This window comes from Ambystoma mexicanum, chromosome 6q, assembly GCF_040938575.1.
Source record: "Ambystoma mexicanum isolate Mex_15411 chromosome 6q, UKY_AmexF1_1, whole genome shotgun sequence".
NCBI classification, from domain to species: Eukaryota; Metazoa; Chordata; class Amphibia; order Caudata; family Ambystomatidae; genus Ambystoma; species Ambystoma mexicanum.
This window is the reverse complement of record NC_090937.1, coordinates 533,022,199-533,166,377: the sequence shown is the minus strand read 5'-3', so window position 1 is coordinate 533,166,377 and position 144,179 is coordinate 533,022,199.

Genomic DNA, 144,179 nt, shown 5'->3' with positions numbered 1-144,179 from the left:
AACTCCTTACACGTCTCCGTAGTAACGTTGCACCTTTCTTTATTATGTCGCCCCACTCTCACTCGGCCACAGCAGGTCATTTATAACCAGGACAACTAGCAGGTCCTGATTTACTGGCGGGCGCAAACGCACATCAGTAAATGCCTGTGCCATGTTGACGCATTCACAGCGCAGGGCCGGGATGGGGTGTAGAGCCTGCCTGCTCTCTCCACGCAGCGCTGTGCTGTAAATACCCCCAATTTGCCACCCACATTGAATAGTGGGTGGTGGTTATGCCGCAGTCGCGGCCTTCGGTGCAATTGCCTTTTTTCAATAACTCCCTCCCCAAGTGTGCAAAGTTAGGATGTTTTCGGAAATGTGTGTGCTCTACATATAGCCCCACGAATCTAGGAATTGCTTAGGGAAAACCAACAGGTATTTGGAAGAGCATCTACTACTGGCATTGGCAATTGAAATGATTATAGGAAACTTTAGGGGTCATTATTCAGTGCAGTGGAGTGCAAAAGCAGGGCTTCCCTCATGGCTCTGCGCATGCTCATTCACTCGGAAGTGAAGTGACCCGGAACGGGAGTTCCGTTTCTGCCGCGCTTTGCTCCTCTGACTACAAAGTGCAGGTTGCATTACGTGGGCATAAAATGATTGGATACCTCGCACTCCGCCTCCATCTAGCGCCATTGTAACTGCCTTGCGCATGCTATCATCATTCATAAAAAGGAGCAACAAAACCAGGAGTAGAGGCGATCTCACCTGTTTTTGCTCTTCACTTTTAGACTAAGTTTTGTAAAGGTTTAAAATTGCGTGCAGGGGACCCAGTAGCATCTATGTTCTAGCGCTGGTGACCCCCTGCATGCAATTAATACTGTGTATAAAATGAACCTGTGTTCATGTTTCCGCACGTGCATTAACTGTGCTTCCCTCCATGTGCACTGCCCTGCCACTGCTCTCCCTGGGTTCTCATCATTTGCACGACTGTGCTCTGCTAATTTCGTGCTCTATAAACCCCAAACATGCGTGCACACACACAGCACGTTTCTGCAGAGTGTCGGTACCGTCATTTGAGATCATGTCAATTAATTTGTGTAGTGCACATAATCCTTCTGAAAAAGTGAATTCAACACAAGCCCTTTTGCCACTGTCAGAATATTAGACACTTACTTGGCGGTGTCCTCCTTCATCCTCTCGTCTAGCAGTGATAGGGTGACCAGATTTGCAAAACGAAAAACCGAGGACCAGCAACATAAAAGAAGGCATCTCAGCCCACCAATTACCACCCCTCCCACAACACGCCCTCACAACCACCACCCAATCATATATTTCCAGCACTTCTCCTTTCTATAAACTGCATATGATCTCATTTGTGCACTTTTGTCTGTGAATCTTGGCCTGTTCATTCAAAACAAGCATTTGCTCTAATTGATATTACAAGGCTTACTGTGCAATCGTTTCCAAGCCAGTCTCTGTGGCACAGTCAGTAAGTGTTGTGACTTGTACCTGAAAGGTTGGGGGTTCGAGCCAATCCTTCCAACAAAAAAAAAAGTGTTGTGAAAAATAATTACGATTTTAATTGGATGTTCACCCAAAGCAATAAAAGAGGCCCTATACCCCGAGGCCTAGCGGGGAAGGTCCCGGTGGGCCAGACCAGCACTGGCAAAATTGCACTAGCATAGTGAACAATCTCTTTGAGGAGCGTGGGAGACCCTGCTCTTTGGTGGGGCCGACGTTCACCGGAGCCACGTTTCATGACTGACTAATTTCTGAGAGCAACCACCTGCTTTAAAACCCTCTGTGGGGAGTGCAGTTTCAGCAGTGTGAAAGTGGAGCAAGTGACTCCATTCCTCCCATTATTTCGTGATCCAGCTGATGCATGTGCACACTGCTTCGTTTATCTACGACTCATGAGTACTCCTTATCTGAAGAGCACATTCTTAACTGACTGTTCCTTGAGTTTGAAATCACTGTATGATAGTTAATTAGTTGGGTGGTACACTAGCTAAGCATTTAACATCGACCTCAGCCCTTTCACAGAGTTAGGAGAGGTCATAAAAAAGATATAACCTGCATAATAAACAGGTGACACCTATGGACACTGAAATAATGTCCGAGTTAGAGGAATCGTCCAAGGGCAGAACAAGTAGTACCAGTCAACTGTGTTTTTCCCTCAGAAACTCTACAGTCACGTGACAGCTGGTGATCTCATTAGAAAGCAAGGGCACAAGCGATGGATTACCTGCATTGGAGGGTGATGACTTGAGGAACACACATTTTACTGATGGCCACACAATCACAACCACAAAGCAGTCAATGCACAAAACATCTTTAATGGAAGCCTGCATGAGAAATAGTTGAAAGCTTGTTAACAAACCGAAGTACCTCACCGATCTTGGTTATACACTCTGGAACAGTGATAATCTTGGTTGAGAGCTCAGATATAGATATAGATGGAAGTTTGTCATGTAATGTCATCTAATGTGTGCAATACACCCACTAAAAATGCAGTAACAGCTGAATCATAGCATATTGAGTTTGAACCGGTTAGACCTCATTCGGATGATCAGCAGTCCTTAAATACTGCAAATGTCCCAGTGTAACCCAATCAATCAACCCTAGAAGCATTATACCTAGTTTTACAATAATTAGAGTGCTTGTACGATAATATAAGAGGCACGATTAAAGCCCACTCCTTGTCACTAATCGAGATAAAGGACATACTTATACAAATGAAGTGATCGATCCAGCTATTCAAAAATCCAACATCTAAAAGGGAAGCAACAGCACCATCACATTGAACAAGAGGATGAATATTCAACACTAAATGCTAAGGCTGCACTGCATTTTGAACAATTGAAAATTGTTACTAATCATAAAAAGGTCTTGACAAAATGCAAACCCAAACCAAGCGAAAAGAAAATCAAGGATTTCAAGAATATAAAGACCCTCTGTATGGTCATCACAAATAGGTTTGGGTTTTTATCACAATCAGTGTGTTTCTAGCAAACTGTCAAAACAGAAAGTGAGAACATTGAGAAAACATACAAATCACTCAATCAATGGGGAGGGGATTGAGTTAAAATTCAGGTCAGAAGCAAACAATCCTGATACAGCTTCCCTTACAAACACCTCACCCACTATTGCCTTGAAAACAGAGAAGACAAGTGACATCAGGGCCTTCTTTCGCCAAGAGATTGGTGTTAAGGGGTCTACCTCAAATGATCCAAGTATGCAGATGCCTTCCACAATCATTTTAATGATGGACAGACAGAACAGTGTCAACACTGATCAATTACCTGAGGACAATAAGCAAAAAATCCCTCTAAAGATCACAACAAGACCCTGTAACCTGATATCGGAAAAAGTCAAGCATGCACCCCAACCGGTTGAGTGTAATCTTGATTCTTTAAGAAGCATTGACATGATCATTAGAAATAGTTATCTATGCCTTACATTAGAGTCTGGAGTGTTCCTCTGAATCTTTCGAGATTCTATCTATTTTCAGGTCTATTCAAACACTGTCTATGTTAATCTCATCTGATATAAAATTGGTTAGGATATAAATGCATTAAAGAAGGTACAGATTCACTTCTATTCTAAATTAAACGTTTAACTAGTTTGCAAAGTGCAACAGTACTTCTTCTCAAGGTGTTATGATATTTTAGCTCATTCACCTGGTAGCCCAAAGTCCACGTCTCTCAATTTGAACAAGCATAACGCTTATAGAACAATTTCTGAATTTATAACCTGAGATGTCAAATGGACACAGGGGGGAATTGTCGAGGATATGAAAACACAACCCTAATCGTGATTCCAAACCACTGCAGATACAATTAAATTTCAAAACTGAACTCTTTTAAGTTGGAATTCTAGGGGTTTTGACAGTTGCTTAAATGACAATCCCACTGAAATGCTTGAAAACATTGATGCAATTCTTCTGCAGGAAATCTGGATGCAGTGCTCCTTATTTATTGATGGACATGGTGTCTTTGACTTGTGCAGCTAAAACGGTGATAAGGGCTCAAACATTTGGGCGACTGATAATAGCTTGTTAAAAAAATCTGTGTGCTTCGTTGACCCACCTTCAGTCTAACTCTTGATTGATATTGGCCAGAATCTTACATTTTTCACAAGTGAATCATAACCACCTTTTGTGTTAAGTATCTGTTGCAATACTAAATTGGAGAGCCAGAGAAAGATTAGATCAGAATTGGAAAAACAATTTCTGTTAACATGTAAATGGGGGGGCTAGGCCCTGTTAATATTTGCAGGTGATTTGAATTGCCAGTGTCCTGAAAGAGTTAACATTTTGGACAATAAATCGAATCGACTTCCCTCTCATGTTATTAACTCCATGAATAGAGACAATATTAAATCATAACGGATTAAGTGGGCAGAGTTTTTGGTCAAATGGAATTTGGTGAGAGTAAAAGGAAATGTAGCAGAGAATTGCCCTAGTCAACCTAGTTGCCTTAGATCCGTATCTCACTTGACAATAGATTTAATGTATATATCTACTAGCTTATTTGAAAGAGCAGAATGGATGAAAGTTGAGAGAAAAGCTAAAAGTGATCATGCTGAGTTAACACTTGTATTTGATTATCCAATTTCTATGTTTGGACTGAATGATTCCAATTGTGTTACCTTAAGTGTAAAGAGTAAGGGTAATAGACTAAAACTGTTTGACTTTAAATTAAAATAAACTGCAAGCAGACTGACAGAACAGTGGGGAATCTCAGATCCACTGGAAAAATCCTATGAAACATTAAAGGCATGTGTCACTGACAGGTTCCTTAAAGGACTGACAACAACGCACCCTCCTGTAAGCCTTCACACATGTCTGTTTGTTTGTTTGTTTTATTACTTGTCCCGGGAGGATAGCTCAGCGGCAGCGTGCGCGTCTTGGAAGCAAGACGACATGAAGCAACAACAGGTTCGATCCCCGGGTCCGCGCTTAAACCTCTTGGTGTTTAAGCGCGTTATAAATACGTAACTAAGACAAAAAAAAAACACAATTACGCAACTAAGAAAAACAAGCTATTCCTGTAACAGTGTGTGTGAGCGCTTTATAAATGTAAAAAATATAATATATAATACTTGTAATGTGTGCCAGATACGAGGGCATCAGGGAGCAGGAGGCAACAAGAGAATTTTCAGCTTGGGTTACGTTGCTGTGTAGTCATATATAGGTACACATTATACAGTCAAAGGAACAAGGAGTCATGTACAGGTATAAGATATGCAGGTATAGTATACAGAAAAACATGTGCAGGATATTTACAGACATATTTACAGACAGAAAGGTGGGGAGCGGTGGGCAAAGAGGGTGTCGTGGGTTGAGTGTCAGGGTGTTAACAGTCATTTTTCTTGAGCCGGTGGATGAGGTTGTGCCTAAATTGTAGATATGATTGATTAGCTCTAAAGGCAGGGGGGAGGGAGTTCCAGTGTTGTGCCGTTTTTTCCAGGAAGCTACTTCCTCCAGTTTTTACAAGTTTGAATCTGGGCAGATCTGGTGGGTCGGTTAGAGGACTCTCTCTGGAATCTATCAATGAGATGTTGTGGGGCGGTGTTGTTGAGGCATTCATGGGTGAGGGATTCTATTTTGAGTGAGATTTTGTCTTTTAGGTGAGCCAGTTGTGGGCTCTCCTTATGTCAGATATATGGGCTACCAACAATGGTAGGAGCATGTGGGTATCAGCGGCATAGTTAGTGTAGGTGACACTGAGACCCCCAAGATCATCGAAAAGTGGCTTTGTGAATATGTTGTACAAGGTGGGAGAGACGCACAAGCCCTGGGGCACTCCGCAGGTGATGGTTATGTGGTCAGCGGATGCAGCTGAAGAAAATACACACATAGTCCTGTTGTTTAAGAAAGATTGAATCCAGCCTATTGCTTCTAGTGAGAAGTTAGCGGCTGAGTCTATGTGGTTGCAGAGTACGTTATTGTCTACTAAGTCGAAGGCTGTTCATAGGTCGAGTAGTCCTAGTAGTGCCGCTTTTCGGTTGTCTCTGAGTGAGTTGATTTGTGCCTTAAGGTCAATTAGTGCTGTCTGAGTCCCGTGTTGGGGTCTGAAGCCCGATTGGCAGACTCCTAAGAGCTGATTTTGTTCTAGGTATTGTTGTATTTGGAGGTATGCTACTTTGCCTAAAATTTTGAGTAAGAAGCGACTGTGGTAATGGGTCTGTAGTTTGTGGGCATGGATGGGTCCAGAGTTTGCTTTTTGAGTAGTGGTAGAACCCCAGACTCTTTGAGGTTGCAGGGAAAGGAGCCAGTGGAGAAGGAGGAATGCATAAGCTTTGACATGAATGGTGATGGGTCTCTGGCTGCATCCTTTATGATTTGGGATGGACATGGGTCACCTTGGCAATTTGATGGCTTGAGAGTAAGTATGATTTTTTCATACTCCAACGTGGTTACTTTAGAAAAGGCACAGCAAAGCAGTTCTTTTTGGTGGGTTTAGGAAGAGGTGCGGCTGTGATAGCTCCAAGGGTTGAGTGGCAGAGGGCTTCTTTTTTATTGGCAATCTTGACTTGGAGGGTAGCTGCTGTACTGGTGAGGGCATTTTGGATGCTGGTGCACCAGGATTTATCCTTCACGCAGGTGTCTGATGCAGGATTGGTTGTTTCCAGTTCTTTGAGGATAGTGAATCATTTTTTTATATTTGAGTTAGCTTGGGAGAATCTTTGGTTGTAAGAGTCTTGTTTAGCTAGTATAATTTATTTTTATAAAGGGAGGTTAAGTTAGCAAGGTTGTTCTTGTTTTCATCTGTGGGAGATTGTCTCCATATCTGTTCGCTTTTACATTTTTGGAGTCTTAGAGATGTATGGTGCAGTCAAAACCAGGAGTTTAGGTGTTTTTTGGATTTAGGTGTTTTTTGGGTTTGCTTTTTCTGGGTTTGAGTGGCGCTATGGAGTATAGGGCTGAGGTCATTCTTTTTTTATACTCATCGAGGAGGGTGTGGGGGTCAGTGGAGTCTGGTAGTGAGTTTAGAGTGGGTACGATAAGAGGAACACGTTTATCAGCTGTAATGTTTCTTTTGTTCCTGGTAGGGATGGCGGGGGCTAGATGGTTGTTGGGCTGAGTAGGTGATGCAGCCTTGAGGGAGAAGGTTATGAGGTGGTAATCGGACCACAGTTGGGGTAAGATGGAGGAGATGTTTTCCTGGCAGTTAAAGTCTGCTACCCAGTCAAGAGTTCTCCCTTTGTTGTGGTAAGTAGGGTTACTTTTTGAATGAATCCTAGTTCTGTCAGGGAGTCTGCAATTTGGGTGGCATGCTGGTCTTTTGGGTCATTGAACCCTGGATTGAAATCACCTATGAGAAGGCATTTGGACATGTTTTTTAGGTTCTCAGAGAGAATGGTTGTTCGTTCCTCCTCAAATTTCCCCAGGGTGCCTGGGGGTCTGTACAGGAGGTGGATATTAAGAGTTTGGGTGTCAGTGAGGGGTAGTTTGGCTATGAGGGATTCACAAGATTCAAGGATTTGTGGTGGGTCAAGTCTCATAGCTAGACAGGTTTTGGCAATTATGGCGAGGCCTTCACCTCGGGTATTGGTTCTGTCCGCTGAGAGGAGAGTGTAGTCCTCAGGGATTGCTAGCATGAGGGCAGGACCTGCTGCCGTGTCGAGCCATGTCTCGGTAATAGCTAGGAAGTTCACATTTTCATGTTGTAGGAGATATGCTATGTCTGTAGCATGTGCTACTAGGGAGAGGGCATTTATTAGGGAGCCTCTGATGTTGGATTTTTTAGTTGTGGTAGTTGCAGTGGGTGTTTTGGGTATTACCTGAGTAGTGGGGTAGTGCGTGGCTGGATCATTAGCATATTTGTTCTGTTGACGGTTCTTAGGTAATTGTGGGCATAAATTGTTGGTGCTTTCTGATTTGGATAAGGGTGTCGCCCTAGCGAGGGTTGAACAGTTTGGGTAGTCTGGCGCAAAGTCAAAGGTTTCTTTGGGAGGTACTGCATGGGCTGGTAATGAGAGGCAGGAATAGGATGTGGGCCGTGGATGGGAGAGCAGGAGTCATGTTAGTGGGTGGTGGAGCTGCTAGGTTGGGCATTGGAGAGGTGCCTGGATTTAAGTAATTGGACAGGCAAATAAGGATGAGGATAGTCCTTAGTAGGAATGTGTAGAGGCCTGGCAGATACATGGTGGGCCGTGCCTGCTAGTGAGTGACGGGCACAGTAGGCTAGTCCAAAATATAATGATTAGAATTGACTACAAACCTCTCATCCTTTGTCAAAGATTCCAAACACATAATTCAGCAATTAAACCAAATACCGTGGGATAACAACTATTTGTTTGTAACACTAGATGTGGTTCAATTGTACACCAGCATTAAACATAACAAAGGTCTAGAAAGCACAATGTACTTTTTGAAAACAAGATCAGTCTCCTTCCTACAACAAAATCTAATGATTATAGAAATGTTACATTTTTGCCTTTATCATAACATCTTCATTTTTGACAATGTTCTGTACAAACAATTGCAGGGGACTGCTATGGGGTCTAAATTTGCCCCTCCCTATGCAAACCTACTTATGGGACTGTTTGAGATACAGCATGCCTGGAAACACCCCAGTTTTGCAAACAATATGCGTTTCTGGGGTTGTTTTATTGATGACATCCTCATAATTTGGGAAGGAGATCTTCAGCAACTTGAAACTTATGTTATGCATTTGAACAACAATAATTTAACTTATCATTCACCAAATCAGCTAGCCCAACTAACATTGAATTTTTGGATTTGGAACTTTTTGTGGAGGATGATCAGATTCCATCTAAACTATTTACGAAACCATCTGCCAGAAATAGTCTCCTTTTTGCTTCATCTCACCATCCGAAACACACGATTTATAATATTCCATATGGGGAGATCTTAAGGATTAAAAGAAATTGCAGCACACAACTCACCTTCCAAGAACATTTGAAAAAAACAGTGACAAAATTCAAACAAAGAGGATACGGATCCAGCAACATCAAAACTGCTATTAACAAAGCCACACAAATCTCAAGAGAAATATTCCTAATTGATAAACCTAAGATAAGATCATCAGAACAAAAGATACAGTTTATTACAACCTACAGTACTGAAGCTAAAAGAATAAAACGCATACTTTCGGAATACTGGAACATCTTACTCACCGATTCAAGTCTGCAGAAACATTTAAACAATGCACCGAATATTTGCTTTCGGAGGGCACCAACAATCAGGAATATAATCAGCCCCAGTTTTCTAAGTCCAATACCGACCATCAAAACAGCATTTTTTCAAACTACAATTAGGGGTACACACAAATGTGGACACTGCAAAGTATGCCCACTTATGTACCAAGGAAAGAAAGAAATCAATCTACCAAATGGCAAAACAAAGCAAATAAATCAATTAATTAATTGCAACTCAACCTTGTGATTTATCGCATTGAATGCATTTGCAACAAACTTTACACTGGGAGCACTTTACGAAAGTTGAAGGTGAGGATTTTTGAACACATCAGAGCTATTAAGCATAAGGACCTCAGATCACCCCTATCTGTTCACATCATCAATGAGCATCCTGACTTTGATACTTCACTGCTAAAAAATGTTGGCTTGGAGAAAATGTCCTCCCACCCAAGGGGAGGTAATAAGGGGGAAACATTGCGCAAACATGAGAGCAAATGGATTTATATTTTGGATGTATGCGCTTCTGGATTGAACTGTGATTCAGAGATGTTTAATTGGTTATAAGCAATAATTGAATGTTCAATAATATGTAAAGAAACCTAAAAAACTCTTTTATTTTCAATGTAAAACATATTTTTCCCATATGACAACTTTCTGTTCTTTACTCTTGTCCTTTTCTTCTTTCATCTAACTTAGCAATCAGTTGGGGCATTTATCTAGTCCTTTTAAACTTACCTTTGGATACCAGTATTTAGATTTTGTAATTTAAGGCAAACTACTATCTTAAATAATTAACTTTGATTTCCCCATTTACTAACTAGCGAGAACCCAACACGGGATAAAAATATCCAGTTATAAAACAACACTGTAAACTTACATTAGTAGTCATTGACTTTACTGAAAACTCAAATCAGCAGTCATAGACTTCATTGTTTGGAGTCTTTACATTTCATTCTTTACTATTTTTTACTCATGAGCATAGCTGATGGCAAGATGAAACCTGGGCTCTATATAGGAAGCCAGATGCTCCAAAATGGCCACCGGAACTTTGGCGGGAGGCACGGCAGGATGACGTCATCACGTCACACATGCTTACGTTACGCGCGGCGTGACAACGTCATCACGCCGGCCTGCAAAATATAAATAGCGCACTCTAACTAGGCAGCATTGCGAAAGCACCCAAGGAGGTTTATCAAGACTACATCCAAAGGATTTGAAAAAGAACCAACTTCAATTAGGGTAAGCTCTATCTGAATCAACCTTTAGTTACTAATAGCCGCTTAAATTAGCTTTACCAAGCTGATTTTTTGCTTCAAGCCAAAACTCCAAAAGTAAAACATTTTTTAATACTTTTTTTTTCTTTTTTCCCCCTTTTTTTCCCTTTCCTTTTTCTCTTCCCTGCAGCTTTATGATAAGGACATCATATTGAAGCCTGATATAACAGCAGGGATCAGCATACACATTTCTGATCTCAGATGATTATTTAAGAGAACCAAAAGCAAATGGTTACATTTAATAGGTGAGTCACCATCATTCCTAAACAACCTAAACTAACCAAGACACTAGCACTTTGTTATTTTGAGATATTTGCAGATAAGGGAAACATTAATTTTAAACCTGTTTTCCCTTTTTCTTTTTCCTTTTTCTATTTTACTTTTCACAGACTGAATACTACTTATTTTTCTCCTGATGAACCATTGCAACTAGCAATGGGGAAACACGTGTTGAGACTTTTGCAACTGCAAGAATAACAACATTTATATCTTGACCTGAGTGAATTTTTGTAAACAAGAGTGAGACTTTCTGCAATTGAAAAAATAACATTAATTTTTTGACCTGAGTGAATTTTTGAAAACAAGAGTTATAACTACAAATGTATTAGTGTGAAAATAACACTATGCCATTAAATTTGATTTGACTCATTGACTCTGACTCACTGAACAATTAACCATTCACTTGATGATTTAAGGAGCTGGCGCATTTGAGTGACTATTCTCATATATCAGGCATTTAGCAAAATATAATGACATTAAGAGGCACAGTAGGCTAGTCCAGCATGTAGTGATAATCAAAGGCACAATGGGCTAGTTCAGCAAAGAATGATATTAAAAGGCAAAATGAGGTAGCCTGACATTGGTTGGTAAAAATAGGCACAATAGACAGGTCTTTCGTAGGTTATTATTATTGGGCATTCCTAGGTGGAAAGCAAAAGGGGTACACTATGACATCAGATTTTGGGCATAAGTAGAGGCGTAAACAAGCAGCGGTAGATAATCTATACAATGCTCTCAAATTAAGTCGAATGGAAATATGTGCGGGCGGCATAGTGCTAATGAGACACTGTTAGCTGGATTGGCGAGTGCGCTCAGTAAAAACCAGAGCGGGTGCTAGTGTTGTTGTTCCTCGAGGGAAGTTGGTTTGTTGTAAGTCTTGTAAGTTCTAGAGTTCGGAGTTGAAAAGTGGAAAGACCTGTAGCAGTAGTAATGTCTACGGTGATTTAAAGGTAAAGGCAGTGCTTACCAGGTAGATCCATGAGCACAGTTGGCCAGCAGTTCTAGGTGAGGCGACACCGCGACACGAGAAGACAGGCACATACAGGATTGTGCCTTCTAATGTGTGCCTTAGCATGGTGCCGGCTCACGCCGTCTGCCGTGGTATTGCGCAGTATCTTGTTTCCCCAGCAAATGGGGCGCTCCGGCGTCTATGGTTGCTAGGCAACCACTAAACAAAAGGCCCTGCAGCCATTTCAGGCCTCTCCTCGTGGAGAGGTTGAGGATCGGATCGCCGTTTAAAGCAAAAGAGATAATATTTCAATGTGGGGCTGCAGCAGGGAGGGTTTACTTAACCATATTGCAGCAAATAGGGCATCTGAAGTACATCGATTGTCACGGCCAGAGCGAGCTGGGGTGTCGGGTTGGGCAGCATGAGGAGATGGGGGCTGAGCTCCTGCCCACCCGGATAGCTTGCTGTCATTTTGGTATGGAGATTCATGGTAGAAAGAAAGACATTAGACACCTACTCAGACAAACAAAAACATCTATTATATTAATAATAATGGACAGGATGGTTTCTTCCATAAAAAACATAGTACAATAATTGGCTTTGGCAATATAAAATAAATAAACAGATGTTAAACTAATCAACATTTGATGACATTATTAATAAAAAAGACATTATAGGAATTTGATGTAGACAAAATAATGAAATAAATGGCATACGTCTGTGCAAACCAATTCCATTCCTGAATCTGAGTAGCTCTCTGCCTTCCTTACTCTTTACCATCACTCTAACGAGAAAGCACTCATTGAATCTAGAAACCTCAATCAATGTTGGTCACTGAATTTTGACATCAATGACCTTCAACAAGTAATTTCTAATTTGGACAGCACTAGTGCTGCAGGGCTAGATGGGATCGCTAACATAGGATATAAATTGGACACTGTCCTTTGGTCCAAAGTCCCCTTCTCTCCTTTTTCACAGATTGCTCATTCCATGTCTATTCCTAGATCAGGGTCGAAATTAATTGTTGTAACAATTCATAAAAACAGTGACTGTTCTTCACCGCTGAATTACAGACCAATAAGCTTGACATACTCCTCCAGTAAGATCCTGGCATCATTTGTGTTAAAAGACTTAACCAAGTCGACTGAGGAGTCGGGAAGGCTATCCATTTTCCAAACAGGATTTAGGGCAGATATGATGACAGACCTTAATGGCTTAGTTATAGCTTAGGTCAGCCGAAAATGACCAGATCTAAAGATACAGCACTATATTCAGCAGCGTTAAATAGACACCTCGTATGGAATAGCTTGCAGCACTGGAATAGTCCATCAGCTTTGTAAATATTCTGTTTATTTTCCAGTCTAATAACTCGATGTAAGAAAGATTGCACACAGGTAGGGACCTTTTTGAATGAGATAGAAGTAAAAACAGGATTACGGCAAGGGTGTGTTCTCATTGAATGCCTTTTTAACTTATATTTATCAGACATTCAGGACATTGTATCTCTGACCAATCTGTTTCTTCCTAAATTTGGCTCCATTCCTATAAAATGGATGCTGTATGCAAATTATATATTATTATCAGATTCTAATCCCATAGGCTTGCAACATACCGTTACTATTGCTTTTAATGTGTTGAAAATAATACATTGGAACTAAACCATTTAAATAATAGTGTTCCAAGGGAATAATAAGAACAATAAATCAGCTTGCTTTGTAAATGGGAAGAAGCTACAGGGAGTTACCAACCTTGTTTATTTGGGGTACAGCATAGCAACACACGATTTATTGGATATAGTGAAACGTTAGTGCAGGCCATGTGGCACAGGGGCAGTAGAAACATTACGACATTTGATTCTCTATTGCGCAACTCTCCTGAAAAGACGTCGGCTGTCTTTGGAGAAATGTGTTCACTCTGGCACTGCCGTATGCTCTGACGAATAATGTCAAAGACTTATGAGTTCTTGCCAATTGGCATTGTCGTTAGCATTAATAGCCTTTATGAAGGAAATAAACCAGAAACTATGTTGTTCTTTAGAAAGTAACGTCAATGTTCTGGGTAAGTTTCCATTTGGTGATGGTTTTCCCAAGTGAATATCTGAATTATGTATTGTATATAGATTGTATATATGTTATAGTATGTTTACACTAAATTATTTTTGTATATGTTTTGCGTCGACAAATAATGTATTTTTTAAACTTCATTGTTTAATGTCACTGCCGAATTTAATATTGGGGATGTCTAATACATAGTGGCTCAAATGTATTTGTAAGTGTAAAAGTTACAATTGTAGCTAAATGCACTAATAGAAATACTCTCTTTAATTTAGCCCAAGAAGACAACAGACCAGAGGCTTCATTAGAAAAGAAAAGCAATACCTGCACGTGTGCAGCAGTACAACTAAAATACAAAAACACAATCGAAAAGACAAGAGAACAATTTGCATATCAGATTTACAGAAGGAAAATGTCCGAAAACACACATGCAATTAATACAAACTGAGAAGCATAATACATGCTAAACAGATGCATTGTCCTTATCTGTTTTCCTGCAAATAAATGTGAAAAACAATTAATGTACGGCCATGGATGGTATCGCCAATAACCTCAACACTTGCATATTGCAAAGAAAAACATGCAAAAACATGCCACACCAACCAATAAGCTATATCTACCTTTTCCAAACCATACACCCATGACCTGCATTAAACAGCCAAACCAATCAACGTGCGAAAACTGCAATGTTACGTAAACAAGCAAACAGGCATCGTAACTATCTTCAACATGTGGACCTTATTCCGCAGCTTCCCAATGCGCTTGTGTACAACGTTTGCAACAGGAAGGCAGACAGACCCAGAAAGCATAAAGCACTAATTCCCTGCACTGACTGCAAATGAATAAATAATTGACACCTAAATAGGGGATATGTCTGAAACCCCCTGGAAAAGAAAGAGGATTCCACCAAACCTAAACAGAGAACTCAACATCCCATGTAATCTACACTGAAATTGCTCACTGCTCTGCTATATTATGGCAGAGGGCCAAGGTGGACGCATCCTCTGTCAACAAAGACATTCATGATAAGTCAAAGAAAAACTAAAGTCGTATGTGGCATGGTATGCTAACTTTCCACACTCCACTGAAGACCTATGTTCTGCCAATAGCATTGCAAAGTTCTTCTTTACCAGCAACTCCACGGACAGCACACATCTGGCCATCAAAATCACTTTCATTGGTGTTAACACATAATACAGCAGGAAAGGCTTTACAAGTGTCACCATACAGCGATGTGTGATGCACACATGATACGATATGATATGGCATTTATAACGCACCTATAAACGAGTGTTTCAAAGCGCGACAAGGCAAGGGAGGGGAAGAAAGGGAAGACAGACAACGATCCTACTAGGTCAGGTGTCATTCAGATTGTGCGAGGGAAGGGGGCAGGGACAGTACAGTACATGGGAATAGATAAAACATAGGTAAAGTAACGGCCATCATGTGGCAAGTGCATGGGTAAGTGCAGACATCAGGTGTCAAGAGCTGGTAGGGGGACTGAAGGGATACAGAAACAGTTCCCAAGTGCAGGGGTTGCCAGGTGGGCAGTGCAGGTGTGTGACGCTGGCAGGGGAGGGACCTGGGTCCGAGATCAGGTGTTGTCCAGGTAGCCGGTGCAGTTCCAGTAACACCCAGGAGGTCAGCAGAGGAGAGGAGGAGAAAAAGCAGAAGCAAAGAGAAAGGTTTTGAGGTTCTTCCGGAACCAGAGATGGTTCTCCTCAAGTTTAAGGGAGGCAGGGAGGCTATTCCAGAGGGAGGCCCCAGCCGAAGACAGAGATCTACCACCAGCTTGTTGCTTAGAGAAGCGACTGACTCTGAGGGAGTTGGAGGCGGAAGAGCAGAGTGCTCGAGAACAAAGTTATTTAGGGTGAGAGAGTTGAAGGTATTGAGGCCCCAGGCCCCAGAAGGCCTCGTGGACGATGCAGAGGGTTTTGAACTTAATCCTCGCAGCCACTGGGAGCCAGTGCAGAGATTTCAGTCCTGGAGAGATACGATCCCTCTGCTTGAGGCTAAGGACATGTCTCGCAGTCCTGTTCTGGATATGTTGCAGAGGGCGGAGAGTAGACGCAGGCAGATTTAGAAAGATGCTGTTGCAATAGTCCAGCCTAGAGAAAAGGAAGAATACCTCTGAGGAGGTGCAGCTGGTAGTGTGACTTCTTAGAGATGTCAGATATGTGAGAGTGTGGAGTCAAAGATGACCCAGAGGTTTTTAGCCTTGCAGGTGGAAGCAGGGAGAGGGCCAAGAGAGGCCGGCCAGAGAGCTACAGGAAAGGAGGGAGCAGGTGTGCCGATCAGGAGAATCTCGGTCTTACTGGCATTAAGGCATAGATCATTGGTGCCACACCACTCCTGGATAGCAGACAGTCAGAGATGAGGGAAGGAGAGGAGGAGGCCGAGGGTAGCCTGAAAATGAGCTGGGTGTCATCCGCATAGCACTGAAAGTTGGGTCAGAGAGCGAAGATGCGGTGGGTAAGGATAGCCAGGTATTGGTTGAACAGCCAGGGAGAGAGGTTAGACCCCTGGGGGACACCACAAGTAGAGAAAAAGATAGCAGAGAGGAAGGTCAAAGAGGAAAGAAGTCCACCACACCAGAGCCTGACCAGTGATACCCAGGTTATCAAGGAGGCAGTTGAGCAGGGTGGCATGGTTGACAGTGTCAAAGGCAGAAGAGAGATCAAGCAGGATGAGGGCGCAGGGGGTGTTAGCATCAAGGTTGGAGAGCAGGTCTTCACGGATGTTTAGGAGAGCAGTTCCCATGCTTCTGGCTGCTCTGAAGCCAGATTGATAGTCATGAATACAACCAACAGATTCAGAGTGGAGATTAAGCTGGGAGATGGCCAGTTTCTCCAGGAGCTTGCCCAGGAAGGGAGGGATGGAGATTGGGCGATAGTTAGCCGGGCACGAGGGGTCGGCAGAGGGTTTCTTAAGAAGATGGTGCACAAGGGAGTGCTTCAGGGGTATGGGAAGACTCCAGCGGTGAAGGAGTAATTGCAGAAATCACCCAGGGTAGGAATCAGGGAGTCAATGTGATCCTTGATAGTTTTGGAGGAACAGGGGTGGACCTGTTTCGACAAGACTTTCATAGATCACACTTGTCTAGAAACCCTGTCTGCGGAGAACAGGGGAAAGGCAGAGAAGGAGGGAGGAAAGGTGGCTGCAGAAAGGCCAGAGGGAGAGCAGGGAATAGGGGGGGGATAGGAGGAGAGTGAGGACATGATGCCCTGAGTTTTAGAGATGAACTGAGAAGCCGGTGCCGTGCAGAGGCCTGGGAAGGGACAGGAGAGGTAGAGACTGTGACAGGATTGGCCAGTTCCTTGAGTTCAGCCGAGTTGTTAGATGCGGCAGAGACGCAGACTTGGATTTGAGCTCTCTTCTTGGTTAGGACAGAGGGCCGGTATTGCCTTTGGAGCAGGCAGCAGGCCATTGGTCAGAGGGTGTACATGAAGCAAGCCATTTCCTCTCGGTCACCCTGCACTTTTGTTTTAGGGTGACGAGGTCTGAGTCATACCAGGAGTTGCACTTGGCTTTGGGCTTCAGGTGGATTATCATGACAGGGGAAAAGATATCAATAGTGTCAGAGATAGCAGAGTGGAGCGAGGAGAGGGCTGTGTCAGGGTGAGAGTCAGCCAAAGGGGGAGGAGAGGGAGAGAAAGTGGCAGCAAAAGCCTCAACTGACATGTGCTTCATGGGTCGGATGACCGAGAAGGTGGGTGGCAGTGATGGAGGTGGCTTGTGTGAGGGGTGGGGAGGGTGAGGTGGGAGGAGAGGAGAAAGTTATCACTGTAGGAGAGAGAAGTGGAGAGAGGGACAGAGAGGGGAAGGTCTGAGGAGACCAGAACATCAAGAATGTGCCCAGCAGAGTGAGTTGGGCCAGAGGGGAGAATAGTGAGTGAGAGAGAGTCACAGAGGTCACGAAAGAGTCCCGAGGGAGGACAGGAGGCATCCAGGTGGATGTTGAAGTCTCCAAGAAGGAGTAGTTGAGTGGTTGAGGCCAGGATTGAGGAGGAGAGGTCCTCCCACTTAGAGAGGAAGGAGGAGATTTGACCAGGTGGCCGATAGATAGTAGCCACAGTAAGGGAATGGCTAGGGGAGAGAGAGAGCCTGCAGATGAGACATTCAAAAGAGGAGTAGGACTGCGTAGGAGTGACAGAGGTGGGAATCCACTCAGGGAAGATCAGGGCTACACCCCCTCCAGGGTGGTTGGACCTGGGCGGGGAAGTATCTTATAGCCGTCAGGTAGGAGCGTGTCAAAGCTAGTGACAGAGCTGGCTGTGAACCATGTCTCAGTGAGACCGAGGACATCGTGGTCAAGTTCTTCCAGAAGGCGGCAGATATCAGAGGAGTGTTTGACAGCAGAGCAAGAGTTTAGAGTGGCAATGTGGATATTACAACCAACATATTGTTCACTGCTTATACCAAACGCTCCTCAGGAAAATGGCATTATGCAGGCAGCTTGTCCAGTTGGGTGTCATGGTGCATGTGCCAAACATGGTAAAATAACTGTGACCCGTTAGGTAAGGCAGTACACAAAGACACACATGCAGGAAGGTAGAACAATCCCAACAATATCCTCAATTCATAATAACCTACCTACGGACAGGCAGGAGGTGTATTGTGACACCACCTTTCTATTTCCCCTTCCTGATGAGAGAGGGTATTTGCTAAATCATGGCTTGAATGAGGCTCATATTCATGCAAACCCAGCATTGAGAAAACCTTTAGCTTTACAAAACAGTATTCCACTTGTCTGCATGAAGGTTTATACTAAGACAGTGCTACACTTTTGAAGACTTGAGACCTCTAAGTCTCCATCACGTTACATACGGTGTTCTCAGATTCCCACCTACCCATTCTTGATAGTCGTGTGTAGCCAATGCTTATATGTCACTCAACCAACTTTCCAGACCCATATGCAGACTACAAACATAACAGCATCATCAATTCCCAGTAGAGAACTGAGGAGAATAGCCACAGCCTTGCCCATGAGATGAAAAGAAAACATGCATAGCCAATGCACACTCTTCAACAGAGTCTGAAGCTATTTCTCCTGATCTGAGTACAGAGAATAGTAGGAGTACTGACTAATCTCTTTGTTTGTTACTGGCGCATCCTGCCAGCAAACCCACATGCCTCTGTGGACCACTATATGTCCTCCCTTTGCAGAAACATCTGAGTAGACTACCATGACTGCCCTTCACATTAATAAGAACTTTCAAGGGGTAGTTTGGACAGGATTCAAATGCATCCCTTAAATTGACGTGGCTGTTCCACATGCCCCTACCTCATCTGGCCTTGTAAAATGAGAAGGACCTATAACATTATGACCTTGGCCTAATTTGATAGACTTAGATTAATTCTGATGCACGAGTGTGGTTCGCATGGTTGTAATGACCAGTACAACAGACAAAGTGGACCATAGACAATGTAACAGTAACATCTTCAACATATTGAGTGTTTGACTTCACTGCTGCAGATGGCTTGCTTTAATAAGAATAGGCAGAGAATGTGAATAGGGTCTGGGTCTGGGCAACCATATGCCTTCCCTCTAATGGACATGATATCCAGGATTTGTCTACTATGGAATCAAAATTTTGTTCAAATCAGAGCCAGTACCTGCCATGTACGCTGATTTGCATTTTCTGTCAAGTTCATTTAATTCCTGAATTCTCAATGTTACCTTAGTTGTTCTGTCCTGTCCTGCTCTACCGTCACCTTAGACAGACTGACACAACTAGGACACCAGTTGTCTTCTGCATAATGTACTCTAAAGACTCTCCACCTCACCTATTACTCCTCGCCCAACCCTGATCCTTACATATAATAATAATAATAATAATAATAATAATAATAATAATAATAATAATAACAACAATAATAATAATAATAATAATAATAATAATAATAATAATAATAATAATAATAATAATAATAATAATGATATATATTGTTTCCCGATCTCCCTGGTACACCACACTGCCTAAGATATTGATGTGGGCCTGGTTAGATCATCTGCCGTCATCTCCATGTTGCATTAAATGACCCCACAATAGGACAGCGTCCTCTGTCTGTCACTAAGGATCCAGTCCTCATCTGAGCGAAGGGCCCTGTGTCCTGATCCAACTCACCCCAGGCACCCTCGGTGCGTATTGCCAATTGTTCATTTGCTGAGCCTCCTGCTCTGCTTGCCAGAGCTTCCACATGATGTACAACTTTCTCCTCGACTGAGGAGCAACTGACTGGGCCTCCAATTCTGTGTCGTCAATAGAAAAGGGAATGCTTTTAAATGCCTGACACATTAAGTACACGTATTTCCTTAGCAGATGACGGTTGCAGTTGGCACTGACAGTGCTTCATTCCTTGGGAGATTAACTATGTTAAAATACACACACTTTCTCTTTTATACTGGACAGCAGGTGTCTTTTTAAAAAAACAGACAAATGCTGAGAGTCCCTGCCAATAACTTGCAGGAATCTCAACATGTTCATCCAGCCCAGCATCACCATAAAAAGGACATTAGCAGCGCAAACAGCTGTCTGTTGTAACTGCATTTTGGAGCACAGCAGCAGAGCAGGGCAGTTTTTGCAGTCTGAAAAGAGCCTGTTTAAGGAGTATGAGCTGGCATTGGATTTTAGATGTTGGATATTGGATGAAAGGAGTTACAGAACCTTTCTTATTCCATGGGGCTGCAGGGTGCAGCAGCAGCAGGGCAGGGCAGTCCTACAGACTGTTGTCTGGAACATCCGGAAGCGTGGGTGCACGCCATTAGAAAATGGTTTCCTTTCATTGGAGTGCATGATCTGTGGAGAATGAATGCTCATTGATTCTCAGAGGGGCGGAGCTAACATTATAACACCAGGCTGAAGTGAGCAGTTACATTTACATTTTTACACTATGGATATTTTGTATACAAGGGCATAATAGTTTGGCTGAGCAGTATCAAGGGTCTGTAAGAATGCATATTGATTCTCAGAGGGGCGCAGCTCAAATATTAACGCCAGGCTGAAGTGAGCAGTTACATTCACATTTTTACAATTTGGATAACTTGGATATGTTGTATAAAAGGGGCATAACAATTTGGCTGAACAATATTAAGGCTCTGTAGCATGACAGTACACAATTTGCATCCGATGTGGATTTACCCTGTACTGTCTTTGCTTGCCATCTAGTGGCAACTTGTGACTGGTGCAGAAAACTTGGCACGCCCAAATGATTGCACCTTAAAGTGAATTGTAACGCGAACGCTACAACTATAATCATTTACACTCTAAGTTACTACAGGAAATTCAGATATGGACCCCTTATTCACAGTGCTTAGATAGGGACAGCTTTACCTCAAAGTTGAGGTCCAACTGGGCCAACATGTGTGTCTGGGGTTGGTGTTGGTACATTTGTTCAGATGAAGCACTGTATAGCATTTCAGTGTTGGACTGCACAGGTGGGTGGGGCCAAACTGACCTGCAAATTGATATTTTAACTCAGTGAAAGTTACAGTAAGCTGCTAAAATATGATTTTAGAACCTTCTGATTGGGAAGCCTCCCAGAGAACAGTTTAATTGAACTTTCTCAGCAGAGGGTCTCCCACCATTTTGTATAATTCTAATCACTTTTATTTCCCAATATGGCCTGTTCTTTCCTCCTTTAAAACGTGCCATACAGGTAGAGCAGTGCTTAGCAGCACCCTGTTGTCCAGATTGATTACACTGCGGATTTACACCAGAATCTTGTCCAGGCTCACATGGTTGCTGAAAAATGATTGGTTCAAAACTTCAGATCCAAACCCTGTGAATCCCAAAACATTGGATTGTTCTCATCTCATTTCAGCAAAAATATAGATGGGGTGTGGGGTTAGGTTCATAATTAAGGTTGGGTGATGTGTGGAAGACTGTATGGTTCTCCCCCACATTTAATTGTGTCGAAATGTGGTAAAAGAAAAACAAAAATCGGAGCTATGGGAGTCACAGTAATGGATTCAATGTTATTTCGTGGTTCCGCTGAAAACACATTTTACACAATGCTATACGAGTTTCACAGGTCTATTTCCCATTTTTCAGTTATACCATTATTTGCCTGTGGCTGGGAGATGGAAAAGTGAAAGCACATTAAGCCAGCCAGGCCTTACCTGGAAATGATGCGGAATGCTCAATGTTGATTGGTTAATAAGTGTTGGCTCTTTGGCCGTTCCACTGTGATTGTGATTGGATTGAATTTCCAGAATTTGCCTGAATTCCATGATTTTTTGTTGGATTGCTTCTATTTCACTATTTAGGATTTTCTATGGGGCGCATGTATTTTATGGTCTGCTTACCTTAAGTGCAGTTTAGCAAACAGCAATTATTATATTGTTTTTCCAAAGTTATTAAGCTGTTTTATCAAAACCTGAATGTACTGTAATTGTACTGTAGGCAGGCAGTCATAAACAAGCAGGATGGGTGAAAGATGAAATTGAAGGGCTTAAAAATCTCTGGAATATAGTGGTGAGCAATTAATTGCAGGTATAAAGTGTATCTGTACACGCTGTTGTATTCTTTATAAGGCTGATTTGGGCCTTGACATATACAGGACTACGTCTCTACGAAAACCTTTAATTGACATTTTGGGCCTCATTACGAGATTAGAGGTAGCCTTGCCAGTTTTACCAGCAAGGCTACCTCCAAACTCGCATCCGGGTCCGGCACCCGCAAAAGGGGAAGTACAGGGTCATTCCGACCTCAGCGGGCCCGGTAATTCCCCTTGTGCGGGTGCCGGGCCCGGTACATCCCCATTCCCATTTGAGCCCCCATAGGGCTCAATGGGAATGGGGAGTGTGGTAGCAACGGTACCGTCAGTAACGGTACCGTTGCTACCATCAAGTTCTGCTGGCAGGTGCCGTTACGGTCACCAGGTCAGACCTGCTGGCTGCAAGGGCACCCACGAGCAGAACCCGTAGTATGGCGTTACGGTAGCAACGGTGCTGGTAGCGATACCGGTGCGATTGTTGCCTTACCACCATACTCGTAATGAGGCCCACTGTTTTTGGTTACAATTTACATTTACTGGAATCGAATGCACTCAAACCAATATGGGCCCAGCTAAATAAATATGGCACAATGTTAAAACAGATGAGGTCTATGAGACACGCGAAGCTGCCTACAAATGGGGACACGCAACCACACGGTTGAAATAAATCTCGGGGAGGACTGTGTCAGTCCAAGTTCGTCACTGCTTGGTTTGCCTACAATACAAAAAGCAAACAGAAGAAATACATTGTAGGAACATGTAAATATATCTGACTCTGGCCTTTTGGCGGATTTAATGTAGGCTGTGAATGTGGGGAAACCTATGGGTTTCCCTGAGACCAGGTAGCATGTGATGGTTTTCTATGGGACCCCATCCAACCTTGTGATGGCAGTCAGACAAACCCCTCACACTACCAGCCCAAAAGCAGAGACAGTGGAGGCTGGCAGTTCAGTTAAAAGCCAGGACCAAATGGCCAGGTGGATGGTGAAACAAAACTCTTATTTAGTTTGGGCTATTAGCTATACGCCAACACTATTGCATGAGAGCACAGATGGAGAGAAATGGCTTATGAGGAAGGACACACAGCTTGCAGGTGGCTTGCAGGTGTTGTTTGGTAATTTGCACACCCATTGACTGCCCATGGCCATGCTAATCTCTGTAGCCATTCCCACCGCTTTCCTCACCCCCCTGTCCAAAACACCACCTCCTGGGATCTTTTTTCTCTCGCTTTAATCAAGCTTTACCATAAAACTTTGCATTCAAAGTTTCTCAAAGCGGTATTCAGAGAGTTGATGTCTTCATTGGAGCTGTGAGCTCCCACTGGTGTAATACAAATGTGGTCCAGTTCTGCCTTCAGCCAGTCGATTTATAAGCACCATGCGTGTCCTTTACTGAAGTTCTGTTAAAAACAAGCATTGCCAAAGTCAACAGTTGTGGCTTGTATATCAGCATTAGCAAACGCCTTTTCCATGCCCACACAAAAGCCCAAACTGCTGGCATTGCCAATGCGTGTTTCTTTCTTCTGCGCAAATCGAAAAATCTTTATGCTAACCCACTCCAACTTTCTCACCTTGTACAATAATGTACTGGCTGTGTGTACTTATACATTTACCGAATGATCCCTAGCACGAATTAAAACTGTGAAATGTGCTATTTTATGCAGTTGCAATGTTTTATGCACAGTAGATTTAGTCATCGATTGCTATAAGAAAGATGAAGCCGAAACGTCCTGTTAACATGCCATGAAATCATTGACTCGATAGAATAACACCTCCCCATCCAAATATATATCCAGTTTCTAACGTCGTAATGCATTGTAGTGAATCATATAAAACATGGCAAAAAGTTAAGGGATTGTGGCATATTGAAAATATTTTAATACAATCCCTGCTTACCAGGGCACAGATTTTACTTCAATCTAAAGGAGTAATTTAGTTTGCTGCTTCAAAAGGATCCGGTGATTAAATGGCGTGTGCTCGCTCCACTGGGACTAACACCCTCACCGACCAATCAATACAACAGATACATACTTCACTCCAACCTTTTTCAGGCTTTGTACTTTTGACGGATGTTAAAAAAATAAATTTAAAAAAAAGGTACAAGATGAGGGATAATTACCAGCCTAACTATTGTATATATAATTCGATCGAAGTAAATTAGTGGGCAGGAGGTTAGCGTCTCCAAGATGGAAGTGTAACTTTTAACAAGGAGTAACACAGCTTAATAACGCACACATCCCCAGTTAGTGGCGACTTCCGCACAATCGTTCAACATGTGAATAGTCTGCCTTAATCCAATCGATGCTATTATAAACCTTGTTTTCTGAGCTTCCCTAAGGAGTTGATTTCACACGTATGTAAAAAGTTTCCGAAGTAGAGTTGATGCAATTAGTGACTACTTTTTTGGCTGGTTTCAAATGAACTGCATGGTTGTCTTTCCAGTGGCTGTGTTCCCATCGCTGCTTGACATTGAGAAGAAAAAAGAAACAAACGGAAATTGCTCAGGTGGAGGAAGAAAAAGGCAGTACTGCCTGAAAAAGCGTGTAGGACTCAACTTCAGCAGGTTTCAATGTATTTTCCCATTGGCAACAAATAGATTTGTCTTCACGCCTGCAAACGATTCGGAACGATTCGGAACATCTCTAAGGATGTTCTGTATCTGTAAAAACAACTGTTTAGAAAAGAACAAAAAAAACAAAAAAAACTTCTAACGGTTTGGAGCCCTCTCCAGACACGTTGAAAGTGAAGGAATAACGGAAAGAGAACATGTTGGGGTGGACGAACACAGGCACTGTTAAACTATCTGAAAACAAGCACTGGCATAGCCAATAGTTTTGGCTTGTTTCGAAGTATTAGTCATTTGCCAGGCACTACTATTAGATGCCCATGTACTCACACCATTTTGCACCTGCTACCACCAACGGCCACTTAATACCACTGTGGTAGTGCCTTGCAAATGCCATTCTCATGCCTGCACAAGAGACATAATTGTTGCCATTGCCAATGTTTGTTTTTATGCCATGTGGTCCATCAATCTAAAAGCAGGTGGCAAGTTGCTGGAGTAGTTTTACCGCATGGCTTACATGGAAAAGAGAATCTGGCACTTATGAATTCTTTTCAAATGTCCTCAAGAGTATTTTATGACCAGTTTGTGTATATTCTCTGCATATGCTGCTGTTTCCAGAACATGAACAGGCTTAGATATCCAGATAGTGGGCATAATCACAAGTATATAGTCTAAAGATAACATGGTTTTGGCAATAGCATTCAAATTATTGTTTGCATCCATGAACCAAGAAAGCAAGGTTTATCTCCCGAGGCCGATGCTGCTTAGACATGTGGCATTTACACAGTGTCTTTTTCACACTGGTAGAAAAAAAGTCTCTAAATGCTTGTCAGAACGACTGGTGTTCTAATGACCTCCTTATGCCCCCTTTCTTTGGCAATTTCCTCTCAAAGCCGACTTCTTCCTAAACACTTTCTGTACACTGTGAAAACCAGTGTAACCTTTGCGCTGCACCTTTGCAGAACACTACTGGCTTCTGACTCTCAAATGACAAGTCAGTTCACGCTGGTGAACATTGAAAAACGCATAACAGTAGCATGTCTGAAATAAGGGCAATATACCTCATAATTGAGAAAAGAGTGCATACATGGCAACATTCTACATTCCAGTGCCATGCCAAGTCTACAAGTCCCAGAATGCTTTCATAAAAGGCAGAAAGCGCCCCTCTCTAGAAAGAACATCGTTATGTGTTTTTCCCCACTTTGAGAGTCCCAGAATGCAAAGTTAAATCTGGGACTGGATTTACAACTCATAGACGGAATGGGGCATGTTTGTATGAGAGTGTTGTGTGCAGATGAAGTTCTCAGCCACAGGTAGCAGAACCTCAGTTGGCAGTGCCATATATGCCAATATGCCCACATGCCCAATTCCATTCTGGAAAAGTAAACCCGGTCCTGGTTTTAACTTTCCATTTTGGGACTTCTAGACCTGTTTTTCCCCATTACAAACCCAGAACTACAAATACCAGGTGGCAAAATTGAAACTAGGACTGGGCCAGCATCTCTAATAGAATGGGCCATGTTGGCATGATTGTAGCTCCACAGCTGCTGTCGCCAGACTTGGACCTGCCTGTAGGGCAATAGACAGTACCCAAAATGCAGCCTTAACATGCTATTGTTGGACAGAGCTTTGGTGAAAGTGGGCCATATTTTTGGCCATAAATGCACAATATGCAAGACACTTCACCAAATACTTCACCTCGTCTTCTACTCAAACCACCTGTCACAAACAAAATGAAATGCCATTTGTGACCGAGGGGCACTTTTTCACTGGTGCCCAAGCCAGTTTGTGCCCCTATCTGACCTTGGCTGCCACTCTGGAGTTTTCTTTCCCTGCAGTGGGGCCATTAACAGTACCGTGAGTATCTGCATGCCTGAAATAAGGGCACTATACCTCATAATTGAAAAAAGAGTGCATACATGCCAGCATTCCACATTCCAGTGCCATTTCAAGTCTAAAAGTCGCAGAATGCAAAGTTAAAGCTGGGAATGGACTTACAACTCATGGACGGAATGGGGCATGTTTGTATGAGAGTGATGTGTGTGGATGAAGTTCTCAGACACAGGTTGCAGAACCTCAGTTCTCAGTGCCATATGCCAATGTGGCAAAGCCCATGCAGGCCAAGGGCATGGTGTTGTGCGCCGCAGGTCTGCAGAGCATGCTGCCCGATCTACATGCTATGTTCTACACGATGCTCGAAATTCGATTCCTCTGCGCTTTGAAAGCCACGCTCCTGACCCTCTGTGGAAAAGCCCATGCAGGACAAGGGCATGGTGGTGTGCGCCGCAGGTGTTAGGTGCTGCAGAATGAAGCATCAGATATCGCCCTCCACGCCACCTCTACTGCTCCCTCACACTACCTATTTGTAACTTCCATTTCAAGGCCCAAAGCACCAGCAGGCCCCATTAAGATGGCAGCTGTCCTCCAGGCACCAAATCCCCAAGCCACCATGGAAGCCCCACACTGCCTGGCCCTTGGGCAACCCCCACCTCCTCGCATCCCATGACAGAAGCCTGGATTGAACCAATCAATCCACTTCTGCACCTCATTAACGCAACCTCATGTATGCGCAGACACGTACGACAAGCCCACACAGAGAGATGCCACTGCGCCTTGTCCTGCCCCAAACAAGCATATGCAGAGAGCCACAACCATGCTCCTCCCCACTCCATACAAACCCACGAAAAAAGCATCTATTGCGCTTAGCCCTGCCCCGAACAAGCCTACACAGAGAAGGGCTACTGCACTCTGCCCCACCCTGAACAAGCACATGCAGAAAGCAGCTACCGTGCTCCCTCCTGCCCCAAAAAAACCCATGCAGAAAGAGCCTATCGCGCTCCCTCCCACCCCGAACAAGCCTACACAAAAAGCAGCTATCGCACTTAGCCCCACCCAAACAAGCCTTCACAGAGAAGGGCTATCATGCTCTGCCTTCTCTGAACAAGCCCATGCTGATAGGGGCTACCACACTCCTTCCCACCCCGAACAAGCCCACGCAGAAAGCAGCTATGGTGCGCCACCCACCTTTAACAAGCCCTTTCAAAAAGCGGCTTTTGCGGTCTCTGCCCTGCCTCAGCCCCGATCAAGCCCACACATAGATTGACTACCACGCTCTGCCCTGCCCCGTACAAGACTATGCAGAGAGCATTTACAACACTTCACCCTGCCTTGAACAAGACCATGCCGAGAGCAGCTATTGCACCCGGCCCTGCTCTAGCCCCAAAGAGTCCTACACAGAGAGCAGCTTCCACGCTCTGCCCTGCTTCAGCCCTGAATAAGCCTACACAGAGAGCAGCTACTGTACTCTGCACCTCCCAGAATAAGCCTGTACAAAGAGCAGCTACTGTGCTCTGTCATGTTCCTGCCCAGAATAAGCCTACGCAGAGAGTGATGTCCACACAATACACCACCCCGATCAAGCCCACGCAGTGTACGGCCTTCACGTTCCGTCTTACCTAAACCCAGAACAAACCCATGCAGAGAGCTGAAACTACGTTCAACCCTGCTATAGCCCCTAACAAACCATCCCCATGGACAGCACCTGCCCATCTACTAATGGGTTTCACAACACTACCCCAGGGAGCCCTTTAGAACTACACCAGCTCTCATACCTGATATGAACATGAGGTTATGATCCAGGCCACCCAGAGCTATCCCCTACCATCTCCCAGCCTCCACCCTAAGACAAAACTCTAACCTCTGCACCAGATCTCACCCTTGTTGTGCCACCTCAATCATGAAGAAAACATATGACTCCAACAGACCAGCTACCATAAGAACTACCTACCCCACACCACCCCACCCTGTCACTCCCAGCCAGAATTCATGTCTGAACCCTAACACCACTGTGTGCTGCCCCCGCACTGAGGATCTCAGCAGGCATCTTATTGAGCACTGCATAGAATACAGCACCTCTACTAGTGCACCCCCACCATTTTGCCTTTAAAGCCCATGACCGCCTCACACCCACCGTTCTGACCCATCTCCTGGAGTGCAACCACACCCCCTGCCCTCTACTTGGATCCCTCATTAATGCAAGGTCACTCTCAGCTCATGCGCTGAATAGCAATGATCTGATAACCTCTCAGAAACTAGACCTTCTAGCCCTCACTGATACCAAGCCTCTGGCCCAGCACTCTCTCTAGCCATTCCAGATGGTTAGTCCATCATGAGGTGTGACAGACCGCTCACACGAGGCAGAGTCATAGCACTCATTTACCATCTACAGAGACTCCCTCCACATCAGACCCTGCAGCACTGTGAGCGTATCTCCATTAAACTCACCACTTCCCCCACAGATACTATCACTATACAGTGCAATATGTTTACCCATGCCACTACAACCTTTGCTAAAGGGGGAGAGAATCTGTCAAAAATGGAGGCACTAACCACTGTGCGCGCTAAATCTGCAAAATTGCACATGGTTCATAAACCACAAAAGAGCTGCACACCCTGCCACACAAAGTGTAAAAACAGGAATCACTGCATGTCACCTGTCACCTGTCAACTCTCACCTGTCACCTGCCACCTGCCACCTTTCAACTGAAGCAAGGCCACAGTAGGGCTAAAATCCAAAAATGCCCTTAAATACAGCATTCTAATCAATGGCAACCTTCAAAGTGCTGTTTTGGAGCTAAATTCAGGCATTTTCCCAGTGAATTATTGAAAGGAAAAGTGTGCTGAAATCATAGATTATCCAGGCAGTCAGAGGAATCCAGGCCTCACTGCCTGAACGCTGCTTAAGTAAATTAGCTGTCAAACCCAGTTTAAAGATGTTTCTTTTTCTGGAAGAAATTGCAAAATGCGCCTATTTAAAGCATGTTTGTGAAGGGCTTAATTCTTTTAAATGTCTTTTAAATGTCCAAATCCCTTATAAACTGTGCCTATTTTTACATATGTGTTAAAGAAAAGACTTATTGTGAATCTTACATTAACCAAGTGGAAGTAACTGCTTAATTCTGATTGGGCAGTACCCAGCCTGGGAAAGTTGACATCTCAGCTTGACACTCCCTTGAAAACAGGAAGCCTAATGGTTCCCGCAAAATGACAACAAGCAGCACAATAAGACTGCATTAGACATTCGTCTGGGGCTGAGCCAAGAACAATGGCAAGCTGCCCAACTGATCTCTACAGGGGAGCTTCCCTCTGCAGGAAGGGGACAACCCTCCCTGATCAAAGGATTGTGACAGCTTTTGCCTGTGAAGTGGCGGTACAAAGAAAAAAAAAACTGCTGTGACTTGTGAAATCCTTATTTGTGATTAAAGTTGAAACGATTTAACTGAGCAACCTGAACAGGGATAAACCTGTACCATTTAAGGAACCAAAGTTATGAAAACATTCTCATTGTAGCAGAACGATTATTGTTGCAAACCTAAGATTGTATAGACATGATCCACTGGTAAGCACCCAGAGATGTACCGAATTAGAAATTATTAATCCAAACTGTTATGGTTAAAATTGATAAAAATCTATAGAATGACAAAGACATCTCTCACAAAGATGGGAATTGAATGTGAATATAGATAATCAAATATGAAATACATGTGTCCAATTTTATTAGGGTACATCATTTTAGAAATGTACATTTGTGCAAAAGTATGTTTTGGTCAAAATCAATGTGGGAGTTCCTAAATCCTATCGTAAAGATGACAACTCTGTGCTGACTGCCGACCAAAACAAAGCATGTTCCTGTGGCCACTCACAGTGTGGGGTGTGTTTTGAAATTCTGCCCACACCATCAAACTGGTGAGGTCATTTGATAGTATAAAGATAGGAACTTCACTCCTGCTTCCAGAAAACAATCCAGATTTCTGCAAAGCACCTTGTTCAAAAACTCTTCATCTTGTAGCTGACTCCAGACTTCTTTGAAGATCCAGATTTCCTTGCAGAATCCAGGCGTTAGCATTGCTGAACTGAACTTGCTAGCTAGACCCAATTTCAAACATCCAAAACTTATAAGAATTATTCTGATTCAGCTTGGCTTGCTACCATTAAGGCACGCCCGCTGAAACTTGCATCCGATAATCTGCTGTGTCCAGTGACCAGAAGGGCCAATCCAAATCCAGTCTGATGCACAGTCAAAATTGAGCAGAACCGTGCCGCTGATCCAATCCCTCCAGAAGTGCCTTTCTGCCGGTAGTTCTGACCCAATCCAATGACCAGAGCGTGATGGTCCAATTTAATTACAAGGTACTGTAAGTATTAATAGGAAGCACAGTGACCCAAAATATATTTGCAGTGTCTTATCCAAATCTCAACCCATCCCATCTTTAAATTCAGAACCCTAGTATTGTTAGAATCCTTCTTGTGCTGATTTTTCTCATCTGTGTTACAAAACCATAACCCATTAGTGATTTGGATGAATGAAAGTAATTCCCATACAAAACGGAAACTAGAGTATCACACATGAAGAGGTATGAGTGGCCGTGAGTAACTGTGGAGATTCATATGTGGCATTCTCTTTTTCATAGTCATTAATATAGTGTAAAACCAACCTGTCATTTTTAAAACCCAACTTCTGCTCCATTTTCACACCTATTTTGTAAAAATGACTCTTACTGAAACCCCCATAACTTCTTCAATTTTAAAGATAGAAACTAAATTTCAACTCTCACTGACACCTAAGAACCTTAGCTATATCCACAATTAAACATTGCATTTGAACCATTTTTATTGAAAATCGCATAGTAAAAGTTTGCAGCGAATTTGCAGTTTTCAAAAGTTTAAATAAATAAATAAAATACATATTTACCTTTGCAAACTAGCCTGATTCTTAGTTCAGTGTGACCTGGGGAGTATTTTGAGACTGGTGTGATATGAGTGGTATATCATTCAGAATATTGAACATATAGACACAAATAAAATAAGTGTTTCATTGTACACTACATGTTAGGCGAGACCTGGGTGTGTGCCTGATTGAAATCCTTAACAGCTTGGGGGCTCGGGCCATGATTCTGAATTTGAAATAACACCCCTGGCAGTCTAGCACAGCATACTAGCCTGCAGGGTACAGACACCATGGGTTGGTGCACTGTGCTACACTGTACAAGCACCACTCAAAATAAATACTCAAAAAATCGGGCCTGTTTGCAGAAGTAAATTAACCCTGAAATAAGTCAGAAGGAAATTGATATTTCTGAAATGGCGATCGCAGTAGAGATTAATATCGCTAGGGAACATTTCCTGCTCAAACTGTTCGTCAGGGGTGAGTGGCCCAAACAGAATGAGCAGATCTGGCTACAAGAAATAAAAGAACAGGTCACTGCCATAGATCTGGATACATGGCAGGGCAAGGGCCCATTACACCAAGCACTTAGCAAACTGTATATGGCTCCAAAAATAAAAGAGGATCAGTGTAAAATTGTCAAAATAGCAGCCTACCTGTACCGCCACATATGAATAATACAGGAAAAGCATGCAGAAAATATAGTTCTGTCAAAGAAGCAAGGGGAAACACTGCAGAAAATCCAAACTAATCTGGACTCTGCAGAACAAAGGCTCCAGAAGTGCCAAGAATCAGTAACAGAGGCTAGGCAGTATATCAATAAACTAAAAGAATATCTGGCTCTCTTACAGCAAGAGAAGGCAGAGCAAGATACCAAATTACTGACACTGCAAAATGAGTGTCAGGAAAGAGTTGACTCTTTACAACAGAGTCAACAGAAACTGGAGCATCAATTAAATTATAATAGGGTCTGTGCAGAACAGATAGTCACCTTACAAAACCACCTAACCTAGAATCTTTGAAAAAGGAAAATAATAAATGAATTATTAAAGGCATCCACTCTCAAGAGGAATTTGATGAGTAGTGCCAGAAATCTAGTGCATTTAAAATGCATAGAGACGACCTGGCTGCACAGAGGGACACTCTAAGTCAGCAGAGGGACGCCTTAGGCCAGGAAGTCAGCCAAATAATAACTAAGTTAGAGTAAAGAAAGCTGGCCCTTCAAGAGTTTAGTGACGTTAAAACCAAATATGAGAAGCTACTAGAGCACACCAGGCGGGCGGGGGATGCTCTGGAAAAGAACACTCAGACAAATAATGACAAAACTCAGTAGGTGAGTCTCCTACAGCAACAATTGGCCCAGTATATCCAATCCAGGCAGGAAGCACAGAGAGACAATTTGGCTCTCTGTGAAAAGAATGATAGGCTCCCAAACAGATAGTCATGCAAGAGCAAATCATTGAGACCAGTAAGGCCTTAATAGAGAAGCAAAAGAGTCAGATTTTGGCCTGTCACCAGGGGATAGGAGCTGAAAGATATGAGGTAGGAAGGGACAGAGAAACCCCTGAGCATAACATCAGGACCCCTGTCATCAGGGACTTTAACCCCTTCAGTACCATGGACTCTGCCGCCCTAATGTCCACTGGTTCATATGAACCAAGGGCCATGGGGATGGTAGACTTCAGTAGAATTATCAACATGGGACTGACAGATCAACACCTCCCAGAAATGGATGGGTGGGCATATCTGCACAGATTCCCAAATGTTAGGGCTAGCCTCTCTGATCTGGAAGACTCCAGTGAGGGGAGAGTCAGGGAACTGAATCCTCAAAAATACCGCCTACCAAAGGCTCAGTCTGTAAAATTTGGTGGGGAACTCTGTGAAACTAAGCCCACAAAGTGTATCTTAAAGACCTCTTCCCAGCTAGGGCAGTGGGGAGGTACTCAGCTAATCCTGGGAGCAGGGGAAAGTTAGAAGACTCTTCTGTGCACCACAGGTCTCAAGAAACTAGGCCCCCACATTCTGCAAGCCATTCCAAAGCTCATAGAATCAGGGAGAGCCTAGAGGATCAGATAGCCACCTCCTGTAGCAGTGCCTCTGAGTCAGGGGATAAGTGGACACGGCTGACTAAGACTAAAAAGGCCAACAAAATTGAGAGAGCCCTACTGAAAGACCCCGTGAAACAGATTAAGGCCATCAGGAGCGTCATAACTCCCTATCATAAAAATGCCAAGTGTTCCGTCTGGGAGCACCTCGAGTTATACAAACAAATGATGGATATTTTCATTTGAAAGATAGCCAGAGTTGCATTCAATATGTCAAGTGGACATTTTCCACTGAATACTCCAGCTTCTTTGTGGGGCTGGAGGATCAAAATCACTCAAGATGGTCCACCTACAGGGCGGCCATCTTAAAACATTTTTCCGTCCATAGGAACCCCCAAGATGCCCACAAGGCGGCCTACAACCTACAATGTGGGGAAGACCAGGCCCCACAAGAATTTGTGCAAGTATTAAAATGTGCCTTTGTGCAGACCACCAGGAAGGTGCGCACAGACAGTAGGGAGTTCCTTAATACCTTCTTTCATGCACTCCCTAAATACATCATGACCCAGCTGGTGAGGGACTTTCACGAGAAGAGATCACTAGACTGGGTCATTGAACAGGTGACTCATATTCATGAAGTGCAGAAACCAGTAGAGAATAAAAATACAAATAAAAACCCCAAACCAGCCAACACCCCTGCTGCTGCTAAGGTGGCGGAGGTGAAGGTTGCCTCCATTTTATATCTGGAGATGGGGGGGCCTAAAAGTATTCCTGTGCAAAATCCTTCTAACCAAAGACCCAGAAGGCCCTCGGGCCAATTCTAAACAGGTAGTCAGGGAGGTAACCCCACCAATGGGTCCCCAAACTCCCGTGATTATATTAACCCCGTTACAAGGGCAACAACCCCATCCTGGGGTATGTGTGGACTTCCTCAGCCCAAGGGGGGATCCAACCAGGTAGCAACAAACCCAGGAAACTTCCCTCCTAACTTTCCCCAGGAGGGCAGTAATCCCCCAAATGCGGGTTGAGCTTCTTCCCCGGGTACCTGCCAAACTTCAAGCCCCAAAACAACCCTCCTTTCCATACCCACTTTCCTGAGCCCAGACAGCCCAATCTGGGAGAGGGGAAGCCAAGGTGGGAGGGTTACTAGAACTTCGCAACCAAGGGTATTATGGGAGAAGGGACAGTTACCCTTCCCGTGACCCACCTAGCATGGACCTGAGACCCCAGTATCAGCTAGAGCTGGTGTCCCAACTGGAGCACCAGGTCCAGAACTTGTCACAGGATCTGGGTCGCATGTTGAGGGCTCAGCAGAACCCTCAGATGAGCATGCTGGCCCAGAACCTCTCAAATCAAGGGTCCAGTACTCCAGAGCAATGATGGGGAGAGAACCCTGATAATCCACTGGTACCAAGGGAGGAGGCACAGGGGAAAGAGGGGTGTAAAGCCTTAGAGGAAGCTTCCTTCTCCACTTGTGAAGAGTCCCTGGAAACCCAGGAACCGGAACCAGAATCTCCGGCCCCGGAAGTCTACAACATAAGGAACAGAGGGTGGGTAGGAGAAATAAAGGAACTAAAAAGACCCATTTTGTGGAGGAGGTTAGAGTCTTCCAATTTGAAGGAGAGGGTTCCCCAGAGGATTCTGGAAAAGGATATTCTCCTTCAAGGGTGGGGGAACTCCTCCCAAAGAAAAATTGGTCCCAAGAGATCCTAATCAGGACTGGGTAAATGTGGGGCCTGAGTGCAAACCACCCATCATTGAATCCTAGAATGATTGCTTGGAAAATCACCTTGCCCAAACTAATTCTGGTGACAGCCTCCAAAAAGGGGGGAGCCCAGAATCAGAACCAGGGGATCTCAAAACTCCCCCAACATCCAACTGCCAAATTTCTCTTACAAATCTCCAGGTTCCCACACAGAATTCTGCCCAAACTACCCCTGTGTCAGAATCAAGAGTCAAGAAATTAACCCACCAACTGGCCCAAAATGCACATTATCTTTGCCCCCTTGAGGAAACAGAGGGAAGATTTTATGCCCTGATCCAAATGCAAGGGCAATGTACATTTTTGGCACTGGTGGACACTGGATCCCAAGCCATCCTTCTGTCAAAAAGGGCCTTTGATCAGCTGAATTCAGGAAGGGGGGAGAGATACCAGACCCCTTTCAACACTCTTCCTGGACAACTTGAGAACTTCGATGGGAATGAAATTCCTGTCGAGAGGACTGCGGATTTGGAAATTAAAATTGGGTCACACAAGGTGAAACACCCGGTCATAGTTGTGACTCCAGAGGGCACACCATGTTTACTGGGGAATGACATCCTGCGTAGATTGTCTCCCCTAATAGATTGTGTAAACAAGGTCCTCTGGGCTCAGCCTAACCGACCAATAAAATTAAAACATAGCGTCCACCATGTTAGTTTAAATGGCACATGCAACGTGGTTGAACAAAAACCTGACCAAATTGAATTTCACTTTCAAAACAACAAAATAACTTACATGACAGTAATTGCAGTAGGACAACAAACTGGTGATGGAAAGTCCTCTCTATTTCTGAAAATCAACCTTCCTTCCAGTCTCAAGTTGCATTCCACACTGGAAGGAAATACTCTGAAATTATATACCAATTCACAATCAGAAAATCCCACTTCTTTAGTCCACAATGATGATAAACCAGCTCAAAGCTTGGCTGACATTCAGAAAATTGGTGAACAGTTGTTCATCCCTATTCAGTTAAATGGGGGGAAGGACTCTGTTATCGCCTAAGAGCTTCATCAGCGATACCATGTTCTGAAAACTCCCAAAAGATCCAGCCATTCCCACCTTTAAATTGATAGACGAATGGGAAATGGACCTGGAAACACCCAATTCCAAACATCTCCTGCCTAGCAGGTGTATGCTTAAACTGTCCATAGGCAACAAGAGCATAGAGTCCATAATTGTTGGGTCGTGCAAGATGTCCCTGCTGCATTTTATGTAGGCAGTGACATCTCAAACGCTTTGCCATTAGTTTGGACCTAATAAACTTCAAAGCCAGGTCCCGAATAGCGGGTAATCCCATGGACTTTGATGATCCAGAGAAAGCATTTCGGTCAGCTCAACTGATGCCATATGCAGTTGAAGTTCAGATTGGAGAGGAAGTCACCATCCCAGAACAGACCCGACAAATCCCACTTGAAGTACAAATTAAAAGAGGAAAGAAACTGAAAAATCCTGATGCATATGTTCACCTCAATGACCATTTCCAACAGCAAGGGTTGGGGTTAAACCCAACACCACTAGTCAATACAGAACACAACATCATTCCAATAGTGGTGGATAACAGCGACCTTGGGAGTATAAGTCTGGGCGCAGGCACCATTATTGGAATGGCGGTTGATGACCAACATTTTTCCATAGATTTAGGTAATGAACTGATCCCCAATGACTGTTTTGACAGTGATAGTGACAATGACACAAAACCAGAAATGATCTTCACCCGGCATGGGGGGAATTTCCTGGTGTACTCTTCCTACCCTTATGGTAAGGGAGAGGTGACCTGTGATTTCAGGAGGGATGAGGTGATCTTTCAAGTCCAACAGGACTGCCTTCCCCACCTGAAGCCATCAGTCCAAGTTAGTACTTTAACCAGGGACTTCTCCACCCAGCTGGAGGAGGCCGCTGAGATAGCCAAACCAGAACTTAGCTGATGCCTGTGAGACTCTGGAGTAAAAGCAAACATTGAAACAGGTTTTCTTAGATTTTCAGGATCTCTTTGCGGTGGACTCATATGACTGTGGTCGCACCAAAATCCATACAACAAAAATTCCCATGTACCCTGGCATGACCCCAGTTTTTGTGAAGAAATATTGCTTGCCACTCGCATCCATGGAGTCCCTTACAGAAATAATTAAGAACCTTGAGTCCCGTGGGATAATTCGTCCAGTCCACAGCACCTTCAATAATCCGGTGCTGGGGATTTTGAAACCAAATGGCCAAACTCTGTGCTGACCTAAGGGAGCTGAACAAACGGGTCCACACTTCCCGATGGCCTCTTCCCTACATTGACCAAGGGCTGGCCTAGATCCAGGAGTCAAAGGTATACACTGCCATTGACCTGACCAATGGGTACTGGACTGTACCTGCTAGTAGGGAGGACCAATATAAGCTGGCCTTTAACTTTGGGGAGCAGCAGTACACTTGGACCCGGACTCCCTTCGGATACATCAACTCCGGCAATTAATTTAATATCTTCTTGCATAAGGCCATGCTCAACTTGGATGAAAGGGGTTACCTGGCCTATGTAGATGATGTCCTAATCAAAAGCTCAACTGTGGAGGAACACATAGCGCAGATGTTCTGACACAGTAGAGGGCGGCCGGAGCAAAACTATCTTTCCAAAAGGCACAGTGGTGCAGGACCAGTGTCACCATCTTGGGGCATGAGATAACTCCTGACGGTCTCTGTCCCTAGGAAAAGAAAGTAGAAGCACTCCAGAAACTAAAAGACCCCACAACTCTGCGGGAGCTAAGGAGCCTCCTTGGACTGACTAATTACAGCAGAAAGTTAATTGAGGATTATGCAGAGATCACACAACCCCTGATCCATCTGTTCAAGGGGAGTCAAGTGGGAGTGGGGTCCAGAACAATCCCAGGCTGTAAGACAACTCAAAAGAAGCCTCTCACAAGCGCCTTGTCTAGCTTACACTGTCAAAAACAAGGAGTTCTTCTTGGAGACAGGGTTCTCAAATACATGCTTGACTGCAGTATTATACCAAAAGCATGACAGGGTCAATAACGTCATCTCCTATGCAAGCAAGACTTTATCCTCTGTGAAGGAAAAATTCAACAATTGTGAGAAGGCACTCCTGGAAATGGTGTGGGCATTGAAGAATTACTACCCAATCATCTAGGGGGGAACACATCATAGTGGAGTCTCAACACCAGCCTCTGCAATATCTTCAAAGTGACAGAATCCGGCACGGAAATGTGAGTAATTCCCAAATTACTTCCTGGATTTTGTCAATGCAAGGCTTTCCTGTGGAGGTCAGATACCGACAAAACAAGAAGAGTCCCCTCACGCAAGGTCTGGCTGACTTGCATGATTGTGACAGAGAAAAATGTCTTGAGGACAAAAGTCTTAAAATCAAGGACAACATGGTGGCGTACCTTAATTCCCCACACAAAGTCTATGAAGAAGACAAGTGTGAGGGAATGCCCACTGTCTATGTGGATGGGTGCTCCTACCATGTTGACAACAACGGGGAAACGGAACTAGTGGCCGGTGTGGGGAATGCATGGGTGAATGAGGCCCCAGAACCCTCTGATAGGTACAAAAGTCCCAGTAATAGTCAAGTGGCAGAGCTGATGGCTATGCATCAAGCCATCCTCACTGCTGTCCAACACCAACTAAACAAACTGGTCATAACCACTGATTCAGATTATGTCAGGACGGGGTTCGTGGAGCACCTGGTTAATTGGAAAACCAGAGGCATGTGCTAACAATGGATCACTAGAACATTGAAAACTCATACAGAATATTGATGATCTGGTCACCTCTAGTGGGATGACCATCTACTGGAAAAGATCAAGGGTCATTCTAAAGTAGAGGGACCAGATAAAACTGGAAATGTCCTAGCTGATCAGCTGGCCAAAACTGGAGCCATCCAAGGGGATCTACTTGAGATCGAGTCCCTGTTGGGGGAAATCCAGGTCACTGCTATCACTAGGTCCCAGACAAATGCTCACAATGAACTCTCAACTGCCCAGTGGCATAAGGAGACCTCAGATGCTGATTTGATTACGGCTCAAAAGGAGATCTAATAATTGGTAAGTTTTATCAACACATTGAGGACCCTGAGAACTTTCCCCTGACGGATACCGATTGCATTGGGAAAGAGGACCTCAGGGTGTTGATGAAATGCCCAAATATTTTCCGAATCCAAGACCGTTTGTTGGTGAGGAGATCCATATCTGGCTGTGACCAGTGGGTGGTTCCTACCTCATTCCGAAGCCTGATGCTAAGTCACACCCATGATGTAGCTATAGCCGGTCATCGGGGGATTCATACGACATTAGAAATCTTGCAAGAGGTTGCATACTGGCCACACATGGGGCAGGACCTCGACCAATACTTGATGGGGTGTCTTGTGTGTGCACAATTTCAGCCAACATCACTCACACACCGTGCTCCCCTCCAAAAGAGGGGGATGACACTGCCTTGGTCAGATTTTCAAGTTGATTTCATCGGGCCCGTGATTCGCTCCTCTAGGGGGAACAAGTACATGTTAACCGTAACATGCTTGTTTACTAAATGGGGGGAATGTCTCCCTGCCCCAAATTTCATAGCAGAAACAGCAGCTGCCCTGATGATCAATCACATCTTCTAGCGTTTTGGACTACCCCAAAGGATTGAGTCAGACCGAGGAAGTCACTTTGCCAGCGAAGTGATGACAAAGATGTGGGAAATACTTGGGGTAAAAAGGAAACTACACATTGCATACCACCGGTCCTCTAGTGGTGGAGTTGAGAGGTACAATAAAACTATTTTGAGCATATTAAAAAAGTTTGTGGCAGATTTTGGGCCAAGTTGGGATGTTCGATTACCCCTTGTCCTGATGGCCATCAGATCTACCCCTTCTTCTGCAACAAAAATGTCTCCATTTGAGCTGATGAATGGACGAAGGATGGTACTACCCCAGCATCTGCTCTACAGAACACAAGAGCAGACCTTGATAAATGCCTCCACAACTCATGAGTAGGTTGAGATTCTAAGAAAACACCTTCAACATGCTTTTGTGTATGCTCAGCGGAATCTAGAAAGATCTCCAGACAGTATGAAGACCCACTATGACCTTAAGACAATTAGAAAGGAATAACAAGTAGGAGACAGGGTCTACTTGTACAATTTCCAAAGGAACCAAGCCAAGCAGCATCCCCAAGGGAAATTTGACATAAGGGGAAGACAAGTGGGTCCACATAAACCAGCTAAAGAGTTGCCATCCCAGTCATACTTTGAGGCAAAAAGAAGAGCCGACCAGAAACCCAGAGGGGGAAAATCCGGAGCTCTAAAACAGAAAAAAATATATTACATGTTCATTGAGTATGTGCGAGGAGAGTGTTAAGACCATTATTAAATATAGGCGGGGAATATTGTAAATGGTATTCAATGCATGCATCCGCCCCACTACACCCCTCGAGGAACAGTAGTGGGGAAATTTCCATGACCGTGTTATGTTCTGTTTTCTAGTATTGGAACTAAAACTACCTAATCACCAAGGAGGACTCATCGGGGACTGGGAGGAAAAAGAAAACAAGAGCCCGGAGTGTCGCTCTACACTTCCAACCAGAACCAGCAAGGAGAGCGTGTTGCATCCATCGCTGAAGGTAGAAGCAACCAGATTTCTTCCCATGAACCGAAGGAAAAATAATCCCACGTGCCCGACTCCCGCATGATTGGATGTCACGCCGGAGTCGGGGTTGGGAGCGTGGAATATTTTAACCCATGCCACTGCAACCTCTGCCAATGGGGGAGAGAAACTGCCAAAAATGGAGGCACTAACCCCTGTGCACGCCAAATCTGCAAAATTGCACATGGTTCATAAACCACAAAAGAGCTGCACACCCTGCCACACAAAGTCAAAGTTGGTGTAAAAACAGGAATCACTGAATGTCACCTTTCACCTGTCAACTGTCACCTGTCACCTGTCACCTGAAGAAAGGCCACAGAAGGGCTGAAATCTGAAAATGTCCTTAAATACAGCTTTCTTATCAATGGGGCAACCTTCAAAGTGCTGTTTTGGTGCTAAATTCAGTCATTTTTCCAGTGAATGATTGAAAGGAAAAGTGTGCTGACATCATAGATTCTCCAGGCAGTCAGAGGAATCCAGGCCTCACTGCCTGACAGCTGCTTAAGGAAATTAGCTGTCAAACCCAGTTTAAATGTGTTTCTTTTTCTGGAAGAAATTGCAAACTGCGCCTATTTAAAGTATGTTTGTGAAGGGCTTAATTATTTTAAATGACGAAATCCCTTATAAACTGTGCTTATTTTTATACATGTGTTAAAGAAAAGACTTATTGTGAATCTTACAGTAACCGAGTAGAAGTAACTGCTTAATTCTGATTGGGCAGTGCCTGGCCTGGGAAAGTTGACATCTCAGCTTGACACTCCCTTGAAAACAGGAAGCCTAATGTTTCCCACATAATGACATCAAGCAGCACAATGAGACTGCATTAGACATTCCTCTGGGGCTGAGCAAAGACCAATGGCAAGCTGCCCGACTGATCTCTACAGGGGAGCTTCCCTCTCCAGGAAGGGGACACACCTCCCTGATCAAAGGACTGTGACATCTGTTGCTTGTGAAAGGGAGGTACAAAGAAAAAAAAAACTTCTATGACTTGTGAAATCCTTATTTGTGATTAAAGTTGAAACTATTTAACTGAGCAACCTAAAGAGGGATATATCTGAAAATTGGTAGACATTAACCTAATTTCAGGCTTTTGATTGTAAGACATTGATGAAACCTGTACCATTTAAGGAAGCATAGTTACAAAAACATTATCATTGTAGCAGAACGATTAATGTTGCAAACCTAAGATTGTATGGACATGATCTACTGATAAGCGTCCAGAGATGTACCAAATTAGAAATGATTAATCCAAACTGTTATGGTTAAAAATGATAAAAATCCGTAGAATGACAAAACAGCTCTCACAAAGATGGGGATTGAATGTGAATATAGATAATCAAATATGAAATGCATGTGTCCGATTTTATTAGGGTACATACTTTTAGAAATGTACATTTGTTCAAAAGTATGTTTTGGTTACAATCAAGGTGGGAGTTCCTAAATCCGATCGTAAAGATAACAGCTCTGTGCTGACTGCCAACCAAAACAAAGCATGTCCCTGCGGCCACTCACAGCTGTGGGGGGGTGTTCTGAAATTCTGCCCACACCATAAAACTGGGTGAGGTCATTTGATAGTATAAAGATAGGAACTTCACTCCACATAACAGACTGCTTCCAGAACACAATCCAGATTTCCACGCAGCACATTGTTCCAGAACTCTTCATCTTATAGCTGACTCCAGACTTCTTTGAAGATCCAGATTTCCTTGCAGAATCAAGACTTTAGCATTGCTAGCTAGACCTAATTTCAAACATCCAAAACTTATAAGAATAATTCTGATTCAGCTTGGCTTGCTACCATTAAGGCTTGCTGGCTGAAACTTGCATCCGGTAATCTGCCATGTCCAGTGGCCCATCCAAATCCAGTCTGAGGCTCAGACAAAATTGACCAGAACCGCACCACTGATCCAATCCCTCCAGAAGTGCCCTGCTGCCGGTAGACCTGACCCGATCCAATGACCAGAGCATGACGGTCCAATTTAATTACAAGGGACTGCAAGTATTAACAGGAAGCACAGATATTTGCATTGTCTTATCCCATTCTCAACCAATCCCATCTTTAAATTCAGAACCCTAGTATAGTTAGAATCCTTATTGCACTGATTTTTCTCATCTGTGTTACAGAACCATAGCCCATTAGTGATTTGGATTAATAAAAGTAATTCCCATACTGAACGGAAACTAGAGTATCACACAAGAAGAGTTATGAGCAGCCGTGAGTACCTGTGGAGATTCATGTGTGGCACTCTCTTTTTCATAGTCATTAATATAGTGTAAAATCAACCTGTCATTTTTAAAACCGATCTTCTGCTTCATTTTCACACCTATTTTGTAAAAACGCCTCTTACTAAAACCTCCATAACTTCTTCAATTTTAAAGATTGAAACAATATTTAAACTCTCATTCATACCTAAGACCCTTAGACATATCCGCAACTAAAAACTGCATCATGGAACAGTGTTTTTGACCCATTTTTTCATGAAAATCGCATAATATACTTTTCCCACAAATTTGCAGTTTTCAAAAGTTTACACATGTCTCTTTCCCATTTCAAAGTGCTTCTTCCATCCCATCCTGATCTAAAGTATGTACTGTTGTATATATTCTAGCTCATGTGTGTTAGGACCTGTTTAGTGTTGCTTTCCTCAGAATTTTTCTCCATTTAAGCATTTTGCAACCTTTTGCATTATTTTATAAAGCAATTTTCACCTGTCAGTTTAAAAGTGTCATTTTACAAAAATGGTGTTCTCTCTTGTTTGGGGAGGGAAGATTGCATTTGTATGGTAGGCATTGTATTTCATTCCTGAAAACCTGCTGATTACTCACATTTGTGTAGGATTTCTCATTTTTACTTCAGTACTTTGCAGGAGGAACTATTAACCTAAACGCTATCTGTTCACAAACCAAAACTGTTCTTTTCCTGTATTTTCTATTCTGCATCATTATAAATGAATTAAATTGCTTGATATATATTCTGAATTGTATTATCACCGCTTGGTGATTGCTGTCCTATATATATATATATATATATATATATATATATATATATATATATATATATATATATTAAACTCATGTGTGATTTGATTATTAAATACATAAAATAAATATTTACCTTTGTAAACTAGCCTGATTCCTGGTTCAGTGTGATCTGGGGGGTATTTTGAGACAGGTGTGATATGAGGGGTATATCATTCAGAATATTGAACTTATAGACACAAATAAAATAAGTGTTTCAATGTGCACTACATGCTAGGCGAGACCTGGGTGTGTGCCTGATTGAAATCCTCTATCGTCCACCAGGCCCATCAGCCACCTTCGAGGAAGACCGTATTCACTATATTAGCGTCAACATCAAGCCCACATCCAGAGTTATCCTCATGGATGACCTCAACCTAGGTCTCCACGATCCCCTAGATACAGCAGGCTCCACAATAGCCAGTAGCCTCACAAACCTTGGCTTTAAACACTGTGTGGCCTCACCCACCCATTGCAAAGGCAGCACCAATCACCAATGTGAACAGCCAGATCCTTATCACCGCCAACACCCCATTTCCTTGGTCTGACCACCACATTCTGAGCTTCTCCCTGCTTGCCCAGAAGCCTCCACCCCCTTCACTACCCACACTACCACCCAGATTAGCCCACAACTCCTGCAAAATCACCAAAGAGTCAATTGCTCCCTCACTTTCACCACTGAGTCTGGATCGCCTTAAGGCTTCAGACGCCCAATGCCTAGATGAAATGTATGCCAGCACCTTGACCAATCAGTAAATTTGGTGGCTTGCTCCTCCCCAGAAAATCCAAACCAACAGGTCATCTTAACCCTCACTGCTGACCTTGCAGCTCTGTGCTCCCAGGAAAGACAAGTGGAAGCCATTTACAAGAAAAACCCATCCACTGTTCATAAAATAATATTTAACAAGATTGCCATAGATCACAATCGAGCCATCTCGGCAGCCAAAGCAGAAGTTTATAACTCCAGAATCGCCAAAGCCAGTTCAAACTCTAAAGAACTATTCAAAATACTAAGGGAATTAGAATCCTCTTTCCCTGCCCCTGACGGTTTCATTAAAGATGAAACTTAGTGCACTCACATCCAGAATTCCATGCGCATCAAAATATGCACTATACAACAAAAAAATTGCTAACAAACTAATCTTAATCACCCTGTCCAGTTGACCGCCCACCCCTAGAACACACACCACACAAACATTCCACTTTAGCAACATCTCAGAATCATAAACAACCAATGTCTTCAGAAACCTCAAACCCTCCAACTGCAAATGAGACATCTGCCCAGCAGCCATTATCAAAGATTTCTCCGAAGCCCTTCTACCATTCATCACCAAATGTATCAACTCCTCATTCTCTGACAACCTTTTCCCGGCAACCCATAAATAATCCTGGGTCCTCCCACTACTGAAAAAAACATCTTTGGACCCGGAGGGGCCCAACAACTAGTTTCCAATTACCACTTTTCCCTTCCTGCTCAAGATCCTGGACAGAGCGGCATACTTTCAGATCCAACACTATCTAGAAGTGAATCGGATCCTAGGGGTTCGACAATCTGGCTTCGGCCAAGGCACTGGGATGGAATCAGCCTGACGGCCTACAGAGATGAGGGCACCCCAGCCATCCCACTACTACTCTCGGCCGCCTTCCATCTGGTAGACCATGAAACCCTTTGTAACCACCTCAACACTTCTGCCAACTTTTTCCACTGGGCCATGGCATGGATGGCATCCTTCACAGAGGGTAGATTCATGAGAGTCTTCTCTGACACGGCGATGCCCAGCCTATCCTCATACCATGTGGCATCCTGCAAGCCTCCTGCATCTCCCCTTCATTGTACAACATTTTTACCAGACCCCTATTCAATCTACTAGACGACAATCGCAGATGCTATACTAATTATGCCAATGACACCCAAATACGCCTCCCTTTGTCGGTCTCTTACGACCAAGACTTCCTCAGGCTCATCAAAGTAGACGCCACCATCCAAACTTGGGGGGCCAGAAACGTCTCATGCCTGAATGACAACAAGACTGAGATCTTGCTGGTGGGTTCTCCCTTCAGGCTGCAGAACCTCAGCCCCCAGTAGTCCTCCTTCAGAATAGATGGAATCCTGATCCAAGTATATATGTCGGTAAAAACTATGGGTGTCTACTTGGATGCCTCTTTATTTCTTACCAAACAAGTCAGTGCAGTTGCCTCATCAGCAGCCTACACTGCCAAACTTATCAATTCAGCGAGACAATTCCTGTTGCCTGAGAGCTGCCTAACCATCACAGGAGCAATCACGAGTGCGGAACTGGATTATTGCAATGCCCTCTTTGCTGGGACCTCCAAACAGAACATCAATAAGCTACAGATTATTCAAAATAACTCTCTCTGAGCTGCTCTAAATATTCCTAAAAGAACCATATTTCAGCCGCCAGAAAAAAAAGGCGCACTGCCTCCCCATCAGGGAAAGGATCATCTTCAAAACTTTGTCAATTACCCACAAATGCCTAAGCAACACTGTCCCACAATATCTGGCCAAGAAAATCGAACAATCAAAATCCAGCAGACCAGTAAGATCACTCCATGCTAATCGGCTGGTGCTCCTTTAAGTGAAAAGAGCCAAAGGAGGTGGAGTGAGCTTCCCATCTGTGGCCGATAGCCAATGGAACACACTCCCCCAGAACTAAGAGCAAAAGACTCCAACTGGGCCTTCAGAAAGGCCCTGAAAACCTAGCTATTTGCCAAGTGCTCCTACTCAGATACAACCACAGACTACCGCTCCAATCTGTACTGTTAATGCGTTGGTGTGTCAGTGGTAAATTTTCACTCCTCTGTTGAAGCTTTTTGTGTCAAGTAACTGGTCCGCAACAGTGCCCTGCTGACTCAGTGTTTAGGCGCTATACACATATAAAAATAAATAAATAAATACATAAATGGGCAAGTGTAAAATAGGCTAATACAACAGCAGGGCAGGTGTTGGCTTGGGAGGCTGGGCATTAGATGATGAGCCCTGAGGCTGTGAACGATGATGGTTATCTTTGTGTATATAGTGCACGGGGTGCCAGTAACTGAACCTTATGAAACTTTTAAAAAGCTAACCCCTGAATTTAAGCACATCCCACCCAAGTGTTACTGGATATAACTACTCAAATTGTAACTGGTTAAAAGACACATTGGTGATTAGTACAAAATGTTAGAATCCAATTCTACCATGACGGGAGGAATCAAGAGAAGAGAAATGGTGTGTTCCAGGCAGTAAAACACAACTACCAACAAACTTTTTCAAAGAAAGGGCGTTTAAACTTTGCAGTAAGCACACATTGCGTAACAGAGGACATAGAAGTATGTGGCAATGAGAACCAATGGAAGCAGAGGGTGATAACTCACAACAAAAGTCAGTCAAGAACAAAATCTGAGAGATTTGGACCATTATTCTTAGGAAACAAGGGCTATTTCAAAGGGTGGCAATACATTAAATTAGGCGGGAAGAAAGAAATGGCTCCAAATTAGATTAATTCTAACACAGAGGTTGAAGCGAAACCATAGACAATGTTATTTTAAAATAGGTGGCAAACAACTAGCCCAGACACATGGAAAATAGATCTTAAAGCTGTGATAACACCCACCCTTTGCTGAAATAAATGAACTACAGACACCCACCCACGTTGGGGCAGAGGTTTTCCCGTTATATGAAAATGATTTTTCAGGTCTTGTAAATAGATAAGCATAGCTGGATCGAGAGCAGCAATCACCTCTTAGTTCACTGTGCAATCATAAAAACAACCTCCCTCCCCCAAACATCCTGGTAGCGAAAGCACACACTACAGAAAAAGAGCAGTCCTCTGGCACCTGTGCACACCCTAGGGGCCATCCCCTGGCAGGCGTAGCCTCACGCTCCTCATTACTGGAGAAGTCATGGCTTTTGCCCTGGTTGTGCTCTCACAGATGGTGCCGGTACAACTACAAATACATGTCCTTGCATTGCTTCCCTACCTGCAAAAAAGGCATGCTGTGCGACAGCAGCATGCTCCTGAGCTTGTCTTTATAGAGCACAGACTAGTCCTCCAGGAAGTTGGGCATCTTGCACCAGTGCAGCTCAGCCTACCTGCCTCAGCTCCAGGCATCTCTAAGTTACCTTGCTGTATCTTATAGGGCACAGAATGTCAGCTAGTGCAAGGGGCAGAGGCAACAGAAGACTCTCCAAAGCAGATAAATGGAGCCCATTCACAAACTACAAAGGAGAGTAAAGCCCACCCCACAACAACATGTGCTACCATTGGCCAGTATGTGTACAGAGTGTGACTGTAATTGGCGGTCTCCTTGAAGGCAGCATGGCCTGGTTTTGTAGCTCTGTAACAGATGCCATCAGTCACACTAGCAAAATTGCACAAAAAGACCCATTTGAATCAAGCAGTACGGCGTGGGTGAAGCGGACTGAATCCATCCTTCTCAATACCAGTGCACAGTCTCGTATTGTGCTGCTCAATAGTAGTACTGCAAGTCCTCTCCTTTGCCCACATGCCAGTCCTGCTTCTGGCACTACCTAGAAGCCTCGTCTTGTAACCGGATGCTAGACTTTTGTTTCAAAGTTTGGGTTCACTCGCACCGGAGCCCATAGAGCCCTACTCGGCTGCAAACCAAGATCAGGTGAAAGAAAATGGCTATTGTGTCAAAATAGCACAGACTCTAGACCCAATCATATCATACTGACACCACTTACATACTGCACATCCAATCAGGTACAGCTTACATGATAAAACACTGCACCAACACCCACAAGTAAGTACATGGACATTTTCAGAGACATTTTGCAACAAAACATATTGATAATATTACGTTTTTTAGTTTGAATACACAATAAATACAACTATATCACATACCTTCAAAGGGCTAGTATATATTTTGTTTTAATTAAAAAACAAGTAAAATAACTTTTTAGAAACATTGACTTATAGCGACCACCATTTTGAAAGTAAAAATGGCTGCCAAATTCAGCACACAATACAAATGCAGGGAAAGAGTCCAAAATGTGTGTGGTTTTGGATGAGGATGGGTGGGAATAGGTGGAATATCAAAGAGATTTCACTTAGAAATGGGAATTAAGTGGGTGAACACATAACCAAACAACACAAAAAGCCTGTGGATCCATATTCATACGTCATCTCCATTGGAAAGGTTTACATACCCTCATTCACAACTTATATTTGAAACTCTCCTTTTAAAGCTCTTATTTTAATGACAATAGTTTTGGATTAAATGTGGCACTATCAGCACCACCTAATAGTCAAAACTAAAAATGGCTGTTTTGTAAAGGAAGATTAATAAAACAAAGCAATCTATCTTGTTTGATCGTGATTGCTTGATATGCCTTTGTTTTTCTTTTTTTCCTGAATAAAACAAATCTTGGCAACGATTAAATGTTGTTGCATTTCCTCAAAGCCTTACATCAACTAGAGAGCACTACCATGTTGTAGATAGATGGCCACTTGCCTATTTCCTTTGTTTATCTTTTTTACTACGAGGGACATGTTGCAGAAAATGAATACACATTGACCGCACCCAACATTTTTTTGGTTACACGTGATGAAATATAATTAAAAAAAACACCAATGATGTGACAAATCATTGGTTTTAGCACAGTTATTCATGTATGTATCCAGCTGTTAGTGCTAGGTACCATAAGGTTGAAATTATTGCTACAGATTAGTGAGAGACAAATTGATGTGAAAATAGAATATACTTTTGGCATAGCAAGTGACAACACTTGTGGCACTAATCTCCCTAACTAGAAAGTGTTATTATGTGTCACTCACCATATCAACCAATCATATCCTGTATTAGAACATGTTGGCGAATCATATATATACTCCCAGGATTTCAATGCCGAGCCGGTGAAGTGATCTTCTTCCTTTCCTCTGCCAGATGCCTCATCCCACACCCGTGTTGCCCCTTCCACTTCCTCTCTGGATAAATATGGCTGCCAGTGCTACTCTAGCATCCAGATCACCCATCCACCTGATCCACAGTGTATGGTGTTGGTGCCCCAATTATATATTTTAATGAGATAAAGACCATTCTATCGTCGCCAACTGTGTGTACATTGGCCTCCCACCTTCCTTGAGACTATGATGTTGCAGTGTAGTTTTGCGCCTTCCCTCTTAGTCCTTGCTGTTTTCTGCCATGTTTTCTTACAGTGGTGACTAGACAGCACCATTATTTGCCTCCACCAACATAAAGCTGGGTCCCATGTTCTTGTCCCCACATCTTGCCAGCATGAGTGCCTGCCTTCTAGTTGATGAGGCATCTGGATACGATAAAGGGAACATAATTGCAGCCATCATCACATGTGAAGGTGAAGTGGGGAGAACAGCAGCTATTATCAGATAAAAAAGGTACTTGCCAAAAATCATGTGTGCTTGTGTGTGTGCTTTGAATGCAATGCGTGTGTGTGTGTGTGTATTTGTGTGTGTGAATGACTTCTTGACTCTGTCAGACATATGAGTGTGTGTGTGTGTGTGTGCACAAAGTACCTTTTTGGTACTAGCCAAAAATCATGTGTGCTTGTGTGTGTGCTTTGAATGCAATGCGTGTGTGTGTGTATTTGTGTGTGTGAATGACTTCTTGACTCTGTCAGACATATGAGTGTGTGTGTGTGTGTGTGCACAAGATAGGGGCAATTTGAAAGAATGTGCATGCGTATTTGTGTTTGAGCGCATGTGGGTGAGAGGTGGTGTGCACATCCAAGGGAGTAGGGTTTACATACCTGCTGCTCTTACTCTGCTCTTCTGTGAGATTCTGTGAGCGTCACAACACATCAGACAAGCCCTACTAGAATGTGTTTTGATTGCAGAAATGGTGAATTGCTTTCTTTCACATGCCTGATGTGCTTTATTTAAACATTAATTTGCTGCATTAAAATCTCTTATGTTGAAAAGTGCTAAGAAAACAATCAGATACAAATGAGTATCTATGAACTACTCACAACAGATATGGGACAATTTGTGATATTGTATGTACTTTTGTTATTTCTGAGGCCACTTCACCTGCACTGTTGCTTTCTCTGCAATGTATCCTTTAAATATCTCAACACCTTGATATAGTTAGCATTCTGCTCGAGCCCTAACAAAGACCTTATCCAGCAGCACTCTCTCCATTAGGCAGAACAAAGTTTCAATGAGATTAAACCCTTGTAATCTGAATTGCGATCCTCTGCAATGCATCAAGTCGTTTAGCTACAGTATGACAAAGGGTCTGCACTGTACACTTCCAGTTAATAACATATTTGTTGTAAGAATGACTTTTATTTTTTGAGGACAGGTGGAGTTTAGATGACTTTTTGAGTTTGAGATTTATTTATGCTCCCGGACTGGGATTTATGTGTGCGCTACACGCATTCTCCGGTGGTTGCACTCTGTCACTTTCATCTACCACAGCATGCAGATCATTTAACATCAGTCTGCCTTTTGGGGTTGATGAGGTTGTTGTCATGATCTTCTCAGTACCTGCCAACAGCACCTGCAATCTATTACAACCACTTAAATCACTAATCGGAAAATGAGGCAAGCATTGTTGAAGGTGATTAACTAAACTCTACTTGTAGCAGTAGTAATTTTGTACATTCATAAAGGCAATTCCCTTATCAATTCAATCAATCAGTTATGAATTGTGTTCACATAGTTACAATATATTGTTTTAATCCTTTGCATGATGAATTTGAGATATTATAATTAACTTGTATCACCCTTGTTTTAATAGCACTCTTGTTATATGTATTCTTTTAATAATGAGCTGTTATCTTGCATTCACACTGTATGTGTTTTTCTTTTCGTTACATGTTTTTAGTTGACCTGATGACAGTCACTCAATATAATGTTAAAAACTGAACCAAACTGAATACAAATAATATTGCCTTTCCAAAGAGGCTTTTTTTCTCTGTGCTGGCATGGATTGTGGACATGATAATGGAACTGCTTTTAAAGCAGCAATGCTACTTTGTGTTTGGATAGGGTAAATCTGAAAATGTATTCTGTTGGACAATGGTGCATATATTGTAGACAGCAGCCTCATAAACTATAGTTTTGCAGAGGCCATATTGGCATATATTATGAGTGCCTGACACAGAAGTGTTTTATAGTGGCAACACTAGCATATATTTGTCCACAAACACCATGGAGCTTGTTTTACAGGGCCATGCTGGCATATTTTGGGAATCATAAACATGCACTCTATAGTAGCAGTGGTGGCATATATTATAGCCACCAAAATGAACATGCTCTACAGTGGCAGTGTTTTTAAATATTCTGGGAAGTGGACATCATCATGGAGGTGTTATACAGTGGTAAGGATGGTTTATATATAATTGTATATAACTGTTTTATAAATGTATAACTGTTCTAGTGTCTGCATTACGGTGCTCGACTTTAAGACTGTACTTTGACACTGTCTGCAACTATGCCGTGATACCTCAGGGTTTTGGCCGTATAACACATGTAATAAATAAAAATAAATAAAATAATATTAAATTGGTCACAAGCAGCGTCACCTATGGATTGTACAGGGCCATGCTGACATGTATTGTGGACTGAGGCATCATTACATGTGCTTAACAGTGACACAGCTGGAATAAATTCCGGATCCCATTTTGTTTTGTTCAGTGAAAATGGTGGCATATAGTCTGGTAAAGGATGCATTGAACAGTGTTTTAGAGGACTATGCTGGAGACGTATGGTTAACATGTGGTTTGCAGTGTGGTGCCTTTGTGTGTTCTATGCATGGAGATTGTGGGGTCATTGCACAATGCTCCTGTGTACTGTTGCTTACCGGATATCTAACTATTGGCTTTTTATTTTCCCCTCCCTTTGCTGCTTACTCTCATTCCTCCCTCCCTTGCTGCCAATGCCCCTTATCCCTAGATTGTCAACCCTCGCCAACACTATGCTTCCTTCTCTGTGCTGTCATTCCTTCCCTTAACCTCTATCAGTTCTCCTTCTCTCCCTGTGCAGTGCAACAAAATAACTGACCTAAACTATGCACCTGCCCATGCTTGTCTTTCTTTTCATTTCAGTGTGATTTGATTAATACCTTTTCCAGCAGCTAACCCTTCCACAGAATCCTTCCCTGCAACCTTTCATAACCCTGCAGGCATTTACACTTAATGCTGTATCCCTGTCTCATGCTATATACTTACAAGTGTCTTATTGTAGCACTGGCACTGTGAATGTCAGTGACTGAAGAGGGCCTGGAGTGGTCCCCTTGTGATCTCCTTTTTATTTTCTCTGCAAAAGCCGAAACAATTGAGTGATGTCTACTAAGAACTGAAAGGGAATAGCCAGTTTTCTGGAACACATGAAGTCTACAAGCCGAGCCCAATGTTTTAGAGAATTAGTACTCACCAACAAGAGGCTGACCAAAAAAAAAAAACACTACACACTGTGTTTATTTTCCAAATAGGATGGATTGGAACCCATGAACGCAACAGCGGTATGATGAAGCTATTTACCTTGGACCACAGCAATATTTGGTAAGATACCAATACAAATAATAACTAAGCTCTTATAACACAGAATCATTAAACAACAAAAAAAGGGGAAACAGGTCAGGGTACACAAAGTGTGCGTCCCCTAAATTGAAACCAGTGGTCTCAAACCCATGCCCCCCAAACCCCAACCTCACTTCTGTTTCTATCGTATGTCTTAGAAATCCTATAATTATTCACATCATTTATTTTATTTTGTTTGAAATCACAATGGGTGTATACAGAATGTACTGTTTTATTTTGTGTGCCTTTGATCAGCATAGACAAAAAACTGAAATAAACTTTTGTTGGCATTATTTTTTCTTTGTTGTAAAATAGAACAGCCCGGATTTGAGAAAGGCAGATTTCTAATGCCGAAACACGTGTCATCCAAAAAGGGCTAAACAAAAAACGGAAAATAAATATTATTTATACAAATTGAAACAGAATCTTAATTTTGGATAATGAATGCACAACCATAAGAAGAATGAAAGGACTGGCACAAATGGTATAGGCACACCCAAACAAACATCTAATGTCCAAATGGAGTAGAGGAACTCTAAAGCCTCCATAGCTGCATACACCTATGCGACACACAAAAGGATATAACAGTCAAACCAAACTAAATTGAGGAATACACCTAGGTCGCGAAGGCACAAACAAAAAGATATCAACAAAAAGTTCCTCAACTCCAAACACTGTTAAACTAAAATGAGTAAAACAAGTGCACGAGGAATAACAATAGAGGACATAAACCATAGGACTTAGGGTGTAGTGCTAATAAGAAAAGTGCACTCTAAAAGCTCATTCAAGACGATGTTGGAACATAAATATTTAAGAAAATCATGGTACATAGACTTTTAATGGATCTAGCTGTCATTCAGCAGAGGTTGAGACCACATTTAGGGCCTCATTCTGAGTTGGGCGGTAAGGAATAACGGTCACCAGTAATGATGGCGGTGCTGTTAAATCCTTACTGCCCAATTCTGAGGTCCCTTAGTGGGACCCGCAAAGGACGTGCGGTCTGACCACAAGTCCTTTGCGGGTCCCATTAAGGGACCAGGGCGCTAATACTGGGCCCGCTATTTGCGGGCCCACAATTAGCACCTTCCCCATTGGGAATGGGGAATGGTCGACAGAATGGGGATTTACCGGGTCCTCCAAGGTCGGAATGTCCGGTAAGTCCCCATTCAGTCAGACCCGACCCAGACCCGGGTTTGGAGGCAGCCATGGCGCTAATAGCGCCATGGCTGCCTCCAAACTCGGAATGAGGCCCTTAGTCTGTTAAGGCTCGTTTATAGATGGGATTTTTATATGTAGCATTTTAGTAGATCATTTTTTCTGTGTTCCCTAAAGTAGTAGTAGTCGTCTTCTTTGACTTGGGAAGAATGTTGCTTAGGATTACGAAGGAAGGGCTCTGTCTCCAAATGAGAAAATACTGTACTGCACTTGCCTGGTGACAGCGTTTGTTGCATCACGTAGGTGCCTCATTTTTATTCCTGGATATCTCTGTCAGTGCCTAGGCTATGATTTAGACCACCATCTGGTGCAATGTAAGTGGTGTTATTTGATCCATAGCAGTTTAAGAAGATGCAAGCAAATGTTAATATTCCAATTGATCTCCATTGCACAGAGGTTTGCCTTGCCCTAAATAAGTCACAGGCCTAAAAAGCACTATTGGTAAATTTAACACTGTTGTATCAAATCACCCAAGAACCTGACTGCAGTATTAGGCATCACAGTCCTAGTTTAATTTACTGCACCTTTCTAGCAACTAAACACTGCAATCAAGAACTACCTAAACTGGATCAAACTTATTTTGGTCAGAGTAGGTGAAGGATTGCTGACTCATATTACTGCCTATGCTCCTTTCGCTACATGTGTTCTTGTCTGTCCTGTCTACTTAGAGTAATTGTTTTTGGGTTAATGTAGTTCTACACACTTAAGTTATCTCCTCTACTTCCCCAAGCCACCCAAGCAGGTTGCCTAAATGGGTTATATTACTACAGTTCCTAGAAGTTATTTGTTTGTTACTCTGTTTATAAATCAAACATTGTTTATGATCCAGCTTTGTAAAATGGGTTTCTTTAAAAAATGTTGTGATGGCTGATCTATTCCCCTTCTGAAGTCGTTTAATAGCATCCGGGGCGAGAGTAGCAACCAATGAGGATCCCTGGATCACTGGCTGAATCCCACAATCTCAGCCCAGATTCTGTGTAGCCAGATGGCTGCTTCCCCATCTCGTTATCTAACTCCACCCTCCCCTCCCTTCCCCTTGGGTGTCCGGTCCCTCCCCCCAGCCCATCTTACCTGATTTGTGCAGCGGCACCCCAGCCACCATTGATGCTGCTCTGTTTCCCTGCTGGCCACTGTAGAAATGGAAGAGGAGCTGTGTATCGAACTCTGCCTTCCAGATCCATATTGGCCATTTTAGGTAAGTATTTTGTTTGAATGGACGGGGTGCCCTGAGCAAAACGAGGACCTATAACTAGGGCCTTGCACCGTTACCAGCAGGTGAAGACCCCCCTACTGGGTGCTTATTGCTTAATTAAATAATATATTGTTCCTGATGAATGAAATCCATTCCAATACTGTATCAATTATGCAGTCATTCTTAAGATTTCTTAATTATTAGTCTGGTGCAGTGGGTAGGCATCAACAAGGGTGGCAGGCAAATAACTCCTGCATTCATATCAGTTGAATGGCTTGTGTTTTTCCATATACTCTAATAGCTTGTGTCTCAGTAGAACAATTGACAAGAATGAGTTGGGAGTGTAAAGAGACACACACCTATTATAAATCTGTTTTCAGATTCATTTTTTTAATGAAAGTTGCCAATCAACAATGAAACATATATCCCCTACATGTAATATTGTGAGTGCCAATTCTGGAACCTCAGCTTAGGTATTGCAGTTACAGCGAATATATTTGTTCATTGTTCATTGTAGCGTACATTTGTTGGAGAAGTGTACTATCTAGTCCAGATGTGTTGCTTATGCAATAAAGTAATCACCTAAGTAGGATATAAAGACCTTTTTTTCCAAACCAGTGACACTTTGAGAACAGTTTCCTTTTGACACCTTTCTCCTCAAGTTTGTTCATCTCATCATTTTGTTAACAAAAATTTAACTTTTTGGAAATTCAAAAGTATTTTTTATTTTTTGGAAGAAATGCTTTATGTTGAAATGCACTGTCAATATGTTAAATAAACATAAAACATGAGAATTCTTGGATGGAGTGAACATTAGGAAGATTAAGAATTTCAAAACTGCATTTTCTCCACCTGGGATATTTGCCCAATTCATAGAAAAGTGTGCATAGACCCTGCAAAGTTTGCACAGCAACTGTGCACAATGTGTGTATTCATGGAATCCATCCCGCAAAGTAATCCTATGCTGAAGTCGTGGCCAGCATGCCCCTGACATGCCCCCCTGCAAAGCAAATGTAGCCCCGGTATTCCTGAAAACTGTGCATAGCACCCAATAACATGCACATCATTTTTCATAAATTGAATAATTTAATGGTCAATCTGCTTGTGAACCCCTGTAAACTGTGCCTGAGCCTCGATACTCTGCATATGCAAACCTACCTGCTATTTACACACTGACTGCATGTACACACACCTATATCCCCAATTAGGCCTTACCTTTCCACAGTGCGTTTCAGGCCTTATGCCTGCTTTCACGTGGTGGATAGTTCAAGGCTTTGTGTGCTGAATACCCCGTTGGAATGTTGCACAGTCAGTTCCTTGAATAGGCTTGGTTGTGCGCATTTGGGTACGGGTGATCACCTTGTGGCAAGTAATTCCTCGACATGCCCACATTTTCCCTTGTTCTTCGTCATTTTGCATGTTTTGTCCCCTATTTTAGACTCTGCGAAGGCACAACCCACACTCTGCATGGAGTCTAGTGCAGAGGCTTTCCAGAACTGCGCGAAGTCCGCGCAAGTCCCAGCAAAGGTCCACACAGTCGATTCCATGAATCGACAAACTGAATTTGCAAATGCAAAGGTCTAGATGAATCTATCTTACTAGAAATACACATTGGCTTTTCCATATAATACAATGGAAAATAACTAATAATATGTCACCAGTCATTGCTGCATTGGGAAATGTTGATAATGAAAATGGGTCATATTTACTTCTCCTATTCCTGGCGGTGTAAAAACACAAAATATCCCTGTGGCCCATAATGGGATGAAATGTGATGTAGACAATATGTTCAGCTATGTTTATCCTCACATTCTACGTTTGCAAAAATTAGAAAAGTAGCTTTATAGATACACGTGAATTGTCTGTAGGCAAATCTATTATTCTAAATCAGGGACTCCCTGGAAGCAGGATACATTAGAAATTACCAAATTAGAGCAGGACACATAGGATTTCCTAATTACTATACAATTTAAAGTGAACTGGGAGAAGGCATTTGACCATGTGAAATTGAGCTTTTTGATGAACACGATAGAAAAGATGAACTTTGGTCTGGAATTTATGAGCTGGGTTAAATTGTTATACACAAATCCAACTGCAGAGGTCAACACAAATGGAGTTAGATCTGAGAGATTTGAGTTGCAGCGAGGGACAAGACAGGACTGCCCTTTGTCTCCACAGCTCTTTGCAATTTCAAATTAACCTTTGGCGTAAGTGATTAAATTAAATGGGAAAGTTGAGGGACTCCATTACAATGGTGCATGCCAAAAATGAAGGCTCTATGCCAATGATTTACTACGGGTCCTCCAAGAGCTGGCTTCTTCTGTCCCAGAGTTGATGAGCCTAATTGACTAATTCAGCCAGCTATCAAATTACGAAGTCAATTTGGCTAAATAAGAGGTTCTGCCAGGTTCGAGCTTGACAAATTGCAAGCTTCTGGAGAATCTTGGTTTCAGGTGGTGCCCGACACAAATGAGGTATCTAGGATTTTGGATTGCCAGAAACTTGAGAGACATGATGTGCCTCAATTTGGACATGGTTCTGCAAAAGATGAAATTGGAGTCAGATCGCTGGAATGAGCTTGGCCTATCCATTGGTGGAAAGATTAATGCTATAAAGATGGTTATGGCTCCGAAATGGAATTACATTTTGAGCATGATCCCCCTTCCTGTAAGTAACCAGGCATGGAGAGGGGTGACTAGTATTCTGCAATGCTTTTTGTGAAATAAGAAAATGCTGAGGTTAAAACTATGGAAATTGCAGTTACGAGAGGACATAGGAGGGTTAAATGACCCAAATTTTGAAAAATACTGTCAAGCTTTTTCTTTGCAACATGTCTTGCCTTTTTTGGAAGAAGTGGGTGATGAATGGGCCGAGGCAGAAGCTAGGATTGCGGGTCACTTGAGTACTGGGGCTCTTCTGTCCACTACCACAATAGATTGGGTCAGCCGATCTGTATTAACAGATTTCCTCAGATCCACTTGGAGATTGTATGAGGTATCTGCAGGATTGACACCTGGTAAAACGGGGATTTTGTACATCTGGATGAACCCAGATTTTAAAGTGAACAATAAAACCTTGTTCTGGCCAGCATGGTTATCAGCAGGGGTCACTAGAGTTGCAGAGCTTTTTACAGGATTGAAATGGAAGACATTTCGGGCTATGACACTGGAGTATGATCTATCAACATGTACGTATGGCGAGTATAGGAAATTAAAGAAAGCAGTGAAAATTCCATCTTTGACCATATCGGATTTGCCAATAGTTGTTCATGGGATTGACAAAAATGAGCATTCAGCATCTAAAATGTATAATTTACTGAACAGTTTTGCAAAAAGGAATAATAAGCTCCAAGGGAAATGGTCTTGAGGAGATATCTGCAGTAATATGGAATGACATCTGTGGACATATCAAAAGAATGTCCCTGAATGTTGGAGAAAGATCCTGGCAAGTGATGATCTAGAATAGAGTGTTCTGGACACCTGTGAAAATAAAGGAGCAAAACTTATCTTTGACGGACAACTGCTGGGGATACTGTCACTTTTGTGGAACTATGAAACATATGCTATGGGAGTGCCAGAAGGTGAGGACATTCTGGAATGACATTGCAATCACAATGAATAAGGTTCTTAATGAAAATCTGGATTTTGATTTTGAAACTTTAGTCCTTGGAGAAACAGCCATGTTACACTCTTTGAAACAACATCAGATAACATGGATCTTACATGGGGCCATGCTGGCGAAGAAGCTAATTTTAAGAAATTGGAAATCGAGTGTTTATCGGTCGAAGAACAATTGGTTGGAGGAGATGTATCGCACATCCAATATTGAAAAATGCAGTATATTCAGCGCAAAGGAAGAGGCGTACTTTGGATAAAATATGGCAGGACTTTTTGGATGTGAATTAGATCAGATCTTGTATCCTGTATTCAGATAAGTGAACATGCATGCTTTTATGTGTTCATTTATTTTTATTGTGTTGTTTTACACTGTCATTTGAATGCTTTTTGATATGATGCTCTCCAATGTTTTCTTGGTGTATGCATCTTGGACCACATTTTAAATGCTTTGGATTATTTATTCTTGGTTACCCCCCTTTTTTTTGTTCTCTTCCTCTTCTTTATATTATACTCTTTGCTAGTGTTTTGTGGATCTTTAAGAATTGTAAAGCTCAGTTTTATGTTTATAAAGTGTTGACATTTAATAAATTGGTTTAAAAAAATAAAGTAGACTGGGAACTACCAAGCAATTTAATAATGGAAAATATTTTTTTAAAAAGCTCGCACCTGGGTCTGGTTTACTTACAATTCTCACTTGCAAAACACAACATTATCTACAGAGTATTTAAAATGTACCAGGGTATAACACACCTCTGACTTATATTTGGTTATTTCCAGAACGAGAACATGGACGTACACCTACGTTCACCTTTCAGTTCAACCACATGAATATATTTAAGATAATAGGAGGTATGTTTTGCATAGCCATATGACATAAACATTGCCAATATTTCAAAGGTAGACATAATTTCCAAATGTTAAATAATTAATGATTGATTGTCCAAAGAGAGATGTACTAAGATTTGTAATGCTTTTTGAGGGAAACTATGACATTGGCACTACATTCGGCCCCCAATAGACTCGATGTACCCACAGAAAACACGGTGAATAAGGGAGCAAGAGATTAAACGTGTGAAGCTAACCATTCCAGCTCCTTTCCTGGAGGTTTGTATGCAAACGAGAAGGGTCAGGGCATGAGTGCTTTAAGTAGACCCCAACTGTGAATTAGCCCGGCGGCTCACCTATCCTACCAGATAGGCCCACTCATGCAAACCAGATCCAGCTGCAAATCTGGTTTGTACGGATAGTGGCTGCAAATGCATCCTTGTGCTGTCTGAGCTAGGAGACGTGAAGAGCCTCCTAATGGTTTTGCTTGAAGGCCAAGGAAGAGGGGGGTGCAATGAGAACAATGGGAATCCCCAAACCAGAAGGGATGACGCCTTGTGGACCCCCAAATCACTGGAGATGGCAGACCACCACAACTATGAGGTCACCACAAGTATGAATTGAACTAGCATGGCTGGGCCAAGGCCTACTCCAACAAGCAGAGAGAATATTGACTCCAACACTGCCCTGGCTAACATGGACATGAATTTGTTACATATTTTAAAAAAGAGTTTTGAGTTTCATTCAGTTCCTAATATAATGTTCAGAGAAAGGTTTTCAACATTTTGACAAAATAAGAGTGCTTTTCTTTGTCATAGATGATTTATGTGAGAGAGTCATTTTAGAGGCAATCAAGGCGGCTCCATAATTGATTATATTATAATGAATGCACACAATTAGAAATGATAAAAGATGTGCAATGTGCATATGTGCAATGAAGATGAGGGTGATCACAATCCCTTATCATTGGCTCTTTTGTTTCGACATACACTTTCTTCCGACCGAATTTATGTAGAGGGTGAATTAACTTGCTAAAAGTCATGGGATAGGATTGTATCTACCAATTGTATATCAACAAGATATGAAGGGACACTCCCCTCTTCTATTGGAGTGCCTAAAAAAGAGACATAATCCACACTATGTCATGACTGCCTTTGAATGTATGACTAAAATCATCTCTAGTAGTCTGTCAAAAAAGGGCTCACCAACAGTGGGCAAATCAGCCCAAAGTTGGAACAATGAGGAGTTTAAGGAGGCAAGGCAACAACGTTGGGAAGTGCTTTGGTCAAGCCCTTGAAAAAGTCCATTTGTAACCGGAAAAAGGCAAGAATATAAATGGATGTGTCATACAAGTAAGCTGGTCATAGCAGCTCACAAAGCCTAGGAGGATTTAGGGAGGAGGATGAGAAGCTAGGTACCATAGGTTATTGGTTGATGGTGCCCAAGAATGTGAATACCAATGCCAATCTTGCCATTGGAAGGAATGGGCAATCATGGGTCTGGGGTGGCTTACTTCGCTGACATATTCGCCAACCAACTTATTGAAGAAAGGGGAGAGACAGTGGCGAGAAACGCTGTAAGCCAGTGCAGTGACTGAGGGGATTTCCCTATTAAATATGACTACCAAGACACCATAAAAGTGATTAAAATTCAGAAACCCAATAAGTCCCCAGGTCTGGATCTCTTAACATTGGATCTGTATTGATCTAACATTGATTTGTGGGCCCCAATACTTTGTAACTTGTTTAATGCAATCTCAAAAACTTCTGTAACCCTGCAATACTGGCACTGTTCGATCATTGTCCCGATCTACAAGAAGGGGGATAAATCATCACCTGGCTCATTTCCTCCGATCACATTATTCAGTGCTTCCTCTAAGATCATGTGCAGTGTAATTCAGGAACATCTTCTGAACTAGGTGAATTGACATAATATCATAGGGCATACCCAGGTGGGTTTTTGTAAAGGACTTGGGAAAGTGACCAGGCACTTAAACTGTTATATCCTAAGATTTTATATCTGAAGGAAAGCATTTTACATTGTTTTGCATTTGTGTTTTGCTTGCTTGATTTCACTATATGTGTTATGATTGTTGTAACTAAAGTCAAATAAACCTAATCTTGACTTCACTTGGCTTGAGTACTCACAGTTTAGTCTGTGAAACACATAGAGCCCACTTTGAACAATGAGTTTTGGCATCTAAACTTGACCACGTTTGTAGAGCTGTTGTACCTTGCACAAATATAGAGGCTACTTTTATATAAGATGATGCTGTTCACTTTACGAATACATCTTTGGGAGCTCACAACAAAGCCAATACCATAATACTACTAGCAACGGTCAGCAAATGCAGCTGTATCTGGGTAGGAGATGTGTGGACCATCATTGAAATAACATTCTGGACATTCTAGATATTTTTGTGATGCCAAGATAGATGGCAAGGGGAGGAATGTTGGGGAAATGGGGGGAGGTTTGCAGCTGCTACCGGTTTGAGGGACTATGTGAAAGTGTAGTGATTCAGGATGTCAAGGGCACAGATGTTTCATGGGTGACACATTTGCATCCATAAGAATGGTTTCATTGTATTCTTACAAAGCAGGGTGTGTTCACCCTGAAACCCTGCATGTCAAATATTGAGGATGATAGTCATCAGAGGATCAGGAGCCCCACCATGTTGTCCAATCCACCAACAGTCACTCTCTTGCACCATTGCTCATACTACTCAAAAGTGATTTTTTTTTAAACAGTATACATTCCATATTCATGATTTGTCCATATAGATTTTAATATTCATTTTCTCATCTTCTACTGAAGTTTTTTCAGTGCATAATAGGGCAACAAGCGACCAACTCTCTTCTCTCGTTGAACCATGGGGTGGGCCGACAGGACATTAAACAGGAAAGGTGATGGAAGTCAGTGGTGAAATAGCAGCTTGCAGAACAGGCATGCTTGTGGGAGATAAGAAGGTGAGGGATGCAAGGGTAGTGGCAGATGAGGGGCGTGCAAGAGCATGGTTTTGTGAGTAGGTGTTCAGAGTATAAATGTGGGGTGAGATGTGGAGGGCCCTACATCACCCTCCTGACTCTCCTCTATAGTGTAGATTTCAAATGTGGGAGAGGGCACCACGATATTGCAGTACCATGTTCAAATTGGCACTCTAGCAGTGTATTGTATTGACAAGAATTTGTGAAGCCTCACATGAACCTTCTGTTTGGAGAATAACTTCTGCAAACCGGGTGCAGCATGTTAGTTGCATAGGTGTCAAAGGCGTGTCTTTGCTCCACATGATAGTTTAGGTGTGCGGCCCTACCACTACATTATGCATTCCAGCACCTCCTTGTCCTCCTACATCCAATACCATAGAGCGCCTTCTGCGGTTCTGTTAAGAAAAATATAATGTTGTCATATTTGGGCACATTAACACATAGTAAAAACGTGTTCACAAAGTTTGCCGGACAATAAGAAAATAATAAATAGGAACATGGAGCTGGACCAGGTGACTCATTTGCACAACAATACGAAAATAAGAATTAGGAACATGGAGCTAGACCAGGTGAATATCATTTGCATAACAATCAGATAATAAGAAATAGGAAAATGGAGCTAGAACAGGTGAATATCATAATTACTGGTTTGATGTATACAGAACAGTATTCTATACTAACATAACATAATGAACCCAGGTTATATCCAGGCAAACATTGCATTACTATGACATAAGAAAGAGAAAGAGAGATACTGAAGCAGAGAGAGAAAGAGAGAGAGAGAGAGAGAGAGAGAGAGAGAAAGATAGAGAGAGAGAGAGAGAGAGAGAGAGAGAGAGAGAGAGAGAGAGAGACAGAGACAGAGACAGAGACAGAGACAGAGGGAGAGATGAATTTTGAGAGAGGTGGAGCAAGATGACTCGAGTATAAACCACAGTATCATACTCAACAGTAATATAACATATCATGAATGCAGAATGTACTGTACTTTTGACAGTTCCTCCAAGTATAATGATGCAGGCAATGTCCTATTTCTTCAAACAAATGGCCACTCTTAAGTGACACTATTAACAAAAATCATACTATACTATTGCAGAATGTTACAATATTTTGAATGAGAAAGGAATAGTGAGCACGACCATGCAACATGTTCACCATGGCACACACATCTAAGGGTTTGCTCACACCTCCTTTGATGGAACCGACAAGACACCACGACTGTTTCATTACCAAACGTGCACATTCCCACTTGCTGCGGTCCAAGTGGCAATACAGAAAGGGAGAAGGATAAATGTTCTGAAAATTCAAGGACTTGTAACATTGAGGAACAGGTAGTATAGGGCAGACAGTCATTAATTTCACTAAGCCAAGCAGATAATGTGTACATGTGTGCAGCAGGAAAATAATCAACATGAAAGAAAAATTAGAAGTCCTAAATTGGTCTCCAGCATCATGGGTCAAAAGCAAGTTTGAAGATGAGCATATTTCACTGTTTCCTGAACTGAAGTATGATACAGTAGGCTCTGAAAGAGATTAGGAGGGTATTTCATATGGAGGCACATTCAGAATTCAGTTGTCTGCTCCCAAACATGACTTTGCTGCACTTGGCCAATGAGAGGGAGCAGGAATTCACTGACTATAAGGCGCTCGAAGGGCAGCGCTTGATTTCTTCTTGTGCATACCTTGAACCTGATCCTCAAGCAATACACTTCCACCAGAGAAGCAAATCCAAGGACCAGAGGCCTGAGTGATGTGATCTCTGGGTTTTAGGTCCACTATCTATCTAGCCATATGTTTTCTGATTGTGTGCAACAAGTTCTGTAATCTTTAAGGAACAGTTCAAGCTATTACAGTAATAATCAAAACATAGTCATAGGTGCCCCTCTGCAATAAACGATCACTGCTAAATTAGCTATTCTTGGGACAGTACCCACTCGAGTGTATGCAGCCACACTTTAGCTCACTGTACGTTTCACAGAAGGGAAATATCAATTTGCATATCAGTCTTTGTCCCGCCCACATGGGCAGTCTGGCACTGAAATTCTATGGCAATTCTCTTATGAACAAGAATACCAACAGCAACCCCAGACATTTGCATATCAGTCTTTGTCTGTGGCTTCTACACAATCCCTTTAGGCCCACAGCATCTACTGCATTCAGGTAGTCATGAGGAATTTAGCATTTGCATGGAACCAAACTTTAAAGTCCCATGGGTTACATGTGAAATATCCACACCAGGAAGGAATCACATGAAGTGTATTGGGTGGGATAAGATTAATGGTGGAATGCATTGCAAAACCAACCCCTTTTGCACTAGGACGTGTGACTCACCACATCACAGGGACCCACAGCAGCCAAGGGGAACAGGAAGGAATCAGCCCAGCAGGAACCCCTGGCATCTCACCTGCATCCCCAGATCCACCCTCCCACTGCACCTCCATGCATGCATGGCACATTGCTGGCAGAGGTTAAAAAGCACATGCAAGTCTGTATAATCCACCACTATGCCAAAGTCCTGACAACAACATCAGCTGCGGATGTCAGCACTGAAAACCCAACTGCCATCCGTAACGTTGGCAGCTGTGATACTGTGGAGACCATCACCAAAAACTCAGCCATATATGCCACCACAACAGTCACAGTAGTGACCATCAATGCTGCTACATGTGTCTGAGGCTCAGACAACAGTGTGTAAATGTCAACCTCTGGACAAGGATGGAAGTGAAATCCTAGGATACTATCCCACACACTCCTATCATCACAATGGATGTTCACCATCAGCTGGACACTTCTCCACTTCTCTCCCTCTCTCCACCACATCATCACCTGTATGCACTGGCTAGGCTTCGCAGTGGCATCATCATCGGGATTTGACTCCTGTTGATGATGACGCTTCAGATTGTGGGCCTCGTGTATCTGGGGGAAAATGTCTCATGACCCGCAATGAGCAGTTACCCAAACACACTTGCTGTGATCTGGCAGAGACTCAGCCAGATGGAGCAGAGGCATGAACAAATGGAGTCCATGGCACATGGGCAACTGGGGCACTCTCAGGCCATACTTGATGCCACTCAAGGGTCATCAAGAACGGTGGCCTCTACTGTGTGGAGCAAGAGCCTGAGGGTGATGCCACAGCGGCAGTCACAGCAGTTGTACAAAGGGTGTGGGATTTGGCAGAGTCAATTTCCTCAGGCAACAAGACTACTTTGAGGGGGGTCACTCTCCAGCACATTTGTGAGAGTGACACAGCGTGCTTCATCTCAGTCATGCTCACAGAAGTTCTCAGCCCTGCACCCCATTGAGGCACTCTCGACAGAGACATGCCCCCTCACTACTAGCAACACAGGTACGTGGCAAGACCAAATGGGTCCATGCAACAGGCATTGATTTGGGGATGTGGGTGGTCGGTGGGTATGATTGTTAGGGATGTGGGTGGTGGGTGGGTATTGGACTATTCACATTCAATAGAAAAACATCACTCCAGCATATGAGTACATTAGTAATTGACTTTACCTTATAGTAATTATTCTAGTGATGTTCTTTTAAAGTTTAATGTGAAACCAACGTGATTCAAAAAAGGTTCTAAATTATTTAATGACTAATGATGCATCCCTCCCTTTCATCTTCACGTGCATCTCAAGGAGGCCTCAGGAGGCAAACAGACATTCCCATGAATGTGCATGTTGTGCAGCATTGTACAGACCATGACTATCTTACCCACCTTCTCATGGCGGTACTTGAGTGTCCCACTTGTCCGGTGGAGACACCAGAATCTTCCTTTGAGCAGTCCAAATGTGTGCTCGATGCACACCCTGGTCCATGCAAGTGCATCTTTGTATACCATCTCATGTGGCGTTGGAGGGCTCTTGATGGCTGTCATTAGATATGGCAGCAGTGGATAGTCGGTAATGGCCCAAATGTCACCCTCACAATTAAGACAGCCAAAAATGCTGACTTATTTTTTTTTAGACCCACCCCTTACACCACATATATATGTGGGAGGTGGATATGATATAATATTAATATGGGGGGCTGCAGGGGGTCTCCCCTCGCATATATATGTGGTGTAAAGGGGGTTTAAAAAAATAATAAATAAGTCCGCATTTTCGACCGTCATAATTATGATGGTCACAGTGATCACATAGACCCACCTGAGTCACCTGCAGGTGTTTGTTGAGAACACAGGCCTCATTCTACAGTCCGCATGGCTTTATTTTACATCAGGCACATCATCAGGGATACATGGAGCCTCCCTCTGCATGACATTTTGGATGGGCCTTACAATGGCTGATAGCAAAGGAAAACCCGTAAGGAAGCTGCATGGTGAATTTGTTTTTGCCACTTTTTTGCCACCTTATCACAAGTGCAATATCGCCCCTTTGTCTATTTTATATCACTGGCCTGCTGCTACATTTGATTTGTCAATGTGCTGGACATATTTCAGCAGTATAGCCATTTGTATGCCTTTCCGTTTGTTAGTGTGAGGTGGTTATTGTCAGGAATCGTGGGATGATCTTCACTGAGTCCTTTGTACCCTACTATCATGTCCACATATGTCACATTGTGCATAAGGGAGGGGTAATGTGGGCAGTGGGCTGATCACTCTGTAGTATAGAGTTGTGTACCCTGTGAAGGCTTGCATTGTTGCACTCAGATGCATCATGTACTAACGTTTGTTTGGCTATGTATAACATGTGTATGACAGTACTCCTGCCCCCACCCTTGCTTTCACCCCTTCACAATATTTGGTCCACAGGCGCATTGCATTCTCACTGTTGCTTCTTTTCCAATATCCATGCAATGTATGATGGTCCGTGTTGTAGTCCATGTGGTCTGGCAGGGTGCTGTTCATTGGAATCATGGCATTATGGGTTGAACAGTGATGGCCGCTGCAGTGGCTCACTGTCAGATCTGCATTCCATGCCATTTGTACCTTCATAGAATGGTACTGCTTTCTCTTGAAGTACATGTGCCGCTGTGCTTAGGGTGGTAAAAATGACAAATGCGTGCAGTCCAGTGCACCAATAACGTTGGAGAAGTGGGTTGTGGCATAGAAACGTGCCCTGTCAGCATGCACCTGGCTTGGGAGGGTGGGCATAGCGATTTGGTGCATGCACATAAGCGTGCTCAGTACCTGTGGCAAAACATGTGAAAAGGTTGGCAGCCACATGCCATGTAGCATTGCTGAAATGTGCCCATAGAATGTGCATGACAGCCATCAGCTTCAGGAGTGGTGGGATGGCAGTCCGGATACTGTTGTGGGGTTCACTGATTGGGCACCGCTCCTTTCTTGTTCTCTTTATGGCAGATTACATTTTTAAACAACTAATTCATTGTTGGGGTGCAGGCAGCTGGTATGTGCCACTGTGTAGGGCACGATATGTACTTGGGGGAATGAACCTTGACTATCTATCCATCGGTGTGGGCCGCACACCCTTTTTAAGCACTCTGTTTTATGTGATCTTTGGCAATCTTTGTCTTATGTCGATACTGATGTACATTCTCTTTTGATCCATTTTCAAGTAGATGAGGTTTAATTCCATAAGTAAGCGTTCAGACAATATTTTCTATCAGGCTTTCTGTCATTTATGTCTTTCGCCTGGACCTTGTCTAATCCGTCGAATCAACAATCATTAATGCGTTGGCGTGTGCTGGTAGTCAAAGGTATGAAGATATACAATGGGTTAAGAAACAGCCATATACAATTGGTTAGGCACAACATTTTGATGATAAACAGGGTACCCACAAGACCTACACAAAACATGTAAGCAATCATAAGTTAACATGTCAAATAATAACTTAATTCTGCTGTTAGTGATAAGAATATTCTTTCAATGTATACTCTGTGCTCCGTGCTTTCACTTGCTCATTGTATTCTATGTTGTGTTGCCGTGCTATGAACACTCCTAATTGATAAACATGCTGGAAAGTTGTTGTACAAACTAAACGGGTTGAACTGTTCAGCAGCAAACTGAAAGTAAATAGCTCCATTAACGTGTTGCCTGGCGTTATAGGGTCTCCACCCTGCCCTATTATATTGATCTCTAATTGTGCTATTATTGTGGGTTAAAGGCTGCACAGTTTATCTCACACGTAATATTTCGTTCATTTTTTTAATGACTCGATCGGTATATCAGAAGTGCTACCATTCATTCGTGTTCCTTACTCACAGTTAGACGGTGTCGGAACTTTTCAGCAGCAAACTGAAAGCGAATGCCTCTATAAACCAGCTGCCTGGCATTGTCGGGTGTTCACTGTGCATTATTTTGTGAATCCATAATTGTGCCATTATTGTGAAGAGTTAAAGGATGCACAATGTTTCTCTCGCTAAATATGTTGTTCTTTTTACGTGACACGATCGGTATACTAAAAGTACTATGTTTCATTTATTTTCCGTTTTCACATTTGTTAAGTTATCAGCACAATTGTGAATAGGTAGGTGCACCGTAGGACTAACTGTAGTGATCAGTGTTTTGAATATTGCTTGAAGCGCACAGAATGTAGAATATTACCTTGATCGATGGACACTGTACACGTTCTTATATGGTACAGTGCGTTCTAAGAATCGAGCATTCTAAAAGCAGAAAAAAACGTAGCCCGGAATTACAGTGTGCCGATTCTGTCGTTCTGACCTACTTATAGGAGAGATATGATGTATGTAACTCTTACCTAAGTTGACTGATGTGATCGTGTTAGCGCCAGTCAATGGTTTGTCAGAACCGAACCATAGGCGTTAGCAAGCTTAAATCGGTTATGATGTGTAGTCATGGCAACACATAGCTGACAATAGGGCTGTGCTGTCGAGACAGAGGCGGCCATCTTGCTCATTCCCTTTGCAATCGTAGTCCCGAGACCGTGGTACTGACATCTGTTGCAAAACAAAATTCAAACTGACTTCATTGCCCCATACTTAGGCCAAGTTTATTCCTGTCTCCGTTTAATAACTATGTCCATTGGACTCCCTTTTGCAGAGTTCAACTCAGCAATAGCCAATGTTCATGACTGCCATTAACCTGCCTGCACCTTCACCCACACTTACCCTCGCCCCCAACTATGGATAGCCCCAGCAATCCAACAACTGAAAACATCAAAGCTCCACATATGACTACAGCTGTATCTCTGACACAGTATTCACCCTTTATTCTTCTTCCCACTTTTAAAGACTTAGTTTGAAAACCCACTAATGGGTTTAATTCTGAAAATATGCCTTTTACATGAATTATATAGCGTCTCTTCGTTCCCATCACTGCAAACTCTAATTTCCCCTTCAGTTCATGCTCTCCAAGAATAGAAATTGCTCATAAAAATGTACTCTCGCTGCTGAAGACTTTGCCACCTATTTTTCTTCCCTATAATATCACAAAACATGTGACACTTTGTGTACTCTCTCATTTCTCCCTTCCTCGGCTTCTTTCCTACGGCTGCCTGTCAATGCTGTCTTTGCCTCCGACAACCGCTTTGCACAACAACCATTAATCACCTTGCACATGTCCTTCCGACTTGATTTGATATGGCATTTATAATGTGCCTATACACAAGTGTTTCAAGGCGCGACCGGGCAAGCGAGGGGAAACAGAGGGAAGACAGAGACAACAATCCAACTAGGCCAGGTGACAATAAGGTCGCGTAGGTGGAGGGGAGTGGGGATTGGGAACAGTCCGGGGGAAATGGGAGGGGGCAGTGCAATACATAGCATAACAGTAAAATAAATAAAAACAATAAATAAAAGTGCGGCCAGCTGGTGGCAGTGCAAAGGTAAGTGTTGACATCAGGTGTCAAGTGCTAATAGGGACTGTAGGGATGCAGAAACAGTCCTCGAGTGCAAGGGTTGCCAGGTGGGCAATGCAGGTGTGCAACTAGTTGGGTGGGGACATGGGCCGAGATCAGAGAGTAGTCAGACAACCAGTGCAGATTCAGATTCAGCCAGGAGATCCGCAGGGGAGGGGGGAGAGAAAGCAGAAGCAAAGAGGAAGGTCTTTAGGTGCTTCTGGAACCAGAGATGTTCTCCTCAAGTTTCAGAGAGACAGAGAGGTTGTTCCAGAGGGAGATCCAGCAGAAGAAAAAGATCTACCACCAACTCGCTGCTTGGAGAAGCGACTAACTCTAAGGGAGCTGGAGGCGGTGGAGTGGAGAGCTCGAGAAGGAAGATATTTAGGAAGAGAGAATTGGAGGTATTGAGGTCCCAGGCCCCAGAAGACCTTGTGGACAATGCAGAGGGGTTTGAATGTAATCCTCGCCGCCACTGGGAGCCAGTGCAGAGATTTTAGTCCCTGGGTTTGAGGCTAAGGACAAGTCTCACAGTTCTGTTTTGGGTGAGTTGCAGAGGGTGTAGAGTAGAAGCAGGCAGATTTAGAAAGAGGCTGTTGCAGTAGTCAAGCCTGAAGAGAACCCGAGCTCTGGAGACAGTGAGCTTCTGGGGGAAGCAGAGGAAAGGAAGACTACATCTGAGGAGGTGCAGCTGGTAGTGTGATTTCTTAGAGACATCAGCGATGTGAGGAGAGAAGGAAAGTGTGGAGTCGAAGATGGCCCCAAGGTTTTTAGCCTCACGGGGGGAGCAGGAGGAGGGACAAGAGAGGCCATCCAGAGAGTGACTGGAAAGGAGGAGGTAGGTATGCTGAAGAGTAGAATTTCGGTCTTAATGGCAGTAAGCAGAGATCATTGGTGGCACACCACTGCTGGATTGCGGACAGACAGTCTGAGATGAGAGAAGGAGATTAGGTACCAGAGGGGAGTCTGAAAATGAGCTGAGTGTCATCTGCATAGCACTGAAAGCTGGGGCAGAGAGCTGCAATGCGGTGGGAAAGAATTTCCAGGTATTGGTTGAACAGCCAGGAAGAGAGGTTAGACCCCTGGGCAACACCACAGGTAGAGATAGAGGATAGGAAGGACCCAAGTTGGACCTGGGAGGGTCGATCAGAGAGGAAGGAGATCAGTCCCTAGTTCCTGATCGGTGGTAACCAGGTTATCACAGAGATGGTTGAGTAGAATGGCATGGTTGACCATGTCAAAGGCAGAAAAGAGATCAAGTAAGATGAGTACACACTGGGCGTTGGAGTCGAGGTTGCAGAGCAGGTCTTCACATATGTTCAGGAGAGCAGTTTCCGTGCTTTTGGCGATTATGAAGCCATACTGGTGGTCATGGAGACAACCAACAGATTCAGAGTGAAGGTTAAGCTGGGGTATGGCCAGCTTTTCCAGGAGTGTGCCCAGGAAAGGAGTGATGGAGATTTGATGATAGTTAGCAGGGCAGGAAGGATTGGCAGAGGGTTTCTTAAGAAGAGGGTGCATAAAGGAGTACTTGAGGGCAGAGGGGAAGTATGTACCTTATAAAGAGAATGGGTATTGATATTCCTCATACAGCAAGAAAAGTCCTATATACTTCAAAGTGCATGCCTATGACAAAGAAGGGAAACATAATCTAACTTCTGACTGGATTACAGATTGCAGTTGGCCACTATTCAACTGAGACTATGGTCCTTATTACGTGTCCGGCTGTCACCCTACCGGTGCAACCGGTGGGTTGCGGCTGGACCCATAATAATTTACCAGCACCTGACTTCCCAGTGCCACCTCGCTACTACGTGTCCAGTAGCCGGGTAGTCAGGCACCAGCACATTTGTCAATCCCCATTCCCAGAGTCCTATAGGACTCTGTGGGAGTGGGGACACGGCAGCACCAGCACCGTTAACAATGGTGATGGTACTCCCGTGACAAGTCTGCCTACAGTGACCGTTGTGCCCAGCAGGGTCAGACCTGTTGGGCACAGCAGCTCCGGCAGGTAGACTTGTATTATGACAGTCCAGAAACAAGGGTGCATATGAGCGTGGTTTGGGGAAGATTTCTGTCTCTCTCCTGCTCCCCTGCATTCTCAGTTTGCTTTCTCCTCCAGCTACCCAACCCTTCCTAATTCACTCATTCTGCCCTCAACTCTCTCCACATTCTCTTACCATATACTGGGCCTCATTACGAGGTAGGAGGTAGCCATGGTGCTGTTATCACCATGGCTACCTCCTTACCGCATACCGGGTCCGGGTTCTTGGAATGGGTACTGACCGGGTCATTCCAACCTTGGAAGACCCGGTAATTCCCCATTCTGAGAACCATTCCCCATTCCCATTTGAGCCCCCATAGGGCTCAATGGGAATGGGGAAGTAGCTAATCAGGGTACTGCAATTTTCAGTACCGTTATTAGCTCTGAAGTCCCTTAACGGGTCCCGTCCTTAACACCTGGCCAGACCAGGCGTTAAGGAAGGGACCCACCCAAGGACTTCGGAATAGGGTGCAAAGGGATTACTGGCACTGATGCCCTTAACGGTGTCCGGTATCCCTTTGCGCCCACCTCATAATGAGGCCCATTGTCTATTTCACTCTCTCCCTCTCTGTTTCCCCTACACCTTCTCTCTACACCAAATCTGCCACAAACTCTTCAGCACTCCAATCCACTCTCAGTCCTCCACCTGGTCACTCAGTCAACCTCCACATGTCCTGACATCACTACTACATGTCCCACTCTATTATTCACTCTCCTTTTGTACAGTTGTTATCCTGGTTCGACCACCCTAATTCCATCTGTGATTGTTAGGCCAGTTGCCTGGTGTCACATCTCTGTTTAGCAAGTACAATGCCAGTCCATTGCATTCCTGTTTTCAATTGCTTTCCCCTTTTTCAGGGCTCTTGTTTGAGCCCAGGTGCATTCTGGGAGTTGCTGCATGAAACAGCAGATGAGCAGAACAAGTTCTGGGACCTATTGTGTGATAGAGGGTATTACCCACATTAAAATGAATGGCATGTAAGGGAGTTTCATGGACTGGGCCTCCCAAAACTCCTCTCCCCATCTTGCCTTGGTAGGGCCATTACTCCAGGTCTGTAGGGGTCTGTGTTTCCCCTTGACAGGGGCCCAGACCCTGTCACACTCTGCACCCTGGCATTACACCACTATTTGTGATATACTATATTTTCCCTCCCTATTTCCCCCCCTTGGTGTCTAGCAGTGATTTTCTCACTACTGTAATATGCTTCTACTGCCAAAAATATTTTATTCCATATGGAAATCTTCTGCGTGTGCACATGATTTACTTCTTAACAGTGTTCCCGACCTAAAAGCATCCAATTCTCACAACTTGACCTGCTACTTGAAACCATCCCCGATGACATCCCCACAGTTACCAATAGGGTTATCAACCTCTCTAACATCAACAAGGCCAACAAATTACAGCTTGACCACTGCTTAGTCAACTTGCTCAACTCCCCAATGACAGCCATGGAAAATACTGTGATCTCATCTTCCAAGCCTGTTCTCACACATCATTATTTCTCTTGATTACCTCCCCTGATCACTTGCTCATTCCCTTTGCAATCGTAGTCCCGAGACCGTGGTACTGACATCTGTTGCAAAACAAAATTCAAACTGACTTCATTGCCCCATACTTAGGCCAAGTTTATTCCTGTCTCCGTTCAATAACTATGTCCATTGGACTCCCTTTTGCAGAGTTCAACTCAGCAATAGCCAATGTTCATGACTGCCATTAACCTGCCTGCACCTTCACCCACACTTACCCTCGCCCCCAACTATGGATAGCCCCAGCAATCCAACAACTGAAAACATCAAAGCTCCACATATGACTACAGCTGTATCTCTGACACAGTATTCACCCTTTATTTTTCTTCCCACTTTTAAAGACTTAGTTTGAAAACCCACTAATGGTTTTAATTCTGAAAATATGCCTTTTACATGAATTATATAGCGTCTCTTCGTTCTCATCACTGCAAACTCTAGTTTCCCCTTCAGTTCATGCTCTCCAAGCATAGAAATTGCTCATAAAAATGTACTCTCGCTGCTGAAGACTTTGCCACCTATTTTTCTTCCCTATAATATCACAAAAACATGTGACACTTTGTGTACTCTCTCATCTCTCCCTTCCTCAGCTTCTTTCCTACGGCTGCCTGTCAATGCTGTCTTTGCCTCCAACAACCGCTTTGCACAACAACCATTAATCACCTTGCACATGTCCTTCCGACTTGATTTGATATGGCATTTATAATGTGCCTATACACAAGTGTTTCAAGGCGCGACGGGGCAAGGGAGGGGAAACAGATGGAAGACAGAGACAACAATCCAACTAGGCCAGGTGACAATAAGATCACGCAGGTGGAGGGGAGTGGGGATGGGGAACAGTCCGGGGGAAATGGGAGGGGGCAGTGCAATACATAGCATAACAGTAAAATAAATAAAAACAATAAATAAAAGTGCGGCCAGCTGGTGGCAGTGCAAAGGTAAGTGCTGACATCAGGTGTCAAGTGCTAATAGGGACTGTAGGGATGCAGAAACAGTCCTCGAGTGGAAGGGTTGCCAGGTGGGCAATGCAGGTGTGCAACTAGTTGGGTGGGGACATGGGCCGAGATCAGAGAGTAGTCAGGCAACCAGTGCAGATTCAGATTCAGCCAGGAGATCCGCAGGGGAGGGGGGAGAGAAAGCAGAAGCAAAGAGGAAGGTCTTTAGGTGCTTCCGGAACCAGAGATGTTCTCCTCAAGTTTCAGAGAGACAGAGAGGTTGTTCCAGAGGGAGACCCAGCAGAAGAAAAAGATCTACCACCAACTCGCTGCTTGGAAAAGCGACTAACTCTGAGGGAGCTGGAGGCAGTTGAGTGGAGAGCTCAAAAAGGAAGATATTTAGGAAGAGAGAATTGGAGGTATTGAGGTCCCAGGCCCCAGAAGGCCTTGTGGACAATGCAGAGGGGTTCGAACGTAATCCTCGCCGCCACTGGGAGCCAGTGCAGAGATTTTAGTCCCGTAGAGATGAGATCCCTGGGTTTGAGGCTAAGGACAAGTCTCACAGTTCTGTTTTGGGTGAGTTGCAGAGGGTGTAGAGTAGAAGCAGGCAGATTTAGAAAGAGGTTGTTGCAGTAGTCAAGCCTGGAGAGAACCTGAGCTCTGGAGACAGTGAGCTTCTGGGGGAAGCAGAGGAAAGGAAGACTACATCTGAGGAGGAGCAGCTGGTAGTGTGATTTCTTAGAGACATTAGAGATGTGAGGAGAGAAGGAAAGTGTGGAGTCGAAGATGACCTCAAGGTTTTTAGCCTCACAGGGGGGAGCAGGAGGAGGGACAAGAGAGGCCATCCAGAGAGTGACTGGAAAGGAGGAGGTAGGTATGCTGAAGAGTAGAATTTCGGTCTTAATGGCAGTAAGCAGAGATCATTGGTGGCACACCACTGCTGGATTGCGGACAGACAGTCTGAGATGAGAGAAGGAGAATAGGTAGCAGGGGGGAGTCTGAAAATGAGCTGAGTGTCATCTGCATAGCACTGAAAGTTGGGGCAGAGAGCTGCAATGCGGTGGGAAAGAATTTCCAGGTATTGGTTGAACAGCCAGGAAGAGAGGTTAGACCCCTGGGCAACACCACAAGTAGAGATAGAGGATAGGAAGGACCCAAGTTGGACCTGGGAGGGTCGATCAGAGAGGAAGGAGATCAGCCCCTAGGTCCTGATCGGTGGTAACCAGGTTATCACAGAGATGGTTGAGTAGAATGGCATGGTTGACCATGTCAAAGGCAGAAAAGAGATCAAGTAAGATGAGTACACACGGGGCGTTGGAGTCGAGGTTGCAGAGCAGGTCTTCACATATGTTCAGGAGAGCAGTTTCTGTGCTTTTGGCGATTATGAAGCCATACTGGTGGTCATGGAGACAACCAACAGATTCAGAGTGAAGGTTAAGCTGGGATATGGCCAGCTTTTCCAGGAGTGTGCCCAGGAAAGGATTGATGGAGATTTGATGATAGTTAGCAGGGCAGGAAGGATTGGCAGAGGGTTTCTTAAGAAGAGGGTGCATAAAGGAGTACTTGAGGGCAGAGGGGAAGACTCCAGAGGTGAAGGAGTGGTTACAAACGTCAGCCAGAGTAGAAGACAGGGTGTCAATGTGGTCCTTCATGGTTTTGGAGGAACAGGGGTGAACCTGTTTTGACAAGACTTTTATAGATCAGACTTGTCTAGAAACCTTGTCTGAGGACAACGGGGGAAAGGCAGAGAAGGAGGGAGGAGAAGTGGCCGGAGAAGGGCCAAAAGAAGCACAGGGAGTAGAGGGAGGGGGGGGATGATGAGAGAGAGGACAGGATGTCCTGAGTTTAAGAGATGAAATTAGAATCCAGGGCTGTGCAGAGGTCCTGGGAGGGGACGGGAGAGGTAGACACTGCAGCAGGATTGGCCAGCTCCTTACATTTTTTAAATAGTTTGTTCGCATTGTTAGATTCTGCCGAGAGGTGGGCCTGTATGTGGGCTCTCTTCTTGGTGTGGACAGAGAGCCAGTATTGCCTTTGGAGTAGGCGACAGGCCAATTTGTCAGAGGATGTACCGGAGGCACGCCATTTCCTCTAAGCCACCTTGCACTTGTGTTTAAGTGTCACAAGGTCTGAGTCGTACCAAGAGATGCACTTAGCTTTGGGCTTCAAGTGGATCCTCATGACAGGGGCAAGAGCATCAAGAGTATCAGATATAGCAGAGTGGGGCATGGAAAGTGCTATGTCAGCATATGAGTCAGCCAAGGGGGCATGAGGGATGAGAAAGTGGCAGCAAAAGCCTCAACTGACACACACTTCATAGGTTGGATGACCGAGAAGGCAGGTGGCAGTGCTGTATTTGGCTTGGCCTGAGGAGTACAGAGGGTGAGATGGGAGGAAAGGAGAAAGTGATCAATCCAGTAGCGAGGAGTGGTGAGAGGGATTGAAAGGGGAAGGTCTGAAGAAATCAGATCATCTAGAGTGTGCCCTGCAGAGTGAGTTGGGCCAGAGGGGAGACTATAGTGTAAGAGAGAGTCACAGAGTTCACGATAGAGTCCAGTGGAAGGACAGGAAGCATCCAGGTGGATGTTGAAGTCACCAAGAACGTGGAATTGAGTGGTTGAGATCAAGAGGGAAGATGAGAGGTCTGCCCTGTCAGAGAGGAAGGAGGAGATCTAACCAGGTGGCCGATAGATGGTAGCCACAGAAGGGAATGGCCAGGAGAGAGAGAACCTGCAGACAGGGCATTCAAAAGAGAAGTAGACCTGCATAGGAATGACTGAGGCAGGAAACCGCTTCTGGAAAATTCAGGGCTACACCGCCTATGGAGTGATTGGGTATGGGTGCAGAGAGGATCTTGTAGCCATCAGGGAGGAGTGTGTCAAAGCTTGTGACAGAGCTGGCCCTGAACCATAGCTCGGTGAGACTAAGGACATCGAGATCAAGTTCCTCCAGAAGGTGGCAGATGTCAGATGAGTCTTTCACAGCTGAGCGAGAGTTTAGAGTGGCAATATGAAGAAGGTTGCCATCCTTGAAAGACTTCTGGGAATGGGTACAAATCAGAGGTACACCCAGGAGAGTTGTAGAAGAAGCCAGGGGGTGGGGGCAGAAAAGGAAGGAGGAGAGGGCAAATTAGTCAAGGAGGAGACAGCAGGGGGAGGCAAGGAAGCCTTGGATGGGAGAGAGGGGACAGCAGGAGAAGAAAGGAAATTGATGAGGCGCGGGAAGCATCTATCAAAGAGGAGAAGGTTGGCCTGAGGGCCTTGGACCAAGACAGTACCATTCACATAACCATTAATGATGAACTTAAAGGAGTTGAAGGAGGCCAGGAGGGCCTCCCACTGGGTGCCACCATTAATGGGAGAGGAAGAGAAGGGAGAGAGCACAGAGACCATATGTAGAGTCCATAGGTCTGCTGAGGGAACGACAAAAAGGATGTCAGTGAAAGTTAGCCTGGAGGAGCCACTAGTATAGGTGTCAGCGATAGGGATGCCTGGGTTGGAGACCAGGATGTCCTTTTTAAACTTCATCCTACCAGGTTTAGTAAGGAGAGCAAGATAGTCAATAGAGAAGCAGTTAGAGAAGATAGGAGAGACAAAGAGCACCATAGAGCAGGTAGGGTGAGGAGATGAAGGGAGTGGGAAGAGGGTAGGGAAGGATACAGGACAGGGAGCAAGCAGACAAGACAGAGAAAGACGAAACAAGTTGATAATTTGACAAGACAACTGGCGCTAAGATAGTGGTAGAAAGGTTAGCAAGATGAGTGCTTTGCTAGGAGGCAAAGCCACAGAACGACCCTATTTTCACAATGCAATTTTTCAAAACAGGAGAAAACACACCTAGGTTTCAGACTCCTGAATAGAGAGACAAAGGCCTAGGTTTCACAATACAGTGTTGAATACTTTCATAGTATAATTTTTAAAAACAGGAGAAAAACACACCTAAATTTGAGAGTGTTGAATAGAGGGGAGAGGCCTAGGTTTCACAATACACTTTTAAAAACGTTCCCATTGCAATTTTAAAAAAAATAACTGGAGAAAAACACACCTAAGTTTGAGACCCCTGAATAGAGGGGAAACGGTTTAGGTTTCACAATGCAGTTTTAAATACTTTCACAGTGCAATTCTTTTTTGAAAAAAAATAACAGGAGAAAAACACACCTACGTTTGAGAGCCCTGAATAGAGGGGAAACGGCTTAGGTTTCACAATGCAGTTTTACATACTTTCACAGTGCAATTTTTTAAAAAACAGGAGAAAAACACACCTAATTTTGAGAGTCTGTTATATCGACAGGGGTATGTGGGGTAGAGTGAGGGTCTATAACTAACCCAGGCCACTCCTGTCTTCCTTAGTCACTGCTGGTTGACGGCTGGCAACTGGCTTCTCCTGCGGACACCTGCAGACACAGCCAGGAGCCGCCTCTGTGGGAGCTGCCCTTTGCCTTGGGGCCCTTAGCTATAGGGGCTGCCAGGCAGAGGGCTGCCCTGAGACGGTCAGTAATGATAGAATGGAAAGGCCAATCAGGGTGGTGGGTGGGCTGGGAGGCAGGAGGGAGAGAGATAGGGGAACAAAGCAGAAGGGAACCACAGAGGGAGAAATTAACAGGGGGGTAAGAGGGCACAATGATTAAGCAAAGTAAAAAGAAAAAGCCCCAAGAGGGTCTCACCAGGACAATTCACATGAGAGAAATCACCAGCTCAGCCCATCTGACAATGGCGAGCACGGATGTATTAGGCATGCTTCATCTAATGTCCTCTTTTGTACTCCTTGCTGACATGTCCTCTTATGTGCCTATAGCACTCCTCACTGCCATTCCACTTGACCACTTCCCCCTCCTACTTCCAATATTGACTTCTATTATCTAAACGTCTCTATCCTGAGCTATTTGTCTCTCAGACTTTAAGAACACAGCTATCCTCCATATGATTGAATAACAATGTTGAGCCAATCTCCCTCTAACAACTTAAGCTCATAATGTAGGTGGCTATAATAGAGCCCATTCTTGCCTCTATACATTTTACAATATATTTAAAGCTCACCCTTTTGTCACCTTTCATGGCACCAAACAACCTATTACTACACTTATCTTGTAGTGTGTGGACTAGTGTTCTGCACTTCTTATTGGTTTTCCTTCCTATCAGCCTCCCATATTCTACCATTAACTCTTTAATTTGCACTCTCTGTTATCTTTCTCGCTGTACCTTTATTGTTCCTTCACTCCATTCCCTTCCATGCCTTTTATTTGAATCCTGGCTACTCTACCTCCCCCTAGCTTCCCTCTACATTCTCTCTCTATGTTTCCTCACAGCCTCTTCTCTTCTAATCTCAGTTTCTTCTTCCAGTCCACAAACTACCATTTGCCAATCCCACTTCTAATCCTTTTTGGCTCTAGTCATCAACCACTGGAACTCTCTTCTCATTCATATTAATTCCACCCTTACTATCTCACCTTTCTGGTTATATCTCAAACACGTTCTTCTTTTTTCTATGCCTTCATTTTTTCATTTTGAAAGCCCCTAGAAACTGCCTTTTCAAATTATTGTATACTTTATTAAGTACAGTGCTTTGGCAAAGGAATTTAGCAAATCAATATACTTCAAATACACACACATCTTAGCTCTCAAAATAACCATTTCCATTCCAATAATAAAGAAACACACAAACCCTCTACGGACCAATCGCCCTCCTGCCCCACTATTCTAAAATCCTAGTTGCCAACTTCATAATTACCTTCTACTTTCTCAGTGACCCCCTCCAAATAGGCGTCTAGAAACACAGTACCAAAACTGATCCATGCCATGTATCCATCTTTTTGACCACTGCTCACCACCCTTACCTATCTTCCAACATCACACCAGTTGTCCTCTGAAGCATTTCATGCAGTGGACCACCCTTTCCTCCTACAAAGCGTACATTGGATTGAAAGGCTCCAAACTTAACTGGGTGACCACCTATCTCTATTACCACTCCTTCTCCATATCCTGCAACTCTATAAACACTTCAGCCCCACCCATGTTGCCCCAAATGACTACTCTTCACACTATTCACCTCCTCTTTGGGCAAACTCATCTCATCTTTCAGTGTTCACTATCATCTGTTCTTGAATTATAAGCATATCTTTTTTTCTTCAATCCTGCTTTTTCCAACCAAATCCTCAGCTGTCTCACAGCAATATGTCGTTGGATGGCCCTAAACTGCCTCCTATTTATATCCTGTTTAACTATCGCTAAAAGACCCTCACCAGCCTCCTCTTGGTCGTTCCCTCTCCAGGCCTGTGGATCCCCCCACATGGTCTCTGTTCGCTCTCATTTTTCCTCCTCTCTCATTAATGTTGACACCCGGTTTCAGTCTCTCCTGGCCCCCTTCCACTCCTCCAAGACCATCATTAATGTGTACCTAAATGGTACCATCTTGGTCCAGCGCCCTCAGGCCAATATCCTCCTTTTTGATAGATGCTTCCCGCATCTTATCAACTTCCTTTCTTCTCCTGCTACTCCTACCTACCCCTATTTGGCTCCTCTGCTGCCTCCTTCCCCTGCCACCTCTCTGGCATCCTCCGCTGCTTGTCTGGCCGCTCTGCCTTCTGCTTACTTCTCCACCTCTCCGACACGCTCTTCTTCCTTTCTGACTACCCTGCCATCTCTTCTTTCATCCTCATCCCATTCTCGGGCACCTCTAACACTTCCGCAGGACGCATCTCATGCCTGTAACCCTCCATGGAAGTCTTGCAAAGGTGGCAATCTTGCTCTGCTGTCAAACACTCACACGGACATCTGCCATCTCCTGGAAGAGCTTGCTATTGATGTACTCGGTCTCACTGAGACATGGTTCACAGCCAGCTCTGTCAGAAGTTTTGACACTCTCCGCTCTGATGGCTACAAGATCCTCTCTGAACCCAGAACCAACCATCCTGGCGGGAGAGGCCCCCTGATCTTCCTGGAGTGGATTCCTGTTTCTGTTATTCCTATGCAGGCCTACTCCTCCTTTGAATGCCTGGTCTGCAGGCTCTCTATGTCTCTTGTGCTCTCTCGCACTGTGGCCACCATCTACAGGCTGCCTGACCAGGTCGCCCTCATCCTCTCTGAGTGGGCTGACTTCTCCTCCTCCCAACTTGCCTCTATCTCTCAACTTCTCCTCCTCAGAGACCTTAAAATCCACTTGGATGATGCTAACCCCTCCTCTGGGCTCTGTCGCAACCTCTGCGTCTCTCTCTCTCTCTCTCTCTCTCTCTCGCTCTCTCTCTATATATATATATATATATATATATATATATATAAATATATATATATATATATATTCACAAAAAAACGTTGTCAAGGGGACGTTATGGTTTTTTATAAACGTGACATAATACAAACGTCACATTATACTTCCAAGTCAAACTGAAAAACCCCTGAAATTCGCCAGTTATGGTAGCCTAGGCAACGGTAACTGCCCGCACCACTGTGCACTGCTAACACTAACACCCAGGACATGAATGATGACATCACAAATGTCATTGATGACATCACTGATGACATCACATGTGTAGCCCCTTAGTTTCTCTTCACTGCCATATCTAGGCAAGGTGGTTTTATTTACTGACAGCCAGAAACGTAACTTTCAAAAGGTATTACATTTATAGATATTGCTATTCTCACATGTTCTTACAATACTTACCTTACATTTCAATCCTATTTTATGATGTACATATATAGGGGAAGAAGCAGGTCTGCAACACAGGTATCATTTCACAGCTATATTTATCATTCACATTATTATTATGGACAGGCAACCGCTCACCAGCAGTTGCATTTGCCGTCCGATGAAGCCCTCACTCGGCATTTGAAAACCATGGCAGACACAGTATGGCATGATATACCTATTGGGGAAAAGGTAAAGAAAGTAAGTGTCAATAACCAACCTATACCAATTTTTTTTTTTAAAAGACACAGAAAATGTGCAAAGTTCAACAAAAACTTACGTATTCAAACATTATATGTTAGTAAAATGTTACTCATTTCCAGGAGAACCTATGGTAGCAGGCTACAAACGCCACATTTTGCATGCGCCATAAGCAGAGTCGCCAACTCTTTGATAGTCTGTCACTGGACACTTGCCCACAAGGCGGTCATTCACATGTCCCGCCCCTTTTTAAATGTAATTTTTTGTAATGGCTCTTAATTCCTGGCTTAATTGAAATGCAAATGGTTTGTCCTTGGGAGTTAATCATCACGTTTTTTAACTGCAAACATGCCCATCACGACCACAGGAACAAATCATTACCATTTCAATGAAGCCAGGTATGAGAGCGTTGCAGTTCCAACTGTAGGCTCAAAAGGAGCCAAGGCTGCAGAGCCGGCGTACAAAAAAAGCAGCAGGCGGCAGCGCGGTACTGTGTACATGGCCCCTTCAGTTTGCAGAGTGGCTGTGCTGGAAGCAGGTTGGTGCGACGCAAGTCGCCACAACTTGCGTCCCACACAGCTACTCTGCAAAGCGCAAGACGGAGCACCTAATTGAGGGACAATCACCCGAAATCCAGTACAGTTGGCCACTCTAGCCGTAAAAGCAAAAAAAATACCAAGTACACAGGAAGAGGATAAATATTTTTTGAAATTAACTATAAAGGACAATTAAAAAAAAATATGTCTACTGATTTCAAAGAATACCAAAAAAACGTGCAAAGTTACACCCAAAGCTATTTGGACAAAGTTACCTTTTCAAATAAAAAATAATAATGCTAAAAATGGATGAGTGCACACATAATCTACAAACGTGCAACCAGGGCACTGTGCAACGTTACAGGAAAAATGTAACAGTGCATAAAGGTAATACGGCAGGTACATTAGCACAATTAGATAAAGCGCGGTTCACTGTACAGTGTGCAAAAATAAACTTACATAATATTTACTGCCTCCATTCTGTTTGTGCAAGTTGCACGCCAATGTGTTCGCAGCGAAGAGTCTTCGTATACTGATATTGCAAGTCCTCTACAAACTTTTTAAAACATAACCTTATCAATTTCTATTTTTTTCATCCCTTTCATTCCGTGAATTGCTAGTAACTTTCCCTTTCAGTCAAGGTCAAAAAACAATTGCCACTTATACATTCACTCGGATGTGCGGGCGTATTGAGCGGTCAACCGAAAAAGCAACTCATCTGGCCTTCACTGAGAAACCAAATACATTCTTTCTTTGAAGCAACATATTGCAATCCAATTATGAGAACTGCTACTTCCATACACCTCCAGAAGCACTGTTTCCTGCAAACACTGCAGATGGTGGCCTTAGTTTTGTAAACTAACTACGCCAGTCTAACCGCATTTTAATTTCAAAATCATTGTAACTCACACGCCGTAATTGGTCGTGGTACAGTGAGCAGAAGCTTGCATTTAAACGTATCACTTTGGTGACAACAAAATTGCGCTTCCACATCCCATTGTGGCCCCCTCTAACATGTCCTTCTGAAATACTATTACATCAATGTGACAAGCCCAATGCTGTTCTCTTTTACATGAGTTTCTGGCGATATGCGCGTACACTAAAACATGAACAAAAGATAGGGGGGCCACAGAAGAAAGCTGACATATTTCATGCTGTTCTACAAGCAATCAGAGAAAGGGCCACATGTTTGTGGTTACAAACGTTTCCCCCCAATCACTTTAAGGTGAAAAAAGACGTTTTGAGAACCCCTGCCCCTTATAACTGTCGTCCCCCATGCACGAAACATCAACAAATGTTCCAAAGAAAGTCAGAGTGTTAGATTTTTTTTGTGGAAACTTTCGTAACAAACCGTCCAAGGGTACCACATGTATAAGGCTGCCAAAAATTGTTCTTCCTATTGAAACAGCAACTGCACCATAACAGCACAGCCACTAACGTGCTTGTCTAATATGCTGCAGAGGTTTTGGGCTTGACCTACACATTTGGAAATGTGCACACAAACATTTGAATGTATATGTGTACATTGCATTATAACTGCACTGCTGATAAGGTCATTTCTGCGTGCTTGGCCTCCGGCCATGCATCCAACACTGTACACCCTCCCCAGAACCATCTAACATGCTAGCCTATACTACGGTTGTATGCATAGCTGTAATATGATGTGGTGGTTCTGGACAGGGCCTTGGGTTTTAGAAGTATTGCATATCGCCTAAAGCCTGCAGCCATGCAGCCAAAACTCTACATCCTGCCCACAACCACCTCAGTGATGTACAGTGGTAGGGGTGTATTGATAGGAGTGGTATGCTTCACCTCATCTCGCCACAGACTGCATCCCTAGCTGTATGTCCATAGATATTGGAATGTTTTGGTGTGCACTGGCTTATACCTCCAGCCCTTATAACTTTGTTTTTGGGAGCATGGCCTTCAGCCAAGCACCCAACACAGCACACACTCCCCACAACCATATAATCCATAATCAATACTACAGGTGTATCTACGGTTGTGACATGCTGCGGTGGTTGTGGCCAGGGCCTACAGTTTTGGAAGTATGGCCTTCGGCCTACGGCCTATGGCCCTGCATCCAAGACTCTAGGCCCTGACCGCAACCACCGCAGCATGTCACAACCATGGTACCGTACTAATCAATAAGAGACCCATAGGAAAATGTAATGTAATAACGACATGAACGAAATGTCAATGGTCACTAACACCTGTAACCATGCGCAAAGTTTTTCCCCCATTCACTCTATGGGAAAAAAATTAATTTTGGGACCCTGCCTATACGTTTTCCCCCCCTGGACCAAACCTCAACAAACTTTGCAAACAAATTCAGAGTGGGCCATATACTTTTTTTGCAAAGTTTGGTGAGGATTTGTCCAGGGGGAGCGGAGTTATAAGCCACCCAAAAAGTGCTCTTCCTATGGAAACAGCAATTTAACCCTAATTGCACGGCCACTACGGTGGCCGTGTTTCACAACCATGGTGCTGTACTAATCAATAAGAGACCCATAGGAAAATGTAATGTAATAATGACAGGAATGCAATGTCAATGGTCACTAACACCACGCGTGTCCTTCGATCATTTTCAAGGTGCCTGCACACAGTACGTACTGAAATACTATGCTTATTATACCCCTCATTTTATGGACGTACAAATATCCTGAACAAGGCGGCAATGGAGAATACATCACTACCAGTTGCCGCCCAAACAAGCTCAGTATTTTGTCCATCTCTTGCTCTCTAAACCTCCCCAATCACTATAGAAGATCACAATATTTTCCCAAACACCATTTGGCACGGCCAATACATCATTAACACCTACCGTCCAAACAAGTACAGTATTTAACCCATCTCTTACTCTGTAATCCTCCCCACTCACTGTAGCAAAGCAAAACACTTTCCAAATCAGCATTTCACCTCTGGTGGTGACCGCACTGTCTTTGGATCCAAGATGTCGGGCGCATCCACACATTCAGATGCACATCACAGCCCGCTGTAGCCAATCGGCGAAGACATCGCGTGTCCGCGGTCATGACGCTACCCCCCCAGCCAATCGGAATCTTGTCCGCGGACCGACCAGGGAAGTGTGACTGCGGAGCGGACATAGATATCACTAATGTTTTGAGACATATTCTTTGGTTGTTTTAAAGGAAACTACTGGTCGGATTGTCACCAAATTTACAAAAGCACGCTTTCGGGACCAAGCCCCTGCCGCAAATTTGGTGAAAATCCATCCAGCGGTTTGGCCTGTAGCCATGCGCAAAGTATTTCTCCCATTCACTCTAAGGGAAAAAAAGATGTTTTGGGACCACCCCTATAAGTTCTCCCCCCCTGGACAAAAACTCACCAAACTTTGCAAAAAGAATCAGAGTGGACCATATACTTTTCTTGCAAAGGTTGGTGAGGATTTGTCCAGGGGGAGCGGAGTTATAAGCCGCCCAAAAAGTGCTCTTCCTATGGAAACAGCAATTTAACCATAACTACATGGCCACTACCGTGCCGTGTAATATATATATATATATATATATATTACACAGCCACGGTTAAGTTGCTAATCCCATAGCTAATCCCATAGGAAGAGCACATTGTGGGCGGCTTATAACTTCGCTCCCCCTGGACGAATCCACAACAAACTTTGCAAAAAAAAATATATGGCCCACTCTGAATTTTATTGGGAAGTTTGGTGAGGTTTGGTCCAGGGGGTGCAAAGTTATAGGGGGGTCCCAACATTTCTTTTTTGATGAGTTACTTAACTATGCAGTTAGTAATTTTGACCATTGTTGCTGAATATATCACAATTTACTTACATTTTAACACAAAGCACCCCCTTGGGTACTATTGAAACAGTGGGCCTCATTACAACCCTGGTGGTAGCTGTGCCGGTAAAACCGGCACGGCTGCCGCCAGAGTTCCATCCGGGTCTGGCACCTGCGAATGGGTAATTACCGGGTCATGCCAAGTTTGGCAGACCTGATAATTGCCCTTTCGCGGGTGCCGGTACCGGTACATCCCCATTCCCATTTGAGCCCCATAGGGCTCAATGGGAATGGGGAGCTTGGATGCAATGGCAACGTTTATAACGGTGCCGGTGCATCTGAGGAGCTGTGCTGGCGGGTGCCGCACGGCCTGCCTGGTCAGACCTGGCAGGCTGTCAGGCACCCGCGAGCACAACTTTTACTATGGTGGTACGGTAGCAACGGTGCTGGTAGCTTACCGGCACTGTTGGTACCGTACCGCCATAGGTGTAATGAGGCCCAGTCTGTGACTAAAGGAATGAATACCCATTTACAACTGCGTTCCACTTTTTCATTGTTGCCTGAGACAGTTTCATGCTTCAGCCTGACCATGTGAGCCACTCTGCCCATTTCTTCCAATCTAAAAAAAATAAATATATGTATATATATATATTTTTTTAGATTTCATGCTGAGCTCTCAAGGCCCCCATTGATGCACCCGCAGACCCCTGGGGGGTCACGCCACACAGTTTGAATACCGCTGCCTTAGGCCGATGCAGCAACGGGTAAGATTAGCACAAGATGGCCACGCCCTGTTGCCAGATTTCACATGTGTACAAAAGAGGAAATCTAAGGTAAGATGCATTGGAAATGTTTGTACGATCGCTCAACGTATGTATAAAAATACATGCCTGAACCCTCGGAACAATAATATTTTCTGAGCATTGCTCTTGTCAAACTTATCAAATAATCTCTAAGGAGGTGAGGGGTGATGAGGATGGGATGGTATATTTGTGACTTGATTGCAAATGAGTTTACAAAGTTTGGTGGGATTCTGTCATGAGGGGGGAAAATTGGAGAGGGCGTCCCAAAATAATGTAATGGCTTATAAATGAGGTGACATTTGATGAATATACATTTATTTTGGCAAACTGATAATCGATCTAGATATAAATGTTTTTGCAAAGTTTGGTGGGATTTTGTCAAGAGGGGGCAAAATTAGAGGGGGGTGCCAAAATAATGTAAAGGCTTATAAATGTGGTGCCATTTGATAAATCTACACAAAGGTTTGCAGAAAGATTATAGATCGAGATATAAATGTTTTCGTACAGTCTGAATGGATTTTGTCAAGTGGGGGCTAGGTTATATGACGATTGTGTGTGCATTCATTTGACACATTTGAAAAAAGAAAACATGGGTGGATCTGTAGCAAACTTGCGTAAGGAGCATTGGCAAGGACCGACAAGCATGGTTTTGCCAATGTGCCAGTATTTTATTATTTGCCAAGTGTCAAAATGTAGCTATAAATAAATAGCGGTATACCTTCAGTGAATTAGGGGTATCTTGTGGCAATGGGCAGTGGCCAGATTTTTATGGTTCATGGAATAAGGTCATGATCCAGACAATCTGGATACTGGCTATGACCATAAGGGGGAAACATAAGATTAACGTTGCCATGTGCACCTAGGACTGGCTTTGTGGTAAAGTTATTCGAAATTAGGATAGATCTGAAAGGGCAGAAAAATGTGCTTGTGGTAATATGTTCATAGGGTTCTCTTTTTGCCTTCTGCAGGCTGCCATGGAAAGCGAAGAGGGCCCTGTATGGAACCCTTGCCTTCCTTTTCCATGGTGGCCATCTTGGAAAAGGATTTTCCGTCCTATACTGGGACGCCACAGGCGTGCTGGTGTAAGAAGCAAAATCCTCTTGTTTAGCACCCCGGGTTCCGCTTTGGGAACCTAGGTTGCTGATGGCTTTCATCACCCATTTCAGTGTCAGTCCGCGGACATACGCACAGTCTGCAGATATCAAAATCACTAGCTGTGGTTCAGCATGCTCTATGTTACATGTATATAAAGTAAGGGAATCCTAGTAAACGTACATCAAATTCACAGTATGTATATGTATATTCAGTAAAAAAACTTTGTTAAAGGGACGTTATGGTTAAGTTGCGCTACCAAAAACCTATGAAATTCAGTAAAAAAAATGTGTTAAAGAGACGTTATGGTTCAAAGTAAAACTGAAAACCCCCTGAAATTCGTTAGTTATAGTAAGGTAAGCAACCATAACGCGCCCCAGCACTGTGCACTGCTAAGAGTAACAGCCAAGACATCAAAGATGAAATCACAAATGTCATTAATGACATCACTGATGACATCAGAATTCTGGCTCACTCTTTTTTCCTTTACTGATATATCTAGGCCAGTAACAGTCAGGAACTAAAAATTCAAAAAGTACTATATTTGTAGACTTATACTTGAAATATATTCTTACAGTAATTCACTTAGGGTCCACTCACAGCATATGAAACATATACAAAGGGGATAACACAGACTTGGAAGACAGCAATGCTATCTATGTATGAAGATGATTAGTAAGGTTATCAACACTGTCTTATAGTTCTGTTGTTTTTTTATTACCGTACTTTCCCTGGGTATGCTCATATTTGTACACATTGCATTTACACTACTTTCCTTAGGGCCTAGTCACAATATGTGATAGTTATACATAGGGAAGTAGTAGCTTTGAAGCAGAGCAATCATTTCTGTGCATGAAGATAATCAGTTAGGTTACTTCACTTTCCCTGTATATGCTCATGTTTGTTTGTGTTGTTGTCTGTTTGCGTTTTGTGTGCGGTAATGCAATAATGTAGTAAGTGGGTTTTATTAGGTACTTATTAAATGTTTTACAGTATGCAAAACTCTAATAAGAAAGCATTTATAATTGTAGTATTTAACATGGCAAGATTATTAATATTGCATCTCCATTATGTCTGCTGCACACTATGCCTATGTTACTACATGTGCACATTGGTATATTGGAAAAAACTTGATAATACAATGCTATTGTGATTAATGCATTGCTTAATGCGCTATGTACCTCACGATATTTATTCCAATGATCCTTGACACTTTTTTTTAATTAACATTACAATAAGAATCCCTTGTACAGACTTTTCACAAAAAAAGGTAAATGCACATGTGATGTCATCAGTGATGTCATCAATGACATTTGTGATGTCATCTTTGATGTCCAGGGTGTTAGTTTTAGCAGTGCACAGTGGTGGGACGAGTTATGGTTGCTTACCTTACCATAACTAGTGAATTTCAGGGGTTCTTCGGTTTTACTTTGAATCATAATGTCCCTTTAACAAAGTGTTTTTGACCGAATTTCAAAGGTTTTTAGTAGCACAATTTAACCATAACGTCCCTTTAACAAGGTTTTTTTACTGAATTTCATAGCTTTTTAGTAGCGCAACTTAACCATAATCTCCATAACGTCCCTTTAACAAATGTTTTTACAGAATATATATATATATATATAAATATTCAGTAAAAAAACGTTGTTAACGGGACGTTATGGTAAAGTTGCGCAACTAAAAACCTATGAAATTCAGTGAAAAAACTTTGTTAAAGGGACGTTATGGTTCCAAGTAAAACCGAAAAACCCCTGAAATTCGTCAGTTATGGTAAGCTAAGCAACCATAACTCGCGCCACCACCGTGCACTGCTAAGCCTAGCACCCAGGACATCAAAGATGATATCACAAATGTCATTGATGACATCACTGATGACATCACATGTCTGACTCCCCCTTTTTCCCTTTCCTGACATATCTAGGGCACATGATTTTCTTCAGTAACAGTCAGGAACTAAAAATTGTAAATTACTATATTCGTAGACTTATCCTTCAAGTATGTATAATTCCCTTATGGTCCAGTCATATCATATGAAACATATACATAGGAGAAGACACAACCTTAAAAGACAGCAATCCTTTTTGTGCATTAAAATTATCAGTAGATTTATCAGCACTTTCTGATACTTTTGATGTTTTTTTATTACTGTACTTTCCCTGTATATGCTCATATTTTTATATGTTGTACTCACACTATTTTCCTTAGGGTCCAAACACATCATGTGATATATATAGATAGGGTAAGTACCAGCTTTGAAACAGAGCAATCATTTCTCTGCATAAAGGTAATCAGTTAGGTTATGAACACTTTCTGCTACTATTGCTGTTTCTTTTTCTTACTTCAATTCCCTTGTATATATTCATATTTGTATGTGGTGTTGTATCTTCGTGAATTGTCTATAATAATGCAATTATGTAGTAAGTGGGTTTATTACCTACTTATTGTTAGGGAGAATTCTCTGTTTAGGCTGAATTTCCTAACCTAGTGAGTCCCCCAGCAGCTTTGCTGGATTTCTGGAGTTTGTTTTTTCCATCCTGCCAAGAGTGAGACTCTTTTTCTCCCACTCTTGGACATGAATGTGTGTAATTCCTTTGAATGTCAATGTGTTCTATGGGCTATGGGGTCTTTTATTCCATAGGGTCTCATATGTTTTGCTATGTGTGTTACACTGCACCCTCCGTGCCGTAGCACCGGGGCGTCTTAGCGGACCTCCATCATAGACTCCATACCCGGGGACTGACTACTGTCTCCCGGGGCATGTAAAGTCACCATTGGCTTTACTAGACCTAAATTTACTAACAGAACTAGTACAAACCCTCGTATTGTGGACGTACTAGTAGGGGTAATTCGATTACTCCTGGGTCTGTTATTCGAGGGGGCACTGTCCCGTCCCCCCTCGTCGAGTTTTGGCTGGTGGCAGTGGAAACTACTTGTTATATTCGACCCTGAATATAACCCTATGGGATTCTTCCCATTGTTGGAGATTGATACTTTTTCTCGTTAATCTCTAACCTACCACCGGTTTACGTATCTTAAATAAGTCTATCGGATGGTATTTTCTGCCAGAACTCGGTTTTTAAAATGGCGTCTGTGTTCGTCTCTGTGACTCCTAAACCAAAGGTTGAGAACCTTTGTTCCACTTTTGGCAGGCTTCTGTGCAGAGACCCTCCAAAGTGGTGCCATTCTGTCTGGGTTACCTCAGGGGTGTGGGAGGGGGTTTAGGCACCCTGGACTGAGTTGCCTTGCCAACTCCAGTTGCACTCTGGTGTGATTGGCCCAAGTGGTGAGCCACCCCGCTCACCACTTAGCATGTTTTGATTGACAGCTAGGCTGAATGAATGGGGGTTTTCTGCATAAAAGCAGGGCTTTTGGGACTGGATCTTCAGAAGTCGCCACAGGACCTAAGAATCCGACGAGGGTAAAGCTGAGCCGACCTGCAACGACGACACCTCCGGTGGAGCCCTGCTGAACCGACTCACCATTTCCCGACGACAGAGGAGATCTCCCTGCCGGAGTGTCTCTTCCCCTGACTGGTGGGAACAACCAGTCCCCTTTGCTTTTTCTTTGCTCCAGGACGCAGTGGTCGAATTGCCCGTGCAAAGCACCCCAGCAACTGGATAGCCACTACCCCTGTACCACGACCAAAAGGTGGTGCCTTGTGACAGAGCACTCCGCGGCTGGTCTCTTCCCTGGTGGTGCACCGGACTTCACTTTTCTTCGACGACGGGATCATCACTGCTCTTGGCAAAGACCCGACGTGCATCCACCACCAGAGGAGATCTCCCTGCCGGAGTGTCTCTTCCCCTGACTGGTGGGAACAACCAGTCCCCTTTGCTTTTTCTTTGCTCCAGGACGCAGTGGTCGAATTGCCCGTGCAAAGCACCCCAGCAACTGGATAGCCACTACCCCTGTACCACGACCAAAAGGTGGTGCCTTGTGACAGAGCACTCCGCGGCTGGTCTCTTCCCTGGTGGTGCACCGGACTTCACTTTTCTTCGACGACGGGATCATCACTGCTCTTGGCAAAGACCCGACGTGCATCCACCACCAGGAACAACTGCCCCCGCCGGAGCTGTCTCTCCACAAACAAGGTACCGTGTCCGCCTGGCTTCCCTTTCTGCCGGATAGAGTGAGGTGTCTTAATCCTCGCTTTTCCATTGGGTCGCCTCCAAGCTTTCTTTAACTTGCTGTTCTGAACTGGTCCAATCTTTCCATAAAACTTTGCGATAAAGACTCGAAGCGCATTTCCACTGAGACACTTTTTGGGACATATCGCCTTGCCTCTCTCCGAGTGGGCCTGGCCTCTGAACTTTGTGATCTGCAGTAGACCCTGCCTTACTTGCCTTGCATTTGTCCGTAAAGTATTGGTACCGAGTTGATTTCATAACCTGCCTTATTTTTCTCTCCCGTCCTAACGAATACTAGAGTGCCATCTAGGTTAAAGCATACACCTCTGTCTGCAAATAAGTGATGCCGGTGAACCTAGACTTGTCGAACTATTGTTAGGGGGATTGATCTTTTTCTTCGTATAAGTAATTGTGATTGAAGTTGTTTGCCGTATTAGTGCCAGAGTGTTTTCCATAGATGTGTTTTTATAAATAAATACCTTTATATCTTTACACCGAAGCCTTGTTCCGTGTTTACTTGTTTTACTGTGTAGATTGCCCTATTTTGTATACTCCACATACTGCCTAACTCTTCTTGAGGGAAGTCTGCCTGCTCAGCCACAGCTACCAAGTCAATCTGTGTGGTAAGGACTGCTACCAAGTGGGTTTACTGCCAAACACCTGTAGTCCTAAATCTTTTGCAGTGGTCCCAGTGGGAACTGCACAGGTTTCCGCCTAACACTGGTGTACAGCGGTGGGATTTGTATCGAGTATACAGTTTAGAGTGCTTTTCGATACTTTAGGATAACTAACCACAAAGCTCAGCACTAAAAAGCAACTTTCAAAAACATGTCTACTATGGAAGCTTACAGTAAAGAATCCTTGTCAGGTGAAAATACTGAGAGTTTACGAGCTCTCTGTAGGCAAGAGAATCTTTCTGTAAGAGGCAAGAAGTTAGAATTAATAGCGAGATTGCTGGAAAACCTAAGTCTGGGTACTGGTTCAGAGGAACCAACTTCTCCAGCATATGTAGATAACAGTGATGGTGTTGATCTAAATCGTAATTCTGACGATAGTGATGAAGAGGCTGAAGAGGAAGGAGAGGCTAACGAAATGGTCCCCCCTGCTCCTCTACCTGCCTTACCAGCTGTACCTATGGGGCCCATACCAGGTCCCACATGTAACCCTGCTTATTTTGAACTTGAAAAAATGAAACTCGAATTAGAATACAAACGGTTCTTGGCTCAATCTGAAAGAAACCAAGAGCTCGAGTTCAGATGGATAAATGCCCAGGCTGAGCAGAACAAGCTGAGTTAAGGCTCAGGGAAATAGAACTTAATCACGAATTAGAGATGAAAAAGTTGTCTGTGGAAAATGTTTCTCTCTCCTCTGGTTCCTATAGGACAGAGGTCTTCAAACTGAGGGGCGCGCCCCCCCAGGGGGGCGCGGCCGCCTCCTAGGGGGGACGTCAAAGCCCAGCATGAAATGTGTAAAAAAAAAAGAAAAACATTTTTTTTTTGTTTTTTTCTTTTTTTTTTAGATTGGAGGAAATGGGAGGGGGCAGCTCACATGGACCATAAAACGGTCTTAGGCACCAATGAAAACATGGCCAGCAGTTGCAAATGGATATTCAGTCCTTTAGTCACAGACTGTTTGAATAGTACCCAAGGGGTTGTTTTTTATTCAAATGTAAACAAATTGTGATATTTAAAGAATATTTATTCAGCAACAATGGTCAAAACTACTTGCTGCATAGTGAAGCAACTCCTCATACTGGCCCACATTGGCCAAAAAAGTGGCCCATTTTGACTGGCCTACACTAGCATTTTGCATTTGTGGTACGGTCTTCGCCCTATTGCCCTATAGGCCAGTCCAAGCCTGCCAACTCATCCATAATGGGTGAGGAGGCGTCCACCCACTGGCCACCTCACCCATTAGGGAGGAGCCGAGGAGCCAGCGCAGTGAAACACTGAGCACTCCCTCAGCTGCTTTATCCTGCTGAGGGAGTGCTTCTGGGCCAGCTGAACTGTCAAAGGGAAACACTGTTTGCCTTTGACAGTTCATTTCCCCAGCCGCACATGACCACTGAGCCATGCAACGTTGGGGGTGATTTGCTTCGCCAGCCTTGCATAGCTCATTGGAAATGCTGGCTGGGGCACTGCATGTATGTATGTGCGAGGGGGTGCTCCTGCGCCTCCTCGCACATACGGGCAGAGCAACCTGGAGCAGGGCATTTTAGCAACCATGCGCAGGCCCCTGCAGAAGGTACGTTTATGGCGATTTATTTTTTATTTAAATGTGTATGTGTGTGTTTATGTTTGTGTTATGGGACTGTGGTGGGAGCAGGAAGGGCGGCAGCACTGGGAAAGTGTTGGGAGTAGGGTGGGGGAGAGCCCAGGGTCTGTACTGGGAGTAGGGTGCAGTGACGGCACGCAAAAGTTCATAGCGATTTCTACATACTGTCCATCCGGCACTTTTAGGGGGGCCCGGCCTGCCCAAACTTGGCTCAGGGGGGGCCCGAGCCAAAAAAGTTTGAAGACCACTGCTCTAGGAGCTCCAGTCCCAAAAGACCCCGGATGCCGAAGGAATTAGTGGGTATGTATGAACCGAGATTGGATGTGTTGGATTGGTTAAAACATTTTGAGTACAATCATGGGCTCCAGGACATCACCGGGAATGATTTACTTCCCTGGTTGTTCTCTAGGCTCCCCCCTGTTGCGACTGATGTGGTAATGGAGTTGGGGGAGGTGGATAAGACAGATTACGAAAGTGTGAAGCTAGCTTTGATAGCTAGATTCGGGAAGATCCCTTCCCAGTATCTTAAGAGGTTTAGAACCCTCAAAAAGCATGATGGTACTCCTTGGGCTACCTGGGTGAGTGAAGGGTTGAAAAACTTAGAGGGATGGATTAAGGGTTACAAAGTGAACACTTATGAGGGTATGAAGAATCTTTTTATGTTGGATTCGATTTATGATGCCTGTTCTCCTGAGCTCAGACAGCACTTGGCTGATTCGAAGGAATTCGATTCCCGGAAGCTGGCTAAGGCTGCTGACTTATGGGTTGCCAACAGGGCTACTCATAAGGATTCTGGGGCAACTCAGAAGAAGGATGAGGGAAAACAGCCTAAAAAAGACTCAAAAGAGAATTCGAATAACTCAAATTCCAAAGAGTGCCCCAAACAAAACCAGAAGGGTAAGCCACAAGGAAAACCGCAGCAGAATAGTGTGTCTTCTGGTGCCAAACCGGAAGGAGGCCAGAACAAGCCACCATTCCAGAAAGCATTCGGTAAATGCTTTGTTTGTGGCTCGACTGACCACGTGAAAGGAGATCCGGGGTCCAGCTTGTCTCCTTAGCCTTCGCTCCAGAGGAGGAAGTCCAAATGGCAAGCGGAAACATTCTACTGCTAGCTGATGAACCCATTGGAGTCTCAGCCAGCGTTTCTTTAGTATCTCTGGGGTTGTGGGAACAACAGAATTTAGATGTCTATAATTCTATCCCCGATAATACTAAAGAGTATTATAAGGACAGTGTCCAGGTGAATGGGCAGGAGGCTCCTGCCATTAGGGACACTGGGGCCAGCATAACTGTGGTGGATAAATCGTTTTTTCAGGCTGAGGATGTTGCTAAGGCACCCAAACGCCTCACCAAGTTAGCTGGAGGGCCTGTGCAGATGCTTCCCCAATTACCAGTTCTCATCCAGTGTAACGACATGACTGTGAAGATACCTGTCAGCATACAGAGTGAGGTACCAGAACGCGTACTGTTGGGTAACGATTTGAAAACTCTCGGAGTTGTATCGCATACTCCCAGACCTCCTAGTAAACGGTTACAGGAGCTAACCAGACCTGCAAGAGAGAGGACCATGCGCGGTACTCTCCAGGAGATGATGAAGAAAGAAATCACTCCTGCTCCACTGGAATTGTCGGCCGCTATCTCGAAGAAATCAGAAGCGAAAGGGAAACCTAAGACTTCTATCTCGAAAACGGGCAGCCAGCGTTTCAGTGCAGCCAACAAGGACTTCCCCGCGGTTGTCCAAAGTTACACCCGTAACTCCACCTTCAGCTGAGGCTGAGAGGGAGGTACACCCCTGTGTGGTAGAATTAGACTCTGACGAAGAGCTAATGGAAGGCCAGCAACTCATTGGAGATCTGGATCCTGTCGACCATCCTGAGCTGCAGTCTTTACTGGCAGAAGGTGGACCCAACAGGGCAGACTTCAGTAAGGGACAGAGAGAATTTCCAACTCTGGAAGGTCTTCGCCACCAGGCAGAAGCTCAGGCTGAAGGGCAAGAGCCTGGGAAATACAGGTTGCACTGGGAAGATGGCCTCTTCTACAGTGAACCGACCGAGTCTGCACCTGGAGACTACAAGCGGCTTGTAGTACCCCAAGGGAACAGACCACAGTTCTTGCAGTTAGCCCACGAGATTCCTTTGACTGGTCACTTAAGTTTCAAGAAGACTAAGGAAAGGCTCTCTCTCTACTTCTATTGGCCAAAGATGGGGGCCGAAGTAGAAAAACACTGCAGGAGCTGCCACACCTGCCAGACCTCTGGTAAGGTTGGCTCCAAGAACCTTTAGTGCCTCTCCCAGTTGTGGGAGTCCCATTTGAGAGAATAGGGATTGACATTGTTGGTCCCCTTGATCCTCCAACCTCCTCAGGCAACAGGTTTATACTTGTTGTAGTAGACCATGCTACTAGGTATCTTGAGGCAATTCCTATGAGGACTGTTACAGCTCCGGCTGTGGCTAAGGCCCTCCTTGGTATTTTTACTAGGTTCGGGTTTCCTAAAGAAGTAATCTCTGACAGGGGGTCAAACCTTATGTCCCACTACATGAAAGCCATGTGGAAAACCTGTGGAGTTACTTACAAGTTCTCAACAGCTTACCACCCACAAACCAATGGGTTGGTAGAACGGTTCAACCGAGCCATGAAGAGCATGATAGGTACTTTAGAGGAACCCCTTAAGCGTAAGTGGGACCTTCTACTGCCATGCCTTCTCTTTGCTTATAGAGAAGTCCCTCAGGAGGGAGTAGGTTATTCTCCCTTCGAACTTCTCTATGGTCATCCCGTCAGAGGTCCATTGGCCCTGATTAAGGAGGGGTTGGAGAGTGCTCCTTCTCCCAAGCCAGTCAGAGTGACTGACTATGTGATAGGTCTCCGGAGGAGAATGACGCACATGATGACAGAAGCAAGCGATAACTTGAAAGCTGGACAAGCATTGGTCAAGCACTGGCACGTTCAAAAGGCTAACATGGTTGAGTTCGCTCAAGACCAGCTCGTTCTCGTTATGATCCCAGCAAGGCAGAGGGCTTTGGAAGATAAATGGATGGGACCCTTCAGAGTTGTGGGTAAACTCGGAGAGGTCAACTATCTGGTGGACTTGGGCAATCCCAAGGAGGCTCCGACCGTCTTCCACACCAACCGACTCAAAGCGTATGCCTCCGGACCTGATGTAGGAGCGTTGCTTCTAGCATCATCCGAGGAAGAAGAAGAGAGTGAAGCTCTTCCGGATCTCCTCAGAGGCTTACCTTTGGACGAAAAAGTTGAAGGAGTAAATCTCTCTTCAAATTTTACACCCGAGCAACAAGAAGAGTGCAAATCTATGTTGACTCAGTTTGCCTCTCTGTTCTCGCTTTCGCCAGGCTTGACCCCTTGGGGCCAGCATGACATACTCACTGGTGACTGTCTGCCAGTCTAAAGCAGAGGATACCGAATGTCAGAACACGTACAAACCCACATCAAAGGTGAGGTCAGCAAGATGCTCGATCTCGGGGTAATAGAGCCCTCTACTAGTCCATGGTCTAGCCCAGTTGTGTTAGTACCAAAGGCCGGATCTAAAGAGCTTAGATTCTGCGTGGATTATAGAGCTCTTAATGCAGTCACCAAGACTGATGCCCACCCTTTGCCAAGAACAGATGAGTTGGTTTATAAACTTGGCGCCGCCCAGTTCCTCAGCACATTTGACTTGACGTCAGGCTATTGGCAAATAGCCCTAACAGACCATGCCAAGGAGAAAACTGCATTTTCTACCCCCGTTGGCTTATACCAGTTTAAGGTAATGCCTTTCGGATTGAAGAATGCACCTGCTATGTTTCAATGGATGGTAAACCAGGTTCTGATTTGGATGGAGGACATCTGCATGGCATACTTGGATGACATCGCAGTGTTCAGCAATTCCTGGGAAGAACATGTAACCCACCTGAGAGATGTTTTGCAGGCTCTTGGACGAGCCAATCTGACCATAAAGGCGAGTAAATGCCAAATTGGACAGAGTAAGGTAGTCTATCTTGGACATGAGGTAGGAGGTGGAGAAATAAGGCCTTTCCTCAGTAAGATTGAAACTGTGCAAAATTGGAGAACACCTACTACTCAAACCCAAGTGAGAGCCTTCCTAGGCCTCACTGGGTATTAAAGGAATTTCATCGAGAACTATGCGACCATAGCTTCTCCACTGAATGTCATCTCCTCGCCCAAAGTTCCTAAAAAGGTTAGATGGAACGAGGAGTGCAATCAGGCTTTTGAAAACATGAAAAAGGCTCTTTGCCAAGCCCCAGTACTCAGAGCTCCTGATTACCGCCAACACTTCATTGTGCAGACAGATGCTTCAAATGTAGGAATAGGTGCCGTACTCAGTCAACTGGATGGGAAAGGTAGGGTACACCCCGTTTGCTTCATCAGCCGCAAGCTGAAGGATCCTGAAACAAGGTGGGCAACAATCGAAAGAGAGTGCTTTGCTATTGTGTGGGCTCTGAAGAAGTTTAGGCCGTACTTGTATGGTTCTACTTTTGTCATTCAGACTGACCACCAACCCTTGAGATGGTTAATGCAAATGAAAGGGGAAAACCCGAAACTATTGAGATGGTCGATCTGCCTGCAAGGGTTTGATTTCACCATTGAGCACAGGTCAGGGTGTCACCCCCAAAATGCTGATGGTCTCTCTAGGATGTATGTCATCGACTAGAGGTATGAGATTCATCCAGGAGTGGATTAAATCCTCCTGTCCCTTAGTCTGGGAGGGGCGAGTGTTAGGGAGAATTCTCTGTTTAGGCTGAATTTCCTAACCTAGTGAGTCCCCCAGCAGCTTTGCTGGATTTCTGGAGTTTGTTTTTTCCATCCTGCCAAGAGTGAGACTCTTTTTCTCCCACTCTTGGACATGAATGTGTGTAATTCCTTTGAATGTCAATGTGTTCTATGGGATATGGGGTCTTTTACTCCATAGGGTCTCATATGTTTTGCTATGTGTGTTACACTGCACCCTCCGTGCCGTAGCACTGGGGCATCCTAGCGGACCTCCATCATAGACTCCATACCCGGGGACTGACTACTGTCTCCCCGGGCATGTAAAGTCACCATTGGCTTTACTAGACCTAAATTTACTAACAGAACTATAACAAACCATCCTATTGTGGACGTACTAGTAGGGGTAATTCGATTACTCCTGGGTCTGTTATTCAAGGGGGCAATGTCCCGTCCCCCCTCATAGAGTTTTTGCTGGTGGCAGTGGAAACTACTTGTTATATTCGACCCCGAATATAACCATATGGGATTCTTCCCATTGTTGGAGATTGATACTTTTTCTCGTTAATCTCTAACCTACCACCGGTTTACTAATCTTAAATAAGTCTATCGGATGGTATCTTCTGCCAGAACTCGGTTTTTAAAATGGCGTCTGTGTTCGTCTCTGTGACTCCTAAACCAAAGATTGAGCCCTTTGTTCCACTTTTGGCGGCCTTCTGTACAGAGACCCTCCAAAGTGGTGCCATTCTGTCTGGGTTACCACAGGGGTGTGGGAGGTGGTTTAGGCACCCTGGACTGAGTTGCCTTGCCAACTCCAGTCGCACTCTGGTGTGATTGGCCCAAGTGGTGAGCCACCCCGCTCACCACTTAGCGTGTTTTGATTGACAGCTAGGCTGAATGAATGGGGGTTTTCTGCATAAAAGCAGGGCTTTTGGGACTGGATCTTCAGAAGTCGCCACAGGACCTATGAATCCAACGAGGGTACAGCTGAGCTGACCTGCAACGACGACACCTCCGGTGGAGCCCTGCTGAACAGACTCACCACTTCCCGATGACAGAGGAGATCTCCCTGCCGGAGAGTATCTTCCCCTGACTGGTGGGAACAACCAGTCCCCTTTGCTTTTTCTTCGCTCCAGGATGCAGTGGTCGAATTGCCCGTGCAGAGCACCCCAGCAACCAGATAGCCACTACCCCTGTACCGCGACCAAAAGGTGGCGCCTTGTGACGGAGCACTCTGCGGCTGGTCTCTTCCCTGGTGATGCACCGGACTTCACTTTTCTTCGACGACGAGATCATCTCTACTCTTGGCAAAGACCCGACGTGCATCCACCACCAGGAACAACTGCCCCCGCCGGAGCTGTCTCTCCACAAACAAGGTACCGTGTCCGCCTGGCTTCCCTTTCTGCCGGATAGAGTGAGGTGTCTTAATCCTCGCTTTTCCATTGGGTCGCCTCCAAGCTTTCTTTAACTTGCTGTTCTGAACTGGTCCAATCTTTCCATAACAATTTGCGATAACGACTCGAAGTGCATTTCCACTGAGACACTTTTTGGTACATATCGCCTTGCCTCTCTCCAAGTGGGCCTGGCCTCTGAACTTTGTGATCTGCAGTAGACCCTGCCTTACTTGCCTTGCATTTGTCCGTAAAGTATTGGTACCGAGTTGATTTCATAACCTGCCTTATTTTTCTCTCCCGTCCTAACGAATACTGGAGTGCCATCTAGGTTAAAGCATACACCTCTGTCTGCAAATAAGTGATGCCGGTGAACCTAGACTTGTCGAACTATTGTTAGGGGATTGATCTTTTTCTTCGTATAAGTAATTGTGATTGAAGTTGTATGCCGTATTAGTGCCATAGATGTGTTGTTATAAATAAATACCTTTATATCTTTACACCGAAGCCTTGTTCCGTGTTTACTTGTTCTACTGTGTAGATTGCCCTATTTTGTATACACCACATACTGCCTAACTCTTCTTGAGGGAAGTCTGCCTGTTCAGCCACAGCTACCAAGTGAATCTGTGTGGTACGGACTGCTACCAAGTGGGTTTACTGCCAAACACCTGTAGTCCTAAATCTTTTGCAGTGGTCCCAGAGGGAACTGCACAGGTTTCCGCCTAACACTTATCACAAGTTTCACTGTACGCAAAACTCTAATATGAAAACAGTTATCATTTCACTATTCAACATGGCAAGCTTATGAATATTGCACCTCCACCGTGTATGCTGCACACAATGCCTATGTTTCTACATGAGTACCTTAGTATACTGGATTGAAGTTAATAATAGAATGCTATTTATATCAATGCATAGCTTAATACACTGATTAGCACTTGATATTTATTCCAATAATCTTTAACACTTTTTTTTATTAGCATTACACTAAGAATCCCTTGTACAGACTTTTCATGAAAGGTAAATGCACATGTGATGTCATCAGTGATGTCATCAATGACATTTGTGATGTCATCTTTGATGTCCTGGGTGTTAGGCTTAGCAGTGCACGGTGGTGGCGCGAGTTATGGTTGCTTAGCTTACCATAACTGGCGAATTTCAGGGGGTTTTCGGTTTTACTTGGAACCATAACATCCCTTGAACAAAGTTTTTTCACTGAATTTCATAGGTTTTTAGTTGCGCAACTTAACCATAAGGTTCCATTAACAAAGTTTTCTTACTGAATTTCATAGGTTTTTAGTAGCGCAACTTAACCATAACGTCCCGTTAACAAAGTTTTTTTACTGAATTTCATAGGTTTTTAGTAGCACAAGTTAACCATAAACTCCCTTCAACAAACTTTTTTCATTAGTACGCAGACAATATAGAAAGATAGAGTGTAAAAAACTATTTCTCAGGGATTGCTTTACACAGAATGTTGCAAAGTAAGAATGTATGCTCGTTCACAGTGAAGGTCAGCTGCTTCCATTTTTTGCTCGCGGGCCGGAGTGGCCCACGACTCGCACTATAAGGTTTTTTGACCTTGACAAACAGGGATCATGCCAAAAGACTTCTTTTGGAGGAGAGGTGCAAAAACGTAAGAGACGATAAGGATGAAATTTCTGAAACGAAACCGCTTTTATATATTATATCATTATGAGAAAGATCGTTGGCACAGACGGAGTCGTATTTAGGGACTGCATTACGCGTAGACAATGGAAAATGCCAATATAATGTAAGTAACCCTTTAGATTATTTTATACCGGAATATAATAACAATAGCGTGGCGTTAAAGCCCGGTTAGGTTGTACTTGTTCGTTCAATGTGGCATATTGTTTTGTACCGCACACTATCACCGCCGAAGTGGTCCCCCGGTGTTCAGACGGCTCTGAAAAAGGCAGAGGAGAGAAAGTGGGTTAGTGGGAATAAGTTAACATACTCTGTTGCACTATCCTCGCTAGCAAATAGTTTCACGCCCTAATAAATAAAATGAATATTTTTAATGAAGATCGGCTCGTGAGACTAATTTATGTTTTTAAAACAGGTACATCCTGCCGTACTGTCATTGCCACGATTTTCAGACCCCGGCCGACAGATTTTTTAACTGCCAGGTGCAGTTACTTTTAAACAACTTCATGACCCTCACCATTTTATGGGATAATCGCCAAGGACCAATATGCCCTTACGCGGTACTAGCGGCTAGTAGCAACATACCAACCATTATGGTGGTCTAATGCCTCGTTGTTGGAACAGCCTTCCTATTATCAGTGCGACCATAGTGCTTCTTTAATCATAAACCAACACCCTGTGTACCGCAAAGGAACAGCGCGTGACTCAAGATGAACTTTTGCGGATCGACAGCAAAGACAAATGCAAATCGCTGAATATTCTCTAAACATTTGATGTCAAATAAAAGTACTTTACGAAATGTACAATCTTGCTGTTTGCTTTTAAATCACAGTTTCATATTCCGAATTGTGGCACGCTGTGTTGTGAGATGATCTGTGTTGTTTTCCGGGTTCTGTGTAAAGTCGTGTTTGACTGGAGACGACTGGGCGCGTTTGGCTACGCACCCTGTAACGTCACGGAGAGAGACGGGGAATATGAATGCTTTGATAATGTCAGGCTTAGGGGCGGGAGATATGATGTAGTGTCGCAAAAGCAGGTCAGCCAGGTCGATGGGGCAAGTGATAGGATTATCACATAATGTCGGCGCACAGCAGCCTGATTTATCGTTTGTTTAGTGGACAAAAAGTCGAATAAGGCCCATAGGAAATTGTAATGTCAACTGACATAAGGAGGGTTCTTAGAACACTTTCAACCTGACAACGAACAATACGAACAGCGTTCTCAGAACACCCCCATTTTGTTTAATTGCAAACATTACCTCCACGTCCACTCTTCCTCGTCCCAGTACTTACTTCATGAGGCCCCTGCCTCCGACACAGGACCTTCTTCTATTTCTTTAAATTCCTATAACTCCTCCCCCACATCCACATCACTCAGTTTCATATTACCAAGCAGCAGCATGGGACCTTCCCCGCAGGGATGGTGAGGAGGGTTGTCAGTACTGTGACGAGGAAGAGAAGGACTATGAGTAATGAAGATTACCAGTAAGTAATCAGAGCATTTCAGGACACCGCGAGTGTTCTTAGAACACATTCAACTTGCCAGAGTACAATACGGACAGCTTCCTCAGGACACCCCCATTTTGTTTATGTACGAACATTTAAGGACACCGCAAGTGTTCTTAGCTCAATTTTAGCTTGCTTGCGAACAAAATGGACACATACTCCGTTCTCAGAATACCCCACCATTTAGTTTATATAGAACATTTCAGAACAGCCGTGTTGTCCGCAGACAAATCGAACACAACAAAAGTGTCTAGCATATAAAAAAACAGAATATTGAACCTGTCTCATACTCCCCCACCCTCCCCAAACACTCTTACACACCAACACACTCCACTAAATACAATTTTTAATCCAAGTTTCACCGTGCTGTCCGCAGTCGTCAGAGAATGAAAACCAGATAATCATTAGAGCTATCAGCACTTTCTCATAGTTTTATTTTTATTACTATACCTTCCCTGTATATGTTCATATTTGTTTACATTGTACTCACACTCCTTTCCTTAGGGTTCACTGACATCATTTGATACACATACATACAGTAAGTAGCACCTTTGAAACAGAGCACTCATTTCTCTGCATAAAGATAATCAGTTAGGTTATGAACTCTTTCTGCTACTACTTCTGCTTTTTTGCTTACTTCTCTGTCCCTGTATATATTCATATTTGTATGTGTTGTTGTCTCTTTGTGTTTTGTCTGTATTAAGTGTAATTATGTATTAAGTGGGTTTTATTAGCTACTTATTACATATTAGATTATGAATATTGCACCTTCATCATGTATACTGCACACACTGCCTAAGTTTCTGCATGAGTTGCTTAGTATACTGGATAGAACTTCATAATAGAATGCTATTTATATCAATGCATTGCTTAATGCACTAATTAGCTCATGATATTTATTCAAATGATCCTTGACACTTTTTGGTCAACATTATAAGAATCCCTCCTACAGAGTTTTCATGAAAAGTAAATGCACATGTGATGTCATCAGTGATGTCATCAATCACATTTGTGATGTCATCTTTGATGTCCTGGGTGTTAGTTTTAGCAGTGCACAGTGGTGGGACGAGTTATGGTTGCTTACCTTACCATAACTAGTGAATTTCAGGGGTTCTTCGGTTTTACTTTGAATCATAATGTCCCTTTAACAAAGTGTTTTTGACCGAATTTCAAAGGTTTTTAGTAGCACAATTTAACCATAACGTCCCTTTAACAAGGTTTTTTTACTGAATTTCATAGCTTTTTAGTAGCGCAACTTAACCATAATCTCCATAACGTCCCTTTAACAAATGTTTTTACAGAATATATATATATATATATATTTATATATAAATATTCAGTAAAAAAACTTTGTTAACGGGACGTTATGGTTAAGTTGCGCAACTAAAAACCTATGAAATTCAGTGAAAAAAATTTGTTAAAGGGACATTATGGTTCCAAGTAAAACCAAAAAACCCCTGAAATTCGCCAGTTATGGTAAGCTAAGCAACCATAACTCGCGCCACCACCGTGCACTGCTAAGCCTAGCACCCAGGACATCAAAGATGACATCACAAATGTCATTGATGACATCACTGATGACATCACATGTCTGACTCCCCCTTTTTCCCTTTCCTGACATATCTAGGGCACATGATTTTCTTCAGTAACAGTCAGGAACTGAAAATGTGAACCTGAATGCAACCTGAAATGTTCGCAAATAAACAAAATGGGGGTGTTCTGAAGACGCTTCTAAGAACACTCGCGGTGTCCGGGGAGTGTTCGTAGGGGGTGTCCTGAGGACGCTGTCCGTATTGTTCTCTGTCAAGTTGAATGTGTACTAAGAACACTCGCGGTGCCCTGAAATGTTCGCAAATAAACTAGATGGTGGTGTTCTGAAGACGCTTCTAAGAACACTCGCGGTGTCCGGGGAGTGTTCGTAGGGGGTGTCCTGAGGACGCTGTCCGTATTGTTCTCTGTCAAGTTGAATGTGTCCTAAGAACACTTGCGGTGTCCTGAAATGTTCGCAAATAACAAAATGGGGGTGTTCTGAAGAAGCTTCTAAGAATACTCCCGGTGTCCTGGAATGTTCATAGGGGGTGTCCTGAGGACGCTGTCCGTATTGTTCTCTGTCAAGTTGAATGTGTCCTAAGAACACTCGCGGTGTCCTGAAATGTTCGCAAATAAACTAGATGGTGGTGTTCTGAAGACGCTTCTAAGAACACTCGCTGTGTCCGGGGAGTGTTCGTAGGGGGTGTCCTGAGGACGCTGTCCGTATTGTTCTCTGTCAAGTTGAAGGTGTTCTAAGAACACCCGCGGTGTCCTGAAATGTTCGCAAATAAACAAAATGGGGGTGTTCTGAAGACGTTTTTGAGAACACTCCCGGTGTCCTGGAATGTTCATAGGGGGTGTCCTTAGGACGCTGTCCGTATTGTTCGTTGTTAAGTTGAAAGTGTTCTAAGAACTATCGCGTTGTTCTGAAATGTTCGTAGGGGGTGTCCTGAAAACGGTGTCCGTATTGTTCGCTGACATGTTCAAAGTGTTCTAAGAACACTCACATTATTCGCGGACATTAAAAGTTTCCCATAGATCATAGTTGAAATGTTTGACTCTATGGATATGATATGCTGCGGTGGTTGTTGCCAGGGCATAGCGTCTTGGGTGCATGGCCATTTGGCCATGCACCCAAGACTCTATGCCCTGGCAACAACCACCGCAGCATGTCACATTCATATTTGCTTATAACTTTGGGTGAAAAACAAATGTATAAGGAACAAAGGTATTAGATACTATGGATGTGATATGCTGCTATGGTTGTCCTTATTATTGTATACTTACTGTTTGGTCTAGTAATGGGTGTCCATGTTTTTCTTCTTAATTTCTGTGATAAAAGAAAATAGCATGTTAGTATTAGTATTTTGTAATGACTTATTACATTGTATAAGCAATATACTTTTTTTTTTTACCCTCATATTTAGTAGAGTACAAATCAGAGTACTGTGCAATTTGCTCAGTTTCTGTATTTGTTGCTAAAATCATTGGGTCTGTGGGAGAAAAAAAAATCATGTTGGATTAAAAAAAAACCTTTTTCTGTTATGCTACAGTTTATTTGTTTGTTTGTTTTCAGTGTTCACTTGTTGTTTCTGGCTAATGCTTTATACTTTGCTTTGTTGTATTTTTTTTGGAGCAGTAACAGTTTCTTCATTTGTTTTGATATTATAAAATTTTGGAGCAGTTAGATACCAATTGGCATATTCTAACTGTCTATTTTTTTAATATATTTTAGTGGTTTTGATTTATCTATTTGGATATTGTTAAATTTTGGGACAGTTAGATACCAATTGGCGTATTCTAACTGTATTTTTTGGCCTAATTTAGTGGTATTCATTTATCTGATTAGTTGTTGTAAAATCTTTGAGCTGTTAGATAGCTTTTGGAGTATTCTAACAGTTTATATTATTTTAACACAAATTTATAATTTTGGGACAGTTAGATACCAATTGGCGTATTCTAACTGCGTATTATTTGGTCTAATTTAGTGGTATTCATTTATCTGATTAGTTGTTGTAGAATCTTTGAGCAGTTAGATAGCTTTTGGAGTATTCTAACAGTTTATATTTTTTTAACACAAATTTACTTAAAGGTTTAAATACAGTTTATTTATCAAATTTTGGTTTTAAGAACATCAAATAAGCGTTTGTAAGATTTGCTGGTAATCTCTGCTTTAGAGTAATGGTACTATCATTACATTCAAACCATCCACATTTCTTTTTTATATATGCAGTGTAGTGCCCTGAATTGATTGTGGCTCCTGCGTGGTAGATTATACCTATTGTTGTGAAGGTTTTCTTACCAAGTGATATTTGACCATGTGTGAATCCAGTCAGCTTGCAGTTGTTTTTGGTACCATCTGCATTGTAACGTATAAGCATTAGTATTACGTATTTACTATGTGTTTGTATTACTAACGTGGAGCGATTATCTGAAATGCAGGTAGAGCATAATCTACCATGGTTTGCATTTTGTACAAGTTGCTGAAAGGGAATGGATTCACAATTTGGTATTGAAATATATGTGAAGCGTACATTGGGGATTTCTTCTTGTGTCACATTGTTGCAGAGAGTGCATGTATGTTTCCACATGTATGAAATCTGAAAGATTTCATTTATAGGTATGTTTTTGTTTTCCAGTACTTGTAGTAAGTACATTAGAAATTCTTGTGGATCTTCCTGTGAGTTTATAGTGAATTTCACCATTCCAGCACAGTAGTCCAATTGTCGTCTTATTCCAAAAACACTATCAGGCCGATTCATGGAATAATTAGCGCGGCGCAAGTGGGCAAAAACGTGCGAATCGCAGTGGAATAGCGAAAATCGCAGTGCAAGTGCGAAAATCGCACGAAAAGCAGCGCACGTCGATTCATGGAAGTCCGTGCGCGAGAAAACCAGCGGATGTGCGATAAAAAGTGCGCCGCGCACGTTGGCGCACAGGCCATCTAACAGCGTGCGCCAGGTCACAGCGAAAATCGCACAGGCCACAGGGAAATTAGCACATAGCGCGGCGCACGCAACAAAAGTAGGCGGAACACGGGCGTAACACTCGGAATGGGGAACAACTTGCAAAAACGTGGGCGTCACGGGGGAAGTACAGGGCACAAGTGCGCGGAACGCCCACACGCTCGCGTACAACACGTATTCATGGAATAGAATAGGGCAAAAAAGCGCACGCTCAAACCAGCGCACAGGCACAAACACGACCGCCACAAGAAGGCAGGCGGTAGCGTCTCTGCGGCTGTAAGAAATGTGCGCCAAAAGGTGCGCCAACAAATAGCACCCATATACTGCCATGATGAATGTCCTATACTGCGGCCCTCCAGGACAAATGACGTACAAAGGGGTACCCACAAACACGGACACGCTGACAAAAAATACGTGTGCGTGTATACCGGGGTGCGCGGGAAGTCTCACACGCGATTTGGCCGGGTACGTGGATTTCAGGGGTGCGCGGGAAGTTCCACACGCGATTCCATCAGGGTAGGTGTATTTCAGGGGTGCGCGGGAAGTTCCACACGCGATTCCATCAGGGTATGTGTATTTCAGGGGTGCGCGGGAAGTCTCACACGCGATTACAGCAGGGTACGTGTATTTCAGGGGTGCGCGGGAAGTTCCACACGCGAATAGCCTGGGCGCGTGTATTTCAGGGGTGCGCGGGAAGTTCCACACGCGAATAGCCTGGGCGCGTGTATTTCAGGGGTGCGCGGGAAGTTCCACACGCGAATAGCCTGGGCGCGTGTATTTCAGGGGTACGCGGGAAGTCCCACACGCGATTACAGCAGGGTACGTGTATTTCAGGGGTGCGCGGGAAGTTCCACACGCGAATAGCCTGGGCGCGTGTATTTCAGGGGTGCGCGGGAAGTCCCACACGCGATTACAGCAGGGTACGTGTATTTCAGGGGTGCACGGGAATTTCCACACGCGAATAGCCTGGGCGCGTGTATTTCAGGGGTGCGCGGGAAGTCCCACACGCGATTACAGCAGGGTACGTGTATTTCAGGGGTGCGCGGGAATTTCCACACGGAATAGCCTGGGCGCGTGTATTTCAGGGGTGCGCGGGAATTATCACACGCGATTTGGCTTGGTACGTGTATTACAGGGGTGCGTGGGAAGTTACACACGCGATTAGGCTGTGTGGGTCCTCACAGGTGTTCCCTGTACACCCTCGACGGCCCCTGCAGGCAGCCTACAAAACAGGGGACTACCCTGCACACCTGCTCATGTCTCCCACCACCCCCACCCCCCACCATCCAGGGGCACCCTCCACCAGGCCCCCACTCATGTCTCCCACCACCCCCACCCCCCAGCAGTGCAGGGGCAGCCTCCACCAGGCACCCACTCATGTCCCCTATCACCCCCACCCCCCCGCCACCAGGGGCACCCTCCACCAGGCCCCCACTCATGTCTCCCACCACCCCCACCCCCCCAGTCACCAGGGGCACACTCCACCAGGCCCCCACTCATGTCTCCCACCACCCCCACCCCCCACCATCCAGGGGCACCCTCCACCAGGCCCCCACTCATGTCTCCAACCACCCCCACCCCCCCAGTCACCAGGGGCACCCTCCACCAGGCCCCCACTCATGTCTCCCACCACCCCCACCATCCAGGGGCAGCCTCCACCAGGCCCCCACTCATGTCCCCTATCACCCCCACCCCCCCGCCACCAGGGGCACCCTCCACCAGGCCCCCATCCATGTCTCCCACCACCCCCACCCCCCAGGAGTGCAGGGGCACCCTCCACCAGGCCCCCATCCATGTCTCCCACCACCCCCACCCCCCAGCAGTGCAGGGGCACCCTCCACCAGGCCCCCACCCATGTCTCCCACCACCCCCACCCCCCAGCAGTGCAGGGGCAGCCCCCACCAGGCCCCCACTCATGTCCCCTATCACCCCCACCCCCCGCCACCAGGGGCACCCTCCACCAGGCCCCCACTCATGTCTCCCACCACCCCCACCCCCCCAGTCACCAGGGGCAGCCTCCACCAGGCCCCCACTCATGTCTCCCACCACCCCCACCCCCCACCATCCAGGGGCACCCTCCACCAGGCCCCCATCATGTCTCCCACCACCCCCACCCCCCCAGTCACCAGGGGCACCCTCCACCAGGCCCCCACTCATGTCTCCCACCACCCCCACCCCCCACCATCCAGGGGCAGCCTCCACCAGGCCCCCGCTCATGTCTCCCACCACCCCCACCCCCCACCATCCAGGGGCACCCTCCACCAGGCCCCCACTCATGTCTCCCACCACCCCCACCCCCCAGCAGTGCAGGGGCAGCCTCCACCAGGCCCCCACTCATGCCCCCTATCACCCCCACCCCCCCGCCACCAGGGGCACCCTCCACCAGGCCCCCACTCATGTCTCCCACCACCCCCACCCCCCCAGTCACCAGGGGCACCCTCCACCAGGCCCCCACTCATGTCTCCCACCACCCCCACCCCCCACCCCCCACCATCCAGGGGCACCCTCCACCAGGCCCCCACTCATGTCTCCCACCACCCCCACCCCCCAGCAGTGCAGGGGCAGCCTCCACCAGGCCCCCACTCATGTCCCCTATCACCCCCACCCCCCGCCACTAGGGGCACCCTCCACCAGGCCCCCACTCATGTCTCTCACCACCCCCACCCCCCCAGTCACCAGGGGGACCCTCCACCAGGCCCCCACACATGTCTCCCACCACCCCCACCCCCCACCATCCAGGGGCACCCTCCACCAGGCCCCCACTCATGTCTTCCACCACCCCCACCCCCCCAGTCACCAGGGGCACCCTCCACCAGGCCCCCACTCATGTCTCCCACCACCCCCACCCCCCACCATCCAGGGGCAGCCTCCACCAGGCCCCCACTCATGTCTCCCACCACCCCCACCCCCCTGCCACCATGGGCACCCTCCACCAGGCCCCCACTCATGTCTCCCACCACCCCCACCCCCCAGCAGTGCAGGGGCAGCCCCCACCAGGCCCCACTCATGTCCCCTATCACCCCCACCCCCCGCCACCAGGGGCACCCTCCACCAGGCCCCCACTCATGTCTCCCACCACCCCCACCCCCCCAGTCCCCAGGGGCTGCCTCCACCAGGCCCCCACTCATGTCTCCCACCACCCCCACCCCCCAGCAGTGCAGGGGCAGCCTCCACCAGGCCCCCACCCATGTCTCCCACCACCCCCACCCCCCAGCAGTGCAGGGGCAGCCCCCACCAGGCCCCCACTTATGTCCCCTATCACCCCCACCCCCCCGCCACCAGGGGCACCCTCCACCAGGCCCCCACTCATGTCTCCCACCACCCCCACCCCCCCCAGTCACGAGGGGCAGCCTCCACCAGGCCCCCACTCATGTCTCCCACCACCCCCACCCCCCACCATCCAGGGGCAGCCTCCACCAGGCCCCCATCCATGTCTCCCACCACCCCCACCCCCCACCATCCAGGGGCAGCCTCCACCAGGCCCCCACTCATGTCTCCCACCACCCCCACCCCCCACCATCCAGAGGCACCCTCCACCAGGCCCCCACTCATGTCTCCCACCACCCCCACCCCCCACCATCCAGGGGCACTCTCCACCAGGCCCCCACTCATGTCTCCCACCACCCCCACCCCCCACCATCCAGGGGCACCCTCCACCAGGCCCCCACTCATGTCTCCCACCACCCCCACCCCCCAGCAGTGCAGGGGCAGCCTCCACCCAGCCCCCACTCATGTCCCCTATCACCCCCAACCCCCCGCCACCAGGGGCACCCTCCACCAGGCCCCCACTCATGTCTCCCACCACCCCCACCCCCCTGCCACCATGGGCACCCTCCACCAGGCCCCCACTCATGTCTCCCACCACCCCCACCCCCCCGCCACCAGGGGCACCCTCCACCAGGCCCCCACCCATGTCTCCCACCACCCCCACCCCCCAGCAGTGCAGGGGCATCCTCCACCAGGCACCCACACATGTCCCCCTGCCCCCAGGTCCTGACGATACTCAATCATGGCAGTAATGGGCAGCATACCCAGCACAAACACCCAGGCAAGGATTGCATCCACCCACATAGTGAATGCAATTACATGATACAACCCCAATGGCAAGTATGTAAATGAACGCATGTCCGTCACACACACATACACAACGGGTGCAAGTGAATGTCAAAACCCATATCATGACATGTATGAAACCAATGAGAAAATACCACAAGTGAAAGTTAAAAAAACATGTATTAAAGATGAAAAATAAGTAAACAAATCAAACATACAACAATGGGGATAACAAAATAAATCGTCCATGTCCGAGAACAAATGTAAAAATAAAAAAAACAAAGTAATCCAAAAACAAATGTTGTCCAAAGCAATGTCATGTGGAAGGAAAATAATGAAAAACCATTTCCTCATGGTGAACACAATAATCAATAAAAAAAATGTTTCTTCAAAAAGCAAACTATATACACGAATATTCCAGGGTCCATGAGCCCAACACCATAAATGAAACCTACTACTACCTAATGAAAAAAATATCTACAAAAAAGTGGCCATTGTCCGAGCGGTCCAAAAAAATAAAAATGAATAAAGGAAACATAACACTAACTAACTAAATAACTATATACAAAGGCAGCGGGCAAGTCCTGCGGCTCACTCGGTGATGTTGCTGGCCAGGGCATCATCGGACTCCATGTCGATGTCCTGGAGGCGGGACTCTGTCCTGGCCCCGAGGTCTCGCAGGGATAACCCCATGTCCAGCTCACACTCCCTGCGAGCTTCCTCGAGGCACTCAGCCCGCCTCAACGCCCGACGCATGGAGAACTCCGCCCTGACCATGGTGAGCCGCTCCTCTTCCGCCCGCTGCCGCTCCGCACCTATCCGCTGGACCAACTGCTCCCACACGGAAGACACCACCATCCCAGGGTTGCCCTGCCCTCCGGCCGATGCCTGCCCCTCTGATCTTGATGGCCCCGAGCCATGATGCCTCCCACGTCGAGCCTGCTGCTGCCTCCGACGCCACTGCCTCTGCCAGCACGACGGCATCCAGGCTGATGGAAACCACCGACGCCGTCGTGCACGTGCCCTGCCCGATGATGCTGTCACATCTTCCATCTGCTGGGGTCCAGTTGCTGTGTTGTCCACCCCTGCTGGACCTCCGACTCCCAACTGTGGCAGGGATGGGATCCCCACCGAGCTGGCTGCATTGGTCGGGGCAGGTCCACAGGGGGCCCTGGTGGCATCTGGGCCGGAAGACGGTAAGGAGAACGACTGGTGTATAGCCTGCACAGAGGAGGAGAGGGCCGCCAGATTGGCCAACACATGCAGCAAACCCCCGAACATGGCCGATCCCAATTGGGCCACGTCGGCACGGTGCACTTCGTAATGACGTGCGTGCTCCTCCCGGGAAGCACGCACGGCATCACGAATCACAGCCGTGCGCATCGCGACCCCAATCAGGAACTTCTCCACACGGCCAGGGGTTCCCACGTCCGCAGGTGGAGGGGAGTCAGGTGACATGGACATCCCCTCTACCTGCGGACGGGCCTGGGACGGGGCATCCCTGCTGGTGCATGGTGGTGCACTCACAGGGTCAGGGACAGCGACATGCACAGGCCCCTCCACGGTGACCTGTGCTGCCTCCTGCCCCTGGCCCTGGACTGCACCACTTGCACCAGCAGGGATGCCCCCACCAGGCCCCATGTGTGCCCCAGTGGCGGCCTCCTCCTCCTCTGTGCAAACCACCAACCTGGATGGCTCCTCACCGTCTCCCACCGTAGCAGGCCCCTGTGGGGGCTCACCCACCCCTTCCGCTGCAGCCGTGGGGGCATCCCCGCCGCCTTGCTCCACAGCGCTGTCTCCGCCCTCTTCTTCACTAGCCGCTGCGTAGAGGGAGACAAAGAACACAAGCATCAGGGTACTGTACAATGGTCCCCTAGACAGGAAGCAATAGCAGATGAGCACCACTGTCAAAGTACACTTCCATCATGTCCCTCCACAACACATGGGTCAGTCCAGGCAAAACACACAGAGTAACAGGCATGGTGCATGCCATGGACATTTCCATGCATGTCCAATGGACACTTGAAACATTCAATGATATGTAACTCACATGCATCATGGCTCATGCCTATCACATGCACACACTTCACCTCAGTCACATCCATCTGGCCCCAAACACACCAAACACAGCGGATACAAGGGTAATTTGGCTGCTTCACTGAATCTGTGCATTGTCACACACATGTGCCATGCATCCATGGCATGCACAAGTCACAGACACGCAGGTCAGGCACACAGACATGGCTACCATATATGTACCTGGCATCAGCACCCATCCCTCACCCCCACCCATGTCCAGGTACAGAGACTGGCATGTTCTCATGTTCAAAATCTGTATAGGGCTCCCCATGCGGCATTTGAACACATGCAACAACCATGTGGGTCACACATCACTGGTCGCACATGCATTACTATGATGTCCCTGCACACATACATGCATACATTGCCTATGGCACACATACAGGCAAGTATCATAGAACCAGCACACCGCAACATGCCCTGTCTCACACAGTAATGCTTGGACACTTACCGCTCAACTCCAGACGGGCCTCCCTCTCAAGGATCTGGGCGTGGAGCGCTGGGCGTACGCGTTCCAGGACCCTCATCTGGATGGAACTCATGCGGCCCCGGCCCCCCTCCACATGGCGCCGGGCCTTCACAAGGGTCCTGGACCTCAAGTCCTCCCAGCGCTTCTTGATCTTCAGGACGTTGCGGGTTGCCAGCCCCTCCGCGTTGATGGCAACCACACAGTCGGCCCAGATCCTCTCCCGTCCTTCCTTGCTGGCGCGGGACGATCCAAAGAGGGCATCATACTGCCCCAGGACATGCTCCACCAGGACACCAACTTCGGTGGCAGTGAAGCTGGTGCCCCTCTGCCCCTCTGGCCTGGGGTTGCCACTAGTGCCAGATGTGGAAGTGCCCGACATGGCAACCCCAGAGGTAGATGTGGGTGGGAAACTGGGTCCTGGGGCTGGGCTGTGGAGTGATGTAATCCCAGTCGAGAGTCTTCAGTTCCAGCAGGGGTGGACACAGCAACTGGACCCCTGCAGGTGGCTGATGTGCAGGCACCAAATGGCAGGGCACGGTGGCAGCAGGCAGGCAGGCAGGCAGGCAGCAGCAGATGGCACGTGGGAGGCTGCTCGGGGCACTGGGGGGCAGTAACTCGGCCTTCTGGGCAGGAGCGTGGTCTTCCGTGTGTTTTCGCGTGGCCAGCTTGATACAGAGTGATTTGGCACGTGAAAATCCCGCACGTCAGCGTGAAATCCGAGGAAAGGCCCTTAGCGCGTAAGCGCGTCAGCACGCATATGCGATTCTATTGGACCAGAGTCCCTCAGCACGTAAGCGCGTCTGTGACGTGACCCGCATGGGTGTTCCCCACTCAGCACGTGATGACGGAGCACACGTGGAAATACTGCACGTCAGCGTGTAATTGGACAAAAGTGCGCGTACACGCGATTGGCCTATGTACGTGTATTTCATGGGTGCGCGGGCACTTACACACGCAAGTACGTCAGCGCACCTGTATCCCGTGGTGCGTGGGAATTTCCACACGCTATTGGACTGGGAACTGGATTCCAGGGGTGCGCGGGTCACACGCTCGCCTAGAACACGCGCAAAGCATACATTTGCGCACTTTAACAATAACAAGCTCAGACGCCAGGATGAACAAACCGTTCCTAGCAGCAGTGGCAGTGGGCTACCAAAGGAGGAGGAGGAGGATAGTCAGGGCCAGAATATTCACACCCAGAACCAGCCTTTTCGAGATGCCTGATGACCAGGTGTATGGGAGGTACAGGTTTCCACCACACATAATACTGGACCTGGTGAGTGAGTGGGAGGATGACCTCACATCACCCACCCTGTGCTCCCAAGCACTCAGCCCCCTGGAGAAGGTCCTCAATGTACTGCACTTCTTAGCCACTGGATCATTTCAGCGGACAAGTGCCATAGTGGGTGGGGTGTCACAGGCCACCCAGTCACGCTGCCTACACCAGGTCTTGAACATCATCACTGCACGCCCATCAGTCCGCAGGCACATATACCTACCCAGAACACCTGCAGAAAGGCATGCTGCCGCCCTGGATTTTTACGGTGTGGCACGATTCCCCAAAGTGCTAGGTGCCATCGACTGCACCCATGTGGCTCTACGTCCCCCCAGGGAATCTGAGCACATCTATAGGAACCGCAAGCACTGGCATTCCATCAACGTGCAGGTAGCATGTAATGCCAAGGGAATCATCACCTCAGTATATGCCAACTATCCCGGGTCCACCGACAGATTCATTTACCGAATGTCCACCCTAAGCCGGGACCTAGAAGCTGGGCGGCATGGCGATACATGGCTGCTTGGTGAGTATGTATGCCACTGCACATGCATGCATGTTGGATACTGAGCAAGGTCACAACCCCACCAATGATACCAATCACCACCTCCACAGGGGACAGTGCCTACCCTCTCAGCCCCCACATGATGACGCCAATTCGGAACCCCACCACGCCACCCGAGGTAAGATATAACACAGCCCACATTACGACCCGGGGCATAGTGGAGCGCACATTCGGAGTGCTAAAGTCACGCTTTCGCTCCCTTGACCGTTCTGGCGGCCAGCTGTTATACGCTCCCCCAGTAGTGTGCAGGATCATAGTTGCAGCATGTGTCCTGCACAACGTTGCAACACGCCGGGGCCTGGCCGTGAACATGGTGGTGGCCCCACATCCCCAACCACATGCACAGCCGCTGCGCATGGGAGGGGAAAGGGCACGGGGGGAGGAAGCCCGTACACAGCTAGTGGCTAATTACTTCACATAGAAATCACAAACCTGTGGAGTGCACACTGCCCTGGCACATTCCATCTGACAATCAATAATGACTCAACCTGACACTGATCCTGAATGTCTGGAGAATGAACCGTGAATACCATATCAGCCTGAGATTGTTCACCTGGAAGTGTCACAATGTGTGCATCCCTACCCACACAGACACCACCAATGCAGTTTTGTGGAGTTACACATTCAAGCAGCTAAAAAGAATACCCACTTGCAAAATGCAACAAGAGGACAGTGCCATGTCAGCCAACCCAACCCCAGCACCGCCACACGACACACCGTGCCATGTCATGCTATTTGCAGGTAAACAAAGTAATCCCCACAACATGACACTAGTGTCACTATGGACAGTGTCCCTATTAGAAACCTGCAACACCTGAAATGCTCACAGCAATGCCGGACCAACAACATACTTGAGCACGTACTACCATTAACATGACATCACAAATGTTACATATTAGTAGTCTCACCACATGGAAATGCCTGCACTCCCACCGCTACCAACTGTGCAGTGTTGAAGCCATGTAGAGTTGTAGGTGCACTGCTGCCAACATGGACCCCATCTCCAGACTAGAGGTCCTTGTGTAGACATGAGGAAGGGACCTGCAAATTGGGAGGTAGACACAGAAGATGAGTTACACATCAATGCAACATGCAGTGTACAACACAACAGCAATATGCACTAGGAATGAATACACAGTATTGACTACAGACTGCCCAAACAGCTCATGGGAGTCCAACGTCACTGTGTAATGCACTGTCACTTGGGCACACCCTTTGCAAGCCCATGGAAACGGGAAGCAGGAGGGGTGTGTGTGACTCAAACCCAAGCATCTGAAACAAATACATTACAAGCCTGCATGTGCCCAGCCACAATGCAGCGTATGCCCACAGGAACCACGGAAGCCAACAAATCGTCCCAAAAAAATAGGGAATAAAATAAATAAAAATAAAAATAAAAATAAGAAACAATCAAAAATGGCCATTGATGGGCCCGGGGGGGTTGGGGAGGCCACCCAGGAGGTCCGAGGACAGGATGCACACCAGAACCCACCTGCGTGGATCCTGGGAAAATAAAACACCTCCATGGGCTCATGGCCCACACGGCTACCCTATTGTAGAAGTATCACTGCTGTCGCTATTATCACCCTGTGCAGCTGCATCCGGAGGTGGTTGCACTATGGGAGGCAGCACACGCAAGGCCCTAGTCTGCTCCTCCATGGCTGCAAGCATGTGGGTGTGGTAGGTCTGGTTCTGGAGGATGAGTGTGCAGAGGTCCCCATGCAACAACTCACGGGATGCCCGGACCTCCGCCCTCGTTGCCTGCATCTCAGCTGAGAGCGTATGGGTGAGACGCTCCAGCTGCTGTTCTGTCCTTTGTGTGTTGAAGCCTCAAGCTCAACAAGAGTCGTCCTGAGGTGAAGGAGCTCCTGCCTCAGGGCTTCCCTGTGGCCCTGGGACTCAATGGAGATGGCCTCCTGCAGAGTCGCCAGTGCCGCCCACCTGTCCCTGTTGGACCCCAACATGTCCTCCCTGTGTGACTGGCAGATGGAGTCGGTTGCCTGCTCTAGTCGCTCCATCAGCCTTTCTGGGGGGACAATGGAAGTGGCCACCCTATCCATGGCCTGAGCCATCATCTCGGATGATGCAGCATGTTGGGTTGCCATACCGTAAATGGATTGCTCCCATGCGGTATTGCCAGGTGGCGTACGGCCACCACGTCGGCGGGCACCACACCTGTCTGGGGCAAGGCGAACGGCGCCTTGCTGTGCCGGCACTGCCTGAGGCTGCAGGACTGCATTCCCCCTCTGATCTGCTGACCCGGGAACAGGATCAGATGTTGCGGAGTGTGACCCTGCATCCGTAACCACCAAAGGCGTAGCTGCCAACACTGACATCTCCATGGAGGGTCCTGACCCTGGTGCAGGTTGGTGAGACAGAACAGAATCCCTCCCTGGAACACTCACCTGCGACAGCACGTAGGTCTCATCCGAATCAACAGCTGAGTACAGCTCGGGGGAGGTGCAGCCAGAGACACCCCTTGAGAGCACGACCTGCAGCACTTGTGGGTTCTCCCCCACCACCACACCACGTCCCTCACTGGTGGTTGGTCGGCCCTCGGACCCCTCCTGGGTCTGCACCATCTCCACAACCCCAGCAGTATCAGGTGGGTCTTCCCCTGCAAAGACATGAAAACAAAGAAATGGAAACAGGCATTAGCACCATGGCACACAATGAGGGCTGTGAAGCAAGAGAACCAGTACTTGATTGACACATGTCCCACATGACTAAAACCCTCCCATGCATGCACCCTCACTGCGTATGAAGTGCAGGCAAATGGCACACACTGATGACACCAAGATGGAAGATGAACACATTTTCTGCATGCTGCCTGGCAGTGGCATCACACATTGGCCTGTGATTGCCAGGTGAAACACACATGCCATCACACAGATGGCATGTACCATTGCTATTGAGTGAAGATGGAGAGGAGGGCAGCACCTATTCATTCAGTCCAGTTCCCGCATGTAATTGCTTTTCTAATTCTAACAGGTCAGATTTTTCACCTGGAGCTGCCAGTCTGAAATGGTCCAATTGCACAGGGACATGTGTGTACAAATGATATCCAGGTAACAAAGTCACTCCACTTTACCATAGCCATGTCAGACATGTGACTAGTGGACAGCGACATGGCTAGTAAAAGTGGGGGAATGCAAACAATCTGACTGAATGAACAGTGAAAAATAAGCAACTATGTTGTGGCAAGGTGACACTTCAAGGGCAACTGGCGTGCAGTTGGGCTAGATGTCTACTGTTGGCAGAAGGGATACTGCTATGGCCAAATGCAGCTGCGCAGGAAGTATTGCATGAAGCACATGGCTGACCCATACGACTCAGGCGCACACACTCTCACCTGGCACACAAACAGAAGCCCTCACACACACACCATGCACATGGATGACACACACATGCATGTGCACTCACCGGACAATGCCTCGTAATCAGCCAGATCTCCCACGCCTTGGATCTGTTCCTCCGTGACGTAGGTCCCAGCGACTGACTCATGTGGAGTGAGTTCCATGTCTACTACTGGAGACCCACCTCCAGTCACTAGAGTTGCGGCATGACTTGAGGCCAGTTTACTCTTTGCCCTGCGCTTTAGGTCATTCCAGCGCTTATAGCAATCATTGGCTGTGCGCCTCACGATTCCAAGGGCACTTACGATGTCCGCAACGGTCTGCCAGTGTGCCTGGCGTTGTGCAGGTGTGGTCTTGGATCCTGCAACAATGACCATCTCGTTGTCATGTCCGGACACATACTCGACAAGTGCATTCAGTTCGTCATCCGTGAAGCTGGGCTTCCTGGACGGGCCGGACTGTGTAGCCGTGTCTGGGGCATCAGCCTGTGCCGGACGAACACTCTTCCTCTTCCGCTTGGAAGTTGGTGGTGATCCTGAGTGTCCTGCGCCGCTCTGGACACTAGGGGCAGGAGCCCTGGTGGACTCTGTATCAGGAGTGTGGGATTGCACACTCAGCATGGGAGTTGGTGCAGGCATTGGCTCTAGTGTGATGGTGTCAGGGGGAATGTCAGCAGCATGGACTAGGACCGACACTGTCCTGGCTGGGTGTGTGAGGGCTGGGGTGGATGGAGCCGCAGCTGCCCCTGCAGCCTCTCCGCCCTGCCTCCTTGGTGCAGCAGATGACCTTGCTGCCCCAGATCCACGTGGCATGATGGCATCAACGTGCACCAGCGCACGTGTCGTAGCCCTGCTGACCTGGAAGTCAGCCATGGAGTTAGCCAGGTCTGGTGCCACAATGGGCTGGTCCAACAAGGGCTGAGCATGGATGGTGTCAGCCACATCAGCCTCAACGGGAGGGGGGGGGATTATGGGTGCCCGTGACTGGTCCTCCACACATGGGGGGACAGGCTCACCCTGCAAGTTACGACCACGTCCCTACCGGATCCACCACGGCCACCACTTGTGGCTCTTCCACCTTTGCCACCCTTACGGAATCCTCGCCTCCCAGCCATGGCACTGATGTTAATGTGCGTATGGGAGTGGATGTAGACTATTGTCCTGGGCAATTGGGGGTCAAAGGGGTTGGGTACCAGATGGTAATTGTACCCTAGTGCTCTAGCAAGGCTGAATGTAACCCCTGGGGAAAGATGACGGGTCACGCAACGCACAGGAGGCCCAAAAAAGGGAGATGACGTGCACGCAACCCCTCCTAGACCACGTGTGCAGAAAGAAAAACCTGCACTACGCTGTGGCACCCAGTAACACAAGAATGAACGTATGCGTGTCACACGCAGCCTAGAATGACCTCTGAAGGGGTAGGCTACACACGGGGCAAGCACAGATGTTAGATACGTGCGTGACTCACCGTCTGCCAGGTAAAAGAGCGTGAAAAATGAGCGCGTTTGGTTGGCAACACCCCCGCCAAAAGAAATTATGTACGCTGTCTGAGGAGACAGGACAACAGTAGAAGGGAACACTGTTTGAGGGAACAGGCCCAGGTAAACCAGTACAAGAGAAAAAATAGAAAAATCTGTCATAGGTAACAGGGAGTACGAACTTGAAACGCCGTGAAGTAAATCGCGTGTGAAACGACAAGAAGTACAGAACTCACCCACTCACTCTCCACGAAAAGCAGTACAAGGAATTGGTGTTCTACACGTACCTTATATGCAGGCCCACACTTACAGCGTCACTTACGCGGCGTGTACGTGCTAGGCCCATTCCCACCAATTACACGCTTTGTCACTTCTGCGTGTAGGTCCATTTGCACCAATTACACACTTTGTCACTTCTGCGTGTATGTCCATTTGCACCAATTACACGCTTTGACACTTCTGCGTGTAGGTCCATTTGCACCAATTACACGCTTTGACACTTCTGCGTGTAGGGCTATTTCCACCAATAACACGCTTTGACACTCGGACGTGTCACGCAACTTTTTCCTACGCGTGCACGTGGCTTCATAGACGAGCATACGCGTTTACGCGCTAAGGGCCTTTCATCGATTTACACGCAGACGTGTGGGATTTTCACGTGCAAAATCACTCACTACGTATCAAGCTGTCCACGCATTCACACACGAAAGACCACGCTCCTGCCCAGGAGGCCAAATTACTGCCCCCCAGAGCCCTGAGCACGCTCCCACCTGCCATCTGCTGCTGCCTGACTGCCTGCTGCCCACGTGCCCTGCCATTTGCTGGCTGCACATCAGCCAGGGGTGCTGTTGCTGCGACCACCCCTGCTGGAACCAAAGGCTCCCGACTGCTTTTCCGTCGCCCCACAGCCCAGCCCCAGGACCCAGTTGTCCACCCACTCCTGCCTCTGGGGTTGCCATTTTGGGTACTACAACATCTGGCACCAGTGGCAACCCCCGGCCAAGGAGGCAGAGGGGCACCAGCTTCAGTGCCAGGGAAGTTGGTGTCCTGATGGAGGGTGCCCCTGCACTGCTGGGGGGTGGGGGTGGTGGGAGACATGGATGGGGGCCTGGTGGAGGGTGCCCCTGGTGGCGGGGGGGGGTGGGGGTGATAGGGGACATGAGTGGGGGCCTGGTGGAGGGTGCCCCTGCACTGCTGGGGGGTGGGGGTGGTGGGAGACATGGATGGGGGCCTGGTGGAGGGTGCCCCTGCACTGCTGGGGGGTGGGGGTGGTGGGAGACATGGATGGGGGCCTGGTGGAGGGTGCCCCTGGTGGCGGGGGGGTGGGGGTGATAGGGGACATGAGTGGGGGCCTGGTGGAGGCTGCCCCTGCACTGCTGGGGGGTTGGGTGGTGGGAGACATGGATGGGGGCCTGGTGGAGGGTGCCCCTGGTGGCGGGGGGGTGGGGGTGATAGGGGACATGAGTGGGGGCCTGGTGGAGGCTGCCCCTGCACTGCTGGGGGGTGGGGGTGGTGGGAGACATGGATGGGGGCCTGGTGGAGGGTGCCCCTGGTGGCGGGGGGGTGGGGGTGATAGGGGACATGAGTGGGGGCCAGGTGGAGGCTGCCCCTGCACTGCTGGGGGGTGGGGGTGGTGGGAGACATGGATGGGGGCCTGGTGGAGGGTGCCCCTGGTGGCGGGGGGTGGGGGTGGTGGGAGACATGGATGGGGGCCTGGTGGAGGGTGCCCCTGGTGGCGGCGGGGTGGGGGTGATAGGGGACATGAGTGGGGGCCTGGTGGAGGGTGCCCCTGCACTGCTGGGGGGAGGGGGTGATAGGGGACATGAGTGGGGGCCTGGTGGAGGGTGCCCCTGCACTGCTGGGGGGTGGGGGTGGTGGGAGACATGGATGGGGGCCTGGTGGAGGGTGCCCCTGGTGGCGGGGGTGTGGGGTGATAGGGGACATGAGTGGGGGCATGGTGGAGGCTGCCCCTGCACTGCTGGGGGGTGGGGGTGGTGGGAGACATGAGTGGGGGCCTGGTGGAGGGTGCCCCTGGTGGCTGGGGGGTGGGGGTGGTGGGAGACATGGATGGGGGCCTGGTGGAGGGTGCCCCTGGTGGCGGGGGGGTGGGGGTGATAGGGGACATGAGTGGGGGCCTGGTGGAGGGTGCCCCTGCACTGCTGGGGGGTGGGGGTGGTGGGAGACATGGATGGGGGCCTGGTGGAGGGTGCCCCTGGTGGCGGGGGGGTGGGGGTGGTGGGAGACATGGATGGGGGCCTGGTGGAGGGTGCCCCTGGTGGCGGGGGGGTGGGGGTGATAGGGGACATGAGTGGGGGCCTGGTGGAGGGTGCCCCTGCACTGCTGGGGGGTGGGGGTGGTGGGAGACATGGATGGGGGCCTGGTGGAGGGTGCCCCTGGTGGCGGGGGAGTGGGGGTGATAGGGGACATGAGTGGGGGCGTGGTGGAAGCTGCCCCTGCACTGCTGGGGGGTGGGGGTGGTGGGAGACATGAGTGGGGGCCTGGTGGAGGGTGCCCCTGGTGGCTGGGGGGTGGGGGTGGTGTTTGACATGGGTGGGGGCCTGGTGGAGGGTGCCCCTGGATGCTGGGTGGTGGTGGTGGTGGGAGACATGAGTGGGGGCCTGGTGGAGGGTGCCCCTGGTGGCTGGGGGGTGGGGGTGATAGGGGACATGAGTGGGGGCCTGGTGGAGGGTGCCCCTGCACTGCTGGGGGGTGGGGGTGATAGGGGACATGGGTGGGGGCCTGGTGGAGGGTGCCCCTGCACTGCTGGGGGGTGGGGGTGGTGGGAGACATGGATGGGGGCCTGGTGGAGGGTGCCCCTGGTGGCTGGGGGGTGGGGGTGGTGGGAGACATGGATGGGGGCCTTGTGAAGGGTGCCCCTGGTGGCCGGCGGGGTGGGGGTGATAGGGGACATGAGTGGGGGCCTGGTGGAGGGTGCCCCTGCACTGCTGGGGGGTGGGGGTGGTGGGAGACATGGATGGGGGCCTGGTGGAGGGTGCCCCTGGTGGCGGGGGGGTGGGGGTGATAGGGGACATGAGTGGGGGCGTGGTGGAGGCTGCCCCTGCACTGCTGGGGGGTGGGGGTGGTGGGAGACATGAGTGGGGGCCTGGTGGAGGGTGCCCCTGGTGGCTGGGGGGTGGGGATGGTGGGAGACATGGGTGGGGGCCTGGTGGAGGGTGCCCCTGGATGCTGGGGGGTGGTGGTGGTGGGATACATGAGTGGGGGCCTGGTGGAGGGTGCCCCTGGTGGCTGGGGGGTGGGGGTGATAGGGGACATGAGTGGGGGCCTGGTGGAGGCTGCCCCTGCACTGCTGGGGGGTGGGGGTGATAGGGGACATGGGTGGGGGCCTGGTGGAGGGTGCCCCTGCACTGCTGGGGGGTGGGGGTGGTGGGAGACATGGATGGGGGCCTGGTGGAGGGTGCCCCTGGTGGCTGGGGGGTGGGGGTGGTGGGAGACATGGATGGGGCCTTGTGAAGGGTGCCCCTGGTGGCGGGGGGTGGGGGTGATAGGGGACATGAGTGGGGGCCTGGTGGAGGGTGCCCCTGCACTGCTGGGGGGTGGGGGTGGTGGGAGACATGGATGGGGGCCTGGTGGAGGGTGCCCCTGGTGGCGGGGGGGGTGGGGGTGATAGGGGACATGAGTGGGGGCCTGGTGGAGGGTGCCCCTGCACTGCTGGGAGGTGGGGGTGGTGGGAGACATGGATGGGGGCCTGGTGGAGGGTGCCCCTGGTGGCGGGGGGGTGGGGGTGATAGGGGACATGAGTGGGGTCCTGGTGGAGGCTGCCCCTGCACTGCTGGGGGGTGGAGGTGGTGGGAGACATGAGTGGGGGCCTGGTGGAGGGTGCCCCTGGTGGCTGGGGGGTGGGGGTGGTGGGAGACATGGGTGGGGGCCAGGTGGAGGGTGCCCCTGGATGCTGGGGGGTGGGGGTGGTGGGAGACATGAGTGGGGGCCTGGTGGAGGGTGCCCCTGGTGGCTGGGGGGTGGGGGTGGTGGGAGACATGGGTGGGGGCCTGGTGGAGGGTGCCCCTGGATGCTGGGCGGTGGGGGTGGTGGGAGACATGAGTGGGGGCCTGGTGGAGGGTGCCCCTGGTGGCGGGGGGGTGGGGGTGATAGGGGACATGAGTGGGGGCCTGGTGGAGGGTGCCCCTGCACTGCTGGGGGGTGGGGGTGGTGGGAGACATGGATGGGGGCCTGGTGGAGGGTGCCCCTGGTGGCGGGGGGGGTGATAGGGGACATGAGTGGGGGCCTGGTGGAGGGTGCCCCTGCACTGCTGGGGGGTGGGGGTGGTGGGAGACATGGATGGGGGCCTGTTGGAGGGTGCCCCTGGTGGCGGGGGGGTGGGGGTGGTGGGAGACATGGATGGGGGCCTGGTGGAGGGTGCCCCTGGTGGCGGGGGGGTGGGGGTGATAGGGGACATGAGTGGGGGCCTGGTGGAGGGTGCCCCTGCACAGCTGGGGGGTGGGGGTGGTGGGAGACATGGATGGGGGCCTTGTGAAGGGAGCCCCTGGTGGCGGGGGGGTGGGGGTGATAGGGGACATGAGTGGGGGCCTGGTGGAGGGTGCCCCTGCACTACTGGGGGGTGGGGGTGGTGGGAGACATGGATGGGGGCCTGGTGGAGGGTGCCCCTGGTGCGGAGGGGGGGTGGGGGTAATAGGGGACATGAGTGGGGGCCTGGTGGAGGGTGCCCCTGCACTGCTGGGGGGTGGGGGTGGTGGGAGACATGGATGGGGGCCTGGTGGAGGGTGCCCCTGGTGGCGGGGGGGTGGGGGTGATAGGGGACATGAGTGGGGTCCTGGTGGAGGCTGCCCCTGCACTGCTGGGGGGGTGGGGGTGGTGGGAGACATGAGTGGGGGCCTGGTGGAGGGTGCCCCTGGTGGCTGGGGGGTGGGGGTGGTGGGAGACATGGGTGGGGGCCTGGTGGAGGGTGCCCCTGGATGCTGGGGGGTGGGGGTGGTGGGAGACATGAGTGGGGGCCTGGTGGAGGGTGCCCCTGGTGGCTGGGGGATGGGGGTGGTGGGAGACATGGGTGGGGGCCTGGTGGAGGGTGCCCCTGGATGCTGGGGGGTGGGGGTGGTGGGAGACATGAGTGGGGGCCTGGTGGAGGGTGCCCCTGGTGGCGGGGGGGTGGGGGGTGATAGGGGACATGAGTGGGGGCCTGGTGGAGGGTGCCCCTGCACTGCTGGGGGGTGGGGGTGGTGGGAGACATGGATGGGGGCCTGGTGGAGGGTGCCTCTGGTGGCGGGGGGGTGGGGGTGGTGGGAGACATGGATGGGGGCCTGGTGGAGGGTGCCCCTGGTGGCGGGGGGTTGGGGGTGATAGGGGACATGAGTGGGGGCCTGGTGGAGGGTGCCCCTGCACTGCTGGGGGGTGGGGGTGGTGGGAGACATGGATGGAGGCCTGGTGGAGGGTGCCCCTGGTGGCAGGGGGGTGGGGGTGATAGGGGACATGAGTGGGGGCCTGGTGGAGGGTGCCCCTGCACTGCCGGGGGGTGGGGGTGGTGGGAGACGTGGATGGGGGCCTGGTGGAGGGTGCCCCTGGTGGCGGGGGGGTGGGGGTGATAGGGGACATGAGTGGGGTCCTGGTGGAGGCTGCCCCTGCACTGCTGGGGGGTGGGGGTGGTGGGAGACATGAGTGGGGGCCTGGTGGAGGGTGCCCCTGGTGGCTGGGGGGTGGGGGTGGTGGGAGACATGGGTGGGGGCCTGGTGGAGGGTGCCCCTGGATGCTGGGGGGTGGGGGTGGTGGGAGACATGAGTGGGGGCCTGGTGGAGGGTGCCCCTGGTGGCTGGGGGGTGGGGGTGGTGGGAGACATGGGTGGGGGCCTGGTGGAGGGTGCCCCTGGATGCTGGGGGGTGGGGGTGGTGGGAGACATGGGTGGGGGCCTGGTGGAGGCTGTCCCTGCACTGCTGGGGGGTGGGGGTGCAGGGGGACATGAGCAGGTGTGCAGGGTAGTCCCCTGTTTTGTGGGCTGCCTGCAGGGGCCGTGGAGGGTGTACAGGGAACACCTGTGAGGACCCACCCAGCCTAATTCCGTGTGATAAATCCCGCACACCCCTGTAATACACGTACCTGGCCAAATCGCATGTGAGAATTCCTGCGCACCCCTGTAATACACGTACCCAGCCGAATCGCGTGTAGAACTTCCCGTGTACCCCTGTAATACACGTACCCAGCCAAATCGCCTGTGATAATTCCCACGTACCCCTGTAATACACGTACCCTGGCCAATCGCGTGTAGAACTTCCCACGCACCCATGTAATACACGTACCAAGCCAAATCGCGTGTGATAATTCCCGCGCACCCCTGTAATACACGTACCTGGCCAAATCGCATGTGAGAATTCCTGCGCACCCCTGTAATACACGTACCCAGCCGAATCGCGTGTAGAACTTCCCGTGTACCCCTGTAATACACGTACCCAGCCAAATCGTGTGTGATAATTCCTGCGTACCCCTGTGATACACGTGCCCTGGCTAATCGCGTGTAAAACTTCACGCGTACCCCTGTAATACACGTACCCTGACTAATCGCGTGTATAACTTCATGCGTACCCCTGATATGCACGTTACCCGCTTTGCGTTCCTTGTTTGGCAGCCCTGTAGACTGGTCCAGGGTTAGCGCAGCCCTTTGCGATGATTTAGCGATTTTGATGGCTTTTCCTTGCGCGAGGGCGTTCTTGGGGGCGTTACTGGCGCTGCTGCAGGGTCGCTGCGATACTCTGCGCCACGGCTGGTTTGGGAGCCTAAAATCCATGAATACGCTGTGCGCGGAAATCGGTTTTAGCGCACGTGCCTGACGCAGACAATCGCACGCGGACACTCTGCGCCAGCCGCTTGCGACACTTTTCTGCGAAATTCTATGAATTACCCTGTCAATGTGTTGTCAGGATTGTTTGCTGCATTTCTGTGAAGTACTAACATTTGCAAACACAATGGGTCTGTACTGTGTAAGTAAATGTTGTCAACAATTGGTGGTAATTGAAATAGAATATTCATTGCTACATTTGCATAGCAACTTACACCAACTATATTTGAGAATTTAAATGGTCCAGGTAGTTCTGTATCTAACTGCTTTTTTTGGAGTTTGTCTTCCTTCTTTAAAGAAGTACCTGGTTTACTTTCTCTAATTGATTCTTTTTTGTTTGTGGTACTTGATGAAGTATTAGTTTCTTTTACTCTCTTTGGAGGATTTGCAGTGACGTCCTGTTGCATTTCTGTTTGATTTAGTTTTCTTTTACAATGTTTTAGTTTTTGTGGAACAGAATATGTGTTTAGATGGGGAGTGTATAGTGAGCGAAGTCTATTATATTCTAAAATGCAAGGAATATCAGCGTTTACTTTACTTGCATCAAAGTTGATTAGAAATAGACCGTCAAGTGTACGTAAGCGTGATAGTGCTACGTAGCTCATGCCTTCTTTAAAGACTGTGTTACCAATATCTATCATTGCTTTGTATAGGGTAAGACCTTGTGATTTATGAATCGTGACTGCGTATGCAAGAGTTAGAGAAAATTGTTCTCTGCGTACATACATATCTTTGAAGAGAAGGAATCTAGCTGTTGAGCGTCCTATCCGTTTTACTTCTGAAAGTTTGTCAAAGAGTATATTGACAAACTGAATTTTGTTGTCACGTGGGTATGTTTTGAAAGCCAACAACTGTACCCAGTGCTCCATTAACTAGTCCTTGGTCCACGTCAAGGTTACGTTTAAGCATTACTCTGCAATTTAAGGATAATTTTAACATCTTTTCTAAGCCTGCTGTGTTTGAGATTGATTTTTCTAAATTATTTAGTCTTGTTGTGGCTTGGTCACACATGGGTAGTCTCATACCATGTACATCTAGTTTGTCTGTGGCGCTAATTTCCATTATTGGTTGCATTTCTTTACTTAGCATGATTTCATTGAATTTGAAACAGCTTGCAAGAGTTGGCATTAAGGCCTTACAATTGACATTTTTGTGGGCTAATTGTTCCATAACATCTGTAGCACATGCATTATCACCATAAAGTGCATTAATGTGCCGGGTTTTCAATGTTGCTTCTGCTTCTTTAGAAAGTATACCAACTCTCAAACTTTTTAAAATGTTGGCATAAGTTAGATCTGCAGATTGGCGCATGTTTTCGGTTAATTCTCTGTATTGGAAAAGTTGCCAAAGGTTGACATTTCCAATGCTGCCAAAAGTTTTACGGCAGAGTGTGTGCCCTAATGTTTTAAAAATAGGTTCAACTTTTACTGGTGTTAATTGAAGCAGATCTCCAAAAACAATAATGTGTTTTCCTGCAAAGAGCTCTTCATAGTCTGTTTTGAGTACTTCTTCTAATCTGAGGTGAATCAAAGCTAACATCAGGTTGGAGACCATGCTCACTTCATCTATTAGTAGCATTTTCATTTGTTTCAATACTCTGCGTAGTTCCATTGCAGCTTCTGCAGAAAGTTTGTAATAGCCTAATTTGTTCTGGTGTTCTACTGGTAATAGTAGCAATCGGTGTAATGTAACACCACCTATGTTGTAGGCAGCTAAACCTGTGGGGGCAGTGGCAACAGCTGACAGTTTGTTGTTTGTCAATTGTTGAAGGAACTTACTAATGATTTTGATTAGGAATGTTTTGCCAGAACCAGCTTCACCACTGACGTACAGTAGTATAGGTTTATAATTATGGCAGGAACATTCTTTATTTTCATGTTTTACACCATGTGCAATTTGTTTTGTTACTTCTTGAAAAATGCTACTTTGCTCATTATTTATTTTTGATTGTAGTATAGTTAAGTCTTCCTTATCTTCATACTGACACATGGTGTTTTCTACTTCTATCATAGCTAATTCTGCCTCATTTGTTATTAGTGGTTCTCCCAGTGGTTCTTGGCTTCCTGTTACAGAAGGTTGACTACTGTCAGGAGTGTCCTTATCTAGTTGGGCTTGGAGTTCTTCTTCATGTTGCTGTTCATTGTGCAACATTGTTTTGTACTGTGTAATGTTTACATCAGTTATAGTGCTTTCATTTGCTTTGAAAGCATCCTCATATGAGTCATAGTTATCTAGGAATTGTTCTTCTTTTCTCCATGGTTTGAAGAGTTGTAGCAGGGACATGTAATATACTTCTTTATGTTGAGGAGTCTTCAATGACAATTTGATATGATTAATCAAATTTGGTTTAGTGAGTTTAACTAAGCTGCCTTCACAGTCTGTCACTCTATATTTACCTTTTTTTTCATCAGGTTTCATATTATTTTTGTATGTGTAGTTTTGGGCTATTTGGTATAGACACATTTTTTACAAAGTATTACTTCTCTTTGGGTAGTATGTTTCCAATAAATTGTTTTTTAAAATGTCTTGGCTGTTGGGATCATGTTTGGCTATTGTTTCTATATCTTCATATGATTTTAGAACTCTTTTTCTAGATTTAGCTGGACCAAGACTTAGCCATACTATATTTTCAGAATTACCATACAATGAAGTACCAGTTAAATGATCAGCTGCTTCATAAGATCCACATTCTCTATGGGTGAGCATTTTTATGCCCAAGCTGTATAATTTCTGAGATATTGTTTTATCTGATGACAGGTCATTCCAGAGGTCTTGGAGCTCTATCTTTTCTGCTTTAGTTAAGTATGCTTTGACATATCGTGCAACTGCAGTAGAATTGTCTGCAATGTACTGCACATCTATGTTTGCATTCCATAAGTGGGCAATGATTGCATTATAATCATTGATATATTTTTCTTCTTCTTTTCTTTTTATGTAATATGCATTTTTAGGTGACTTACCTTTAACACTATGTCTAACTGAAGACATGAGGTTGTTTACTTGACCTGTATTTGTAACTGGTCTAGGGAAACCAAATCGGCATTTGGTGTAGTATTTGCCTTTGTTTTTGTATTTGCGACAACAATATTTTCCACATTTGTGTCTTTGAAATTGTAAAATTTGTGCACGAAGATCACTATTTGTGGCTTCTGATGGAATTTCACAAGTGACATATTTTTCAATAAACTGTAAAACAGTGGCATCACTGTCTTGACCAAATTTAGGAGCATCTTTAATCCATAAAAGCATGTGGATATGTGGTGCTCCTCTGGCTTGGTATTTATTTCTCCAAAAGAAGTGTTGCACTTCTCCAAGGGGAGGAACAGTTTTATTACAAATAAAATGTAGCATAGCAATGAAGCGATGGTGAAAATATCTTGAAACATTAACAGGATCCAAAGAACAAAGTTCTCCAGGTGTTAGAATATCTATGTTTGTTTTGTTTTTATTTGATATGCGTAGGAAATCATGTAAATCTTCCCATGCATATTCTGCACAACTTAATGTAACAAACCAAGTGGGTGGGCCAAGGTTTCTGATCATACAACGTACATCTCCATGACGTCGAAACCAGTACTCTTTAGTACCACGCATATTTGCTAATAGATTTGTAATATTTGATTGTAAAACCTCATCCTTTTGTTGCACTTTCTCTAATAATTGTGTAGATGTCATATTTTGAAAGTGTGATCCTGATTTTAATATGTGTGCAACTCCGTAACATAAAGTTGCTAGTTCACTTTCAAAGAGTAGGTGGAATATTTATTCCACATTTTGTCTAAATCTGGGATGTTCAGAATTCATCCGTAATGAGCGGTATTCTGAAGCTGATATTTGAATAGGTCTATCATCATACATTCCTCCTTTGCCAGTAGGAAAGAGTAGAGGAAAAGCACATGCTTCTATACTTTTTTCCCATATACTGATTGGCGATCCTTTTGTTTGACGCATTTGGTAAGTTTCCAGTACATCTTGTATGGTGTCATTACAGTGCAAAGGATGAATTGTATAATGGTCTAAAGTATTTGATATTGTAGCAGGATCTAGTAGCTCAAATTGACCAGCTTCTTGTGTTTCTTGAATTATTTCAGTTGTATCTTTCAAGTTTTCTTCAATATTAATTTCTTTGTAATATTCATTATTCTCTTTAAGATATTGGAAGGCTTGTCTAACTTTATATAAATCTACCAGCTGTTGCCATATTTTTTTGTCTTTTGTAGGTACTCCATTTACTAATGTAATTAAAGATTGCTGCATTGGACGTTGCACTCCTAGAGTATGCACATTTTCTTTTCGATTTAATGGTAAATAAACTACTTTTCCACAAATGCCTTTTACCAATTCAGAGGGAGGTAATTTTGCTGTTTTTGGTTGAAGTCGTATTATTGCTTGAAATGGGTGTACTGTTTGAATTATGATGCTCTCATATAAATTAAGTTGTTGTAGAGGTTTTGGTACTGGGTATAATTCCAAATTATTTGTGATAGAACGTGAAGTAGTTTGGTTTTTGTCAAGTTTTGTAGTGCAATAACTGCAAAGTATTAAGGGCTCAGTTATTTCATATTTGTTTTCTGCTAGAAGGTAGAGAGCTAATTCAAACCATATAGAATCTTCATTGTCTTCTATTTTGTATGATAGGTCCACAGTTTTTGTGTTACTTTTATAAAAAAAATCTATGGCAACATACACATACTTGGTTTGGTACTTCAGCTGATGTACTCTTAAATTTTAGTATTTCTTTTTTGTATGTGTTTAGCAAAAGGTTGCCATGTGTAGAATTGTTGCTTAATTGGTTTAAAGTTATTTCATTCTGTAAATGGCTTTCACTTCCAAAATATTTTTTCTGGATATAGTGAATTTCTTTAAGTAGGTCTTTTGCTGTACCATGTACAAGGATGTTATTTAACTTTGCTAGTGCTAAAGCAGGACTTTTAGCATACTACAGTTTATAGACTAGATTTCCTATAGTTGAATGATGTGTTGATATCCTTTTGATATCATGGAAAGTGGTTTTACAAGTAGGTCATGTAATGCAGGCCAATGAATGTCTTTGTAGTCTTGTGTACTTGCGCACTGGACAGGTATCTAAATTTTGCAGTAATTTAATTTTGATTTTGTCTTTGCTTTTTACATATTTATTGAGGAATTGGCGTAAAGATTTGAAACATTGTTTGGGAATGTTACACATTGACGTGCATGGCCATTTGTACACTAGACGTTCTGATTCAGTTGAATGGAGGGGTAATTCTAAGTTTTCAGGGCATATTTTTGTAAGGAGTACTTCTTGTTCCATTATAGTATTATTCACTTTTTCATAACCTCGACCACTGCTATGTATGGCAATTGTATTCGTTTGCTTTTGTTTGTACGCTTCCTCATTAAAATATGGTTCTGTGCTCGTAGTGTGATTCCATTCACCTCCGCAGATACTTAAGAAGTTCTTTCTGTTGACATTTCGCTTATTGAGAAGTCTTTTTTGTAATTTAGTTATTAGTTTTGTTAGTGGTTTCATTTTGTTTAACAGTAAAATAAATAAATTTCTTTTGAGAAGAATTGCACTGTCCATCAATGCTTCTAAGATTAATTTCCTACGATAGGTTTTAAGCTCTGAACCTGATTTCTCTCCTGTTTTTATAAGATTTTGAAGGACTTTGTGACGGTATATTTTGGCTAAAATACTTTTCTTGGTATGCTTACTTTGCACTATATTAAAATTTGAAGAAGAAGTTTTATCTGTACTGATAGCTGATTTTCTGTTAATTGTTTTTTGGTTTGTTTTACATTTTGATAGAGGAAGCAAAGTTGTTGTACTTGAAACTTCTTGTGTTTCACTAAATGATTGTATTAGCTGTTTTGTTTCAACTTTTTTTACAAATTCTGCTAGAGATGGATGCTTATGTTGGACACCTTTATTTTCATTTGCTCTAATTTTGCGTTGCTTTCTACGGAGTTGTCTTTTGGTAGGCATTCTTTAGGGTCTGTTGAAAAAAATAAAGAAGATATGGGTTGGGGTGTTCTGGAATGTATGTGTGCTGTGTGCATGAGTGTTTGAGTAAAATGATAAAGATGTATGTAATGGTGTGTGATTGTGCATTGGGAACTAAAACTAGTAGGGATAGGTATTCTTGAATTTATGTGTTACTAAACTGGGGTTCAGATGACAAAACAAAAGTAAGCTAGTGGTGTGGAAAAGTACAAATAGTAAATCTAATGTATACAATTAAAACAGTTGTTTGTTCTATAATATGAAAATTGTAGTGGTTCAGTTGGCTAATTTGTGTGTCCAAAAATAGAAATTTGTGGGCCGTTCTGGCTGTAAATCGCTATTTAAGACATGGACATTTTTGGACAAAATGGTACAAAATCTCTATTTTAAGAAACCAAAATAGCTCGTATTAATGTTATAGTATATTTGATTAATAATATAAATATTATGGTGATATTTTACTTACTTTTTTTTAAAATTAACAGGTAACTTCTTAGTTTTTCTTTCTTCTTCGAATTCGGCTGCTTCTTTTCAGGAAACTGGTCTTCACTGCAATTGTAAAAGCTTCAAATTAGTAACTTTGTTTGTATATAGCACTGTTTTTAATTTAGATATTGATTTTTTTAATTGAAATCCTCGGTGCCTTCTGTAAAACCATTAAACTAATTTATTTACATAAGATACATTGCATCAGTTCAGTACATATTTATATATAATATAAATTTAAATAAATAAAATGTTCTTAATGAACAAATTGTATTGAATGACTAACTGTACCAAAAAAAAATATCTTTACTATGTCTTGTGAAATTTATAATATATTAGTGAATACCACTATTTCTGTAAGTAAACTGTTCTAGGTAATAGCGCCTCAATGTCATGTCTAATTTAAAGTAATTAAGTAAATAAATAAATAAAAACTAAAAATATGAAATTGTATAAGTATTTTTATAAAGGTTTAAACATAGATTGTGTTTGCATGCAATTTTGTTTGAATATATGTAGTCTATATATTTCATTTAAAAAATGTTAGTTTAACATGATTTGAGTGTGTGTGTATAAAGAAAGTAAAAAGTATAAAGGTTTATAAGTGATAGTTGATTTTAGGAAATTGAACAGTACATTCATTTTACAGATTTTACAAGGTTAAAGTCTGTTTGAAAATGTGTTCATCTACTATACAGAAAATATGCATACCTGAAGTTTGTGTTCATGCATATAGATATGCATGGAGCTGCAAGTAGAAATCTTGAAGACTTGTACAGTATTTCTGGTAGATGCTGCTTGCCAATGATATGACACTTGTACTCAGAGAGATTCAGAGTACATTTGCAGTGCTGATCTATGATGATGCAGTTAGATGTAGAGGTCTTGAATGTGATTGGTGCATGGTCATGTGATTTTTGAGGTACATCCAATGAGGGAATGGCAGAGAGAGTGTAGTGGAAATGGTAGAAGGGCTGTTCATGTTACGATATGTCCGCGGACATGGCGGTAGTTCGCGGACATCGGGAGTTACATCCGGGGATTTTTGGGTTCAGAAGTCATGCAAATGAGAATAAGCACTGAAAGGGATTGGTCAGGAAAGTTTGGTGGGTGTGTTGTGCCAGGAGAGATTTTCTGAGATACTCTTTTTGCTGAGAGAACAAAAAATAGCTATGGCTGTGTGTTTCAGAAAACAGATTGTTTGGATTTTAGGAGATTCGTGGATACATTGGTTGAAGGTGCATGCAGAAAGCTGTGGAGTAGCTGTAGATCTTGGATTCCAACATGTGGAAGTACACTGGCATGGAGTACGTGGAATGAAGTGGTTGGACTTGCTACCTCTCTGTGCTACTTTGGAGACAGAGCAACATCCAGACATAATTGTAATTCATTGTGGAGGGAACAGTTTAGGACATGTGACTGGATTTTTTTTTGCAATTTGCTATGAAAGAAGGACTTAGGAAGGTTATGGACATGTTTCCTAATTCTCAAGTGATATTTTCACAGATTGCGCAGAGACAAATGTGGCTTCGTTCTTCTTCATTTGGTCCACAAATGGAAAAAGCAAGGCGCAATGTTAATAAGGCTGTTTGTGGCTTTCTAAGAGATTTTGGCATGTCTTCTTTTCACAATGAAAATATTATGTTTTGTAGTACATACATTTTTCGCAGAGATGGAGTCCATCTTACTTATGCTGGCAATCAGATTTTTCTGAGAAATGTACAAAATGCATTGCAACCTTTTTTGGAATTACAACAACGATTTTGAAGTAGATGTTAAGCATTTACAATTTTTGACTTACAAACACCACCCAAAGGCTCTTTTCAGAGCCACCACTTCTTTCCAGAGAAAATTACAATGTTTGTGATGGAGTAGCAACCCAATTTTTTTAATGTTCGCGAACTGTCCGCGGACTTCTAAAAAATACAAAGAGCCATGCTTCATTTATTTTCACTTCTATTTTTTAACTGGGAAAGGCGGCTCTGAAAAGAGCCTTATTTTTTTTTGATTTTTGTAATTTTGTATTTTTTTTGGTTTTTCAGACACGATACACTAGGAGAGGAGGGTAAAGGAGGGTAAAGGGGGAGACACCAACCACAGGGATAAGAAAGGGCGAGCTGAGAGAGGAAGATGTAGAGTTGGTTTTATTTGGGTAGTGAGCAGGTCTTCTCGTGCTCTGAGACGATAGTCTCAAAAGCACTCCGAAGTCGCTCCCCCCTGCAGAGTACTGTGTCACAGTACATACATACAACTGTGACCCTCGAAAGGTAAGGGTCATCAGCATTCTGTATGGCCTGTGAGGCACCTTGAGGAAGACGCTGTCCCACAGAGGTGGTCCTTGTGGTGACAGGATCAGAAACAGCGGATGAAGTAGAGGAAATCAACCGGCTACGTTCTTCGCATGGTACATCCCTGCAAATAGCCGCAGAGTGAAATGACCTCAGGTGTCGCTTCATAGTACTGGTCCCAAAGCTGTACTTACCGTGCTTCCCGCGACTGAGTATCATTTTGCACTCATTTCAGGTTACACGGTTCGCACGAGCCTTAGGACCATTCCCATGAATGGTAAATAACCGCCACACCCAAGACTCACGCCTAGTGCGGGTAGTAGGGATTTCCTCTACCTCATTCTCCTCATCCTCTTCTTACTCCTCCGCATCCTCACTCCTGTTCCCCTCTTCAGGCACTTGGGGAGGTGGTGGAGGGGGTGGGGGTGGTGCTGAAGCAGGTGCAGCACCAAGTGGCAGTTCAGCAGCCAAGGATGCCATCTCGAGGATGGTGTAGTCTCCAGGTGGCAGCAAAAATCACTGTGTTCTGAAGAATAGCCAGAAACACAATGGGAATAAGCTCTTGGGCGTGGTCTTTTATAGGGGTGCTTGTGCGCGGTCCGCGGACATGTGCACTGTCCGCAGACAGATCGAACACAAACAAAGGATCGGAAAGTTTCAAAAGGTATATAGAAACTCAAGATTGCTAAGTGGGACTTGTGCCAGGGTGAGATTTTATTGAAAATAATATGGATTAACTGAAAATGTACTTTTACATTGTTTGGGGACACAAACAGTGTCCGCATTTCAGGACACACGATGAGCGTGGGCGCGGTCATATAATCCGTTTGCGAACTAGTCCACGAAGGAAGCGCCTGTCCGCAGGACACCAAGTGCACGGAGATTGGTTAGCGCATGCGCATTGATGTCCTACGGACACTGTTCGGGTTCTGAAGTAATTAAAAGTGCGTCACACGTGAAACGAACATTTCAGGACACCGCGTGTGTTCTTAGAACAGTTTAAACTTGGTAGCGAACAGTAAGGACAGATATAGTGTTCTTCAGGACACGTGTAATTTAGTTTATGTACGAACATTTCAGGACACCAATTGTGTCCTTAGAACAGTTTCAATTGGGTAGCGAACACTACGAACAGGTATAGGCAACGATTCATGGAATAATTAGCGCGGCGCAAGTGGGCAAAAACGTGCGAATCGCAGTGGAATAGCGAAAATCGCAGTGCAAGTGCGAAAATCGCACGAAAAGCAGCGCACATCGATTCATGGAAGTCCGTGCGCGAGAAAACCAGCGGATGTGCGATAAAAAAGTGCGCGGCGCACGTTGGCGCACAGGCCATCTAACAGCGTGCGCCAGCTAACAGCGAAAATCGCACGGGCCACAGCGAAAATCGCACATAGCGCGGCGCACGCAACAAAAGTAGGCGGAACACGGGCGTAACACTCGGAATGGGGAACAACTTGCCAAAACGTGGGCGTCACGGGGGAAGTACAGGGCACAAGTGCGCGGAACGCCCACACGCTCGGCTACAACACGTATTCATGGAATAGAATAGGGCAAAAAAACGCACGCTCAAACCAGCGCACAGGCACAAACACGACCGCCACAAGAAAGCAGGCGGTAGCGTCTCTGCGGCTGTAAGAAATGTGCGCTAAAAGGTGCGCCAACAAATAGCACCTATATACTGCCCTGATGAATGTCCTATACTGTGGCCCTCCAGGACAAATGACGTGCAAAGGGGTACCCACAAACACGGACACCCGCTGTCAAAAAATACGTGTGCGTGTATACCGGGGTGCGCGGGAAGTCTCACACGCGATTTGGCCGGGTACGTGTATTTCAGGGGTGCGCGGGAAGTTCCACACGCGATTTCATCAGGGTACGTGTATTTCAGGGGTACGCCGGAAGTTCCACACGCGATTGGCCCAGTGCGAGCAGGGTACGTGTATTTCAGGGGTGCGTGGGAAGTTCCACACGCGATTTCAGCAAGGTATGTGTATTCCAGGGGTGCGCGGGAAGTTCCACACGCGATTTCATCAGGGTACGTGTATTTCAGGGGTGCGTAGGAAGATCCACACGCGATTGGCCCAGTGCGAGCAGGGTACGTGTATTTCAGGGGTGCGCGGGAAGTTCCACACGCGATTCCAGCAAGGTATGTGTATTTCAGGGGTGCGCGGGAAGTTCCACACGCGATTTCATCAGGGTACGTGTATTTCAGGGGTGCGCGGGAAGTTCCACATGCGATTGGCCCAGTGCGAGCAGGGTACGTGTATTTCAGGGGTGCGCGGGAAGTTCCACACGCGATTTCAGCAAGGTATGTGTATTTCAGGGGTGCGCGGGAAGTTCCACACGCGATTTCATCAGGGTACGTGTATTTCAGGGGTGCGCGGGAAGTTCCACACGCGATTGGCCCAGTGCGAGCAGGGTACGTGTATTTCAGGTGTGCGCGGGAAGTTCCACACGCGATTACAGCAAGGTATGTGTATTTCAGGGGTGCGCGGGAAGTTCCACACACGATTTCAGCAGGGTATGTGTATTTCAGGGGTTCTGGGGAGTACCACACGTGAAATGGCCGTGTGGGCCCTCCCAGGTGTACACTCCACAACCTCCACGGACCCTGCAGGCAGCCCACACCACGGGGGACTACCCTGCACCCATGCTCATGTCCTGCAGGCAGCCCATCCACCATGGGCATGCCCCCCAGCCAACCTTGCACTACTGATCAACAATGCATGTCTACCACCACCCCCACCCCCCTGCCACCATGGGCATCCTCCACCAGGCCCCCACTCATGTCTCCCACCACCCCCACCCCCCTGCCACCATGGCCACCCTCCACCAGGCCCCCACTCATGTCCCCCTGCACCCCCACCCCCCAGCATCCAGGGTCACCCTCCACCAGGCCCCCACTCATGTCTCCCACCACCCCCACCCCCAATCCACCAGGGGCAGCCTCCACCAGGCCCCCACTCATGTCTCCCACCACCCCCACCCCCCTGCCACCATGGGCAGCCCCCACCAGGCCCCCACTCATGTCCCCCTGCACCCCCAACCCCCAGCATCCAGGGGCAGCCTCCACCAGGCCCCCACTCATGTCTCCCACCACCCCCACCCCCCTGCCACCATGGGCAGCCCCCACCAGGCCCCCACCCATGTCCCCCTGCACCCCCACCCCCCAGCAGTGCAGGGGCAGCCTCCAGCAGGCCCCCACTCATGTCTCCCACCACCCCCACCCCCCAGCAGTGCAGGGGAAGCCTCCACCAGGCCCCCACTCATGTCTCCCACCACCCCCACCCCCCAGCAGTGCAGGGGCAGCCTCCACCAGGCCCCCACTCATGTCTACCACCACCCCCACCCCCCAGCCACCAGGGGCAGCCTCCACCAGGCCCCCACTCATGTCTCCCACCACCCCCACCTCCCTGCCACCATGGGCAGCCCCCACCAGGCCCCCACTCATGTCCCCCTGCACCCCCACCCCCCCAGCCACCAGGGTCAGCCTCCACCAGGCCCCCACTCATGTCTCCCACCACCCCCACCCCCCAGCAGTGCAGGGGCAGCCTCCACCAGGCCCCAACTCATGTCTCCCACCACCCCCACCCCCCTGCCACCATGGCCACCCTCCACCAGGCCCCCACTCATGTCCCCCTGCACCCCCACCCCCCAGCAGTGCAGGGGCAGCCTCCAGCAGGCCCCCACTCATGTCTCCCACCGCCCCCACCCCCCAGCAGTGCAGGGGCAGCCTCCACCAGGACCCCAACTCATGTCTCCCACCACCCCCACCCCCCTGCCACCATGGCCACCCTCCACCAGGCCCCCACTCATGTCCCCCTGCACCACCACCCCCCCCCAGCATCCAGGGTCACCCTCCACCAGGCCCCCACTCATGTCTCCCACCACCCCCACCCCCCAGCAGTGCAGGGGCAGCCTCCACCAGGCCCCAACTCATGTCTCCCACCACCCCCACCCCCCTGCCACCATGGGCAGCCTCCACCAGGCCCCCACTCATGTCTCCCACCACCCCCACCCCCCAGCCACCAGGGGCAGCCTCCAGCAGGCCCCCACTCATGTCCCCCTGCACCCCCACCCCCCAGCAGTGCAGGGGCAGCCTCCAGCAGGCCCCCACTCATGTCTCCCACCACCCCCACCCCACAGCCACCAGGGGCAGCCTCCACCAGGCCCCCACTCATGTCTCCCACCACCCCCACCCCCCTGCCACCATGGGCATCCCCCGCCAGGCCCCTACTCATGTCCCCCTGCACCCCAACCCCCCAGCCACCAGGGGCAGCCTCCAGCAGGCCCCCACTCATGTCCCCTGCACCCCCACCCCCCAGCAGTGCAGGGGCAGCCTCCAGCAGGCCCCCACTCATGTCTCCCACCACCCCCACCCCCCAGCCACCAGGGGCAGCCCCAGCCAGGCCCCCACCCATGTCTCCCACCACCCCCACCACCCAGCAGTGCAGGGGCAGCCTCCAGCAGGCCCCCACTCATGTCTCCCACCACCCCACCCCCCAGCCACCAGGGGCAGCCTCCACCAGGCCCCCACTCATGTCTCCCACCACCCCCACCCCCCTGCCACCATGGCCACCCTTCACCAGGCCCCCACACATGTCCCCCTGCACCCCCACCCCCCAGCAGTGCAGGGGCAGCCTCCAGCAGGCCCCCACTCATGTCTGCCACCACCCCCACCCCCCAGCCACCAGGGGCAGCCTCCACCAGGCCCCAACTCATGTATCCCACCACCCCCACCCCCTGCCACCATGGCCACCCTCCACCAGGCCCCCACTCATGCCCCCCTGCACCCCCACCCCCCAGCAGTGCAGGGGCAGCCTCCAGCAGGCCCCCACTCATGTCTCCCACCACCCCCACCCCCCAGCAGTGCAGGGGCAGCCTCCAGCAGGCCCCACTCATGTCTCCAACCACCCCCACCCCCCTGCCACCATGGGCAGCCCCCACCAGGTCCTCACAATCCCCAATCATGTGCGTAATGGTCAGCCTCCACAGCCAAAAAGCCCTACCAAGTAACCCATTCACCCACATGGAAATGGAAATCACATGTTACACCCCCAATGTTCATGAAGCTAATGAACCCATGTCCGTCACACACAATGGTTGCAATTGAATGGGAAAACACACAACATGACATGCATGAAACCAATGAGATGATACCACACAGTGAAGTAAGGAAACAAAATTGTATTGAAAAAAATAAAGAATGCTAAAGAAAGAAAATAAACTACAATGTGAATGTGAAAAAAAAGCTGCATGTCCGTATAAAAACACAAAACTGCAAATCCGAATCCAAAAAAATTTGGCCAAAGTCAAATGTAAAAAAATCTCCATGCAATAAAGAACTATGTACAAAACTACCAAGGGTCCATGAGCCCAACTGAACAAAGGAAACCTACTAAAAAACCTACCTAAAAATCAACTATATACAAAAAGTGGAGCAGTGTCCGTCGACTCCAAATCATAATAAGAAAGAAAGGAAACCTAAAACTAAAGAACTATATACAAAGGCGGCGGG